Source organism: Prunus avium, chromosome 6 (assembly GCF_965620075.1).
Source record: "Prunus avium chromosome 6, drPruAviu1.hap1.1, whole genome shotgun sequence".
NCBI classification, from domain to species: domain Eukaryota; kingdom Viridiplantae; phylum Streptophyta; class Magnoliopsida; order Rosales; family Rosaceae; genus Prunus; species Prunus avium.
This window is the reverse complement of record NC_142289.1, coordinates 31,135,225-31,278,999: the sequence shown is the minus strand read 5'-3', so window position 1 is coordinate 31,278,999 and position 143,775 is coordinate 31,135,225. Positions and strand designations below refer to the sequence as shown.

Below are 143,775 nucleotides of genomic sequence, written 5' to 3'. Positions count from 1 at the left end.
ACTACTACTTGTGGAGGACTTTCCCACCAACAGTGCTTTTGCTATTGAGCTTTGAACTTGTCGGCAACAGAAACCTTATCGATGCACAAACCTGTACACATATCATTAAGCCACCACTCGTTCAAAAATAGTAGAAACAAAGACAGAGAAAAAGAAAACCACACGTACGTAAAATTAAAAATTTTACACACTCACCCAAAATCACCATACAAATATATGTAAATAAATAAATAATAATAATACGTCTCCCTCCTCGTGAAACCCTAATTCTACATCGTTAACCCTAAGAAGCCATGCTCGCATCCATGTAGATCCAAGAAATGGAGCTTTTCGTGCCAACCCAACTCACAACCTTTTCCATATAATTGTTGTATGCTCCACAATTCACACAAAAAAAAAAAGAAAAAAAGAAAAAAGAAAAAAGAGCTGCTTCCTTAATTATAAGCACTAATTTATGACATCATAATTCTTCATTTCATGGCATAATTAGCAGTTTATATTCAAAGCTGTAAGTAGATCTTCATCACACAGAGAGTAAATGAAAGAACAGCAACAACCACTGCAGCGATATAAATTCAAGAACACCCAAAAAAAAAAAGTTCATTAAATGATTAAATACCTGTGGATTGTGTTTTTGCTTCTGAGATCTCAATTAAAAGACCTACCCAGTTGAGAGCTTGGATCCGGTACTTTTTCTCCGGTGAAGTTTTTTTTTTTTTGTTTTTTTGTTTTTTTGGGGTGAAGTTGGAGAGCGCAATTATTGAGGAACCAAAAAAGAGTTGGAGTTTGAAGCCTTAGTTGACGTTGAGAGCACGCTCTTGTGAGCAGAGAGGGCAGGTACTTTAGCTAAATGTCCTGATTCTGAGCAGCCGCAGCCGTTGGATTTAACGGCGAAAAGATCGGACGGTGAGAAAATGGGTGTCCGTGAAAGGTTTTTTTCAGGAATATTGAATTTGTGAGAGGAAAAGGGTCCCATGAACCGAAATTTCACCCTCTCTTTTCTGGCGGAGAGATGAAAAAAAAAAAAGGCAACGTGTGGTGGTCCTAGGAAACACTCAATACATTGGTGTATGTGAGTGCCTTCAATTAGTGTTTTTTTTTTTTGGTATCCCCTCAACTTTGAGCAATTACTATTTGTTCACACTTTATGATCGTACTGTCAAATCATAGGTTTAATTAGTGGTGACACAAAAGTTATTAAACTATAATGAATTGGTTTTGAAGAGCTTTTCTAGTGAATTAATAGGCTGCAATTGTTAGAATTTCAAGACGTCAACTATTGTATTAAGTATTAACAATATGCTTTGCATATGATATAAATAATAGTTTGTCTTGGTCAGGGTGCCCCAGGCATTTGCATATGACATCCTTTTAGAAGATTTATTGGATCAGGGTTAGGTTTTATGTTCCATGTTGTATTAGTTTGCTTAATTAAATAAAATTTTCTCTCACACTGTCGAGGTTTCTCAAGATAAGAAATTTATTAACACAATCAAGAAGACCATCTAATGTAGTCTATTTCATATGGTCAACATGTGCTAATTGAGTTTATGCTTGAGTCGAGTTAAACCCATCTTAAATTAATTTCACAAAACGATAAAAAGTTTTGAAACCAATTGCTTTTATTTTATTTGCTCAAAAAAGAAAAAAAGTTTTGAAACCAAGTGTTTTATACACTTTTCCTTTGTGTGTTAGGCTGGATTTGTACACCTATTGATATTTGCAATTATCTAACATCACTGTCGACGATTAAACCCCAAATAGTCAAAGAGTGTATAGTTTTCGGGCATTCCTCTTTTACTTAGTGGACCCTCTAAATCATCTAGGTTTGCTGGCCCCACCTAACCTGCCATGTAAGCCACCGATTGGAAGACAATTATCGAACAGTGAGCACACTATGCAGTGTCTACGGACAACTGGAGATTACGTCACCTGCGGATTGTACCCCTTCTGATCTGACCTGATCTGATCTAGTGGCCAGGCTAGCTTTGATTGTCGACCGTCAAATATTTTTTGCTTGGCGACAATGGTTTGTTACTGATTATTGATAACAAAGACTTAACTCACTCACCTTTCGTACCGAAAAATCCTGTCATCTTCTCACTCTCACTCGCAGTTACGCCTTATTGTTACCACAACCGCTCCCCACTGTTGATTTCTGATCTGACGGCTCTCGAGGCAGGATAGTTGTGTGGGGAGAAAATCCAGGATAGTTCTCAAAATAAGAAATTTATTAACACAATCAAGAAGAACATCTAATGTAGTCTATTTCATATGGTCAACATATGCTAATTGAGTTTATGCTTGAGTCGAGTTAAACCCATCTTAAATTTGTTTGTGCCTGATAAATCAGGGCCATGAGCTGGCCGAAGGAGCCCTTTCTCTCGGCCCTGGCGCTTGTTCGCAGAAGCTGAAACGCAGCGTTTCGCCAGGGTATTTCGCCTTCCTAAAAATAAAAGGAGAAATGCTAAGGCATGATCATCTCGGCCTCAAGCGTAGGCCGAGGCCGAGACCGAACAAATTTGCGGCCAAGGCATTAAAGGCAAATCATCACGTGACAGCAGGGTCCCAGGCTTCATTTAATGAAGTAGTGCCTGTTTAATGCAGCGAACCCATTGGCCACAAAGAAGCATTTAATGCATGAGGGAAGGTGGGAAGTGACTGAAGTCAGGATTTGGTGATGAGGATCAGAGTGATTAGACGTGGACATTCTCACAAGGATTCTGACAGCCTGAGATGTTGGTTCACCGGCTATCCAGGCCATAAATGCGTCTCCACGGCCAGAGGTTCAGAACCCACGATCGAGAGTGGCGGCCGAGATTCACCGGGATTTCTGGGGTCACACCACCATACTTCACGATCCCAAATGTCGATTGGACTGCCCACTTGCGCTAATCAGACTCCACTATGCGTAAATTCACCCTCGATTACTCATCCAGGGACTCTTCCTATAAATACAAGACTCGAGCTACATTCAAAAGGTTCAACACCAAAACAAAGCCTCCCACGGATCAACTTATTTTTTCCTGTAATGCACTTTCAATATCTTTACTTGCTTTCCTAGGAGTAGTGGTAGATTGTAAGGAAAATCCATTCATCAAATATATCATACGACCCTTGATTTTCAAGGCGCCGGAGCACCATCCTTGTTGTTCGTTCACTCACCCCATATATCATACGACCGTCGCTCCCTGAGCAGCGCGCCGGAGCACCGCCCAAAACCCACCACCAACACCATCACTCAACGGCCTTGTAGTTCAGGCCGTGAACCTAACAGCCGAGACCAGTTTCTCTCTCGGCTACAATCGTTTGACCAAGAAGACAGATCAAACAGGCGCACCACTTATCCATCCAACACTCATCAACACATCAACGCACAGTAAACCGTGCTGGCACGCCCGCGCACAACCGCACCGCACCCAAAAGCAGGAAACCCCGTGTTAACGCACATCCCCTCGGCCCGGAACTCCAGGCCGTGAGATTTGCGCGGCAGACAAAATTAATTTCACAAAACGATAAAAAGTTTTGAAACCAATTGCTTTTATTTGCTCAAAAAAGAAAAAAAGTTTTGAAACCAAGTGTTTTATACACTTTTCCTTTGTGTGTTAGGCTGGATTTGTACACCTATTGATATTTGCAATTATCTAACATCACTGTCGACGATTAAACCCCAAATAGTCAAAGCGTGTATAGTTTTTTGGCATTCCTCTTTTACTTAGTGGACCCTCTAAATCATCTAGGTTTGCTGGCCCCACCTAACCTGACGTGTAAGCCACCGATTGGAAGACAATTATCGAACAGTGAGCACACTATGCAGTGTCTACGGACAACTGGAGATTACGTCACCTGCAGATTGTACCCCTTCTGATCTGACCTGATCTGATCTAGTGGCCAGGCTAGCTTTGATTGTCGACCGTCAAATATTTTTTGCTTGGCGACAATGGTTTGTTACTGATTATTGATAACAAAGACTTAACTCACTCACCTTTCGTACCGAAAAATCCTGTCATCTTCTCACTCTCACTCGCAGTTACGCCTTATTGTTACCACAACCGCTCCCCACTGTTGATTTCTGATCTGACGGCTCTCGAGGCAGGATAGTTGTGTGGGGAGAAAATCCATGTGGGTAAGACAAAAGGCAGCATATACGTGATACAGATGTTCCTCGGTGGGAGTGAAAGTGGCGGTAGGCGTTGGATTGGGATCAGACGACTGAGATGAGTTTAGGAGGGGTGATGAAGGTATTGGTATTGGTATTGGTGTCGTTGGTACTGGTGACAGTCCAATCAGAAGTAAAGACTGGGAGACTGTGAGGGGTAAGCTTATAGCTGGGTGACCCACGTGGTCGTAGGGGGAGTAGCCAACAAGAGAATAACATCATACAGCAGGCCCGGTTCAGCTTGTTTTGAGAAATTCAAGAAAGTTACATTATTTCTCAGTGTCCACGTCGCACAATAGGAATATATTCTTTTCCTATAAGAAAATGGGAAACTATGTGATCCAATACAGGTTTCTATTTTTCTTTTTTTAGGGCATGTTTACTTACCTAGAAAGAGAATGAAACTCTCATTCCTGATCATTCATTTGTTTACTTGTATGTTGGGAATAAAAAGTAATGCGGAGTCCACATGTAATCATGACTTTGATTCCTAATATAGAGACAACAACATTACGAATGTGGGAGGTGGTATTGGGCATGGATAAATCGAAATGAACATTTTTCCACCTAAATTGCCTTTGTCTATTTTGTGAAAACACCGAAAAACAAATTGATGTCATTTTCTTTGAACATAAATAAATTTAACTTAATTCTATATATGTAGGATATACTAGGAAGTAATAATTAAACTTATAAAACATGGTTATTTTTACATATATTAAAAAGTTGGTTTTTTTTTTTTGGGGTTAAAAAACAAGGGTATATTATTATATTAGACAACTTCAACAAACAAAAAAAAGATTAGAGAACTTTTGTCATTTGTTTTATGTAATTTTTTTTTTTTGGGTATAAAACAAAAACTCATTTGAAAAATTGTGTTAGTAGTTGAATAATTTGATTTGTTTTGCAAGGGCATTTTAGAATCAAACTAATTTTGATTCCAATTCTTAACAATAGTAAACGGTTTTAATTAGAATCGGTTTTGTTTTCATTCTAATTCCTGACAATTAATAAACAACTTAATTGGAATGCTCGACTCCGATTCCTGAGTACTCTGATTCCTGATTAGTTAGCATTGCTTAATAAGTTTGTTTTTGGTCTAGTTTGTGGTGATTAATTGAGTTTAACATTCCAATTTTTAGTTAATTGCATGTTATTTAGTTTATGGGTTTGTTTACAAAACATGTATTTTGACAAGGATACTATTTGCCTCCTTTCAAAGAAGGTCGGGGTGGATATGATTCAGATTGGATTGTATTTGCCTAAAAATTGCAGCCAAACCAATTACAATATAACAGTTTAGTTTGGTTCAATTTTAACAAAAATTTCGGAGCAAACAGAACCAAACCAAACCAATTTAACCAAGTTTGGTCTAGTCGGTTTGGGCCTAAGCCCAATTCTTTTTACTTATACATTTTTACAACATTGTTAGCCAAATTACAACTAAAAAAACACACAACTTGCTAACTGTTATTATTATTTTTTTCATTTTTTAGCGTATCAAACCATCTTAAAACTCAACATGCCATAAAACTTCAAAGTTCAATAATAGCTATAATTCAAATATTAAAAACTTCAAAGTTCATCTCTCCTCGCTTTTTTCTTTTGGGTTAGTGAATAAGTCCATTGGGGCATTTTGAATAAGAAGCTCTTTGTGATAATTTCTTATGAGCATGCTCAAATTGAAGTTCCCCATAACCTCTTTTAGGCGTTCTTAAACAAATCCTTCTCCCAAAATCCGCTCCCTAACACTGCTCATGTTATCTAAATTTAGGTCTACATCGTCTTCGAAGGAGATGCTTCAAATCATCGAATTGTTCTTTGTCAAGGTAGTTGTTTTTGTTTATTCGTTCGCTCTTATGCGCAGGTAAATTGCTAGAAATCATGTTTTCCCCATATCTGTTACGGATGCAGTGGTAGATGTGGCCACGACGATGCTTCTTCAGGTGGTGATGATAGGGTTTGTTTAGACTTATGGAATGTTTTAAAGTTTCCGTTATGTTGGCTATGTGAGTTTTGTTTGGGCTTATGATTAATTGTGGTGATGTTGGCTAATAGTTTTAGTTCGGCTTTTATCTAGAAGTCTATATAGAAGAAATTTATATATACCCTCATATACAAGCGATTTCATAATCATTTATGGTCGAATTAAAAGGGAGGATATGAAAATTACCTTTTTTCTTCTATTGTTTGCAAGGACCTTTTTTGGAGTTATGTTCTTTATCTCTCTATATCATATATTTGCCCTTTAAATAATGAAACTGGTACCGCTATCCAAAAACTAATGATAGAATATGAAAATGAGAAATTTTAGTTCGCATTCCAATGTAAAAATTCTAACAACCCGTCTCCAAACTAGTAATAAGTACAAACAAATGTTATTATACAAGGGAAGAAAGAAAGACTTGGTTCAAAACAAGGCACCATTCACCTTGAACTTTAACATACATGAGTTTTGTCATAAAGTGTTTGCATTATGTTTACAAACTTAATCTGTTGGGTTTGTGTGACTCCATATACAAGTTATTGGGAGGGGCCATGATCTTATATCGTGTCATCACAATGATCTTCAGCTTAAAAGTATGTAGTCCACTATCAATTGCACTGAGGTTTTTCGAATAAAAACCCTACACTTGGATAGGTCCATTCACATCATATCACTTAAGGTTTTGAAATTAAGTGGTTAAGTTGAGCAAAATATCGATGTTGGTTTGGACTTAGTGGCCTGTTGGGTTTGTTGCATGACAAACTCTTAGTGAAATGATTTTTATTGGGTTAATTACTCAAATGGTCCCCAAACTTGTACGCAATTTACATTTTGGGGCCTGAATTAAATTTTTCGTTCAAATGGTCCATCAACTCTATATTAATTACTCAAATGGTCCCACCGTTACATTCTGTCAATGTTGCTGTTAAATATGAGGGCAAATTGGTCATTTCGTACGTTAAAAATAAATAAATACTGAAAAATCAAATAAAAACTCTCTCTCTCTCTCTCTCTTCCCCCATGGCCACCACCCTCAAGCTCCAACCCCCAAACCCATCCCATAACCACTCTCCACCCAAACCCATCCAACAACCACCCTCCACCCCAGGCCCCATGAACCCAAAACCCCAGCTCCTCCCCACCCTCCACCCAAGCCAGCAACTACAGAAAAAGAAAAGAAAAAAATCTTCCACAAACCCCCTCCCAACGAACCCAGAACCCCAACTCAACAACCACCCAGACCCTCTCCCCCTCCCTCCTGATTTCCCTTTGTTGTTGAGAGACAACCACCCACCACCCTCCTCCCCACCCCATCACCCGCCAACCCCACCTCCCAAAATCACTGTCACTGTCAATTTCTCACCCGCCAAGTACAAGTACCGGGTCTTCGGCCAAGACGCAGAAATTGCTGCGAGGGTTTTGGGGATTTATGCCATCAATACCAAAGCCAACACTCCCACCACTCACTTCACCAAAAAGGCGAGCAATTTCTTCAGCAACCTTCACCTCCTCAGGAGCTTTTCTCTTCCTCTGCGTCTCTGCGTCTCTTCAGCAACCTTCTCCATCCTCCTTCAGACCTTTGTTAGTATTATTTTGGACATTAATTGTTGGGCTGGATAGTTGAAGTCCATTGACAAACCATCTTTTACAAACGCAGCAATTGGAGAAGTCTGAGGAATGGGGGAGAAGAAATCGAAGGGAGGGGGTTTGGGTCTCATGATTTTTTTTCTCTTTTTCTTCAATTATTTTCTAATTTTGTATTTATTTTAACCCTATTTTATTTGTTAATTATGAAAAGTCGTATTTAACCTAAAATTTGGTTAAATCTAACAGAAAATTAGACGGTGGGACCATTTGAGTAATTAATATAGAGTTGATGGACCATTTGAACGAAAAATTTAATTCAGGCCCCAAAATGTAAATCGCGTACAAATTTGGGGACCATTTCAGTAATTTACCCATTATTTTATTTTAGGAGATGTTCCAAATTCGAATCTCCTTCAACTCTCCCTACCCTGATTAAGATTTCTCATTATTAGCATAGAAGAATGTAAATTTTATGAGATTTAGTTTTCATAAACCATAAACTTGGAACTTCAAAAGGAGCAAAATAGTCCCAAACCAATCAGAAAAAATAATTTCTCACCTAGGTTTATCTGTTACCTTTTTCAAGAAAAGGAGAGACAAGCTTAAAAAACAATAAATAAATAATAAATCTTGCGGCCAGATAACTTTGTGATAATCCACATGAAATTTTTGCCTAAGAAAAGAATAAAAATTGTTTTTTTCCTTTTAAATTATTAAAAAACATAGCAAATGGAACAATATCTGACGGACGATAGCTAGTTGATTAATGACTTCCCTCTATCATGTCAAATACAGAAACCCTACCATCTTATATTGATGTACATCGCAAAAGGAGACTGTTCTATAAATTGAACCGCAAAACAAAACAAAGAAAAAATATATACTGATAATGAAATTATACATATGTAAAAAAATTACTATACATATTCTATTCCTACATCTCTTCATTAAAAATCTTCAATGGGTCTAGATCTAGACTAACTATATGAGAGCATAGACCTAGAATGTCTAGATGATAATCTGGTAGAGTTACCCATTAACAAGTCTATTAGATTATAACTTGATCATCCACATATTAATAGGTAATTTTAATCCATGTATCTCTAACAAGTTAAGGGACTAAGATATTCCACACCCTATGAACTTTATCTTTAGGGTATTTCGCCGAATTGCTCCTTGAACTTGTACTTAATTATCAATTTACCCTCTAACTTTTTTTCATAGAAAATTATGGACTTGAACTAAATTTTATTCTCAGTTTCCCCTTGTCGTCTAAATTCTCAACATTTCATTAAATTTGCCATTAAATATGAGGGCAAATTGGTCATTTTATATGTTAAAAATAATTAAATACGGTAAAATAAAATAATATGACATAAAATGAAAAAAAAAATCATTTTAATGAATAGTGTAGTGGGACCCACCCACCCCTTCTTCCCTCTCTTTGTATAACTCTGCCCTCTCCCTCTCTCTCTATATCTCTCTGCCCCACTCTCCTTCTCTTTGCGACCAAACCCATTAGCACCCACCTAGAACACTGCAAAAACAACCGAATAAAACAAACAAACACACATACCTAAATCTAAACAGATCTAGACTATATGGGGTGGGGAAGGGGAGGAGAATAGGGGATAAGAGGAAAGGAAAAGATGGGAGAAAAAGAAGGGGAGATGAGGAGAGGAAAGGGAAGATGGGCAGAGGGGAGGAGGGGCAATGGCCACCTCCCTCCCTTAGCTTCCTTGGGGTTGGTTTTCAACAAGGAAAAAGGGGACCAAAATGCAGCTAGGGTTTTTGTATAGATTTTTTTTTCTTCTTATATTATAGCTTTGCGTATAGAGATGAGTTATTACATTGACTATCTATCCATATCAGCAAATTTATGAGTTAGTTGGGTGGCTTTTCAAATATTTTGAAATGTTTTTTTGTCCTTGAGCTAATTATTTAAACTTGTTTTATTGTTTATTTATTTATTTAAGGTTATTTATGGTGAATAGCTAGCTGTCTGGTGGTATTCTATTGTTCTTGGATATTTACCTTTTTATTTGTCTAAGAACTTGCAAAGTTGTTTGGAGCTGGTTTTTTGTTTTTGTTGTTCACTTTATATTGGCTTGAAGACATTTTTCATGTTTACAATGTTTATGTGGGGGCAAGAATTCTCCAGCTTATAATATAACGACACGTGAGCAGAAACAATAGACAACTGGCAGAGGAAGTCACCTCCACCAAACCTATTGAGGAGGCTATGTTGCGTCGATTCAGCTGCACCAAAATGGATTCAGCTGCACCCTCAACTTGTGATACTCGCAAGTGCATGAGCCGTTCGGTAGTATAGCATATGTAAGTGCGAGGTCGATTCCACAGGGATTGGTGATTGAATAATCCAATTCAGTTTTCCTACACAAAACAGAAAAACAAGAAAGAAAAAAAATAAAATAAGAAAGAAAGAAAAGAAAATAACTTAAGTAGATAAATTCCCAAGTTCAATTAGATTAACAGATTGATTCTAGCTAAAGTATGATTAAGCCATGGTGCTTGGTCCTAACCTTGTGTTCCTAATTCCCTAATTTAATCATTTGTTGTCTAACCTAAAATTAAGCATTAGGAACCCATTAAGCATAGAAGAACATTTTAAACAACCAAGTATGTATCTAATCCCTGTTGTCGAATGTCCATACATACTCTTCCTATCCATAGTTCAATTCGAATTAAAGCATGGTGTCTACTCTTAATTCAAACCAAGATAGCTAACATGCAAGCCTAAATGGTGATCAATCATTCAAACTACCATATTAACTTATAAGCATAATGAATAAGAACAAAAACCATAATTGAAACTTGGAAACTAATTAAACTTGAATACTTAAGAAAGAATGTACATTACAAATAAAATTAAAGTAGAACTTGAAAACTTGAAGGAAAATTTAGTAAAATCATTTTGTTACAACAATTGACAACTTGAAAGGAAACTAAGAGAATGTGAGGGAGAGAAGGGAAGGGAGCTCTAGAGAAGTGTTTGAGAGCTCCCCCCCTTGGGGTTTTTTTATAAAGCTTGAAGACTTCTCTATTTATAGGGCTAAGAGGGAGGAACATCATAATGAATTCCAACACCACCATTCCTCTTTTAATACAATCCATAACGCCCACATCATCTTGTCTATGTTAGTGTGGTTGGAATCAATCTCATCCCATACTTCTTTTGCTGCACCTCAAGCTTTCTTCACATGAGATTTCAAAGGTGTTCAATTGTGGCTGCCTTTTGCTGCCAACCCATGTGGGTTTTCTTTTGGTTGCTGGAAATAAAAGATTCTTCTGAACCAGGCTTGGTGTAGGAAGGCCTGGGGTTTCAATATGTATCATAATAGACACCCATTGGAACAACTTGTATGAAGAATGTATTCCCATCTGAGCAATACAAGTGTATGTTTTGGGCCTTGCAAGTTGACTGCCGAAAATAGACTGGAATTGACTTCATTGCAGTCAGCTTGTGGGCTGGTTTTGGGCTTGATCTTCCCTCCTAAAAAATCTGGAAAAATTTGGATCTTGAAGATATTTGAATTATCTTTCCAAGCATATACAGCCCAGCGCAAGGAAAAATCGGAAAGCCCTTCAAATGTGATATTTGGCCCAGTAACACAGATGCTGCCGAATTTGACCTTAAGTTACCAAAACTTGTATAACTTTCTCTAGAAGACTCGGAATCATGAACCGTAAAATTCTCCAGAAACTAGACTTCTGCATCTTTCCAATGATATATGGCTCATCATCTGATTCTTCTTGAGCAAGTACAGTCCAATTTGTGAAGTTGACTGATCTGCAGACACCAATGAGCTAACTTGTCTCCAAAATGCATTTAATGAGTCTCAAGCTTATTACACTGAAACAAACACAAAACTTATTAAAATCACAAGTTTAACTCAAAAACATAACCAAATCATAAGTTAGAAGGATACAAAATGATATGTAATTATGCACCGATCAGGCTACATGCTTTTGCCTAAGAATGTTGAATCCCAAAACACGTTATGGTCAATCTTTGTATTAAGGGCATCCAACTAATCATGCCTAGGCCACCATGACTGTTATGTGGTAATTGACATGTTGGACGAGTCAACATGTCTCAACAACTTAATGGGTACTCGCCGCATAGTTCACAATGGTGAGACACTAGTTACCTCTCTCCAAAAATTAAGAACCTTACTGTTTTTATTCTCACTCTAAATCTGACTTAGTTATTGGAGGCTATTTGTCTCATATCACACCCTTGGTACTTACGGACTTACTGTTTTTATTCTCACTCTAAATCTGACTTAGTTATTGGAGGCTATTTGTCTCATTTCTTGATTTTCAAATTACGCAATGTCTTTTCAAGATATCGTGGAATTAATGTTCCACAATTTCAATTTTAACATATTCATTTGGTGTTCCAAAATTTAATTCGTTGATTTCATTCCCTGATTGTTGTTATTATGATCTTTGCATGAATGAGACCTGGATCAATGTATGTATAGGAGGAATATGAGGAAAAGGTAATGGGTAACCAATTATCCAGCCAAACATTACCTATATGCCATTCTGAACCCCCCATAAAAAAATTTCTACCCTCTAGTAAACTTATCATAACCCGCGAAGGATGAGAGCCACATGTAGCAAGAAAATCACCATTAGCAAAGTAACAGGCTTTGAGAACCCTAACCCAGACTGCATTGAGGTTACTCCAAATGCATCATATCTTTATTTGAAAACCCCTTAATTTGTAGTAAGCTCTTTTTCTATAGGGAAAAGTGATGACACATCATCACTTAACAGTCTTCACGGCTCTGATCCTAAAAAGTTAGTGAAAAAAAGTCTCTCCTTCTTGTCTAGAGTCGTGAGAGTTTCCAGAGTGTGAGAAAGAGTCCAAGATTACTCTTTTGGTAGTGTAGTTGAGTGCATGTCATTGTGAGAGGCTTTATTCTCTTGGCCAGGTAACATTCTTGATTGAATCTTTGCTACCATGGATGCGATTGTGGACAAACTTACCACGCAACTCAATCTCATTGAGGATGAAAACAGGTCTATAGTATTTCAGCGACCTATTGGAAACAATAGGCAAGCCCAACATCTCTTTTTAGTTCGGAGGCTTCTCAGCCTGAAGGATTTTAGGGTACATTTCTTTATGAGGACCATGAAGAAGCTTTGGTCACCATGAGCTTGTGTAGAGATCTGCCAGTTGGAGCATGGGCGGTTTTTGTTCTTCTTTCTGTCAGAAAGTGATAGAAATTGTGTGCTCAAAGGTAGTCCTTGGAATTTTGAGAATGCTCTTCTGCTCTTGGGAGAAACTAATGGTTTTGAAGACCCCCATCGAGTTCCCTTCACTACACAACCTTTGTGGATTAGAGTGAAGGGTGTCCCCTTGGCATATATGGAGAGAAGTATTGGGCAACTCATTGGGGATATTTTGGGGAGATTTATTGAGACTGATTCTGGAAGATGAGGTACTTGTCTGGGAAGTTTTCTTAGAATAAAGGTTGTTATTGATGTTACTCAACCCCTGAAACGATGTCTGCGTTTTACTTTCCCAGAGGTTGGGAGTCGCCCTCCTTTTGATTAAATACGAAAAGCTTCCAAACTATTGTTATCTGTGTGGCCTTTGTGATCATGTTTTGAATTAGTGCTCGCTTCGAGATTCTGTTTTTAACCATGGGGATTTCAAACCCTTTGGTTCATGGCTCAAAGCAGAGGTCAAAGAATGGTTAGATGAGCATGAGATGGAACCACCAAGGTCACTACAGTCGAGATGGGTGATGAAAGCGCCAAGCTCCGACGAACTAGGCCTTGCTGGCGAAGTCCAACACTGAGAATAGGATGAAGACGAAGGAGATTAGTTACGGCTGGGGACCATTAATGCGAATAAAGGCTTCATTATGGTTTACCATCACAACAGGCGTAAATTAGGGAATGAGGCCATTCAAGGAAATTTAAATCAGGAGTAGTTTTTGGGGACAGATTCATTGGCAATTAAGTTGCCAATGACTGTTGCAAAAGGAAAGAATATAATTGACAATGGTGGTTTTTTCCCTCTCTCAATTACTGGAGTTAAAAGCTGTCATAATTCTAATACTATGGGCCTCAACCCATCCTCTATTCAAAAAGCGGGTCTGCAAGGGAAGCAAGTTAGTAGGGCAACTCAAACTGTTAACCCAAATCAAAGTGGGCCCCGACGTCTATCGTGGAAGGCTAAGGCTCGAGCAACCCAACTGGTATCTAAGGCTAGGGTGATGAGAACCCGCAGCAATCGGAGCTGAACACTGTCCAATTGGAGATTCATACAGAGACAAGGTTAGTAGGGCTACCTCGTCAATTTCAATAAGACAAATGGCATGGAATATGCTGGGGCTTGGGGAACCCCTACATATTCCATGCTCTAAGACAATTCCTTATAGCTCAAGACCCCATTTTTGTGCGAAGACTCTAGTTAACCTCTTTATGATCATTTTGCTTGAGATGATTTCTAGTGTTCAAAATGCCTTTGGTCCTGTCTGTTCCATTCCTGATAATCTCTTACTTTTGGGCCCATGCTTTCAGTCAACAAACAATGACGAAAATAGAAGCCAAAGGTTGTTGTGATGCTTGATGTCAGTATGGCATATGATTGACTTGAATTTTCTTATTGTCTTTGTCCCCAGTTTGTGTCTTATTGTAGTCATGCTAAGCTTGCTTTAGGTAGTGTGTCTTCAGACGGTTGGCTTGAAGAGGATCCTCCAAGGCCAATGCGTCTCTGCTAGTTGTGTCACATCCCGGGATCGGCTTCGCCGTATCACGATATTATCCGCTTTGGGCCCCCCTATTTGCCCTCATGGTTTTGTTTTTGGGAACTCATGAGCAACTTCTCAGTGGGTTACCCATCCTAGGATTGCTCTAACCCCAACTCGCTTAACTTCGGAGTTCCCATGACTCCAAAGCCAGTGAGCTCCCAAAGGCCTCATGCTAGATGGAGGTGGGCATGTATATATAAGGCACATCACCCCCTCTCCGTTGGTTGATGTGAGATTTTACAATCCACTCCTTTAGAGGCCCAATGTCCTCGTCGGCACACTCACACCACACGGCAGAGTGGCTCTGATACCAAATTGTCATATCCCGGGATCTGCTCCTCCATAGCACAATATTTTCCGCTTTGGGCCCCCCTTTCTACCCTCATGATTTTGTTTTTGGGAACTCACGAGCAACTTCCCAATGGGTCACCCATCCTGGGATTGCTCTAACCCCAACTCGCTTAACTTCGGAGTTCCCATGACTCCGAAGCCAGTGAGCTCTCAAAAGGTCTTGTGCTAGATGGAGGTGGGCATGTACATATAAGGCACATCACCTCCTCTCCGTTGGTCGATGTGGGATCTTACAAGTTGACATTGTTATTTTGGTTTTGTTTTGAGTTTAGTTTGTAGCCTTAATGGAGCGTGTGGCACTCTTTTTCCTTCATCTCAGATTTTTCCCACTAGGTTTTCTGAGGCAAGATTTTGATGAGGCCACGTCTGTTCGCTCGAGTTTGTAACCTTTGACAGTTAAATGAAACCTTACTATTTCAAAAAAAAAAAAAAAAAAAAACAGTCTTCACGGCCAGATTAATGACCAATCGACATTGATGAAATTTTGAAAGTTAAAAAAAAAATGTAATAAAATGACAATTTTTTTTGTCACGTTGCTATTAAGAAAACACAGGTAACGAAATGCCTCATCACTCTACTCAAAGTTATATACTTTTTAAAAATGAACAAACATTAATCCTTGCCCCCATTAACTATACAAAAATTACAGTATTTTAATGTGTTATTTATCCATATATATAAGGCAAAAGGCAGAGAATGGTAAAACATTCAAAATACCAGAAAATGTCATTGGTTAATGCAAACATTAAGAATTGAAATTATTAATTTAATGAGGATAATATGGTAAATTCACATTTTTTTCATATTCAAAAAAATAAATTAAAAGAAAAATCAGATAATGGATCCTATTTTTATGAAACACAACTACCCTTTATCTTTTTTAATTCTAAAATAAATTTTAAATTTTTTTAAAAAAGCCTCTCTCAGGCGCGGAAGCGCATGTAGAGAGGCTAGTATATGTAAAGCAAAAGGCAGAAAATGGTAAAGCATTCAACATACCAAAAATTGCCCTTGGTTAATGAATTTATTAAGCATTGGAACTTTTCATTAAATAAGGTTAATATAATAAATTAACATTTTTTATATTAAAAAATTTAAAATAAAAACCAAAATAAGAACTTGAGTCATATTTTTATGGGGCACAACTTTAGTTTTTTTTTATTTATTGGATTCTCTTTCTTAATTCTTAAATAAATAAGGTAAATAAAAAACCATTTTTCGGCTAGTAACTATGAAAAGAAAAATAATTTGAAAATATGTATCTTTCTTTACAGAATTGGCCAAAACATCAATTAAATTATAATTAGTTTGTTATATATCACGCATAGATAAAGTTACAAGGATTTATTAATGTTGTAGCTTTCAACAGTAAAATATTTCAAAATCTATTTATAGACACATACCTACCTTGTTATCACATATATACTACTACTACGACACAATGTCCTAAATAGAAGAAAAATAACCATGATTGTCATATATGTGTGTTTGTTTTAAAAATTGAATTAAATCATAGTTCAATCTAATGATCATGTTGTATTCAAAATCATTAATCATTTTTAGAATTTTCTCTTTTTCTCTCTTTCTCCAAGAGAAATTTGGATATGTCATTCCTCCTGTTTTAGGGTATAGTTGTTTCAATAAGGTTGAATTTCTAGCAGATGGGTATTTTGATAACAACTTGAACATATTACTGATTCAAATGTCAGCGGCGAATTCACAATACCATAGTGGAGTCATTAAGGGCATACCCAAATCTAAAATAGAACTAAACACTTATGTGTACGGGTTAGCACAATATTGAAAATTTATTCATAATGACACGCGTTACATATCATGTAAAAGTTGTATTAGTGGAGCAAGCATAGAGCTTCGCAAACATTGCCCTCTTAGTTGAGGAGCTATAATTTGAATGGTAAGTTGCCTTGTAAAATACTCAGATGCAAATTTTATTGGTAAAATTGACACTGCTAACGGAATTTATGGAACATGTACTCATGACCTTTTTGGCATAGATTGTGGGAAGTGTCTTGATGTTGGAATACATAAACTTCAAATTCATAGTCATAAAAAGAGAGATGCACGTTTTATTTATGGGAGTTACTGCATTAGATTTGAATTATACAATATTCCATAGAATGCGTCTATTTCGTATAATGAATTTTTTTGAGAATGTCATGGCTAATCTCATAGTGACTCCTATCATATTGTTTGGAAATGGTTATGGCAACAATAATTATAGTGAACTTATTCTCATTTTCATTTGCAATTTATTCTAAATGTTGATAGTCTAATTTTATCTATGAAAATTTATACATATAGCCACATAGTATTGTTCAATTAATTTTACAAGCCCATCTTCCCTAGCTCTTGGAGCGTAATAAAATTCTTGTACCATAAACATTTATATTTCATTTCACAGTCATTTAATGAAATTGACTTTGTAGGCATGAATACAAGCATCATGTTTTACAGAGTAGATATATAGGAAGAGTACCAAACACAAATGCGCTTTTTCATTTACGGCAAGCACCCAAAAGGCTATTTAAAGGAGTCTTGCAAAGGGTAATTTGTCTTGCATCATGAATTAACAGTTCTTTGACATTTTTTTTGGGCTAGCGACATTATAGCCCCTATAGGTTTGGGGGCATTATTGAAATGAGTCACATGGTTGTAATTTTATCGATTTACACTCCAACATTTTATGATTCGATTAATTTACATATTTCGATAATTTAACTATCTAATCTTGTGTTAAATTGATGATGTCACAAGTGAGGGACACACTTTTGTGCTAATGTGTCAATAAAAATAATAAAACATTTATATTCTTTTCTAAAAACTAATATTTTTAAAACATATTACTTGTCTTAAGCATTGTGGTGGTTTTTTATTTTATTTTTATCGGTGAGCTTCCTTGTAGTGTATATTAGAAAAAATTGCGAGGGAGATTACCAAATTGGTCCGCAATACCTAAGTCACACAAAAATATATATAAGTAGGTGGTAGCCCTCATTAAAAGTTTTAGGTACGATGGGACCTCGATCAGGATCACCAAGCCATGGAACTTTATACGTAAGCAGCAAGGAGAAGATGAAAAATTCATAAATGCAGGATGAATGACAATTCTTGTGCTTGATAATTTGAAAGCATCAATCTAGAGAGACAGAGAGAGAGAGAGAGAAATAGGGGGGCCCAATTATACGGTTTCTTGACGGGCAGAGAAGAGAAGACTAATTGATACGAAAGGCAATGCAAAAGCCAAGAGAGGGTCACATCATAAGTATCTTTTATGGAAAAAAGGGTTTCTGCGAGGACAAGGGACCATAGGGCATGTGAAATTGTAGCAACATATAATCATGGAAACAAACAAATGAAAATAATTAAAAGGAAACAAAACTCTGTTAGGAAAGCTCTGGCTTTGTGTATACATGATGAAAAGGGATGTGCTAACTAAGGGCAATTGGATGTACACCTGAATTGGAAAAAGAAAAAGAAAAAAGATGTACACCTGAAAGTATGAACAGCTTTGGTAAATTGAGTAAATGCATGATGAAAATGTATGTGCATATTGGCCTTTTGTGCCAACTTTAATTCTTAAATTTACCGTGTTGACAGAGTAATCGAGTGCTTGGTTGTGGGCCATTTCCTAATTGAGATGGGTGTGCTGGAATGCTGGTGAAACTAGTAGCTTATCGGTACCTGATGGGTAAAAAGGAAAGAACAAAAAAAATCTGGCCCATGCCAGTTCGTTGAATTGTATTTGTTAATTAAGGTCCAATATATCCTAAAGAGAAAGGGATTCCTAAAAAGATAAGGAAATTTGTTTGGGCTTTTCTTTTCTTAATTCAGCTCCCTCTATATAAATCCACTGTCGCATAACTAGTTTCACTTATAGCTCCCATTGGTGTGGTGTGAAGTTGCTTGTTCCAAGCTTTCTTCTCCTCCTCCACGCCAAGATGAAGCTACTGACGAAGCTCTTCGGCAGCGGTTTCAACTCCTCTGAATGCAAAGAGACGGTGGAGACTGTGGTGGTGAAAGCGCGATTCTTGCAAAAGAAGAAACAAGATGAGGTGGCGAGAATGAAGAGCGACATCACGGGTCGCCTTCGCGTCGGGGAAGACCCCATTGCCGGCCCTGCTCATGTCCTGATCAAACGGGTGATAAGAGAGTAGAACGTTTCGGTTGCATACAAATTCATCGAGGCCTTCTGCGATTTGGTTGTGGACAGAATCTCAACCATCAAAGAGGTGAGGGGATGTCCAGAGAACTTAAAAGAAGGGATAAGTGGTCTAGTCTTTGCAGCACAAAAGTGCTCTCATGAGTTTCCAGAGTTGGTGACACTTAGGAATATTTTTAGGAAGAAATATGGAAAGAATTTTGTCTTTGCAGCTACGAACATACGACCCAATTGTGGTGTGGATCCCATGATGATCAAGAAGCTTGCAGATACAAATCCTCAAGGTGACAAAAAACTGAAAATTGTGCAAGAAATAGCCGATCAATACAGTATTAATGGATGGGTAGATATTGCAGGAAACAACTGCAATGCTTTGGTCAAAGTATAAAAGACCACAAATGTATAGATTGATCACTATTACTTTTTTTTTTTTCCTTTCTTTTAACTCTATAAATTTCCTTGTCACACTTTTTCTTTTTTCTAATTGAGTACGAAAATCATCTTTCCTTTTTATTTTTGGTTATTTGAAGATAGTTTCTTGTTTTAGAGGAGCACTAACTTTTCCTTCATTGGTGAGGAATTTAAGAGTGATTCCCGGCATCCATACAAAAATTACTCTATATAGAAGAAGCTACATTGAGTGCAGTGGCAGATGCAGGAATTGCCACTCATGAGGTCATAGTGTAAACTACCTAATAATTTTTTAAGATGAAAAAAATATTGAGATGGTGGAGGTCTTGGGGAGATTGGGGTTAGGGTTGTTGTTGAGGAGAAATGGGATTTTGGAGGTCTATTTTAGGGACTGTGCTGTTAAGAAGCTGCAGCCCCCTTTTTTGGTTTTTTATTTCTTAAGTCCTAGTCCAAAACGACGTTGTTTTGCCAAGCAGTTTTCACAAAAAAAAAAACAAAAGAACCCCAGCTGCCCACCGAAGCTTCTTCTTCTCCATGGGGTCATTTCCATGGCTGCCAAGAGCAAAAACCAGTCCCAACCACTAAAATCTAGATCTGCCATGGGGTCGTCTAACCCCATTGACCCCATGGTGGATCCGCCATTGATTGAGTGGGTTTGTTTTTCGCATAATAAGCCACCCAATTTAAGAGTACTCATGTGAAGCATAACCTAGCAAAGTTGGCCAATTTGAGGCATATAAAAAAGAGTACCAACTCCATTCCATCATTTTTCTCCAATGAAGACATGCTAAACCTTCCACTGATTGAGAGAGCGAGAGATAGTATAGTAACCACAGACAACTCAAATACACCCCATCAAACTTCGGCAACTGATTAACAAATAATATCAGAGGCATAATACATGCTCCATCAACTCTTCCAGTCAACAAATTTCTCAACCTTATGGACCACAAATTACCAACTGTGTGCCCATGAGATTTACCAACTGATTCACTGTATGAACCATCAAGTATCCCTAATTTGCCAAATAACTGCATCCTCAATAAGTAATCCAAAGCAATTATGTAATCAGACCAACACATCTAGAAAGATATAGAAAGAAAGAAGAATTGAGAAATTCTTTTGTTCCCTTAGAGTTTGTAGAAGAAAAGAGGAAGAATTGGGAATTCGTTTGTTCCCTTAGAGATTATAGAAAGGAGATAGAACAGAGGAAGAATTGGTCAATTCTTTTGTTCCCTTAGAGATTGTAGAAAGGAGAGAGAAAATAGGAAGAATTAGGAAATTCTTTTGATCCCTTAGAGATTGGAGAAAAGGGATAGAAGAGAATGAGAAATGGGAAATTCTTTATTCCCTGAGATAAGAAGATTGAGAAGAGAATTGGGACAGAACCATGTAAGTATTGTTTGAATGAAGATTTACTTGTTCTCCAAAGAATTGGGATTTAAGAGTCAAGAATAGGGGCACTGAGATTTTGGATGCACAAGAAAATTGACAAAGCAAATAACAAATGAACCATCAATATTTGACCCATGGTGATGTATTCAAGAACAGGAAGGTGATTTTATAGCAAGGAATTCAATATTTGATTTGGGAGTGGCTACAATAACTATCAATCAAAGGTGAATAGAAAGTTTGAATATTTGAACATAGGAAGAGATAGAGATGAACAACATACATAGCAAAAGAACATCCATAAGACCAAAATAGCATAAACGCAACTAACAATCTGAAATCCACCAACTATCATAGTTGAGGAAATATAACCTCCATAGGCAGACATGGAATTGAAGTCATCGAGTCGAAGCAATATGAATAGCCACAATTTGAGTAGTAATCGTACAGAAAACAACAACAAATCCCAATCGAAAAACCCTAATGCGAGCAATAATCCATCAAGAACATCGAACGCCACAAGAACATCAACATATCCCAATCGATGGGTCTTTGAATTCAAAAATCAATGGAGAATTAAGTGAAACATATATGGATTTGGAAATTCCCAATTCGAAGGCTTGAAATAAGCAATCTCATAGAAAAACCTCAAAAACGAGTGGCAATCGATCAAGAACATTGAAAATTCCCAAAAATCAACAACAAAACCCAATTGAGAAACACTTGAATCAGAGATGAGATTGAAAATCCCCAATAGCAAGCTGAATAGAAACCTTAAAGGTAGTTTGACAAAATTGAGAATCCAAGAATGAAGTGGAAGAATTAGATATCAACGTTGATTTCCGTGGAGTTCCAGAAAAGAATGTCAAGGCATAGAAAGCATAAGCAGAAGAACTCATGATCGATCCATGGCTCTTGCCTAACACATGGACAACACATATTGAGTGACGTGGAGCAAGTGTGGCCGTTGGGCTTTCACACGTGGGCTAACCTGCTCTGATACCATGTTAACGAAAGAGAAATAGAGAGAGAATGAAGAAGAAGATGAACTTTTTTGTATTATTTCTCAGATTATCATACTGTACTCAAGGACGGACCCATGATTTCAAAATGGAGTGGGCTAAATTTACCTTACGTACAAACCTATTAAAAAGATAGATTACTCGGTGGTACTAGTGAATTTCATTGATAACAAAAACTACACAAGGGAACATAATGAGCCCATCAAAATGCATCTAGTACAACCTTAAATAAAAACAACATTAAACTACAAGAAAAAAGCCGTTAGTTTTTTTTAATACAAATGATAGTCTAAAGAGGGAGGGGGTTTCTCATACATGTACTAATAAATAATATATTCATAATGATGTTGAGAGATTAATATTAAAAAAATACAAGCAATTAATAAATAATTTTGTGAGTAAAAGATTAAGCAAAATTAAAGAGTGGTAAATGATTTTGGTGGTGTGAAAATTTTGAAGAAAAAGGTGGGTTTTAAGGGGAAAATTGAATAGTACAAAAACTTTAGAAAAAGAAAGAAAATTGATGTTGGAATTAATTTTCAAAAAAGGCCATTGGTATTAATTGCACTAACACTATCGAATCATGCTTGAGTAGCTTCAATGAATGTGAGTATTACTTTTTAAAAACCAACCGTTGGATGAGCAAAGGTTGGTGGAGTGCATGGGTGCTGATGAGCGAGTAGATATAGCAGTTGTGTCACATCCCGGGATCGGCTCCGCCGTCCTCGTCGGCACACTCGCATCACACGGCAGAGTGGCTCTGATATCAAATTGTCACATCCCGGGATCGGCTTCGTCGTAGCACGATATTGTTCGCTTTCGGCCCCCCTCTCTGCCCTCACGGTTTTGTTTTTGGGAACTCACGAGCAACTTCCTAGTGGGTCACCACTCATCCTGGGATTTCTCTAGCCCCAACTCGCTTAACTTCGGAGTTCCCATGATTCTAAAGCCAGTGAGCTCCTAAAAGGCCTCGTGCAAGATGGAGGTGGGCATGTACATATAAAGCACATCACCCCTTCTCCGTTGGTCGATGTGGGATGTTACAATCCACCCCTCTTAGGGGCCCGACGTCCTCGTTGGCACACTCGCACCACACGGCAGAGTGGCTCTGATACCAAATTGTCACATCTCGGGATTGGTTTCGCCGTAGCACGATATTGTCTGCTTTGGGCCCCCCTCTGCCCTCACGGTTTTGATTCTGGGAACTCACAAGCAACTTCTCAGTGGGTCACCTATCCTAGGATTGCTCTAGCCCCAACTCACTTAACTTCGAAGTTCTCATGACTCTGAAGCCAGTGAGCTCCCAAAAGGCATCGTGCTAGATGGAGGCGAGTATGTACATATAAGGCACATCACCCCTTCTCCATTGGTCGATGTGGGATGTTACAAGTTGCACTGAGGAGAGTGAAGCAGCTCCTGAGTGGGGTTGTGTGGGGTGCACTTGAGTGGGCTGGGTATTAACATTGGGCTATAAAAGATCAAATCACCTGTGCTATAGCCCAGGTTAGCATGTGCGTAAGTCCATCCCTGACTGCATTAGCTCAAAGTGTCTATATGTATTTCTTATTTCATTTTTTTCCTTGTGGCATAAGTTTTCTTCTTGTTTCCATCAAATATTATGACTGTTAGGCCTATTTGCCAAAGTTGTTGCCATTTGTTTTTGATGAAAAAGTTGTTGCCATTTCATTCCATCAGTTAAATGAAAACCAGTGACAGAAGCAGAAGAAAAGGATAGGATCCTTTTTATCTCTTTATTTATTTTGATTTTGAAATATTTTTCCATATTTAGTTATTGTCTCCACCCCAAGCGAACCAATCATTTTGCAATGTTCTTTTCTTCTTAAACTTTGCTCCTTTTATTGATATACAGGGATTTTCGTCGCGATGCAGTAGAATTTTCCCCAAACGACAAATACAGAATGGGCTTCCTTAATAATTTCCTTAATAATGTATTGCAATTTGCATGCATGACATCACAAAAATAGAATGTTGATAATGTATTGCAATTTGCATGCGTGCATCACAAAAATAGAATTTTGATACGGAGCTAACAAATCGTTTGGCCCATTTCACAATATTCTATCACCATTCATATTTTAGATCAACACTCAAAGATAATTCTAACAAGCAAAAGACCTACTAGTGTAGTGGTTTAGAGTATTTACTTCCTCAGGCAAGGTCTTGAGTTCGAGTCCTAGCATCCGTGTAATGTGTGTGAGTTTAGTATATTATCGCCTCTCTTAATAGGAAAGGTCTTTTAAAAAAAATTAAGAAGAGAGGAGATAATTCTAACAAATAATTAGCCAAATTAAACTGCATTTAGTCATCTAACTGTGATAAAAAAAACATATGAACCGGATATTCTATAAAAAAATGTAAATATTCAAGATAACAGTTAAATGGTCAAATGATTTCCAAATTGACTTATTTATTTAGTTTTTTTTTTTTTTTTTGGCAGAGATATTCCTTTAATAATGAGCTAAAAATGAGTGGTTCTGAAGAATACATAATCCAACGCTTAGGGCATCATATATATGTTTATATCTGTTATCTGTACAATGCACAATGACGTTTAGTGAAAACTAAGTTGTGGACTTACATATTAATGATTGAATAAATCTAACCAGTTATATGAGTGGTAGAATAAAAATATATATATATTGACAACAGGATCTAGCTTAGTGAAAAATGGGCATTGACTTGCAGACTAGTGGTCTCAAGTTTGAAACCCTCGTTCCTCTATAGTTTCAATTATCACTTGAACTAAAAAAGAAAGATATATTTTTAATGGATTGTAACTTGCACATAATATAACGCTAAGAACCAAGGGCGGATTCATGTATAGGCTAGCATGTACTTTAGCATAGTGCTGACTTTTGAGATTAGGCATATTGTGTGTAGGCTCAATCTAGACCAATCAAAGAAATCAGCCCACCATGGACAAGAAATCAGCCGGCTGCAAGAATAAAGAACAGAGAAATACAGCGGACGGAGAGAGAAGAAAGAAAAGAAGAAGAGAGGAAGAAGGAAAAAGAATAAAGAAAGAGAGAGAGAGAGTGAGAGAAGAGGAAAAAAGAACAAAAGAAAGAGAGAGAGATTAAACAAACTGAACGAAAGAGAGAGAAGAGGAAATAGAACAAAAAAGAGAGGGGGAGATATTTGTTGGGATGGGATGTGTTTTTATTTTGTCAGGTGCACTGCCCAAGAAAAGGTGATGTTTTTATTTTTACTTCATTGTTTTACTTCAATTCCTTCTAAATATTTGTTCTTTTTTACTTTCTTTGTTCCCTTCAATCCCTTTCAAATATTATCAATAATTCCAACATTGTTTCTGTTTCAAATGTCCTATAATAACAAAAAATTCTAAATGTGATGAAGAAAATATACTGAAAAAAGAGTGCTTATAAAAAAAAAATTTGTAACAAACAAGGGCTTATACTTTACCCAAAAAAAAATTTAGCCTACCCCTATATATATTTCTCGGTCCGCCATTGCTGAGAACCAAGCCCTCAATTGATAAATAATCGTTCTCTTGGGGTTCCTATAGAAGATCCTCTTTGTAATTTGTTTTAGTGTTAAAAAAAAAGGTGATATTATTTGTACCACAGTTATTGACTACATATAACTGACCACATGTCTAATACAGGTGGGATCCACATACATTGGAATGTGGTATAAATAACATTATTGAAAAAAAAGATAAATAAATCATCATCTTCACCCTAAATATATACAATAATTGCAAGCAAGACAATTATTACATGCAAGACATAAAAGTGAAGCCTCAAGAGTCAAGACCTTAAAAAATAGAACATGAAAAGAATAATCTAGTGGATATGCCAAGATTTTTACTCAAAAAAGAAACTTCAAGTCTCGTTTTCTTGCGTGTGGAGGGTTCTGGGGCTGTAATGCAGTAATGGAATTAATTTCTACTCTTTGTGGTTGTCTAGCGTGGTTGTACTTGATTCTTTGGTTACGGCAAAAGAATAGAATCTTTTTCTTTTTCTTCAAGTCTCGTTGTCCCTTTTCACTAGCCTTTATTATAGCTGGTAGCATTCCCACATTTTTAAAAAAAAATTTACAATTGTAATCATATAGTAGGTTAACACATTCTTTATCTATATCGGTGGTTGCCATTCCAGCTCAGACGAAAGATGAGAATGAGATGATATCAAAAAATTTCAGAATTCTTGATCGTTTGGGATTAGAAAGAACATATATAGGAGCCAATTAAGCAGTGTTGGACTGATCAATTAAGACGTAAAACTGCCTTTCTCATGTTGTATGAGAAACAAAACTCTATAATATTTTTCAACTTCTTTGTTATAAAATTTTAAGGTGAGACTTTGCCGTTATCGTTTTAATTAACCATTTGTCCTTTTAGAGAAAGTGAAAGTATTGCAATGCATACTCTACTCCTATCATGACAGAGTAAGTAATTCACGTGTAAGGCTAGGTGACCACACGTTACTCAATATAAATTGTTCACGTATTTCACTTAAGTCATAGCACATATGAAGGGACATGTTGAGTATTATTATTCCACATTAAGAAAGTGAAGCTTTAAAATGTCATGATGCTTGTAATATCATGTCATCATGTTATCCAATGTGTCATAAATCGGCTATCAATTTCCATGACTATCGCATATATGTGATCAAGCAAACATGCAATTGCATGTATGGTCCATTTGATATGAATCTCAATCAATAAATTATGTAGGTATTCCTATTAACTATAATTATATACGTCATCTTCGTAGCATCCACATAGATGAAGTGCAAGACTTTGTGACGAGTACTATAGTGACATTCCAAACATTCCTCCTAGACGTACGCCTAAAGGAACATATTGGACGTCCACTTAAGTTCAGTATATAAGCAAATGCAATCTCCTTCCTCAGATCACCCCCCACCTCTACTTCATATTTCGAATAGTTTCTCAAATGGCAAGTACTTTAGTCTTAATGTTGGTTTCTCTTTCCCTCATCTTAATCTATATCATTAGCCTTCCTCTCCCAACAATGGCCATCTCTTCATGCAAAGGTCCGTGCAAAACCCCCAACGACTGTGCTGGTCAGCTCACCTGCATCAACCGCAAGTGCAATGACGACCCCGCTGTTGGGACACACATATGCAGTGGTGGTGGAGGTGGAGGAGGAGGAGGAGGAGGCAATTGTAAGTCCTCAGGAACTCTCAATTGCGGGGGAAAATCGTTCCCCCAATTTACATGCTCGCCGCCAGTGACGTCATCCACGAGAGCTAAACTCACGCTCAATGACTTCAGTGAAGGTGGCGAAGGTGGGGACCCATCAGAGTGTGACGGGAGATTCCACTCCAACAGTGAGCGCGTGGTGGCACTTTCCACTGGGTGGTATGACGAGGGGTCGAGGTGTGAAAGGTTAATAAGAATTACGGCGAGCAATGGGAGGAGTGTGACTGCAAAAGTGGTGGACGAGTGTGATTCGGTGAACGGATGTGACAGAGAGCATGCAGGTCTGCCGCCGTGTAGGAACAACATTGTTGATGGGTCTGCAGCAGTGTGGAATGTTTTGGGATTGAACAAAGATTTAGGGATTGTGGACGTCACTTGGTCCTTGGCCTAGTTAAGTCACGACCCTACCGTAGTAGTACTTAATTAATCTAAATAAATGAAATAATTAAGGACTATGTTTCATATATATGGTATACCATGATGCCAAGAAGTACGTATAGTATTGTTTGAATCATGATGATCATCATGAATTTGTAATTTATGGAATTAATTTTCCCATTTTGGCTTTTTGTTATATTTTTGTAGTTGTCTTTGTTGGGAGTATTCCAGCTTAGCTAAAGAGCTTTAAAAATCTTTTGGTCCCATTCCTAATTGGATTTGAATTGGATGTTCTCATTTTACATGCTCCTACATATCACAATAACATGTTTAGTGCAAAAGACACCAACGTAAACCTCATGTTAACCTCATGTTTCTCTGCTAGTCTCACGAATACTTTACCATAATTATACACCACCAGTAATCATGTATTGCTGGTCATTAATGAACTAAGCTTAGATTTAAGATTTCATGTAGATACGGGGGCCAAATGCTCCCTAAGGAATCTCACCCGAAAAGAAAAGACATATGATTTGATGAGACATTTGCCGGCCAAAACATAAATCATGAAACAATATATATATCTGGAGGAGCATGCATTGCTGGAGATGACCGAAACTAATTGACTCCATATATAATTAACTGTATTATTTGTCATCTTCTTAAATATGAGAGTCACCCAATAATAAAATATACAGGTCCTACTAATTAACTATGATTAATTAAATGTCATCTTCTTATTCAACACTACATGCAAAGACTTTGTGACGAGTGCCATAGTAAAATTCCAAAAACACAGCACGCCTAAAAGATACAAAAATAGACCTGATCAGCTTAAGCATTCACTATATAAGTGCATGCATGCAATGATCCCTCCATAATATTATTATATTAATTGAAATGGCAAGTTTAAAGTTGTTGGTTTCTCTTCCAATAATCTCCAACATCATCTACCTCCTTCTCCCATCAACGACCATCGCCTGTGATCCCTCAGGAACTCTGGTTTGCAATGGTCGGTCGTACCCACAATTCACATGCTCGCCGCCGGTGGCGTCCTACACAAGTGCCAATCTCACACTCAATGATTTCAGCCAAGGTGGTGAAGGCGGGGACCGGTTGGAGTGCGACAACCAATTTCACGACAACAATGAGCTGGTTGTCGCACTGTCCACGGGGTGGTATGATGGCGGATCAAGGTGTGGAAGGATGATAGTAATTTCGGTGAGTAGTGCTACTACCGGGAGGAGTGTGGCTGCGAAAGTGGTGGACGAGTGTGATTCGGTGAAACGATGTGATTCGGAGCATGCGGGTCTCCCTCCGTGTGGGAACAACGTTGTTGATGGCTCTGCGGGTGTGTGGAACGCTTTGGGGCTAAACAAAGATCTAGGGGTTGTTGACGTTAGTTGGATCATGGCCGAATAATGAAAGTGTACGCGATATTGCGTAACACCACTGTGACAAATATTAAATTGTGTGTTTAAATTCATTAGCCAAATGAACCCAAAACTCCCAGCGGCGTATTTGGGGGAGGAGGAGGTCCTATCTCCTCTTCTTCCTCCTTTTTTTTTTTTCCTTCTTCTTCACTTTGTTCTTTCTTCAGGTGGACTGGTGGAGGTTTCTTTGGGTTGTTGCCCAGTTTTGAAGGATAGATGGGCTGCAGTGCGTTGTAGTCCAAGGAGGTTTTGTTGGGCTAATAACTCAAATGGTCCTCAAATTTATACCCGATTTACATTTTGGTCCCTCAATTAAATTATTCGTTCAAATGGTCTATCAACTCTATATTATTCAGTCCATTGGTCCTACCGTTACATTTTGTCAATGTTGCCGTTAAATTTGAGGGCAAATTGGTCATTTCGTAAGTTAAAAATAAATAAACACTGAAAAATGAAATAAAAATCTCTCTCTCTCTCTCTCTCTCTCTCTGTAATACCCCGAAAAATTTAAGGCGGATTTTCATATTTTAATGAAAAATAATATAATGGTGGAGAATGATTATGGGTATTTTATCAAGAGATTTTGGATTTAGATTATTAAATTAAGTGGGGTTTAATTTCAAGTTGGACAAACATGACCAAAACATCCCTATGTGTGATAGATTACCAAAATACCCTTGTAGAGAGAAAGTAGGAGGCAACGTGTAAGCCTAGCATTTCTTCCCTCCTTCATTCTTCCCCCCTTCCCACTTACTTTGTCTTCAAAAAAATCTGATTTTGGGATGAGTTGTAAACCTATAGTGGTGAGTCACCTAGCCTAATTAAGATTCTTAAATCTTGAAATTATTCTCTTCCTCCCCATTCATTGAATCATCACTCTTTCTTAACTTGATGACTCACCTAGCCTAAGGCTTTTCAATCATAAATTCACTCTTATCCTCATCATTCATTGTATCATCCTTTCTTCCTCATTCACTTATCTTCATCCTCATTTTTCTTTTGTTCCTCTCCAAAATCCAAAATTCGTCACTTTCTTGAAGCTGCTGAGAACTCATATTTCGGAAGCTCAAATGAGAAAACTTCCTTCATAAAAGTTGTTCATTTCCATGATTCCTATAACATACTCAAATTTCAGCTCAATCCGATTAGTATAGGCTCTGAAACGTTGGTATGATCACAATGAGTTTATCATTTCCTGATTTCACAGCAGTATGCTCGGTTTCAGTTGTTTCTGTGATTTCCTGTATTCAAATGACTTTGGTTCCTTCATCAAAGTTGTTTGAAATGCTGTCTATTATAACATATCAAAATTTCAGATTGATCGGACTTCTCTAGCCACTTTGGGAATGTTTAGAGTGGAACTTGTTTATAGTCTTCAACCTTAGGTCCTTTCCTCGTTTTCAGTCCAAAACACTCATTTCAAAAGCTCAAAACACTATGGTTTCTTCATGATAGTTACTCCAAATTCTCCCCTTTATAACATATCCTAAGATCATCCAAACGCAATCATTATAACTCTCTAAAAATTGGTATGAACAAAACTTGTTCAATTGATTATGTTGAATCTCTTGTTATAGATATGTGTACTTTCTCTCAAATGGCTTGTTCCTTATCATTCAATTGCTCAAATTAGCCACTATCATCTCAAGTAAATGGTTCTTGAAGGCTTGAAGCTCATCTTTTAATTGTCTCTTTAAGTACTAGTTTTAAACCAAGTGTGGTTAGAATGCCTCAAGTATATATATATCTTTCAAAGTGTGTTTTTGTGAAGTTCTAGATTATTTTGATGTGATTTTTGTTCCAATTTCATTTTGAGATTTTGTTACATCAAAATAAATATCTCAAGGGTTATTTCAAAGTTGGTTTTGTGCCATTTGAATTTAAATTGATTTTTTGTGAAATTTCAAAGTAGAGACTATCCTGCTGGAATTGTTTCGATTCTGCTGCATACCCTGTTTTGAAGTAAGTGTTTGAAAACTTCCTAAACTTGGATTTTCATGAAATTTTAGTATGTTTTACTTTCTCGTATTTTCTTCAGATCTGGAAAGTTTTATCCAGTTTGCTTGTAAATTGTAATTTTGGTGATTTTTCAAAATAAAGTGTACAAACCTGAAGAAAAAAAAAAGAACGTTACGCAACCTAGTCTGTTTTGGTTTCTATTTTGACATGCTTCCTTAACCCTAATTTTTATCAAATTTTGACATCTTTAATGTTTCTATGTCTTGTTGTGATCTGGAAAGTTTTACATTATTTTGATTTAAACTCAATATTTAGTGAATTTTCAAAGTTAACGTGTTCCAACCCAAATGTTTAGCAAAACTGAAATTTTAGTTTTAAATTGATGTTTTAAATTTTCTTTATGAGTCTAGAGCCGAACCACATGATTTTAAACATCCCCAAAGAGTAGAACTATTATAGGAGGGGAATAGATTAGTTTTTCCTTAACGCTTGGTTCTATGCTTGCTTGGATGTGAGGTTAAGGGAGTAACAATCGGGTCAAAAAACTTGTCAAGTGTTTTGTGGGGTTTTAGGTCTACGTGAGCTAGTAGGACACTCAAATTTGTTTCCTTATTTCCAATAAATTTTAATCAGTAAATTATCTTAACTAGGTGTTCTACTCTGCGTACTTTCGAGGACGAAACCGCACAAGGTTAAGCTAGCTGGACTTGAGGTAGGGTTTCCTGATTCCCGATGATTGGGCTATGTCACTTTTAATCTTGGTGATTATATATATAGTACTATAAATATTGTTGTTGTGTTGCTCGGTGAATACTATTTGATGTTATGTGAATATTATTGTTGATGTTTCTTCGTGGATATTATTTGACATTGAGTGAATGTTATTATGCATGTGATTAAGCCTGATATATTATTGTTATTATCTGTGGCATTATTCAGCAGAAATAAATGATGTTTGTGCTGCACTACATATGCATCAGAAATACAGTGGTGTTTGGAGTGTGCGTGTGTGTATCGTTTGAGATATATCTAAGGGGTGGGAGAAGGCTTTAGATATATCTGAATAAAATGTGGAATATATTCAAGTGATGGGAGTAGAGCTTGAATATATTAAAGTGACGGGAGCAGGGCCTCTAATGATAAGTGAAAGTTGAGAAATTCGTAAACAAAAGAAAAATGGGTTAAGGGACGGATGGGCGCTAGTTCATATTTTAGGGTATTCGGAGCCACAGTGGTAAAACGCATGGTATGGGACATGCAGGCTTGTTGCCCTAGGATATGAATTAGTGGGATTAGAAGGGAGTGAGTTCATGACATCACCGCATATGCAAATTTATTTATCTAGTATGATTGCATAATTTGTATATCTTGTGTTGTTTGATGCATGACACTTTGATTAACTGTGATAGCTGACTTTGAGGGGTTTGACGGTACTCTACTGGGCATTAGAATGCTCATACCCTAATAGATTGTGCAGGATTAAAGAAGAAGTTTGAGGAAGCGAGTTCAACTAAGCTGCTGGGCTTTTATTGTTGATTTGTGTAATTAATATTTGTAAGTAGTCAACCGTTTGTTAAAGATCTTAGTGTGTAGTTAACTACAAGCTACTGCGACTCTGATTTTGTAATGTTAAGTAAATTTGTATTTTTTTTTTGTGGCTCTATTTCTCATCATATCATGGTTGTAGGATTTTATTCTTATGACTATGGTATGACTCACGCCATGATTCGGGAATATTCTTTATTTTCGAATCGGGTCGTGACACACACTCTCTCTCTCTCTCTCTCTCTCTCTCTCTCTCTCTCTCTCTCTCTCCATTCCCCCATGACCACCACCCTCCACCCAAACCCATCCCACAACCACCCTCCACCCTAGGCCCGGTGAACCCAAAACCCCAGCTCCTCCCCACCCTTCACCTGAGCCAGCAACTACAGAAAAAGAGAAAGAAAAAAATCTTCCACAGACCCCCTCCCAACGAACCTAGAACCCCAACTCAACAACCACCCCTCTCCCTCTCCCCCTTGATTTCCCTTCGTTTTTGAGAGACAACCACCCACCACCCTCCTCCCTACCCAACAACCACCTTTCATTCACCAAAAAATATCCTCAAGACACCCAAAAATCCCCACTCCATTACTGTTTTAATTTTTTTTCATGATGTTGTAGTTTTGATCTTGTTGATGGTAATAGTTTACCAAATGAGTTGAAAGAGATGGGGTGGGTCTTCATGGTTTGTATGGTGGTGGGGTGGAAAGGGTGGTAGCTAGTCGGGGATGGGTTAGGAGTGGGCTGGTTAGGTTTTTTCAATGCTTTTTAATTGATGTTTTGGTAATTGAGAGAGAAGGGATGAGAGAGAAAGAGGTGGAGAGCAGAGAGGAGAGGGGGAAAACAGAAGGAGGGAGAGGTCTGTGGGGGAATGGTGGAGAAGAAATCGAAGCGAGGGGGCACTAGGTTTGGGTCTCATGATTTTTTTTTTCTCTTTTTCTTCAATTTTTTTCTTCTAATTTTGTATTTATTTTAACCCTATTTTTATTTGTTAATTATGAAAATGCGTATTTACCCTAAAATTTTGTTAAATCTAACAGAAAATTAGACATTGGGACCAATGGACCAAATAATATAGAGTTGATGAACCATTTGAACGAATAATTTAGTTTAGGGACCAAAATGTAAATTGAGTACAAATTTGAGGACCATTTGAGTAATTAACCCTTTATTGTTGGTACAGTTATAAGATTTTGGAGCTATTTTTAATAAAGAAGTTTATTTTAACCAATTTTTTTGCCCTTTTATTTTACGTTTTATTATCACGCATCGGCCACATGATTTCTCCCCCCCGGGTCGTGGGCATGACAGAGCTCACATCCATCACAACCTCCGTCGCTACTATAGTCGTTGCCATTGCAGTGGGGACATGGTTAATACCACCGAAACTATTGCAACCCAAGAACCTAAAACAACAAACAAAAATCCCCAGAAATTCGGAGAGAGATAGAGAAGAGGGAAGAGGAGAAATAACGGGGGACAGGAAAAGAGGAGAAGAGAGGAGGGGTAGAGACTAACTCCCCCTTGTTGCGGCCCTGAAGGGAGGCTATAGGGTTTGGGTTTGAGAGCGTTTCGGAGGCTACTTGATAGCTATATGGATGGAGCTAGGGGCCAATTGTGTAGCGGTTTGTAACTTTATGGTTATTTTTTATCAATTTTTAATAAAACTCCGATGAAAACTTCTACATACTCCATGATAGGGCATGGAAAGTACTTCTTGTATATTGCATTTAACACTCTCGCAGTAGTCTAGGAAACGTGCAGTTACATCATAACCTTGGTCCCAACGATTACCCTCACCATTTTTTACCCAATGACCAGGGGCATAGCCTGACTTCAACCTAGAGGTGTCAAACGGGCCGTGCCGGGCCGGCCCGTCCCATTTAAACTCGTGCTTTTAATATTTTCGTGCCGTGCCGGGCCGGCCCAGTTAACTTAGCGGGCCGTGCCGTGCCAGCCCATTTAGTAAAATCATAAATCCCAGCCCGGCCCAAAGCCCATGTCCAAATTGAAACGGGCCGGGCCGGGCTCGTGCCGTGCCCGTGCTCGTGCTTGTGCCGTGCCCGTGCTCGTGCTCGTGCCGTGCCCGTGCTCGTGCCATACTCGGGCCCAAGAACCAACCCATTTAATTTGAATTTTTTTTTCCCTTGAATTTTTTTCCACTACATAATTCATATTATAAACATAAAAAATATAATTAGAAGCAAGGAATGATGAACTATTTAAAAACATTAATCAATCAAACACCTAAACAATATGAAAGTTTGGAGGGCAAAAAAATAGCCTCATTAAAACCTTGCCTTAAAAAACCCCCAAAGGAGGAAAATCAGATCAAGGAAAAAGAGTACCATTGTCCTCCCAAATTACACAAAATGGAAAACAAAATTAATCTAGGACACCAATGCAGTCAATCAAATACTTGTCCAAAATTAATCTCAACTAACTTTCTTCATTAAGGGAACTTGTGCTGTCATCTTCAAAATATGAGAGATCTTCATCTACAAAACTTTGAGTTCGAAAATCAGCATCTTCCCAATCCTTAAAACACATAAGTGCCTCGCATATTTGAGGAGTAAGCCTCGTCCTCTTTTCGTCCAGCACACGACCACCTGCACTAAAAGCAGACTCCGAAGCTACTGTGGACACCGGAGTTGCTAGTACATCACGTGCCATAATGGAAAGCACAGGAAAGTTCTTTTCATGTGCTTTCCACCAATCCAAAATATTGAAATTATTTCTTTCTTCCTCAGTCATAAATTCAACAAATGCAGTATCCAAATACTTAAAAACTTCAGTACGAGAACTCATTACACTCTTTTGTTTTCCTTTGCTAGCAAGCATACCAAAAACAGCTGCACTACTAGATGAAGATGAACCAAATAAATGAACAGTTGGAGCAGTTTGTGTAGCTATTGTACCATCACTATATTTCTTCTCATACAGTCTGCTATTGTAGCTATTGAAGTTCAACCTCACAAAGTCTGCAATGCCCTCTATTAACCCACTAGGAGCTCCGCCGTCATCTCATGGAAAATTACCCCGTTGAACTCATATACGAGATTTCCCATGCCTAGCTGTATGCTCTGGATAGAAGGTGTCAGATATCGATGTTAATGAAAATATATTAGGTCCTAATAATGACGGTTTATATATTAAGGTTTAGGAGAATAGTAAGAATGTTAAATATATATATCGATATTAGTGGAAATATATATATGATCTTAAAACATATATAAATACTGAAGAAAATAACGACATATTATCGAGAGAAATTATATGAAATTTAGTATATATAGAGTATACCAGGAGGTCTTAAGCAATAATCATTCATTTACGTCCATTCCACCATGCCATCTTATGATCTGAACTGCTCATTTGAAAATTGACACTTAGGTGACGAGGGGTAAATTAAATGACACTAAAACAAAAACACAACAAACTTCACACACTTTAGACCTTGACCAATACTCTTATGACTAGTCAACTGTCAGACATGAATAATCACATCTAAGAACATACACATAGCATATCAATATGTACTTGGAAGCCTAGAGAATTACTAGTGACAACCTAGGCACTCAGAAGGACCCGTCAATCTAGGCATCCCTTGTGCTAGCAACAATTATGGTGAAAGTGTGTGAAAGCATCATAATCAAGTAAACATCAGACATCAGAAAAAGATGACTAGTCAACTGCAAGAACACGAACCCAGAAATACATGTGATGACTAGTCAACTGTCAAGAACACAAACTCAGAAATACATGTGATGACTAGTCAACTGTCAAGAATACAAACCCAGAAAATTCATATATGCAAACTAGAAATTTGTTCACCCAGAAACCCACCATTGGGAAAAATTGGGGGTCATCAACCGACCAGGCAATCCACTAAGTAGAAAAAGATTCTTACAAAGGAACACAAGCAAGCTCAAGAAAAACCTAGATCTATTTAGGAAGATGAACTATACCTCCTTTGTGCAATCTTCTTCTCCAACTTAGCAAAGCTTCAAGCTCAGTTCTTCATGGCAATGGCAGCTCCTTCTCTAGCTCTTTCATCCCATTACACTAGCTTGTAAGCTCTAACTCAAACTAAAACCAAAATTTGGATTCAAAGGAGAATGACCAATTTCTTCAAGAAACCATACTCTTGAAGAAATCAGTCTTGAATTTGACCTAGGTATAAATGAGAGAGCATTTTGATCCATCACCTAAATTATTCATTCAAATGATCCACTAATTAATCTGCACATTGGTTCTACCGTTACATTTTCTGTTAAATTTAGTCATGTGAGTAGCACATGCTGCATTTGTGGGGGTAAATAAGACTTTTGACAACTAAAAAAATAAAAATATATGATTAAAAATTAATACAAATTTTTCTTTATTTTTTAAATTTATTAAAAACTATAAAAGAATAAATAAAAAACAAGGCTTAATTGTTGCAATGGTCCCTGAACTATACCCCATAGTTACATTTTGGTCACTCAACTCCAAAAATAGTTTTAGAGGTCCCCCCAATTAGGTATTGTGTTGCATCGTTCGTCTCTCTGTCAACTCGGTTAAATTTTTTGTAAAAAATGAGGATAAATTCATAAATTCATCCTAAATATTTTACAAAAGAAACAAGGGCGGAATTAGGAATTTATCAGCGGGTGGGCTAGCTAAAGTTATTAGTTTAAAATTCAATGATATTTTTTTTACTTACGATTTCTATAGGCTTTATATAAATAAAAGTATACATTAGTATAAACCACGCTAGTTATAAACACAAGAAAAAAAATGGAATTAGAGCCATATTATTCACGAAAGGAATTTCATTTAGAAAAACGGTTCTTTTTTGGAGACAAATCAATGAAAAAAAATAAAATTGGACAGTTAGAGCTAACGACTTTACCCTTATTGTGGGTTATTGGTGTTGGGACAGTCTTTGACACCATATACAAACATGAAATTCCTTTGACTATGCATATTGGTGTTGCCAATGTATGAAATTGTGTATTTTTATTTATTTTTTTGGTTAAGATACTGGCTTATATTTGATGGCAATATTGACAGAATGTAATGGGTAGTACCAATGCGCCGATTAATAAAGAGTTGGTGGACCATTTAAACAAATAATTTAATTGAGGGACCAAAATGTAACTCGGGTATAAGTTTGAGAACCATTTGAGTAAATAACCCTTATTATTGTGGGAAATTTTTACTTTACTACGGTAAAGTTTACCGACTTTTAAAGTTCGATATATCAAATTTTTTTCGTCTTAGTCGAATACACAAAGTTGATTTTCTTATCAATTTCATAGATACCGTCAGTTTGTCCATTAACAAATGTGTTAGCTGATGACATGAAAATAAATATGCCAAGTAGACCCACTCATTTGTCCACATATATTATTAAATAAATACATTAATTATAAAAAAGTTTAAAATTTAAAATATATATAACAATACATCTCTCATCCTCTTCCCCAAACCCTAGCACCCATCTCCTCACCGCTACTCACCCCCTCTACCCTCTCATAACCGCCCATCTCTCTCTCTCTCTCTCTCTCTCTCTCTCTCTCTCTCATGTGCAACCCCTTCCCCCATCACTACACTCCAGCTGCACTGTCGCCCCTCCCAACCATCACCAACCCACCCCACTGTCGAACCTGAGAAGAGTGAGAGTACTTTGGAGATTTGGGTCCTGGACGGTCTTGGACTAACATTGAAGAAAATTCAAAACCCAAATTCCCAAAATTTTATGTCTCGGTCTGAATTGCCTTGACTCAGAGTTAGAGCTGATTGTGAGTGATTAGAAGAGCTTCACTATTGAGCTCTTTCAACAAACGAACATTCGCAGTTGGTTCTTCTCGATTTGGCAGACTGTTGATTTGTGCTACTTGACAGTATGATTTGAAGGCCATAATTGTCAATGGAGGAAGAGAGAAGAGGAAGGTGCTGTAGCAACCCACTGTCTAAGAGAGACAAGGGAAGAGAGAAGGAGGAAGGTGTTGGCAACCATGGGGCTCGGCCTGGGATGCAGAGAATTTGGGGCGGGGGGTGTTGACGCGAGACAGCGCGAGAGATGGATTATTATTATTTTTTAATTTTAAGTTTTTATAAAAATTAATGTATTTATTTAATAATTTTGTCTTATTTATTTATTTAGTAATATATGTGGACCACGTGGCACCATATGAGTGGGTCTATGTGGCATATTTATTACCATGTCAGCAGTTAACAAACTTATTAACGAGAAGACAGTTTGTGCACGCGACTGAGACGGAAAAAATTTGATGTATCGAATTCTAAAAGTTGGTAAACGTAAAGTGAAAATTACCCTATTATTATTACAAGAAAGGAACTTCCAGAAGAAGCCTACATAATCTTATTCCTCATTGGACATGTACAAATGAGAGGCACTCTACTTTATTCTATACAAGTAGCCCAAATTGAGTAAACCACATACGTCATTAACCTTTGAACCAATAATAAGAATCACCAAAACTTAATTATAGTCTTCCATTACATAAGTGCAATCTAAAGTCTTAAAGTCATTACAGGGTTCGGTGGAGCTATAGACTTAAATCCTCAATCAAAACATGTAAGAATGGAGGAGAAACTTCTGCGAAATAGGCAAGTAGCCGTGTTGCAGTCAAATAGCGACTTTGGCTTAACCCATCAGCATGGGCGTTGCCTTTTCCTATAGGCAAGTTGAGCTTCAAATGAATGGTCAACTAGTTATTTGTGTAGCGCCTTGACAATTGGGCAAACCCCATTCAAATTTGTAATAATTTGAGGCGGCTTTGGTAATCTGATAGTCCTTTCAATTATTATATAACTCATCCCTGTAAGTATGAGATGCAATCTCCTTTTGTCTCACACACCCAACTCGTTAATGTTCCAAAATCTTTGTTCTTAAAATGGCAAGCACTTCAGTGTTGTTGGTTTCTCTTTCCCTCATCTTGATCAATATAATCACCTTACCTCTCCTATCAACCGCCATCTCCTCCTGCAACGGCGCTTGCAAAACCCTCAACGATTGCGCGGGCCAGCTCATTTGCATCAACGGCAAGTGCAATGACGACCCTGATATTGGGTCTAACGAATGCGGGGGAGGGGGAGGCTCATCATCGCCACCTCCTACCACGAATAATTGTCAACCATCGGGAACTCTAGTTTGCCAGGGAAAATCATACCCTAAATACACATGCTCCCCGCCCGTGACATCATCCACTAAAGCCAGCCTCACCCTCAACGATTTCAGCGAAGGCGGGGACGGTGGTGGCCCGTCATATTGTGACGAAAAATACCATGCAAATAGTGAGAGGGTTGTGGCACTTTCTACTGGGTGGTTTGATAATAAGTCGAGGTGCGGGAAGATGATAAGCATTAAGGCAAGCAATGGGAAGAGTGTGACGGCCAAAGTGGTGGATGAATGCGATTCACGTGCTGGATGTGATGCAGAGCATGCAGGTCAGCCGCCGTGTAGGAACAATATTGTTGATGGGTCTGCGGCTGTATGGGATGCTTTGGGACTGAACCAAGATTTGGGCGTTGTTCCTGTTACTTGGTCAATGGCCTAGCTAGCTACATATTAACCTAAATTAATGAATAAATTAAGGACAATAAGTCTATACATATGATAATGATACGTTTCCACCAAGAAACAACATTCGGATTGGATCATGAGTTTGTAATTTATGGATTACATTTTCTATCCTGGTTGTATTAACTTTTGGAGCTGTCATATATATGAATTATATTTATGGCAATATGCTATTTGAACACATTTGACTGACTACCTTAGCTGTGGTAACTTACTATATTGGTTTAACAATAAGCTATTTGTGCCACGTTTATTAATTATATTGCTGACCAGTTCTTTAATAAAGGTAGAAATTACTTTTGCTCACCACTTTAACCCAAGGCATATGCTCACGACCTTTCTTAATATTTGACACCTGTACTGTACATAGGCATATTTATGCAATCTCCTTTGTCTCAATCCCCCACTCATCCGTCGATAATATTGGCGAGTACTTTTGTGTTATCTTTCCTTCAGTTTCATTAATATATTACCTCTCCATCTCCGCCGGCCACTGGGCTGGAATATATGTTTTTTTAATGGCTCTTGAATATATGCCCGCAAAGTTGGTGGACATGCCACTAGAGGAGACTTCAAGTCTCGTTGCTTCTTTTGACTAAACATTTCCTTTAATTGATCATAGTCGCTTTTCATCATTAGCATTCCTCTTTTCTTTATTACATACCAACAGTTTGTTGGGAGTAGACTAGGAATATTAATCCCTAAATGTGAGAAACAAATTGAGCCGATGGGGAGCGACTGGGTTTAATTAGTGATCTTAAATTCGAATCTTCATGGCATCTTAATAGTGTGCGTATGAGAAACTCTTTCCTCCTTATAGTTTAGATTGTCGCTTGTACTAAAAAAAACAAAATAAAGTATGCATGATGACATTATAGTAGGCTAACATACATACGTATCTACGAGAAGTCTACAAAAATTTCTCCTTAAACGCGAAAAACTAAACAAAATTAATGTTTAATGATATTCTCCTAATCGAATAAAATTTTCAGTATAATCGTAACAACACAACAAAACATGCCCGAGGTAAAGTAATAACACCACGGTATTAAAGTTATAAACAAAAATTTCTCCTTGTGGGGAGTCTAGGAAAGTTCCTCCTCAAAGGCCAAAAGGAAACAATATGGAAGTCACCTTTTTCTTTTTCTTTTTTTTTTGATGAAAAATAGAAGTTGCATTTTGATGAGAGTCTCAAATTACATCTTTTTAATATTATTTTGGGGACTTTATGATATAATTTTGGCTTAATAAACATAATTTCACTTGTTGTTACATTTTATTCTCACCAATTGGATTTATGAATTTTCTATATTAATTTGGTGAACTTATTAGGTAAATTTATCTATTGTAGGAAGTTGGAAAGCCAAAAGATGAACATACATTTGTCCAAGTTCAAGCTAGATGTAAAGAGAATTGTTGGTGGATTTTATTGAAGAATTGATTGTGGGATTATTGTGATTATAAAGAAGGAAAAGAGAAGACAAAACCGTTGAAGCTAAAGAGCCTATTTCATGTCATTCATAGCCATTTAACGCCCACTACCTCACTGTTATTTCTTTTCCACCAACTCTCCACCATCATCACATGTTTAATCCAATTAATCCCTCACTTAAACCCTTCATTACCCACCACGAATGTATTAACTTCCCACTCACCTCATTGACTACTATAAATCACCCATCAACTTATTCGGCAAGGGCATCTCGACGACAGATTTCTTTATCCATTTCATTCAAAAATTTAGTTATGTTTTCCTTTGTAATGAGTTGCTAGAACTCTAGCTAAGGCTAAAGGGAATGTCCTTTGAGTAAGTTTGTGAATTGTTATTTTATCCAATATACGGTATGAATTGCTAAATTCTTTTATTTTTGGTTGTTCAATATTTTCATATCCTTTTATTTTAATTAGTGTTAAGTGGTACTATCTTTTCATGAGTTCAATTATATTTTTCTCATTGGTAAGAACTGACTCAGCATGCTTTTAAATTAAAAGATTAGATATTAAGCAACTCCATTTTCTGAACAATCATTAATAAAAGATAACATTGAAAAAGTAAATTGGTTTTAATTTCATTATCTTCCGGTTAAAGTTTCTCAATGATAATTTTAATCGAGTTTAATTTGGATTAAAGAGCGTGAAACATATTTTGCTTAAAGAATTGAACCTTGATGCCTTAGCATTTCCATTATTGATATTTCATTTTTAAACTTAATCTCTACAACAATCAAATCAAATTACTTGTCCATTTTGCTTGTCACTTTTATTTTAGTACTTTTAATTATTTCTTTGTGTGCAGACATTTGCCTACCTACTCCTTGGGGATACGATACTTGGACTTCCAAGATTATTACTACATGTGACTACTTGCACTTGGGTAGACGCAACACCTTTAGTACACTATAAAAGTGCATGCTAATCTCCTTCTCCAACCACTCTCACTACGACTAGTTACTAATACTATTGCGAAAAATCCTTTTCAAATGGCAAGTTTGATGTCAATATGGTTTTCTCTTTACCTCATCGTCTTCAATCTTATCTCCCTCCCTCTCTCGTCAACCACCATCTCCTCCTGCAATGGTCCATGCAAAACCCTCAATGACTGTACCGGTCAGCTTATATGCATCAAGGGCAAGTGCAACGACGATCCTAATGTTGGGACTGTGAGAATGTGAAGGTAAAAGTCCCACATTGGAAAGTTGAGAAATCTAGTATGGACTTATAAGGAGTTGGGCTACTCCCCCATTGCCAATTGGTTTTGGGGTGGAACCTCAACTTCTTTAATGGGAAGAATGTGATAACGAGAGTGGTGGACGAATGTGATTCACGTAATGGATGTGATGTAGAGCATGCAGGGCAACTGCCATGTAGGAACAATATATTGTTGGTGGCTTTGCGGCTGTGTGGCTTTGCAACTAAACCAAGATTTGGGAGTTGTAGACGTTACTTGGTCCATGGCCTAATTAGGGCTAGGATTGATGATAGTACGTACTTAAGCTAAATAAAGAAATGAAGACAATATGATGTACTGTTTCGATCATGAATTTGTAACTTCTGAGATTTACATTTCCCTCATTCATGCAGGGTGTTTTTAGTTTAGCTTCTGTGAGTACTAACTTGTATATGCTGCTAAATTAGTTTACTACATAGTGTGAGAAAGAAAAACTTGATGCCTATTTAGTATGACAAAAGGAACCTTATAACAAAAACATTTCACTCTCTAATTCAAAAGCTACGTTAACTATGACATTTTTAATATTAAATGGCACCCCTTAACCCTCCTTTTTGGAAATTAATATGTCATGGTTTAGTACATAGAGATGGTAAAGTTCCGACAGATTTTTTATACAATATTCTAAATTTTATTCTTACTTAATAAATTATTGTAAGTCTTTAACTTTATTTTATTAATTAAGAGGTTTTTTTTTTAATAGAAACGATAGTCTAAATTACTTTAATAGGGAGGAGATTCAAACTTCGTTGCAAAGTGACGGACTCACTCCCTTAACCAATTGACCTAACTCACATGTGCATTAACTAAGGTTAACTATGTAGGTATAGATATTGAATATTGCATGATGCGAAAAATAGGTAAGGAGTAACTTTTTTTTTTTTTGGGTTAAAAAAATGCCTTTAGTAGAACACCTTAAGAGTATACAAAGAGGATGAAAACATCTGAAACCCAACATGAAAGCCAAGAACAAGAGCGTAATCTTAAAAAGATTTGCGGCCTGAAACAATCACGAGGAAACAAAAAGAGAAAAAAGAAGATTACTGCCCAAAACAATACAACAGTGGAATCCAATGATGGAGCAATAGTTATCTCGTTAAAACCTTGCCTTTAAAAACCCACAAATGGAGGAAAATCCAGTTAAGGAAAAAGAGTACCACTATAAAGCTTGCTCATCAACAACAACCAACAAGCAAAACTTGGGCCAGTGGACACAAAAATAAAAAGTGCACAAATCGACCCAACAAAGCCTAGTCCATGAATGAGTCGCATGATCAACTGCAGTGATTGAAGAACACCAACTACTCAGGAACTACTTCACAGCAAAAACATATTGTAACTGCTAAACTGGCCATTATGGTTCTCCAAGATTGGCGAACAAATGAAAGATCCTCCCAACCAACACCACAAAACAAAATAATATTTTGTTAGGATGTTAAACAAGATGGAAACTATTGGCCAAAACGAAACCTCAATAAAAATAAAAAGGAAATGAGACATGCAGAAATTAAAAGTCTTGCACTTGAACAGAGTGAAGAGCAAATAATATATGAAAATTAACACTACGTAGCAAAAATGAAAAAAACACTGTGAGCTAGTATATGTGTTACTTGATTAATTAAGCAAGGTATAAATGTGATGTGATGCTAAAAAAAAAGAAAAAGAAGCAAATATATATAAAGACTGGAAGAGAGCGGGGGCGGCTATTATCAATTGAGTTGAGTGGAAAAATATGGAGATGGAGGAGATAGAGGAGGTTGACAGAAAAGGAAAGGCACTGACTCGCGCGAGAAAGCCATATGAATGTGCCATGAACGACAACTGGGAAAGCCCAAAACGATTCTACAAGGATAATGTGTTGGAAGTAGTTGGGCAAATGACAACGAAGAACGACATTGGACTTCATGTGTCAGGCTTGGCTGGACCCAAAGACGTGCTTGAGTTTTTGATTTCACTGATAAAAGAAACGGCACCTTGGACTCTCCGGCTATATGAATAAAATACGTATGTATTTTTTTGGGCAAAATTTTGGCAAATTACAACTTAAAAAGTTCCTCCACTATATAATATTTTAATATATATTATTTGTATTCAATAATAAGTGATAATTGTGTATATAATACGTGAATTTTGTAAAAAAAAATGTGTATTAATACTACATGTGCAATACGAGTATTGTACATTTGCTTTACTATTTCTAAACTTGACAAAATTGGAAAAACCCAGTATAGCCGTCCGGCTATACTATTTCTTTTTAAAAAGATTAGATAAAACAGGTAGAGCCGTGCGGCTATACTACTTCTTTGTAAAAAACCGTACTGTAGCCGAGCGGCTATACCATATACTATTTAATAAAAACAAAAATGAAAAAAGGACCCCCTAGTTGCATTAGTTTATACTTTATATATATTAATTTGGTGTAACCGGGTGGCTATACGAACAAAATATGTATGTGTTTTTTTGGGCAAAATTTTTGAAAATTACGACTTAAAAAGTTCCTACACTATATAATATTTTAATACATATTATTTGTATTCAATAAGAAGTGATAATTATGTGTAATACGTGAATTTTGTATAAAAAATTGTGTATTAAACAAGAAAAATACGTATGTACATGTTCAATACGAGTATTGTACATTCGCTTTACTATTTCTAAACATGAAAAAATTGGAAAAAAAAACCCAGTATAGCCGTCCGGCTATATTATTTCTTTTAAAACAATTAGGAAAAAAGCGTATAGCCGGACGGCTATACCATTTCTTTTAAAAAAAGAATTGGAAAAACCCAAGTATAGCCGAACGGCTATACAATTTCTTTTTAAAAAATGTATATAAAAAAAAACGAGTATAGCCGAGCCGCTATACTATTTCATTTAAACAAATTACAAAAAACGAGTACGGCTATACTATTTTTTGTAAAAAAACCGTAGTATAGCCGCTCGGCAATACTATTTAATAAAAACAAATATGAACCCTATATTTATATATAGAGAGAGCTTCCATTGAGAGATCCCTCAAATAAGTTATTTGAGGGACACCTTTGTAAAGCCCATTCCGTAGTGTATTTTACTAATCTAAACCATTTATTTGACCACTCAATTGAGGAAGCAAAGTAGGGCATCCACACTGGTACAACCCATTATTCCCATGTCTGAGTTGGGGGAGCTATGTTTAGATCGAGAGAAAATGGGAAGGAAGATGCCTTTTTATTTATGAGTTGGAGGAGATAGGTTTAGATCGAGAGAAATGGGAAGGAAGAAAATTGGCGGAGTTAGGGTTTTTGTTTTTGTTTTTTTTCCTGAGTTATGATTTTGTGTTTTCCCCTTGTTTCCTTTTATAGATGAGGCAAAGTAGGACATGACTTTTTTGAATCAACGCGTTCAGCAAAGTCGTCACAACTTTCCATGACAACCGTCATCCGTAATTTCCGAGGGCCGCTTGGGGTTTGTGCGAGACAAAAAACGTAAGAAAAAAAAAGTGAGAGGAGATGAGTTGTCACCCGCTCCGTAATTTGCGGGATTCCACACCAAACCCACTGAAAAACTCAATCCCACACCACCCACTCCCATGACATCACCTGGTTCTCATATTTGTTCTATCTTCTCTCTTCCTCTTTCTTCTTGCAGCCATGCCTGGTTAATACTTGAGAAGAAAATGTGTGAGTGGCTGCATTTTTGCACCACATTTCAGCAATGAACATGATGTTGCCCATTTTGGCCTCGTACATAAGGTTTTTGGCTCATCCAGGGTATCCAAGCTTTTATCTTATCTTCCCTTCAACGATCGTTGCGGAGCTGCGATGACGGTAGCTTATGAAGCTCAAGCCAGGCTTGAAGATCCAATATATGTATGCGAATTTTTGCTCTCCAACAACAGGTTAATATCAATTTATATTCAGCTTGTATATATATAAACCTAATTGGGTGTTCAGATTGAACATATATGCTTTTGCTTTGAATTGCATGTGGTCAACTTAGAAGCACAATTAGCTTCTCTCAAGGATCAAGTAGCTCAAAGCTTTTTGTATGGCTCTGCTTTTCTCAATTCAAGCCATATCAATAATGTTGGAGCTACATTAGACTATGTCAACTTAGAAGGCACTTCTTCCATGTCCTTTTTCGGCATGTGGAAATAATTACTTTTTTCTGAAATAGCTGTCAAACATGTTTCGTCATTACGTAAAAAAAAATAATTAATTAAATTAATATATATATTTAATAATAGTTTACATACGGTTGGATTTAAGCCAATCGCATGTGCGATCCTAGAGGTACAAGGAACAACATAATTAAAATTAGAACTGATCAAACGATCTGAACTTATCAAACCAGGATATCGCATAATAGGTGCAATATCCGTTTGATAGTCAAACGGTAACCAACTTCAAATCCGAGCATACTGTCATGCTTAGGACATAATGGGCAGCACAAGGTGGCCCACTTGCAGCCACTTTCTACCTACAGTGATGGGTGGCTTGATAAAATTTCGGTGACGGAAAATCACAACAACTCCGGACAAGACTTATACCAACACGTTCAAACTAACAAGAGGAAAAAATTTTGGTCTCGGACCTCAACCAAAAATTGGCCTGAGTGACTCGAAACTCGGCCAATTTGGCGGTTTTTAGTTCGAACTCTCAAATCGCGAAATTGATCCAACTACAAACATAAACAGATAGAGCACCACGAGAGGATGGAAAATCATATCTGGATCGACAATTTTGGTTGTCGGAAAACTCAAAAAAACTTGGCCCTTTCCTAGCTCGCGCCGGCACCTTGTGTGGCTGAGCTCGTATGAGATGAGACCATTTGTGATCGCCGGTTCTTTGCGGTCCTTTCTCGACTAGTAGCGCGGCTTGGCGAGGTCGGAGCAAGAAGAATGCCGGCCTAGTTTTTGCGAAGGGCGAGAGACGCGGTTAAGAGAAAGAGAGAACCAGGAAAAAAAAATCAGGTCTATACTTAAATTGGGACTTCACCATATTTACAGTTGTGCCACTATACTTCCGTAGATAATAACTTCTTCGTTTTAAATTGGAATTGAGCTTGCCGCATGTATATGAACTCGTATCGACGAGTTCTACTCAAAGATGCCGCTCATTTCCCTAAAATCCTTTGCAAATAAAAAGTGACTGAAGTGCCCCTACCCAAAGGGCAAATTTGAAAAAAGAGCGACCGAAATTTGCATCTGGTCGTGACATGCCAAACTCTCACAAAACGTTTGGTGACGAAATTAATTTCATCGCTAATAACTTTATTGGGACGTTGGTCGCCAAAAATTTGGTCGTAGAAAAGGTTTTTTCTTGTAGTGCCTTTTACATTTACGTTAGGTAAATTATTTGCCTGAGCAAAAATAAAATTAGTTAAATTATTGAAATACCCTTAAGAGGATGTGGCATGTGCATGGCACATGATTTTTGAAAAATTAAAGGTACCGTTTCTCTTATTTCTTTTATATTTTTTTTAAAGTACATGTGACATTTCAAAAAAATTCCCTGTTTACGTTAAGAAAAAGAATATGCAATTTGCAAATACTAGCTGAAAACTAAATGAAGAAGATGACATAAATTAATTGATTGCATTTGACAAGAAGGTTGAATATTGCATTTTCTAAGTTAAGTTTTCCTTTGTTGTTTGTCTATGTTTACAAGTATGATTGGTTTATTAGATGCAATTTTTCACAAGTGTGTCACTTTTACACATTCGAAGTTGGATATCCAGCACAAGTCATTCATGAGATTTCTCATCAAACCTTGGATGGAGAATACATCACTTTGTTCATAATAAGGCATAATGTTTGGGAGTATTTCTATATAATATATAGGGTTTATGCGCATCAGATCTGAACAAAAAAAGCAAGTAACTATACATGGACATCAGAGAAAGCAAGAAGAGACTTGGAAATTAAAGGAAACAAACTAGGATTTCATAATGCAAACTCATACAAAAGCCAATGCCATGTTTCAACTTTCAACTAACTACGTACGTACTAATTATACCCCTACTAATTCCTGATTCCTAAACGTGCGGATCTAGCTAAATCCCACAAAGGTTGCAGGGGGGTAGGGAGGGCTCTCTTGAAAATATATCTAGACTAGATAGAGCTGGCTACCTAGATACCTCAAGAGGGCTTTGGTTTGATTGAAATTAATAAACACACAATTACTACTAATTATTCGACATGCACCAACGTTTGCATCAGTTAACACGCACAGCAGCAGCTCTACGCACAAGGAGCGGCACCATCAGACTCGTAGTTAGTAGTCATCGTCCCGTGGATCATGATCCTCTAATGCAGACTTGCAGATAATTTTCAGCATTCCACGACTGAAGTCGTCGTTATAAAACGGAGCCTCTTCATATGTTTTCTCCAAGGTTTTCTCCAAGGATACGCTTACACGCCCCTTCCCCATGGTATATGCAGACTCCACCCAGCGCACGACCTCGGCATAAAGAGCCTCTAGTCCATCAAATTCAGCAGGATCCACTTTTGCGAAAATGGTGTCTATACCACCACCAGCGAAAATGGTGTCTACACCACCACCACCAGGCTTCCTTTTTATGACATACAGACAATTTGGATCTCTTTTGGTGCCTGAAGATGATCCTTCCCCTCCTCCTTGTGTTGGCACCTCCTTTCTCATGAGAAGACGACATGATGGTTGCAAGTGTAGCTAGCAAACTAGCAGAGGAAGTTAAAGTAGTGTTTGACTGATCAAATGAGGGTGAAACTTTCTCAAGTGAAGGGTGTTCATAGCATTGTGTGTATATATGCCTATTTATATACACATCTTTCCTAGTGTTCCACGTCATTGGATCCACTGATCGATCAAATCTCTATAACTTATGTGACGGAGAAAGCCAACATGAAAAGGGAAAACTTGTTGGATTCAAAAATTGCATGTGCTCCCTACATGCAGCAGCTGACAGATTTGCAGGGGAGAAGATCGATGCTAACTCATTATAAGTGTCACGACCCAACTCCCCTAGCACGATATTGTCCGCTTTGGGCCCCCTCTCTACCCTCACGGTTTTATTTTTGGGAGCTCACAAGCAACTTCCCAGTGGGTCACCCATCCTAGGATTGCTCTGGCCCCCAACTCGCTTAACTTCGGAGTTCCTATGACTCCGAAGCCAATGAGTTCCCAAAAAGCCTCATGCTAGGAAGAGAAGTGCCCACACATTTAAAGCACTTCACCTTTCCCTCCCCGAGTGATGTGGGATTGCTCACCGTTTTTGTTTCCCCAAGACACGGGTCTTACAATCCACCCCCCTTGGGGCCCAGCGTCCTCGCTGGCACACTTCCGGTCGAGGTCCGGCTCTGATACCATTTGTCACAACCCGACTTCCCTAGCACGATATTGTCCGCTTTGGGCCCCCCTCTCTGCCCTCACGGTTTTATTTTTGGGAGCTCACAAGCAACTTCCCAGTGGGTCACCCATCCTGGGATTGCTCTGGCCCCCAACTCGCTTAACTTCGGAGTTCCTATGACTCGAAGCCAGTGAGCTCCCAAAAAGCCTCATGCTAAGAAGAGAAGTGCCCACACATTTAAAGCACTTCACCTTTCCCTCCCCGAGCGATGTGAGATTGCTCACTGTTCTTGTTTCCCCAAGACACGGGTCTTACAATAAGGACCTTGAAAACGATATTCTAGGTATTATAATTATACACAAAAGAAGAGGACACGTGCCCCCAACAACTTTTCTAAACATGCTAATTAAGTTGTTTGGGCACTTGGTAAATTCACTTATAATCTCATACTATACGTATTTTTAAAATAGTTATATTTCTCGTATACATCTTAAAGACACTATAAACTACATATATATTTTTTAAAATCAGACATATAATATACACGTATTATAAATATATATATGTATTCTTCACGTTTAGTTCATGTATTATATACATATTTTCACAATTATTAAATAAAAATAATATACATTAAAATTTTGAATAAATCTTATTAAAGTATTATATAGTGGTCGAATTTTTCACCACGTTGTGTAAAAAATTTACCGAATAATACACCTACGTATTCTTTTCGTACTTTTTCCATCCCTTTTACTAACTATGGTTTCTATGCTAAACAGTTGATATATAACCATCGTCAACAATACCTAGAATATCGTTTTCAAGGCCTTTATAATGAGTTAGCTTAGCATTGATCTTCTTCTCCTCAGCAAATCTGCCAGTTGTTGAATGCAGACCCCGCATGCAATGCAATATGGTCGTGGGCATATTCCTAAAAATGAACCATTTTTGCTAGCACGCTAAACTTTTTGAATCCAACAAGCTTTCCCTTTTCCTGTTGGCTTTCTCCGTCACATAAGTTATAGAGACGTTTGATCGATCAGTGGATCCAATGCTCCTCCTGTGCATAAGGCGGAGGCTTTTACTCGAACTTACTTTCCAAGACTATGACCCTCGGAAAAAGTGTACCTGGAACACCCAAAAATTACTCCTCATTATAACCCCTCATTGTAACCTGTCATTACAGTCTCTTCGCAACATAAATATATATACCACCCTCTTTGTGAAAAAAACTGATTTGCTTACTAGACCTTGTGGAATGAAAGAATCTCTGCTCGATGGTTTTCTGCAACCCAAGAGATAGAATCGGGCCCTTATTCAACTAAAGTTATACTTTTGCAAAAATTACATCCAGAATTGCAACAAAATTGAAATTACGTACGAAGATGAAAAGTGAACATGTTAACACAGAGACCAACTTTTAACTTGTAATGAAATTTTTCTGAATTAACACATCGTCCTAATTAGTCATCTTTCCCCTCTCGCTTTCTATCCTATTGTTGACGAGAAAAATTTCTCTGGTGAATCACTCAAATTGTGTTCTACTACCCCACAAGAGTTTCAACTGTACAGACACAACCAAAAGCAATTAGAGAAAGCCAATGGGTTACCACCACAGTGGTGGTGGGTTCCCCCTCCCCCTATGGCACCCACAGTGGTGGTAGCTTAGCATTAATTTCTATTATATGAGGGAAACAATAATATCTTAAAATAGCCAATCAAATCATACAAGGTTGGCCTTCTTAAAATCCTTTGCAACTTGGTATAGTTTTGTAAGCTAAAGCTTTGATGGTGACCGCAAACCCTAAAGTGAAGTAACCTGTCTTACCTCACATTAGGGTGTGAATTTCCTTGCACAAAATATAGAATGAATATTGAAGCCTTCTTCCTTCTTCCACATCCGAAACTCTCCACCTCCTTTTGTGAAACTCTTCGCACATGTTTTGCCTCACTTTGAACGTTGATGCTCCTTTCTCCTTTATAATGGGATTAATCAAAACGCGTGACCTCGTTGCTGTGGAAGATTTGATTTGCTTAGTTAGACCCCGGTTCTGTCGTGGGAATTACAGTCTGCCAGTCGGTTTCACCAAGGATCCAACGAATGGAATGGGGCCCTTGTTCTTCTTCTTTTTTTCTTTTTCTTTTCTTTGGTAATTACCATGAGGTGTCCGGGCCAGCTTGTGCGCACCTCGACTAATCCCCACTCGCGGAACTGAGCCTGCTGTTGGCCACCAGGTGTTGCAACTGCTGGGTTTCGAACTAGGGAGCAAACCCAGCTAGAGCTTTAATTTCGAAAAGATAAAATAAAATAAAATAAAAAAACATATGCATGTGTAGCTGTCATCCGTTGAATGGTATTCAAGAATGACTGGACTGATTCATGTGGTCTTGACTGAGCTAAAATGGGAAGTGTAAGAATGGAAAGAAATGTCATACATTTAAAAGTTGAAAAACTTTGCTAGGCTATATATAGAGAAATAGGCATCCACCACCATGTTATCAAAGCCACATTTGGTCGCATATGAAGCCCAATGACTACACATACTCACATATAAAGTTCAACCACTCCACATAAAACAACGCGTGCTCTACATAGAACAAGTCCATATCTTTATATGCACGTTCAATGAAAATTCAGAAAAATATCACTAAAACAAGAGGATATATGAAGTGCTTCTATTTCCATCCACCTGTTATATTTTTTTCACCCACCTTATCTTAAAAAATTTAAAGACAAATTTATCTCTCTGTAAAATGACTTCTAAAACCCTAAAAATAAAACAAATTTTAAAAAGAAAATAATTTTTTTCTTTTAACTCTCCATATTCTTTCCATCTTCCTGACCTCAACAAATCCGAGCGCTGATCTACCCATCCCAATCCTTTGAAAAGTTAATAAAAATAAATAAATCAAATCAAATTTTCAACTCCACCTTTAATATTGTGTCAAGGTTGGTGGGTGTTGATAATAGAGGCCAAATTGTCCTTCAATTTTAAAGATTTATTTGTCTGATTAACCCACATGTGGGTCCTTATTCCATATAACATCACTTCAATTAAAATCCATGACAGTCTTGTTGGTCGTAGCTGTATTGTTGTGATGGTGGTGTCGCAGAAGTGAAGCCGCCAGTACTGCTAAGGGGCTGATTAGAATATTAATATGGTAGGGTAAGGTTATGAAGTTGAAAAGACATAAAGAAGATGAAGAGGTTTTTTTTTTTTGTTAAAATTTTTGTGTTTTTAACTTGGAGTTTATGGTATTTGGTTGAATTAATAACTAAAGGGTATTTTAGGAATAATGGTGAGTGAAAAGGTAGGATTTTATTTTTTCAAATTTACATAATAGATGAGAAAATAAAGTGAATTGAAAAATAGAACATATGGGTGGAAATAGCAGCGCTCTATATATATATATATATATAGTCTTAATTGACCAATATACTTTTATTTTTTTTAAATTGAGACCCTACTATTCTTTTCCCCCTCTCACTTTCTATCCTCGTTGACAAGAATATAATGATATCCCCATTCATCAATTTTCAATGACATAGACACGTGGGCAAAATCAGTAAAGAAAACTCAACTCCAGTCTAGTGGCTCGCGCCAATTCATATCGTTGCGGGCTAGAGGACGGTGACAATAAACATTTACCCAAGATTTGAGTCCGAATTTCCCTCCCACAAATAATCTTGTTGACCGACCCCAGAGAGCACCGGGAAGGAGCCGTAGGCATATTAAAAACATCTAAAAACAGACCACGCAACGAAAGCGAAAAGTCCTCAACACTTCACGTTGCACATACTCACTCACCACGCTCGCTCATGTTGAACCTCTGCCTTCCTTTCCTGCCATAAAAACACAACATAATACTTGAAGCCCTCACTACTAACATGCGCCGCCGTGCCTGGCGCACAATAGAAATGAGCCATTCACATCATACTTTTACTAATTCGCTTCCGCAGCTACCCTGCGTTGAAGTTGAACCCCCACTCCTTAAATTAAATGTCCCCAAAATCCTAACAATTAAATAAATGAACCCAATTTCTGCCCACCCACCATATGTGCAAATCCAAAATGTCAGTCGACGCCACCCAGCCCATCGCCACTCCTCGGCGCACCCCGCGCACCCCGCAATTGGCTCAACCCACCGCCTCTTCCTTCGAGCCCTCAGCCTCCGACACCCTAAGCGGCCGCTACACTTCCACCTCAAGCTACAAGCTCTCCTCCCAGTCCCAAGCCTCCACCTCTTCATCGTCAACCTCTCTCTCTACCCTCAAAGACTCCCTCCCCGTCCCCGAAAACCCAATCCTCTACGACTACTCCGAGCTCTGCGCCGCCACCAACAACTTCCTCTCCAAGCGCTTCAACCCCACCCCCTCCTCCTCCTCCTCCACCCCCTCCTGGCGCTGCACCCTCCGCGGCAAGGACGCCGTCATTTTCCAACGCAAATTCCGCGTTAAGCTCTCCACCCCGGAGCTCAGGCAACGGCTCTCCACTCTCTGCCGCAGCCACCACACCTCCATCACCAAGCTCCTCGGCGCCTGCGTCTCCAGCGACTACGCCTTCTTAGTCTACGAGTTCGTCAGCGGCGCCAGCCTGGCAGCCTGCCTCCGGAACCCGAACAACCCGAATTACACGGTCCTGTCCACGTGGACCTTCCGGATGCAGATCGCCACGGATCTCGCGCAGGGGCTGGACTACATCCACAACAGCACGGGCCTCAACGTCAATCTGGTCCACAACCACATCAAAAGCGGCAGCGTTTTGGTCACCGAGCCCCATTTCAACGCCCGCCTCTGCCATTTCGGGGCGGCCCAGCTCTGCGGCGAGACCGATTCGTACACCCATCTCGACCCGAATCCAAAATCCCGATCCGAAATCGAGGTCGTCGAAGGCCCCGACCCGAAATTGAACCGTACCAGCAGCCGGAAGAACCAGTTCGAAGGGGTGAGAGGGTACATGTCGCCGGAGTTTCAGGCCTCCGGCGTCGCGACGCAGAAGTCTGACGTGTACGCATTCGGCATCGTGCTCTTGGAGCTCCTGTCGGGGCAAGAGCCTTTCAAGTACAGGTTTGATAAAACGATGGGTGATTTTATCAGAACCTCGGTGGTCGACTCGGCCCAGGCTGCGATTCGGCATGGTGGTCTGAGGACTTGGGTGGATAGCAGGCTCAAGGATTCGTTTCCCGTGGAAGTGGCTGAGAAGTTAACACGTTTGGCTCTGGAGTGCGTACACGTGGACCCGGATCAACGGCCCAGCATGGGACGCGTGTCGGGGAAAATCTCCAAGCTATATTTGGAGTCGAAGTTTTGGTCCGACAACATGAGAGTTCCTACCGGTATTTCGGTCTCGCTCGGGCCGAGATGATCCTTGTCATTTTGATAAAACAACAATTTTTAATTTTTAATTTTGTAATTAGGGTTCGAATTTGAGAGCGACATAACTGGTTGTTTTTATATTTTTATAATAACATAAGTGGTTATTTGGAACAGAGTTATAATGACAGCAGTTGGCATTTTTGCTGTTCTCACATATATCGTAATCTTATGGCGGTCAAGGTGGCGTGCCAATAAAAGAAATAGAAAATAAACAGTTGAGGAAATCTGGGTGGATTTTTGTTTATATGCAAATATTTTAATTTGGAATTGGATGTGTGACAAAATCATTTTGTTTTGTATGGTAGGTGCGCATGAATATTGCTTCTAAACAAACCAAATTGATCTTTTTCACAACCAAAATCTGTTAGAATAAACAGAAATAGAAACCCTCATGTCATCGGATTTTGGTGAATGTGTTTTGGGTGTAAAGACAAACAAGTTTGAAATAAACTCTGGCAAATATAATGACTCTTCCTTACTATTTAGGTATATTTAATTATTATGAATAAATGACGTTATGAATCAGAGAATTTAAGAATAAGAAAATTGGAATTGGATCAATTCTCTTCCAATTCCTAGTTTCGAGAGAGAAAGTCATAAAAATCACAAAGAAGCAAGAAAATTACAATATCCATTCCTTATATTAAGTCGGTAATTTGAGTGACTGAAGTTTACAGAACCGCAATCCCATTTGGGAAGGTTGATATTTGAGTGGACTGAAGTTTTACAACATTAAAAAGTCAAAGGACAGCTAAAAGGGAATCCATAAAAAGTCCAAAGTCAAAAGGCAAAACATCACAAGTAAGTTGGTAACCCATATTGTGACTTTTTGACCTAAATAATATAGAGTAAATTATACTAAATAATATTGTGATATAAAATAATATGACACCACTTGGAATTTTTGTTGCTCAAATTCAAATATATCTGAATCATATGGCAGTCAGGGCAACAGTTGTGGAAAGATTGGATGGATTAAGATTTTTGTTTTAAATGCAAAATTTTAATTTGGAATTAGATGTCACGAGATCAGTTTGTTTTGTATGGTAGGAACATACTCCCAAGTAAAGCAAATTGATCTCTTTCGCTTCCTAAATTAAATCTGTCCAAAAAAAAAAAGAAGAAGTTAGGTTCATGTTTATACTAGAAGAATTTGTTAAGCCGCAAGAGCGCAAGAGATTGCCGAGAACAAAAGTTTAACAACGCATCAAAGTTAGCATTACATGGCCTATTTGCAATCAAGTATTTCAGGCTCAAATATAAATTCTAAAGTGGGCAGATAACCCAAATAATACACAGAGGCTCTTATACTCATTCGGTTTTGCTCTGACCCTTTTAACAGCAGTTGAGAGGGGGGCCGTGCATTACTCTTGGTGGTTGAAAACGAAGACATTGCATGAGTATTACGAGCGGACCTTTTTTCGCCTTGGATATGGATAGATGACGGCCAAACTCCCTAACGCGCTGCAAAACAGATTCTGGAACGTGATCGGATGCTCGCTTGCTTATATCTCTCTTAATCTGCATGACAAAGAAATAGAAGAATGATATATCCACCCATCAAGCAAACAATTTAAAAAAACTCACTTCAAATAAGAAGCTTTATTTCAGAAGATATTGCCAGTCTAGTTCACTAGTTACATAATGCTCTTATATGTCGACAGGGCAACAATTCCACAAGACACTACAGTAGGACAAATGCAAAGCGAGAACCGCAACATGCTTAGAGATTATAAATTGATAAAAGATATCTTGACATGCCAAAGAAAATCAGCTTTGAAGATTGCTCAGGCGCGACAGTGAGCATGTAAAATATCTGCTCATGATGTTAAAATACAAATCAGGTAAAAGTAATTTCAACCAAACCTTTCTCTCTTTCTTCATTTCACTCCATTTCCAACTCCACACTGAGAAACACCTTCAAAACTTCATCACTTGAGAAGAAGTCCAAGATGTATAAAGCTTTGTCTATTTGCTAACTTTTTGAGTATTTCTCCTCGAGACACTCTCATCTTCAGAAATCTCCTCTCGTGACTTTGCTAGAGAATACTCAATCTCAAGTTTCTCACTGGATCCTGGGAGTCTGGTCCTTGCAATCCTCAGAGTTCTGGACATACAATACCGATAAATGCATTATAAACAAGACAAATACTTCCTGCGTGTACAACACTTTGTATTAGAGTTCCAAAAGGTATTACGGTATTGCTCTCCCCGAGATGATCATGCAACAATTATTAATTTTTAATATTTAATTTTGTAATTAGGGTTCGAATTTGAGAGTGACATAATTGGTTCTTTCTTTTTTTTATAATATCATAACTGGTTAGTTGGAACATATTAAACAATGAAGGTATAATGACAGCAGTTGGAATTTTGTTGTTCACATATATCTTAATCTTATGGCAGTCAAGGCGGCACGCCATTAAAAGAAATAAAATAAAATAAAGAAAACAGTTGAGGAAATCTGGATGGATTGAGATTTTTGTTTTTATGGGAATATTTTAATTTGGAATTAGGTGTGACAAGATTATTTTGTATTGTAGAGTAGGTGCACTTGAATATTGCTCCTAAACAAAGCAAAAATAAACAACAAAACCTCAAGCTGGATATCATCAACAGCCACAGGATGCAAATGTAAAAGTTGAAACAAAATGAAATTGGTCATTTTTCATCAGATTTTGGTGAATGTGTTTTGGGTGTATAGGCAAATAAGTCTGAAATAAACTCTAGCAAGCAACATGACTCAGCTGGAAATTTCTTTTCTTCCTTACTATTTAGGGCATATTTCTATTGTGCCTTATTATTTAGGGCATGTTTACTTACGAGGAATAGATGAAGCTATGAATCGAAGAACTTAGGAATAAGAGAATTGGAATTGGATCAATTACTCTTCCAATTCCTAGTTTTGCGGGTATTGAATTACGGATTTTAACATGAAACCCACAAAAGTTTTGATTTCTTACATTTAGTAAACGCAGGGGAGGGAAGGGAAAGTCATGAAAAACACAGGGAAGCAAGAAAATTCCATTACCCATTCTTGATAAGTAAACATGCTATTGAAGAATGAAGATTCAGAGACAAAAAGTTGCTCACATTATTGCAGCAAATTCCTTGGATGCAAAAAGTTGACTCCAAGCATTGTAGTTGGCCAGTTCTATCGCGGTATCGTGGTATCTTTGAAAATATCCTATCATTTGTGTTAAGGGAAAAAAAAACCATTGTAGTAGAGCCGCAATCACACTTTGAAGGTTGATATTTGAGTGGATTGAAGTTTTACAACTTTGGAAAGTCAAAGGATAAAGAAAATCCATTAAAAAGTCAAAAGCCAAAGGCCAAAACAACACAAGTAAGCAGGTAAATTGCCAAGTTGGTAACCCATACCGCAATAATAAGCGCTGACCAAATGACAACGACTACTTGAGATAAGGATGAGAAAAAGATGTATACAGAACTCTCTTTCCCTGTTGACTGTTGATCAATAAACTAAAAAATTGATCAAATAATCGGCATGACCTAAATAATATAATGTCATGTTAAATGGGTTAAGGAATTCATCTAAACACAAGAATTATACAAAATTGATTGAGCTAGATGTCAAAGGGCTCAACCCTTCATTTATTTTCTTTTTCAGTTTCACTACAAAAGAACTCACATGTATTGTGGAGTTCACTGAGGTTTCTAGAAATCTATTTTCTCTGAGGGGGGCAGTGCATTACACTCGTTGGTTGCAAAAGAAGACATAGCAAGAGTATTACAAGCGGACCTTTTTCGCCTTGGATATGGATAAATGACAGCCAACTCCCTAACGCGCTGCAAAACAAATTCTGGTACATGATCGGATGCTTGCTTGCTTATGTCTCTCTTAATCTGCATGATAAAGAAATAGAAGAATGAAATATCTACCCTTCAAGCTCACAATAGGAGTTCTGGTCTACCAAATTCCAACTCTTAATTATATTCATCATACTAAATAATCCAAAAGGCTCTCTTCAAATAAGAAGCTTTATTTCAAAAGATATTGCCAGTACTAGTTCACTAGTTGCATAACGCTCTTATATGTCAACAAGACAATAACTCCACAAGATACTACACTGAGAACAAATGCAAAGCGAGAACCACAACATGTTTAGAGATTATAAGGTAATTTATATAGATAAGAATCAGATAACAGATATCTTGAAATGCCAAACCAAATCTGCTTTAAAGATGCTCAGGGGTCACACTGATCATGTAAAATATCTGCTCACGATGTTAAAATAGAGATAAAGTAAAAGTAATTTCAACCCAACCTTTCTCTCTTTCTGCAACTGAGTGCAGCTAGCTTTTAACAAATTACGCCATTTGTCCTGAAAAGCCAAAAAGATTAAATCATTTCTGATCCCAAAGAGTATATGTTGGGAGAAATAACAATAAAAAAATGCCATGAACTACCTTAATATCAACAGCTGTTCGATGTGAACATGAAGAAAACAGTAATCTCTTCATTTCACTCCATCTTCCAACTCCACACTGAGAAACACCTTCAATTAACTTCATCACTTCAGAAGAAGTCCAAGATGTATAATGCTTTATCTGTTTGCTACCTTTTTGAGTACTTCTCCTCAAGACACACTCATCTTCAGAAATCTCCTCTCGTGATTTTGCTGCAGAATACTCAATCTCAAGTTTCTCACTGGATCTTAGGAGTCTGTGGTCCTTGCAATCCTCAGAGTTCTGGACATAAATTACCGATAAATGCATTATAAACATGACAAATACTTTCCTTCATGTACAACACTTTGTATAACTCAAATTCAAATGGACACGGATGGTCATTGACTTTATTGTTTTAATGTGTTTCTTTTAGATGATAAGGAAAAATCTTGGTAAAATGCAGAATGTGCAAAATGCATTGAAAGCAGCTGTTTTTACTTAGGAGAACACATGTCACTTCTAATTTTTGAAAAGAAAAACAGACTAGGCAATCCATAATCTTGTAGTATCCACACAAAAAATTAAACTTTATTACAAAGGTGGCACAATAAGTTGATTATCTTTTTTTAATCTTCACTTGTCATACTTTTCATCAGCAGTTTGATTATAGAAGAGACAAGAATCTGATAGCTCATTAGGTAATGTAAAATAAGGTAAACAGATTTACATTGGACGATCTACAAGGAACCAATTATATACCAAATGACAAATTCAAATGTTCCTTACCAGAGATGAGTTATGTTCCTCTAACTGGCCCGTTTCCACTGGAAGGCCAAATGGAACTTGAATACAACCTACTTCATAAGATTTATCTTGACAAAGCAATGTTTCTTCCTGAGTCTCCTTCTGCCTATTATTTTTGTCAGATCTAACATGCAGAAAGCTGTTCTTGGACCTCTTACAAGCCACTCCACATTTTCTACTATAAAACTTTGATTTAGACTCTGCTAATTCTTCAATGTATCTCCTGGGAGGCCTTCGTGATCTCTTTTGCATGGCAAATGCTCCTGCTTTATCCCTTTCATCCGACGAGCATAGTTCAATTTCACTAACCCTAGAATTTGAGGTCTTCAAAGATTCATGGTCAGCAAGCTTCTTCCGTTTTACCAGCAGATCTCTAGACATACTTTCATCACTTAGTGATCCTTTGATTGTGCCAGAATCCCTTCCAAAGAACTCAATGCTAGACGAGAGAACAGTTTTTCCTTCATTTTTTTTGGACATTAGACCACATTCTGCGAGGTTTGAACCACTTTCTAACTCAAAAAAATTCTGCAAACCAGGTGAAGTACTGTGCTTCGGCCACTGCTTGTCTATTACTGGTATTTCATGTCTGAACATGTTCCTAAAGGCCAATTGTCGTTCTTGTACTGACATATGATCAAGCAAAAGAGAACTGCGGTTATCCTTGTATCCAAGCCTTGGAGTGCTCTCACAAGACAAATCTGAAATCTCAGCACCACAGTATTCTTTATAGACACCTGGGGAGTGGCTTTCTAAACCAGCATTTTGCAGACAGGAGTCTGGACCACCTTCTGATTTGAAGACTTTATCAGAATGTTTGGCTTCTGCAGGAAGGAGGAAAAGAGGAAACTTCTATTGAAATTTGAGGGGAGAAATAAGTATCTTGATGAAACTAATTTATTTGTTGGGAAGGATTCCAAAAATACCTAGATATTCTTGACAAGTTGGAGACTAATTCTTCCATGGCAGACTGCATTGTCCGTTCCTTGGAACATTCCATCAAGAAGCTACAACACTATCACAACCAACAGACATAGAAAAAGAAGGGATAAAAATCAGATAGCACTATAGTGACAAAGTTGAGCGTTGGATAAATCATTCCAATCACAAGAGAAATAAGAACGAGACTTGACAGATTTTACATACAGTTCAAGAAATCTTCCTCTCTCTTCATGCAGTACTGCACTACTATAATTTTACCCCAGGAGGCCATGTAATCATTCAGACTTGAGTTTACATCAATCACATGGCATGCATTGTTGGGACTTGGGAGTACAATCTTTCAGAGTTGGCTGGCTAACAAATGAGATAATTTACCAACACCAGTGTTTTAAAGCGCAAAAGCCTAAAGTACGGGGTTCTATGCCCTGCAAGGTGAGGTGTATGCTTTTCGGACTCAAATTTTTATAAATAAAAAAACATAAAAGATATAATATAGTTTTAAAAAAAAGGGAATCACTTGTCATTCAATCATAAGAAAAACATATAATATAAGTAATTACTTGACACTTTTATTGTACGATTTTTCTCTCAACCGTAAAATCTCTCTCAACTTGGTATGTGCGTGTGTGTGTGTGTGTGTGTGTTTGTGCATATGTTTGTACTTATAAGTAAGAGAGAGATTACCACTATCAAGTTTTATCTTATTGGACTCAATATTGCCTGAGATTTCTTCATTATTGAACCACTTTTGAGATTTCAATGGGTAAAAGTCAAGAACACTACCAAGCAAATCGTTGTCACATTCAGGTTCTACAAAGAGTTGCTCCAAGTCTACAGTTTTAACTTTTGAGGAAGTGAAAATGGGTACATATGGGTCCAACTAAAAAAACAACGGATATTTTCATGGGGAAACATCACCATGGTGAACTTTCCAATTATTTGGGAAGAAAACTAAGATTTAAGAAAGATTATTGGAAATGAAATCATATTTCGGTTTATATTCAATGCTTGGAGTCATTAATCAGAATATTCAACTCAACTCCAAGAGATGTACTATACGTATGGTTGACTCTTAGGAATGTTTGCAATCCCATCATCAGTTTCCAAAATGTCCTCCAACGACGCACATCCAATGTGGTCTGGAATTTTCTTTTTACTTGCCTATAAACAATTCAAGTTTAAAATCCAAATGGAATGAAAAATTAGGCACTAAATCTTAATATACAGGAAAAAGGTTGCTAGAAGGTAGAGACCCCAAACCATTCTGTAAAAACAATTGTCTTCTTCAAATCACTCACAAGTACGCTGTTCTTTTTATGCGTATAAGGTAGCAGGACAGAAAAATCTCATTCAGCAAGAGGCTACTCAAGCATTACATAAGAATGAATAGTTGAGTTGTGTTTAACACAGGCATTTCTAGAGGCGAAAAACTATATTCGCATAATCTCGCATTCACATCACTCCCATCAAAGGAAATGAACAGACATCACAGACTAAAACTAGCAGCAACAACTTTTTCCTCTCTCTTTTGGGTTGTCTTTGGTGGGGAGAATTTTCACCATCAAGTAAATCACAATAGGATCATTCAGTCATAACAGGAAACCAAACCCGCATTAAGGAAATGTCACTTTGTTACTTTCAAGTTTCAAACAATTAACAACACAAAGCAAATTGCACCAAATAAAAAGCAATGCACAACCTGACAACCATGCAATTAACCTCATACCATGCATCCACTGAATCCCAATACACCAATTTAGACAATAATCATATACTTCTCCAAATATTTTGACTTAATATAAGCAACCCCCAAGAACCATAAAGGCCCAAACATAATAAACAAATTGTATACACAATAAGAGCTGTGAAATGCATGTAGGACCAGAAAAGCAGTACCATATTAACTACTAATAACAGTGAGAAGAAGAAAAATAATAATAATAATAATAATAAAAAGGAAAATGGGTTGTGTGGAATTGCCAAGAAAGGTAAAGAGAAATTACCTCAACCTCATATAAAGGCTCACAAGGACCCAAAAGCTTATTTTGGAACAGAGAGAGAATGGTAGAGAAAGGAAAGTAGAATCGTAATGTTAGAACCAGTGAAGGGCAACGGATTTGAAATGCATTAGAAAGTTGAAATGGAATGGAGTCCGGTGGGTGACAGCAGAGTAACACAGCATTGGTCAATTTCTTTTCTTTTCTTTTCTTTTCTTTTTTCTTGAGGAAAAACAGAACATTGGTATTTCGCCATCGCCTGTGAGCGAATGACGGCGTTAGTAGCTCGTTGCTATTGCTGGGTTATATGTATTGCTTAATAGACGGTCCGCCGTATGAAACGTAAACGGAACTGTCAAGTAATTGTACCCAACGTTCTGTTTGGCCTGCTTTTATAATGAAAGTCCTTTTTTGGAGACCGCGATTTTCCAAAAAGCACTTTTAAGTGTTTTTGCACTCGAATAAATTTCGACGCGCTCCATGAAGGAAGTATCAAGCCGCCCCTCAAAAACTGCCCCAACTAATTTGAGAGGTTTTGTTCGATTTTTACACAAAAAAGTCTAATCCTGAAAAGAATGGAACCAAATCGCAATTAATTTGGTTGGATTCAATTATGTAAAGAGTATAGTCGTGCAGCAATACTCTTTTTTATTAAAAATATCCCCGGTATAGCCGGTCGGCTATACTATTTTTTAATGTAGTTTAGCCGACCGGCTATACTATTTATTTTTTGAAAAAAAGGCCTGGCGCCTTCTTTGCCACGTGTAACAACCGTATAGCCGATGGGCTATACTGTTTTTTTTATAATACAAACTGTAGTACAGCCGCGCGGCTATACTATTTATAAAATAACATAAAAAGGACCCACCTGGGGCCTAGCGCCCATTTCGCCACGTGTACTTTTTTATATTAAAAACCCAGGTAAAGCCGGGCGGCTATACTATTTATATTTTTGAAAAAAACCCGCCAGGGCCTAGCGCGCTTAGCCACGTGTCAAAAACACCGTGTATAGCCGCGCGGCTATACTATTTTTTATAAATAAAAACACCGAGTATAGCCGCACGGCTAGACTATTTTAAAAAAGGGACCCGCCTAGAGCTTACCGCCTAGCGCCCGCTTTGCCACGTGCGGCTATGCGATTTTTATTATAAAAAATCCGAGTATAGCCGCTCGGCTATACGATTTATAAAATATAAAAAAGGACCCGCCTGGCGCTCATTTCGCCACGTGTCAAAAATAGTATAGCCGCTCGGCGATACTATGTTCTATATAAAAAAAACCCCGAGTATAGCCGGCTATACCATTTATAATACTATTTATTAATTCCAGTAATATTTTATTATTGGTTAACCAAACACCTTTCCCAGTTTGCCAAATTGCCATATCTCTCTCTTTCTCTCTGAATCAATAAAGCCATGGCTTTACTTGCAGCAGAGCTTCTTCTTCTTCTTTCACCACCGGGTTCGATACGGGTGAGACTCATTGACTCACTGAGAAGCTGAAGATGATGATGCGGAATATAGCTGCTTCTGCTTCTTTTTGTTGCAGCAGCAGGAGATGGAGAGGTATGCCTCCACTGTTGTTTTCGCCAACAATTACTTTGCTCTCTTTCACTCTCAACCTTCTAAACCTATCAAATCTACAAGAACCCAACTAGAGCAGGCAGTGAGAAACTCACCCAAAATCGCAACTGTTGAGGATGCTCTCACTTTGTTTGATAGAATGCTTCAAAAGCTTCCTCTGCCTTCACTTGTTCGTTTCACTCAAATCTTGACTCAAGTTGCGAAATTGAAACATTATTCGGCAGTCATCTCATTGTATAACCAAATGGGTGCGTCGGGAATCCTGATGTTTATACTCTAACCATTCTCATAAATTGTTATTGTCATTTGAGCCAAATAAGGTTTAGTTTATCTGTATTGGGAAAATTCTTCAAACTTGGTCTTGAACCAAATGCATCTTTTATTCACATACGCACATGGTATAAATGGTAAGTGGACACCAAATCAAGAAAATTACATGGCCAACAAATACTGAAACTCAAAATCATATGGCATTTTCTCAACAGTGGCAGAAATCTTGGCACTGCTAATTTGGCCCCTGAAGCAATCCACCATTGATTTTCTCAACGACCCAGATGTTGGCAACTGGTGGCAAACCCACTGAACGAGTGAGTCCACATCCCCAGCAAAATCAAGCATGTTCCCAAGCAGCAATTCTGGGAACACAATTTTCTTTGTGCTGGTCACCACAATTGATGCTTGCAGGTACTCCAACTTTGATTTCTCCAGCTCAGCTACAACACCTTCAGCTGTGTATATTCTCACCTGAAAAATTAATGCAACTTTTAGTTCTGAAAATTCTTTAGCATTAACATTCAGCACATAATGAAATGCAATGCAATGGCAGAACATTTCATATGAAGTTTTACCGCTGGAGAAGAACGTGTTCCACAGCACAGAGCAAATGTGGCATTAGGATCCATGGACTCGAGACCATAGAGTTGCCGAACACCGGCTTTATCGTCTTTCTCTTCATTCCGAAGAAACTGTGAAAAAATTTCATGATGGGAGATCATACTGATTTAGAATACATGTTCGATTCATATAGGACGAGTCATAATATTTACCTCTTTCATAGTGGAAGGTGGTGGCTTCCTCAGAATATAATGCTCTATGGCTTCAGCATTTAAAGTCTTACCTCCTATGTTCAGGGTTGCCTGAAATCAAACCATTATTTGTTATGCCTAAGATTATTACAAGGAATTGAAGGGTGACAGGACAACAAGTACATGTTTCTGGTACTTCACTTCAATAATCTTATCATCGTGAAACAAGTAGTTGTTCTGCAATGAACTACTGCCTACTGTAATGTCTAGCAATTTGATGCCTTTAGTTGAAGTTTGGGGCTTACCTTGCTTATTAATGTGAGTAATTTTTCGGTGGAAGCCGGCACTCCATAATGAAGAAAACCCTGAAAATAGAAAAATTTATGTCAATCCAACATGAGAAAGCTTGGCCAGACCATGGATAAATAAACTCTGCATTGCTATTTTGATGGGTGCCTTGCAAAAATTGGTTAGTTCTTGGATGCTCTCAAAGTGCACTTGAGGCTGGACATCTCTCAAATGAAAAGAAATAAGCAGAAGGAAAAAGAAGAAAGCTTTGTTGTATATACATGCAAAATACAAGCATTGTACATGTTGATCCAGAATGCCAGCTTCTGTTGGTATGTCAAGGACCCCAAATCCACCACCTGAAGATCGTTCATCAATACCCTGTGGTGCACAAGTACAACATATCGAGAAAAGTTACGATCACAACATAACAATCTGAGCAAGGTAGGGATTGTTAGACAATCACTAGTCCCAAAAGCTTAAGCTATAAGAGAACGGGTTAACAATGTATATCAATTTTACACCCTCCCTCACGTGCAGACTATAGGCCCATCCTACATGTGGAGAGGCAGACCAACAAAGAAGTGGAGAACATGAGAACATGAATCGAACTTAGGACCACTTGCAAAGAATGTTTTGATATCATATTAGGCAACCACTAGCCCCAAAAATTTAAGATGTCAGAGAATAGGCCAACAATGTATATCAAACTTACAATGATTTTAGTATCCTAGTTTAGATTATGACACTCGAAATTGAGTATTTTATAATATTTACACTATAGAAGTGGGAGGGCCAGAATCTAAATTGGGAGTGCTAAAATCACCGTCATACTATAGAAGACAATTAATTCAAACATACCTTAACTTTCTTATCAAAGGAATGGAATTGGAGGCAGAAATGGATTTTGGGTCCATAGAGATTGAGGTGAAAATGACCAAGTTCTTGTAAGGGCCAATGTCCCTAGGAATTGAGTCTTCCACATTGAAGATGCCATAAGGGTCTTGTTGCCTTGATTCCTTTTGTAACAAAACTAGGCTTGACTTTGAGTTTGAGGTGGTGTCATCCCTGAAGCTTCTTGAAGTTATAGAAGAGTTCAAGGACCTGGAAATGGGGCCTGATTTCTCCAATTCCATTGTTCTGGTTGTTCTGAGCAGCCTAACATATATGAAGTTGAGACACTTCATAATTTCTTCAGAGAGCCTGTTTGGTTGCCAATTCTGGATGTTCTCTTCTAATTGTGTTGGAATTGGTACAGATTTTGGTGGGAGTTCTGAAAAAATCCCTGGATTACGTTCTTTTAGCTGAAAAAAAGAAGAAGAAAAAAAAACATTAATTGGTTGGTGATAATCACCAGATCAGAGTTGTAATACTCTACTAATGCATACCTTACAGCAATAATCATTAAAAATGTACATGAAATTTGGAAATTATATGATACAATAACTAAAATCACAACGAATTTTTTGATGTTACGGTCATACACAATTTCCCTCTCACAATATAGATAGATATGTATGGACTATGAACTATAAACAGTAAGATTCACATGCATATTATTAGAGAGATGTTGTATATAAACCGCGAGTATAATAATTTTTCTAGAAAACAAAATTAAAAATAGAAAGAAAAGGAACTTGTCATACCTTGGGTGATGGATATCTTGGAGCTCGCGAGGGTGAGGATGCCCTCAATATTCCATTTTTTCTAGGAACCTTATTCTGAAATTTAACCTCATCGCAGAAATAATTTTCTTTCTGATCAGCAATTCCTCTCAAGCTTCCAATTTTCTCATTTAGGCTGAGGTCGTTCAGATTATCATAATCACCATTTATAGCTTTACTTATGAAATGCAATGCCTTGGTTTCGTACCCCATCCTCTCACCTTTAATGTTCATGGGGCTTGGCATGGCTATATATGATGCACGGGCAACGGGGGTACTTATTAGGTTTTCATGTTGCCATTGCTTCGATTTTGCTTCCTTAGTAGCTTCTTCTTCATGCTTCAGCCCAAGTTGAAGTTGGCAGATTTGGTCTTCGAGTCGAGCAATTTCTCCTTCGACCATTGCTAGCTCTGCCAAAAGCTCCTTTATCTGCGTTCTCATAGAGAGTAATATGTTTACTCTATTATGAACAAATAATGTTACTAGTAGAATTATGATGATAATGATTGTACTACATTTCTCCCTTATCGAGCACATAAGCTTAAAATACACAGTCTAACATATTATCTTACCAGACTGTGAATTAGGACCGTCAATTATATGAAATCATATTTGAATGCTAGGATGAATTTAGAGTCTAACAATAGTATAGCATTGCCAAAATAACTTTGTAACAATTGTCTAATTTTGATAAGAACTTTGTATAATTGAACTAAAACATCATACCTTACGTGAATTCATTTCTCATAAGGTGCCTTCAAAAAATACAGTGCATGCGTTTTCATAATTTCTATATGTACTGTACACAAGTGTAACAAGAAAAGGCAGAAGAGTACCTTGGGAGGAAGGAATCTTGGGAAAGAAATAGCAGAACCAGTAGTTTTCTGACTATAGGCATGATCCAAAACCTCATGTACTTTCTCTTCTTGATTCAGCATTCTTTGAAGCAAAGAAACCTACCAAATAGAAACTTGTTACTGTCAATGTCACTCTCTCATCTACACCTAGAGGGTAGTTTGTTTGTATTTGAATGAATATGCGTTGTACCTTCATATCAAAGAAACAAAGAAAAAAAAAAATTATCACCTTGTAATTTATGCATGTACATTCTTCATTATCTAATGGGTCCCAATTTCTGATGCCAATTTGGTGAAACAATATGATAGGGAGAGTACTTTTTATATTCAAATTAATAAATTAGAAGATTAGGCGAGATTAGTTATTCAGTGTAGGTCACAGGATGCAAACATTCATCCTCAATCTCTAAGGAAAGATGACCTACACTTCGGGGAGCCCCCATCCCCATATATTATTAATAAACAAAAAATATATATATATAGAAGAACTTGCAAGCACATACCTTAGAGCTAGCTAGAAAGAAGAATAAATTTGGCTCCAAAAGAGAACAAAAAGAGCACCAATCCTAACAAAGGGAAAAAGAGAAGAAAACCGATGTGCTGGCAGAGACTGGTGATGGAGAATTAAGAAGCATGGTTCCTTGACACTTCAAAAGTCACACTTCGATGGTTTCCTTGACATAGAAGTGAATGATGTCTCTAAATTGGTCTTGGGAATCCAATTTGATCAGTACAATTATATCATCTTTAAAGATGAAGATGGTCTTCCAGTTGAAAGAAACCAGAGGTTTGAAAGATTAACCATGAAACCTTGATGAAGCATAAATGCTACATAGTTAACAAGGACGCCTAAAAATGACATGTTGATAAATTATTGTCCATTCGTTGGGCCATGCTTCTGCACTATCAATTTTAGTCACTTTTTTCATTGATCCTAGTTATACCAACATAGACCAGGGAGGGGAGCCCATCACCCTATGATTGCCAAATTTTCTGGGCTTCGAGCTGGCCGGTGATATTGGCACTCCCAGTTTATCATCCGGCACTCCTATTACGTGTATATATATATATAATTGTAAAATGCTCACTTGGAGTGTCAGTAGCTAAACTAGTAGTGCAAGAATCACTACTCTTATTTGTTTCAAGAGAAGAAGTACTACATACCTCTCTTTCAAGCTCCTCTCTCCTTCGCTGCCCACTAAGCCTCTTTTTCCGCTGCATTAGTAAGTAAAGGATATCATATGTGTGCATAACAAATTGATCATATAAATTAGCTACAAGGAGTCCATGTCCATATTAACCAAAATAAAATTTGGCGTATAATAATATTGGAATTAATATGTAACATTTCTAACAACATGATCAAGAGTGTCATCATAGACTCAAATGGAACTCACAATTTCCGATGGAGTGCGAACGGACAAGTCGCTGGGGCTCGCCATGAACAAAACCCCAGTGCAGCTACGCTTCAGCCAACTCCAACGCCTAGAATGAGAAGCAACATAAAGCCAAGAGGGTATGATATTGGTGAGGTTTTGAATTTGTCCAGAGTGTTGGTGTGAGAAGGACTTAAGCTTCGTGCCAAAGCAAGGGTGGCAGCTGCTGCTGCTTCTGGATGTTGAATTTGTTGTTGACGTTTGATTTGAAGGATGTAAAATATTATGGGGTGTTGAGGAGGAAGATGAGAGAGAGCTTTCAAGGTGATGATGATGATGATGATGATGATGATGAGGAGGAGGAGGAGGAGGAGGAGGTTGGATTTGGTATTGGGATAACCGTTGATGTTTTGGGTGGGGCATCATGCAGAGAAAATTAGAGGGGGTGGAGTGAGACGTACGTGGGCTTTGGTCTTGGCGTAGCTTGCAATTCTGGCTTTGGGGTTAAGCGGTTATACCTTACTAACAAGACCATAATGATAGAAGCTTGTATAATTTAGGGATAAAAAATTCACAATGATCATTCATCAATTGCCTTTTGCTTTGTACTTTCACCGTATCTACCAGGACGGATTTTCTCAATACATAATTTTATGGGTTTTTTAAAAATCGCCTATTGAGGACCTATCGTCAAATTTTTCAAAATCCAAATTTCCGTCCAAATTAAGAGTAAATTCGTAATTTTATACAAAAATTGAAAAAAGAGAAAATAAAAACCTCACCTACCTCAGACCCCAAAAAAAAAAAAACCTCACCTACCTAAAATTAAACATGTAAAATAAAATAAAACAACATTAAAAAAAAATTAAAAGGAAGAAGAAATATTTAACATTTAAAATAAAAATAAATATTAGAAATTATCTTCTTCTTTTGTTTTTAAGAAGAAAAAAAAAATCACCTCAACCTCCCCATCCCCTCCCCCTCCTCCTTCCCTTCCCCTCCTTCCCTTCCCCTCCTTCCCATTCGTCTCCCCCACCCTCCACCTCTGATCTCTCTTGCACGCATATGGAGAGGGTAGCTTTTATGGTATGGAATATTAATGATAATGTAAATGATCATATTACCACAAATTGAGGTAATGAAATTCCTAGAGGGCACTTCCTCTTCCATGAAATGGCCATTTCTATTAGGCTTCTGCAGGATAATCAATGTGATTGGTGTTTAATAATGGAGATCAAACAATCAACCATCTTGCTAATTAATATGTAAGATGAAATAATTATATTGTACTTCGTGATTATTATGGGGAAATCAATATTCTTGTTTATCGATCTTCAATGTGTTCTCCACTTCATAAACTCAAATTGATGAACAACTTGTTTAATACAAAAACAAACATTGGCGGATCAAATTGGATTGTTCTTTGGGATTTTGGAATTGGTTGTTAGAATCTCGTGCTTAGTACAGCATGAGATTAGAGTATTATAGTTGAAGGATTTGTGCGTCTACATGAAACTTGTCTCAATTATTTTTTTAATTTATTTGTAAGCAATTCGGTTATTTTTCTTTTTTTTTCATTTTTTTTAAGACCGTTCTTATTGAGAGGGGCAATAATATACTAAACTCACACACACTACACGGATGCTAGGACTCGAATTCAGGATCTTTCCTAGATGAGTAATTGCTCCAAACCACTACAATAATGGTCCTTTGCATTCAGTTAGTTTTAAAACCATTAAAAAGGGAATAGTCTGGTTAAATCTCACATCCTCAAATTGACGAGTTTGAAACTTAACTAAGGTACTAAAGTTTCTCCTGAAAGCATACTCATGGTTCAAGCTTAAAGAAACATCATTAGTACTTATTACATGCTTTGCTTTGCTGCTCGCTTAAGAATGCTTTTACCACAGAAGGATTATTACAGCAGTTGAAGCAAAACGTAGATAAGAATTAAGACATCACTATGACAAAAGTGACTTTAGGCATCAGTAAACTCGAAACTGATGTTGTTAGTCTCTAAGGCATCAGTTGTATAAATAATAGGACCATAGGTCACTACCAATGCTTGGCAATCCTTGCCGATGCCTTTAATATGAAAATAGCATTGGTCGATATAAAAACTGAGGTCATAAATCTTTCAGGTTTTTTTTTAGTAAAAGTTTAAGGACCGATGCCTTTGACCCATGTCAACTCCCCCAAAAGAATTAAGACAGTAAATAGTGGGTTTTTTTTTTAAATAAACCAAAGGATTAGGCGAGATTAACTCCTCAGTATCGGTCATCGGATGCGCAACATCCACCACCCTCAAAGAGGGGACCAACACTCTGCCCCCCGCCCGTCCCCTTGATCATAATTTATTAATAAGAAACAAAAACATAAAAGAACAACAGGGGGGACCGAACCAAACCCTGCGGAAGAGAAAGACAATGACAGAAATGCACAACAACATGCTGACCTAAGAGACCAAAACTCTGAAAGAGTAAACAAAAGAAACTAGGAGAACCGGTAATTAGGCATGCCCAGCCAGTCCCGCTGACAAAAAGGAAAAATAAAAGAAAGTGCAGTATCCCACCAAATTAAACCAGACAGTAAATAGTGGGTTAAATTGTGCCAACTGAGGTTTGCAATTGCATGTCATCACAATTGTGAACTGACATCTCACACCCTGACCCTTTTTTTTTTCTTCCTGCAAACAAAACTAGGAACGCATATAATCCTGAAGAGAAAAATAAATAAATAGTTAGATGATACGAAAAAGATTTTTTTTTTTTTAAGTTCCAAATAAAATTCAACATTTCTAGGTGCTTATTACATGGATTCCTTTCTTTTTCATAGGTTCTGTCTGTCCTCTGTAGAAAGTCTCACACCATTTGGTACTGGAAATGGGGTTTTCCATAAAATGATCGCTTTCATTCCCCTTGTTAGAAAACTAATTCCAAAAATAAATAGAAATCATTTTGAACTTGAAAAGACCAAGGGTGTCTCAAATTTTCAACCAGTACTCTACTCTCTCCTCAGTTTCATTCCTTGATTGCATTACAAATTCTCATTTCATTCTGGGAACCAAACAATCGTATATTAAGATTTTCACCGTACTTGACTAGCAGACCAGTGGAAAAGGGCCTTGACTTGCAGACCAGAGGTCTCACGTTCGAATCTCTACAACATCATAGTTTTGTGTGTGTGAGAGAAATCCCCATCTCCTGTGGTTTTAGACTATCGCTTGTACTAAAAAAAAAAATTGTCACAAATTTGGCAGAAGCAGAACCATGTGGATACAAATAATATAGAAACAACTGATTGTACAACAAATGCATAACAACAAGCAGAACCCTTAGGAGGAAGAGCTACCTTGAATAAATAAAATACCACTGTTATCTACACCTATACAGACTGGAAGAGTTACCTAAAGAAAATGCGGCATTTACTGATCTACAGATTGCCAATATATTGATTCTACAGTATGCAACATTCTCGTGAATCTCAGGCGTCTTCACGAGACTCTGAGGGTTATGTTGTGAGGCAATCATCTTTGTAAATAATTTTCCATTTATGTACAGGGAGAATGGGTTGAAAGGATCAGACTGAGTTACTTCTTTTGGAAGAGTACCAGTAACAAGTATGCAATGCATCGAGAAACTATACCAGTAACGATGAGGAAGATTAAACTACGGTACCAATGATTGAGATCATAGCCAGTTTTCATAAGTGAACCACATCGTGTGATTAACCACACTCCAGAATACCTGAAAAAAAGGAAAAAAGAAAAAAGGAAAGCAAGAAGCATTATAATATCCACATTAAGAATGATGATGCACAATGATCTCGGTAAAAATGGTTATTTCAAACCTTTTAGCATTTGCTATGACAAAAGCTTCCAAAGCCCACTTAGTGTAGCACAAATCAGCTATTCTTGAAACAAATTTGTTCTCATTATAGTTTGCTATTAGAGTCAAAACGACTGGAAGAAGTACCGACCACTGCACAACAACAAAAGTGGCTTGTTGGAAGGAAGAAGAAAACAAGCATACAGACACATAAAAACATTCATTTTACAAAGCTAAGCATTTCTCAATGTGGAAAAAATTCTTACCAGTTGGGCTGGACCAGGTGCCAGGTAGATAGCCAGGGCATAAGCTATACCAGTCACGCAGTAAACCAGACAAAGCAAAACGATGAAATTATCTATGACGGATGATCTTGGGTTGTTGAAGAAATAGAACATTGAGAGATACACTAGAGGCTTAATGATTGTATTGAAATTATCAATTGTATCCCTCGACAGAAAGTAAGCCAAGCTACTCATGCCAGAAGAGCTCTCTCTCCAGTAGTGCAATTTATCCAGTCCAAATGTTCTCAAAGCTGCAATCTTGCACAGGAGAGCTGAAATGGAAACAAATTAGGACGGGTGAGAAGTAAATCACGTCTTAGAAAAAGCTATGATTGGAGGACACGAACATGAGTGTAGAAATTTGACATGAATGTTTGCCAACCACGTCAATTTCCCAAAATACATGAGGACGTGCCACACAATATAGGATAATATTCTTTTGACTGGCAGTCAAACTGTCAATTTAGAATCGTACGCCCAAAACAAAATCCACTTGATCAATGGTTCAAATTCACAGTTTAACTTCCTTCCAAGCAATTTTTAATAACTTAAACCGAAAACTAGATATAAGTCCCTCGTACATACTATTGTTTAGTAACAGTTCTTTTTCTTTTGGATTAGGTCCTTTGACCAATTGACCAAGTCAAGCACATCCCTTAAATGCCTTAATTTTCTCAAATTTGTATTTTTTGTTTCTCTCATTCTAATATTACACCTAACATTATTTGAGAGATATAAATCCCAAAATTTCTTTGGTTTTAAGTTGTAGGAGTCCCACGTCCCACAATTTCATGTATAATTTTTTTTTTAAATGGATACCACTAGTCCCGAACAGGATTTCTGTCCATTATTCTCACGTGACCTGCATGGTGCAACTGAGCATCTTTTTGGGGGCAATTTCAGCAACTCACCTGCATTTGGCCTTTCATCTATCACAACATAGATCTTTTCTGTATTTGTTGAAGTGAATATCAAGTGTCATGCAGTTCAACCGGTGAGCAACAACAACGTACCCCTATACTCCTCCACCTTCCATAGCCAAAGGTGAGTTGCGAAAATTGTGCCTAAAAGGTGCTCATATGCACGTCAGATGATAAAAAATGATAGGGAAGGATAATGCCCAGGACTAATGCCACTCATTTACGAAACAATAATGCACGAAACATTCTAAGATTTTAAATAAGTACTTATGTTCAATAAGTTCAGGGACTATTCCTCTATGTTACTCAATAATTTAATCTAAATTGGGCTTGTTCCAATAACATCTAAAAGAGCCAAGCTGAATCATGAAACATCCAAGACCATAAGTGATAGAATCACAGTTTAAGGAAGCAAAGTATAATTAAGGGAAAAAATCTACTTACAAACTGCTATGACAGTGTATGTATAACCAATTGCACCAAAGGTTTCATCGCTCACTTTGGCAAGTGTTCCTAAGCAGACTCCGGCAATCAATAAAATCAGAAAATCTACAGCTTGGGTCCTAGCTTCTCGTAACCGCTGCTTACCACCCCTATAAAGCCATTCATAAACAAATTAGGCTGAATCATTTAAAAGTAACAATCTTAAAGGAACTCAGCTGTTGCAAATTTTGTGCAATAGACTTTGCTTAGTGCAGAGTGTAACAGTCACACTGTGTGACGGTGAGCAATGCCTTACTTTGGATAATTAAGTAAAAGCCTTAACAGATAAACATATTGATATCTTCTCAACATCTTGATCATTACAAGCATAATAAGCATGTTTGTGCAACAGTGCAAAAAATTAACCCCGCCCATTCTTCCTGGTCACACAATAGAAGAGGCGAATGAAGAATATGCCCCAAGGTTTTGACGTTTCTTGCATGATAAAACACAATACATGATACAACACTCATCATATCCATATGGTTGATTATGTCCAGAAAATTAGGAATTTTTTGTGAAACCAAAATGCTAGAGAAGGAATACCCACCTCCCAAGGAAGTATCTATATTGCTGGAACACGCCAGGGGTAATCCGCTCAGATAAGTCGCTTGACTTCAAGAATTTATGTTGTAAAGTGTCCTTATTCACCTCAACATGACACTTGACATCCTGCCAAAAGTCTCCAGCAAAGGACTGTCCATCAGATCCAGCATTTGGAGTACCTCCTCCATGAGCTGAATTTTCGCCTGCAGATGCAGCCATTCCATCAGAACTCTGAAGCATGTCCATAGGAACGGGGTACCCATTGTGAAGCATCCATCTAACAGGTAGTTGCTTATAGGTCACCCCAGAGCTTGTGCTTGGTTTTACTATGCCTTCCAAAATGTCAATGAAATAGTCTGGAGGGTTGACACGCTCAGGGACAGTAATCCCAAGGGTAGCAAAGTACTCTTCAACTTTCTTCACTGATCCATGATACACCGTAAGTCCACCTTTAGCCAGAAGGATCAAATCATCAAACATCTTGAACAATGTGTAGCTGAAGCACCCAAAAAGTAGAATTAGCAAAAGAAACTACTTTAAAAAAATGACTTCATTTCCAGTGAAGCCATCTATTAATTTGCCTTTCCCACAATTTAGGTACTTTTCTAGTACTTGCTACAAGTTAAATTACCTAGGTTGGTGGACAACCATGCAAATGTTAACTCCTTCAAGAGCCTCACGTCTAAGAGCTCTCAGCAACAAATTAGAAGAAGAACTATCCAAACCTGATGTGGGTTCATCTAAAATTAGAAGTGATGGTTCCATGACCATTTCCAGCCCAACATTTACTCGCTTTCTTTGACCTCCAGAGATTCCTCGCCTCTCCACCGTTCCAACCAGGGAATCCCGCACTGCCTGCAGGCCCAAGGATTCAATAACTCTTTCAACGACTAAGACCTTTTCTGGTTTAGGCAGATCAGCAGAGAGTCTACAATAACCAAAATGCAGAAGATGAGGATGGTAGAAGAACTGATATCAGTACCAGTATTTGATCAAGGAGGTAAAAAAAAGAGATAATAGGAAAAAAGGGAACAACAGAAAAGATTAGAACAGTCCAGAACCTATCACAGTGTCTTTGAAGTTGCCTATTTAAGTGGCTATGCATACCTAAATTCTACTGTATAACACTCCTCCAAATGAACAAAGCTGTTCTACACATATGTGATCATATTTCAAATGTCCAGAAGCAATGAATCAACGAAGATGCAGGTTGGACAAATTTTATGAAAGAATGCAGACTCCAAAAAGTTCATGATTTCAGCAAAGACAGATTTTCCAGAGATGAGGTAAAGGAAAGAGGGGTAAATCAGGTAAGAAAGAACTATAAGTGGCTAATTCCCAAATATACATGTCAAGTTCTTTTTCCAGTCCTAGAGCACCAAGTGTGACTTCGAAGATTATTTGACTTCTAATATTTTCTTAATACAAATGGACCTAAAAAGAGGACTTAAGAGTCCACATTGTTGGATGCAAAGATTGTTGCTTCCACAGATTGAAGTTGTGAATCTTAGGGGTAATTGGCGAATCAAACAGAAACCAATATTTGCCCACACATATACATCCCAGTTGGTAATATGTTCACAATATCATTTTGGAAGCAGTACACTTGGAATGTTAAGGTTTTGAACCCAGAACCTCTTTCAACAAGAACTGTGATACCATGTTATACAACCATTGGATCCAAAGTTTAAGCTGTTAGAGAATGGACCAACAATGTTAATGAAGCTAACCACAAATACTCAAACTACAGATACCTGAAGTTTGGAACTAAATGTGGATACCTGCATCTTGCGCTGAACCAGAGATTCTCTTCTACTGTCAAATTTCCATGCACAATATCATCTTGTGGCACAAAGCCAATGATTTTCTTGTATGAGTGGATGGATTCCATCTTTCCATTTACAAGTATCATACCACTCATGGTGCATCCCCTAATTTTTCCAGCCAAAGCAGAAAGAAATGTTGTTTTTCCAGCTCCAGATGGACCCATGACAGCTGAAACCCTCCCGGGTGATATTTTCCCAGTCACGCACCTCATAAGATGTTTGTTTTTTCCTTTCAATGTGAGGGTTAGATCTTTAAAAGCAACCTCAATTGGAGGCCTCTTACTGATTTCAACATCACCAGCCATTTGTATAACCCCAGAGAAGGTTAAGTTTTCATTCTGCTCTTGTAATGCCTTTTCCTTCTCAATTTGACCATATGCATACTTGAAAATTTGGCTCTGAGTATGCAACTGCTTACCTTTTGGTGCTTTTGTTTGCTTTTTAATATTTTTATCTCCTATCTCTAGATTGAAACCTTCAGGACTATTTGGATCTTCCTCGATTGCATGTATCATTTGTGTGAGGCTGCTTTTGTCTTTTTTCTTTCCTTTAGATGTTCCAGCTGATTGCTCATTGGGTGGCATAGGTGGCAAGGCAGCATCTGTTCCAGGTTTAGCTTGTCCCAGTCCTTTCAGCTGGTCTGAATGCCTGGTAGATTTTCTGCGAGAAAATGTACGTGAAAACTGTGATGACAGTCCAACTGCATGCTTCTTAGCAATGTCTTTTGCAGATTGCCATTTTTCACGTGCTTGTGCAGTTTCTCTTACACTTTGAACTGCTTTTTCCCTGGATTTTGCTTGTCTTTTCTCTCGGGTGGCGAGAACTTGGTCAGAACAATTATATATAATGAGAAGGATGAAAATTAATCCAGCCTGCATTGACAAGTGAAGGTTCATCAATACAGACAGATGGTTGATGGTTGCATATGAAATTAGTTCAAAAAGCACAGCATGGACAGTATTTTCTTTTCTTTTATATAAATTGCTTTTCAAAAACACTGGAAAGTATATGTGATGTGCTGTTAAGCCTTTGATAAATATAGTTATTGACACATAAAAATAATCCCACATTTTTCCAAGGCAACTAGAAGGGCGCTAAAGTACTCCATGAATAGTTCATTCTATAAATTTAAATGAACATGATCATAATTGTGGTCCTGGAAGCTTACATTATTCACTATTTAAATTTTAAATAATGAAGTAAGACCACTCACAAAAAGCAGGATACCGTATGCAGTAATATTTTGATTTTCTGATTGTGACTTACAAGTTGCCATCCGGAAACACTCTGCAAGTTCAACAAGGGTCATTATCATAGACTCACTAGAATCAAAAGCAAAGATAAAGTAATTAGACTCCAAACTCAAAACGAATAGATGCATTCTTAAAGATATACTATTGTAGATTACAGAAACAGTATCTGACATCAAACAAAACAATAATTGAAGCAATATTATTAACCTAAAAACAAATATCTTGCCACAAGCAAATTCAAGGTTCACAATAGTAATTTCAAACTGGGACCATGGTTATTGTCAAAAGACCCACAAAAGCATGCAAAATAAACAGCAAAATATCCAAGTAACAAGCAAAGACAGAGAGATATGCAACGTGGTTAGGTAAACTTTCCTTCTTCCACATGAGAGGAGTTTGAAGTCCACTAGGAACCAAGAAATTATTAGGATTCTCTTGTTCCCCTTACAATGTTGCACATCCTCACATGTTCTCTTTGGTGTCTTCTCATACCCGTGCAACCCTTGGTTCTTGTACTCTTTAGTACAACCAATATCCCTAAGAGTTGGCCCTCTTTTAGTCATGCACTGTCTTGGTTCCTCTGGTTACAATTTGGATGAATTAATTATTTGAGGATTATGTCTACGATAATCACCTTGCCATAATCAACACCATGAACTAGCACCCCCACTGGAAACACCTTTTGTAAATTTTCCATACCAGTGGCCTTGAGAGTTTCCAAATATATTTATAAATTATACTTAACAAAGCACTTCTAATATCTTTATCCCTACGATTTTTTACATTTTGAGCTCTTTTTTCTGTAGATGTTTTGTCCTCTGATTTGTACTCTTTCTCTTTTATTAATAACTTTGGTTTCTTAGCACCAAATAAAAACTGTACCCCAAATTGACTCATCTGATGTAACTACTCTTAACCTTGTTAGCTGATTATACGACCAGATGTGTTCCAAGGGGCATCACAGTTGGAAAACTTTTGACAATGCCAATGGAAGAAACATTGCTGCTTCATCACCTGACACAATCATGACCCTGTGCCTCTTGATTAATACAAATACCATGCATACTTCTGGTTCACTTCACCTAGTATTGTATCTGAGTTTTATGCTCACATTGACAAGGTGTTCTGTCAGTACTAACCCCTTGAATTACAGAAATAACCAGATATGCAGATTTCCGCCACATTTCACTTAAAATATGTAGCAAACACTAAGCCATTGGCAAGAAGCTTATGAAACCATGGACACTAATTTTCATAAAGATCTTGATACATGAGAATAGAGAGAAAAAAATTGCTCTGACAGGAGTTTCAAAATAGATATTAAATTTGTATATATATAGCCTACGAACTTCTAATATTTGAATTTCCAATGTTAGGGTTAGCAATTATGTCTTCTTTCATGGATGAACAAGACGCACCGACTATACCATTATTGACTTGTTGGACTTCCTGATGGACTAATTGGCTGTTATTCTACAACTATTATCAAATTTAGGGACTAAGTTTCAGGTTGCTGTTCTCATAATTAACATCCCCTGACTTAGTTTTTTTAACAACTAGTGAAACAAAATGAGATTCAGGTATCCATTATTCTATTACATGGGTGGAAAGAGAAACTTACCTTCCTGAGATGTGGAACCTTGCCTGCAATAATGTCTGCAATGGGCAGAAACTGTGGCATAAGTATACAAAAAGTGAACTGCTGAGATGGTTTTTCTCTGTTGTTTAACAAATTTATAAGAAAAAAACTAAAAGAAGAAAATAAGGAATCAGATGACCATCATGCATTTCATCAAATGATAATGATTATTAAGGGTAATGTTCTCATGCCAGATTTATGTAGCCATATTATGAATCTAATCAATGATCTAGATTCACCGTCTGGAAAGTAAGAGAACATTACCCGAAAATAAGAAACCCAGGTTTTGACAAGAAGTGTAAAAACATGCAGCAATGAAGAAATAAGGTCACTATTTGCAAAATGTAAGGACAAGTGCTAAAAGCTCTGGGATAATTATCAATACCCACTACTGCAAGGAATTTTTTGGATGGTAGACGGACAATATGATCCACCCGAACAGAATACCTCTTTACTACTCGAGAAATCAGCCCACTTATCTGCTCCTCCACAAGTATGGTTTGGCTTCCCAGGAGGTAGCTGATAACTGTATCTGTAGAATATTTCTGCTGATAAATATTAATGTATGCTAACCATAAGGAAAGATGGAGATGAAAGAATTTAAAAGGAAAAATGCAAAAGTTAAGAAAAGATTATGAACTTACGGCTCGCATGTACCAGTTTCATTATTGAGTTTTGCAAATGGACAGTAAGCACCCTTTGGGCAAGCTTCATAGATAAGATGAGAAAAGGTAACAAAGAAAATGAAGTCAGGTACACTCAACTGTTCCGATGACGTATATCGGATGCTTTTTTCTATATTGTCTATAATATGCAATACTGGTCAAGATTTATAAATGATCAAATAGCAATACGCCACATTATGAGAAAAAAATAACCAAAAAAAATCAAGATATAGAATTCATTTTATTAGAACATTATGGCTTCTTTGAAAAGAAAGAATCAAGCAACACGTAATGACCATCCTATGAAAGACTGGGATCTCGCAAATGTTCAGTTTTTAACCAGAAACTAATTACACCTTTTAAAATTGGCTCCTCACGCCATATGCCACCTTACATGTTGGGAAATGAGATCTTACAGATGGAATGCATATTGATGATCAAAAGTTTTTATAGATGACCAAGATGACACAAAAGTCAGACAAGGTAAGTCATGTGGTTTTAATTTTGATAAGAGTAACCTTTTGGTATATATCCGTTACCAATCTTAATCAAGTCTCCAATTTCTGTCAATTGGTATAACGGGGCATCCACGTGTGAGTCACATGTAAAGGTATTAGGATCATTTCGCATTCATTTCACTGCTTGGGTCTCCATGATTTATTGAAATGTACGCGGAATGACAGTAATACTCATGCACAGACAACCGAAATCAGAGATCTGACAAAGATTAGTAACAGATAAGATAAACCAGATGAATCCGTTGTCATTTTAGGCAAATAATATGGATACAAGTCAATGGAAGCTAGGTAGATGTTACATAAGAAGCAACAAGAAATCAAGAATCACAAAAAAAAAGTATGAAACACTAGTTATCCTAAAAACACAGAGGTTTGAAGTACTTACGGAGCATGCAAGTAAGGCCATGTGGGCAGAAGAAACCCTCACAACAAGGTGCACAGTCATTACTTCTGACAGGCACATAGGATCGATTTTTCGGGTCAACTTTCTCAGAAGAACCACACGCCCACCCAGGCTCACATCCAGAAACCCACGATGACAGATTGCAGTTCTTGTTCGGTTTCAAGTAACTGGTTTTCTCGGAGTGCAATAAACCTTCAGAATACAGCTGGATTTCTGCAGCTGTGCACAATCGGCCCAAAACCTCTCCAATCGATCCACCTTAAAATATCATGAAAAATGAAACTAAATGAATTGGTTATTCATTATCACCAGCAGGGTCTATAACGTGAACCTTGTTCATTAATAATTTTTGTTACCAAGTCACTGTTTCCTATAAGTGTAAGAATGACGCAAAAAAAGTACGAGCCTTTTTCTTTTTCTTTTCTCTTTTATCAATGAGGGAGATGACATTCGAATTTGGGCCTCTTCCAACATAATAATTTTTGAGACAAAGGTGACACGTACCTGCCATTTTCTTAGCGCAGTTGGAAATGAACCTTGAATCTTTTGAGAAATTGAAAGCCCCATCCCAGTCCTCGTCTCTGTAGTAAAAACAAAATACACACATTTTCACTCTACCAAATCAAAAATAATATTTTTTTTTTAAAGAAAGAGGGAGGGAGAGAGAAGTAAACTGACATGTCGACGATGCAGAAGCCAAATTTACTCTGGAGTTCGTCTTTGAAGACAGGGGTGAGACTGGAATAGCGGCTCAAGACGAGCTCGGTGGCGAGATCATAGCTTGCCGTGTCCTGCCCAGCAATTCGGGGCAGAGGTAAGCTGAAGAAGCTGAAGAAAAGGATAACAGAGAAAACCCTAACAGAGAGATCTTTGAGTTGCTCTCTGTCTCTGCTGATCATATCGACCGTCGTGCTAAGCCTCCGAACGAAGAAGACGATTGAATTGATATACGAAATGTATATATCGATTCGATTTCAGATTACGATCGTTTGAAAGAGACGACGAGGTGGTACTGTATGTGGAGAAAGGGATTGGGAATGCGGTAGAAGAAAGTGAAAGGGGTGGGCGGGGATGGTGTGAGGCCATGAGAAACAGAGAGCGTGAGGCGTTTTGGAGGCTTTGCTTGTTTTTCGGAGCAAAGAAATGGCGGGGAGAAAGAGTTGGCGAAGGCAAAGGGAGGGAGAGAAGGGGAGAGAGAGAGAGAGCATTTGTTTGTATTGGACTTTAGACGTGACAAGTGCACTATTCTGCCATGTCAGCTGGGATTGTTTGGAGTGATGGGTGGTCAAGGTCAAATCAAAGTTGGTCGTGATTCAACCCACGGCCCATGAGTCTATTTGGTTATAAAGAATGCTAGCAACTTTCTCTTTAAGAGCAAGTCCACCCATAAAGGCTAAGGCAAGGCAAGGACTGCCACTATTCATGTGAATAGTGGCAGCCTTGCCTTAGTTGGTTCCACCCTTGGAAGGCTAGGGCTAGGGCAAGGGCAAGGAAAAAAAAAAGATTATGCAACAAAATATAAAAAATTTAGAAAGTGAATAAAATTGTTATGTATTTATAGGGAAAACATCCATAATATTTTGGTTTTTTTTATAAAAAAAAAAAAAATTGAATTTTTTTTGCTCGCTGACGTCAGCGCCTTCGGGCTTGAGCCCAGGCAAGATTTGCCCGTGGGCTTGCCCAGGCTGGTGGGTCCCATGCCTTGCCCGAGCTTGTTCTCTACCGCTGGAGTCGAATTGGGCTTGCCCGAGCAGCCTTTTGCCCGGTTTTGCACCAACGCTGGACTTGCTCTAAGAGCAACTCCACCCATTTGTCCCTTGCCATGGCAAGGGGGAGCTAGATTTGCCCTTGCAAATAGTATTGTGTGTTTCCATCCGTTGTCATGGCAAAGGGCAATTACTATTCATTTTTTTATTTTTTTTCACAAATTTGTTTATCTAAACAATTAATTTGGATAATATTTTCGAATAAGATTTTTGGGTTCGTATGTGTCAATATTTATTATAAAATTCATATCTCAATCGGATAAAATTTTGGTATTTATAGAAAAAAAAAATCAGTAATTTTTTTTCATTTTTTTATTGCACAAAAATTGTCTGCCGTTGAATTGGAGAAAAAAATCTGATCGGAGAGCCCAGAGCGCGACACGTGGACTTTTAGCGGCATTGTAGCACGTAGCACTGTAGCGTGTGTGCACTGTAGCGGTACTGTAGCGCTGACGTCAGCACCAAAACGAGGGCTAGAGCTCGGGCCAACCTTGCCCTTGGGCCAACCCAGGTTGCTGGGTCCCAATCATGTTGGAATTAAACTCAAATTTCCATTCTTCAAAATACAACTATTCATGTATTTTCAGGATTCACAATTTTTTTCCTCCAACCTTACAGACTCATAATTTGAGTCCGTTTAAAAATGATTAACCCCTAAATTTTTTTTTCTTGTTAATTTTTCTTGACATTATTTTTGTTTCAACATTCGTGATTTAATTTTCTAAACATTTTAACATAAAAAAATTAAAATTTCAAAACATAATAGAATTTCACTTAAAAATAAAAACAAGTACAACACCATACGAATGCTTGGAATAAATTATAAAAGTGATTGTGTGATTTTAATGAATTATGTGGTTTATCATTGAATTTAAAAAAATAAACGACAATCATAAATAAAGATAAATGATAATTATAAATAAAAGGGAGAAAATATAACAAAGGTAGAAAGGAAAACAAAGGGATAATTATAAAATATAGCTGTTGGAATTATAAATAATTATAAATAAAAAAATAAATATAAATATATATTTTTTTTTTTAAAAGCACAACACAACTTTTAAAAAGGGAGATTCACTAATATACCAAATATATGAGCCCTAATTATAAAAATACCCCATATGAAATGGACTTTAGAAACACACCCAAAACTCATTTATAACATAACAAAAAGACTTTTAACTTCTTTTAAATTACAAAACTACCATTGATTTCTCAAAACAAGCTCAATCCCAAAACATATAAACAAGCCCAAAATACTCAATAGGACATCAAAGTAATTTAATAATCAAAATTAAATTCAATATGGCCAATTGTCATTTTTTGGGTTTTTTTTAGGTTTGTTTATAGAAATTAAATGGTGTGGGGTTTATTTATAATTTTAGTGCTAAGAAGGGGTATTTGACTAAATATCTCATTTTAAAAATATAGCCATTGTTGGTATCAACTTGCACAAGCCAACATTTCACACGGGGCCAGCTGTTGATGGCCAGACAGCAAACATTTCATGTGGGGCCCAACTTACTTTGGTCTTCATGTGGACTTCCAAGCCAGGAAAAAAAAAAACAGAGTTTGGGCCCAGTTAAAATACTAGTCTAGGCAATACTTGGACTGGAATTCCACCCAACATTTGAGATTTCTCAAATTTCCACCCCCCAAAATACATGGGTTGGAAAATATTTTTGAACTCAAAACTCATAATTTGGGTTTCCACCCTTTGGGTTGGAGATGGCCTAACCTTCTCTTTTTGATCTTCTCTCTTTTACTCATGACAAGTGTCACTTCTCTCTCACTTAAACCAATATTTTAATTACACAAAAGAATATTAATTGTATTTCCGTTTTTGCCGTTTTTTATTGCTTAAAATAATAAACAATAAAAAAAAGGATTCTTCAATCACCCGAACTCGCCCTCGCCCCACCTCTTCCTCCTCCTCCTTCGAGAAAACCCAACAGTCAACACCACAACGATCACACCCACAACTCATCTCTCCTTCTCCCACCGGCGCAACCACCCCCACCTTCCACCCCAACCACTAATTTCATTTTCCCACCCCAACCCCAACTCCTCCCCCACTGGTGAAAACCCAACAGTCACATCCATTTTCCATCCCACCCATGTTTGATATATTTTTATTTATTTTACAATACATCCTTCTTCACACGTCTCTGCACAAAAATATGAATATGATGATTTTGTCATCTTTTCATTTTGTTCTTTTGCAAAAACCCAAATTTCATGGAGGATGGTGGGTTAGAACCAATACATAGAGATTGGGGAGAGGGTGGGGGTCAGTGTGGTGAGAAATTACAGGGAGGGTGGGTGGGGTATGAGGGCAGGGACGATGAAGAAGGGAGGAAGGGACGGTGGGGTCTTCCAATGGTTTTGAATTTGGGTTAAGGGGAGGACCTGGAAATTTTTTTCTTCTGTAAAAGAAGCGGGCTCACAAAGACTCAAGAGGTGCATGTGGAGTTTGTTGACTTTGCCAAAACAAAGGAGTCAGTTTGCTTAATCAATGGAGTCCGAGTGTGAGGATGGGTCTGGGTAGAGTGGTGGGTTATGAAGATGGGTCTTGCGCATGTGAGATAGAGATTGTGATAGTAGGAGAGAGTAATAAAATGGTTAAAAAAAAATTTTGAATAAAAATATTCAATAAGGGTAAATTTAGAAAAAGAAAAGTTAGCTTGTTTTAAATGGAAGGAATGTGACATGTCATGAGAAAAATGGAGAATGTCCAAAAGAGAAGGTTAGAGAGAAGGTTGCTAGCATTCCCCATTGGGTTATAGCTTGGCTTGATGGGCATCTCCTCCACACCAGAAAAACTTGTGTGAAACATGAATAACACTTGTTTTGCTATCTCACGCCAATTATGATATCCCATGTGGAAAAGTTATAACGCGTAGCATAATGTGATTAGCTAGGGGGAGTAGTTGATCTAATTCCAATTCCTTATTCCCATAGAAGAAATTCTTTTGACACAAGCGATATTGGGGGAGGGGGATGTTAACAAGAGAGAAATAGAGAGAGAATTAAGAAGAAGATGAACTTTTTTGTATTATTTCTCATATAACTATACAATTACAGAGAGTTAAGCTTTATAGCTTGTTCAACTTTATAAGGCTCTAACTGATTATAATAGCTTAGTGACTAATTCCATAACATCAGTCGATAAGTGTCACTTGTCACAATCCTAGTTCTACATACTCTAACAGAGGATTCAAACACGTGACCTCTTGTGCAATTCATACAAAAGCTACAAGCCCGTTACTATACAAGCCCCTTACTATGGAAATCAATTAAAATCCATAAACCCTATAACTTTTTTGAAATAAAATTCATAATCTAATTAATATCAAATGGGATGATTCATCATTGAGTTATTTACACTAACACTCCTTGAGGTTTTCGGAGTTTTAAAAAAAAACCATGAGGTTTCAAAAATTACACGAACACCCCATGATGTTTAATTTTGTCTAAAAATTGATGATTTTATATAAATAATTTATCCAAATGACAAAGTTAGTCTTTGAGATTAGATTGCAAATACATTCATTGACGTTAATTTTGTCATTTGCATAAGTTTTCTTTTATAAAATCATCATATTTTGAACGAACAATCAATGAAAAGGTGTTTTATGAAAACAATTTGAAATCCTAAGGCGTGTTCATGAAAGTTTTGAAACATCATGAGATTTTCTGAAAACATTGAAACCCTCAAGGATGTTAGTGTAAATAACTGTTCATCATTTCCTACAGTAGTAATCCATTTCGTTTGAGGTGTTCAAATCTCATGTGGTTGATTAATCAACAAAGAAAAAACAAAAAAGTCCAAAGTTTTATGTTTTAAAGAGCTATCACTGTCAGTCTGCGTTTTTGTGGGCTGAACATGGCGACAGAAACACTGAACAAAGCCTCGTGACGTCCGTCACTTACCAATTTGGCCCTTTGCGACGTCGTCAGTCTCAGTCCTCATATTCCCTTTCACTGTTCCCCACCTTTTCTCTCTTCGCTTCTCTTTCTGCGGCGTCTCGGTCCCGCCTTTCGATAATATCTGGTCCATATACATACAAGTATTTTTATCAATTCTCATTTCATAAATAAACACAATTATTGTCTCTCTCTCTCTCTCTCTTCTCTCTCTCTTTATTTTTATTTTTTCTTTTCCATTTCAACCTAAAAAATTCCAATAATTATAATACTTCGAAACTCGTTGCTTTCTGTCTCCATCGGCCACACAACTTGATCCGAGAATGATCCAAGGTGAAACATTTGCTCTGCGTCCCTCCTTTAATGTTTTCTTAGAAAAATAAGATTTGATGATTTAGTTTATCAGATTAATGAGTTTGCTTGGTTACCCAGAAAATGTGCGACAAAAGTAGGAAATGGCATTTGTGTTTATTAAAAGTAGGCTGTGAATGATGCCCAAATGTGGAACCTTTCTTGTTTCTAGTTTCTAGTTTCATCAATAACTTTCAGGATTATTATTTGTTTAAAGTTTGATTTTTTTTTGGGGGCAATAAATGATGGAAACTGCTTTGTTCTTTCTTTTGAGGGCATTCTGTTTTTTCTATCACATATATTTTTTTCTTCCTGGTGCTAATGGGTTGCAGTACCTGCAGGTTAAAGATGCTGTGCTATGTTTCTTTCAGAGCAAGTAGGCTTTTTTATATGCAGTTTTGGGCTCACAATTGAATTTCTGGTGCTTTAAGTGGCAACATTGACTGTAGACTGTAGTAATTAATTTGTGTTATTGGCACTTAGTAGGGATATACATAGCAAATGCTTACATACGAGCAAGACCCGGATGTTATTCGGTGGGGTCTCGAGCTCTTTGATGGTGATCCGTATTCTAATTGTGGGACTTATGGGACTGTTAACCAAGATGATGCTAATTATTATCAAGGGCTGTATTTTAAGCAAGATGTGTATGACACTGATTGTAGAAATGTAGAATATGATGAACTTTTTGCTCATGCTCTTCAAGAAGAATTATCACTACTTGCAATAGAGGAAGAGCCTGGAGCTTCACCTGAAGAAGTGGAACATTTGCAATTATCTGTATTCCCACAAGATTGGTTGCAGCAATCTATTGGAAATTATGGCTCTGGTAAATGTTAAATGGAGATTTTTGTATTATTTTCTTTTGGTCTTTTTGGCTTTGGAAAGTTGGATGCTTTGCTTTAGGTGGTTGTGTATGTTATGTTTGCAATTTGTAGGTCAGGAGAGTGGCCAGGAAGAGAAAGATGATGTAGGGCCTTCTAGTTCATGTTCTAGCCCAGATGAAAAGTCATACTATGAGGATGAATGGTCGTACTCCCTAGAGGTGACGGGAGAGTGCACTTTTGATGGAGAAGTAGGAAAAAGGCTGAATCAGATGGTTCCCGTTCCTGTAAGTGCAGCATTATTCGTCAGAGTTATGACCTTAAAAAATTGCATCAAAATGTTTAGTTTTTATCTCTCTTGATTGGGTTTGTAGACCTTTTCTCTGCTTTTCCTTTATATATCGTTGATATATGAAGCTAGGTATCTTTTTGGTTTTTTAATGGATAACTTTGTGCATGTGGACTATAATTGAGGACTGGAGATAGCATGCTTGTACTGCAGGATCTCTTAATTTTTGTTGCAAGCTATCAAATGTTGAAAAATGCCCAATGACACATGTTGCTAGTGTTTAATTTTTATTTTCTCCTTCTTTCTCTCCTGGAATAAGAGTGATTCCCTATGTGGATAAATGTGTGATACTGTAATTTCCTAATGAGCTTAACAAACAATTAGTCATGGTAGATGGTGGTCGGCAGAGTCGGAGATCTCTATGCTAATTTTGGCTTCTTGACAACAATGTTCTGTAGTTTATACTTTTATGTTCCTTGCTCGTTTTGTGCAGCATGTTCCTAAAATTAATGGTGATATACCATCGGTAGATGAAGCAACTTTAGATCATCAAAGGCTTCTGGACAGGTGTTGTTTTTGCTGCTCTCTGTGGAATGTTTTCTAGAATATCTCCCCCATCTTTGCACTACATTCACTCATAAGAAGTTCTGTGTTTACTAATTTTCTGCTGCGAGAGAAAAAAAAAATTATATTCCTAGGGTTGTGGCAACATTTAGAATAACAGCTTATGGGAGTAACAAGTTATGAAACTAATAATGGATACTGAAGTCACAATTGGGACAAAATAGAGGGAACCCAAAAAAATTTAGCTTGTTCATTTTCACTTTTTAATAAATCAAAATGTAACATTAAGAAAGCATGATTTTTTCTTGAAATTGATTTGACTTCTGTTTCCTATTGTTTACGCATATTTCTTGTTACAAATTAACCTAGCTTGGGAGAGGCATTTTTTAAATCAAGATCCAAGCATTACTTGATCACATAAAAGTGTAAAAAAAAAAAAAAAGTAACTTGTGATGTAATAGTGAAACCATGACATATTATGGACTTAATGAAGTGGTGCCAAACCCAGCCTAGATATGAATATGATGCCAGAAATGGTTTGCTTCTGTAGGTTGCAGTTATATGGGTTGATTGAGCGTAAGGTCCAAGGAGATGGTAACTGTCAGGTTAACTTCTTTCACTCGGAGCAAACCCGTTGGTGTGTCTTTGGTCATGGTGTTATGATGTCTTATCTTTAAGGTCACAAAAGCCTCATTAGATGAGTAACTACTCCAAAATATAAGTATCACATGATAATATTTAAGAAATTTTAATTCCTTAATTAACTTCCATTAGGGGAGAGGTGTGATTGTTTCCTCCAGACTGAAGATTTGCTTTCAGCATCTGTAGCTTCATGGACGTCTTATTTGTCAAAAATCAGATGGCCTACATCTTTTATCTTGTCGAAAAATTAATTATCTTAATACGTTCTGTTTTGCTATGGATATGATATCTATCATGATTCTAGTTTCAGGACTTAGAGCTTTCTCAATTTTATTATCATCATTGTCGTTGTCATTATGAATCTATGATGACCATTAGTGTTATCATTATTTTTAAAAGGGGTTGGATGATGAAGCACAATTATTTGTCTGCAGTAAATTACGTAGTGACAAATGATACCATATGTGAGTCTGTGTAACTAAAGTCCCACATTATGCTTAGAACTTATGAATCTATCACATATACTGTTTTATAATACATTTATGCCTCCACTATGTTTAACGTACACAAAACTCTTAGCTATAATTTCAAATTGTATTATATGAATTTCAAATATAACTTGTATAAAACTCTTTTGTAGCTGAATCGGGTTGGTTGTAAATAATGTGACATTATGTGACCGAGCTGTTATTCAGTTTTCTACATTTTTGGAATTTGTGCAATTTCTGAACCCAAAAGTTTTACCACTTTGAAAATAAAAGCACATTTGTTTGATCAAGCAAGCGAACAAACAAACAAACAAACAAATAATGCATAGTCGTTGGGCAAGGAACAGTGCTTGTGTTTTTTAAAGGTACTATTGGTTATTTGTTCAGCCACTGACTGCCCTGTACATGTGGAAGCTGGCTTTTCTATTATGGTGCTTAACGTAATTTATGCATGTGTTTGTATTGTAATATTCTCAGTTTCGCGCTCTATCAGATCAATTTTATCGATCGCCTGAGCACCACGAATTTGTGAGACAACAAATTGTGAATCAGGTTGGGTGTCTTTATTCTCTATCAGTTTGGCATACTAGTCTTTTAACTATGACTTTGAGTTTTACTGGTATTATTGTTTGTGGACTTTTGTTTTGTTTCTCATTGCTGCAATGTCTTGAATGATCAGCTTAAGTCGTACCCAGAGATATATGAGGGATATGTTCCCATGGCTTATGGTGACTATATGGAGAAGGTGTCCAAGTATTCATCTAGTCCTTTAGTTGGATTCATTATTTTCTTTTTCGGTAAAATTTGACTGTGCTTTAATAATCGTGTTTAAAATAGGAGTGGCGAATGGGGTGATCATGTTACTTTACAGGCTGCTGCTGATTCGGTATGCTTTAAAAACTTCACTTTGTTTTCTCATAATTATTGTAAATTTTTCTTCTGCCTTTTGTTTTATGCTAAAATTCACAGTTAATGTTACTTTAATCATATCGCTTCATCTTGCCAAATAGCTTTTCCAATTTAATTTTGCTACTGGTATTTGAATTTAGTAGCCAAGAGATAAAGAGAATACTTGACAACGGAGAAAAGTTGGCTCATATGCGTCATAGAGGTTTTAATTGGTATTGGATAGCTATTAAAATGAATCTTGTGCAAAGTAACAATTCTAATAGTAATACATAAGGATGTGATATGTGCAAATTCAGCATCTACACAGCAAACAATACTTTCAATTAGTTAAGGTTGACCGGTAAAAGCTACTATTTTGTCTAACTTGTTAGGTAGTGTAGCATATTCCATTTAGGGCGTGTTTTCTGGATAATTAACTTCCACTCTAGTTGTCGATGTTACACTCTGTTCAATGTTCTAATTCCATTAAAACTGCGGTTATACTATACTTGGGTTATGCTGAGTTTGATGGATCATATTTTACCAAAATAACATTATTAGACTTGTGAATCAATTGTCCAAGAAGTTCAAACCTCTTTTTTGTGACTCATCTTTTAGCTCACTTGGAGTATACAATAATAACACATGTTAATGATTTATGGCAGTATGGAGTTAAAATTTTTGTCATAACATCTTTCAAGGACACCTGCTACATTGAAATTCTTCCTAATGTCGAAAGGTCGAAGCGAGGTAAGTTAGTTATTGCTTTGAAGTTCCTCCCCTATTTTTTTTACTCGTATGCCCTTAATCTGGTGGTATATCTTTATTCACGTAGAAGAGCATGTTGTTCTTGGTAGTATGAGAAAACTTTCTGTGGTCTATGAAGCAAGAGGTACTAACAAGTCTGCAGAATTAACTATAAATTTGCAGTGTATAGATATAGTTACCAGGCTGGTTGTATCAATCTCGTAGGTTTTCTTCCCATGATGAAGATAAGAAGGAAAACTCAGGTTTTAGTGTTGTATTTGGTTCAATTTACATTTGAACTGTAACAAAAATTTGAAGACTATGTTCTTTCCATTTGTTATGAGATACTTATTCCAATTTTTCCAAATAACTAAAGAGCTAAAGCATTTTCCGGTGCACCTATCCACTTTTAGAGCCCAACCCAATTCAGTTTTTGAACTCAATATATGTTTAACTTTCTAAAGGCCTAATTGATTTAAGCTCATGATTTCAGAACCCATTAGAACGTAGTACATTTAGTTTTTAATTTCTTCATCCCAAACCATTTTCTTTCAACTTCCAATGTTGCATGAGTGGTTTTCTAAGCACTTAAATCAGTTCAGGTTACGGTGGTGTAATGCTGAAAATAGCCCTTTTCTTGCTTAACCTTGATATCCCCTTTATGTGTTGAATCGTTGGATAAATTTTATATTGTGCAGTAATTTGTTTGAGCTTTTGGGCAGAGGTGCACTACAACTCAATATATTCTGAAGGAGGTAAGTCTTGATATATCTTAGTTTTGAACATTTACCATTGCATTTACTTTTTTGATCAAGAAAATATAATAACTGCATACATTGGTTGGATGCGTTTTGGTATCAGCTTCCAATCAAAATATATGAATTTTATTTACTAGGATTTTCAGTTTATATTCATAAGGAAGGGAAGAATGGGTTGAGAAGCTAAAAGAATCACTCAATATTGCGTCGCACTTTAATTTGGTGATCAAAGTTAATTTGGATTGGGCTAAACTGAAGATATGGTTTGGTTCCTTATTGGCTTTTAAAGTCTTCTGAGAACCCTTAACGCAGATTTTGAAATTTCTTAATTGCGTTGCAGCAACAAGGGGACTTGAGTGCCTGTATTACCATTCCCAAAACTACTCACCCCACCCACCATTTAAAGTTTCTTTTTAATGACAATCATAAACTTCTAAACTACCTAAAATACATGGTAAACATAAAATAAACCAACCCTACCACCCTGCAATGCAGTGCCTCTTGGTGAGTGTGCTGCCATGGATGGTGGCAATGGACTGAGTGATATATGATGACAGCATTAACATTGACTATGTGGTGGTAGCCATTTTCTTTTTAGTCTGTGGCACTATTTTAATAACGTGATACATGTATGGTTCAAATCCAGATGCACTCACATTTGAGACGAAGAAGAAGAAGAAGAGGAGGTCACCAAATAAATACCAATGACTGATGGTAGTGACAGACTTTGCTCCTATATTGCTTGTCTATCTATATCCTCTTGGAAGAATATTTGATACTCTTTCTAATGTTTTTGCAGGGTTCGCTTTTTGTGTGGACTTTGAGGACAGATACCATACCAATGCATAAATGCTGCTATGTACATGTCTTTCAATGGAAATTCTCTGGCACACTCATAAATAAAGTGTTTTGCAATTAACATGCAAGACCTTTTACCAGTCTATTAATCGTTGCTGACTTGTTTGGAGTTCTTTGGCTTCCATTTCTCTCCAGAATAGTCTATATTTGTGCAGAGTTATTCTGGGCTTGAGCATGCAAGTTTTTGTAGTTGCATGATTCTGGATGGCATTATGAATTTTTTGAAAATCCACGATACCAGTACTTTCAGAATTGAGTGGAAAGGAAGAAAATTTCTTCAGAATATGAAATGGTGGACTGTGCTCTCAACCCCATATTTTAATGTTGGCCTGTGTTAGTTGAAACTTTAATATGCTTTCAGTAAGCTTTATTTGTTGTATTTCATAAGGGGTTAGCCTTCTTGTCGATGTACTGGAGTCCCCTTGTGCAGCATTATGGGACACTAAGGAGTTAATGAGAGAGATTTGGGATAGGAGAAGGTGCACATTCTATAATGTCGATGAGTTTCGTTATATACTCGTACATCACTTAGGTATTCGCTACGCCCAAATGTTATCTTGCATGACAATTTGGTAGTATAAGATACTTGCATTGTTGGAATGTGAGTCTTAACTGTTGATTAGGTCCATTTTTGTTGGAATGTTATGTTCATCAAGAAATATGATTATTTGCTTATATGAATTGATTTTGTACTTGTCTTGATATAGTTTTAAGATCAGAAATTCCAAATAGACACTATGTACTCCACTATGTTTCATAATCATCATGATAATTATTGACGAGCGTTTTAGTATATGAGTGTGAGAAAGCAAAGGTCTCCTTGAATAGATTCCTTTCTCTCTATTTCATGATCATTGGACATTGTTAAAACGGTAATTGCTCTAAACAAAAGATTTTTCTTTTGGGTAAGCATAATCAATAATTACATGACCTGTCCTAAAATATTACATTGGTTTTTAGGGTACATTTGTAAGAATATATATAATATATGGTTTGGATTCATTAAAGATTTTATGTTAAGGATTGATTAAGGACTTCTAATCTCAATCATTGGATTGCCAACATATCTAATATATGGCTAAGATTAGAACTCTTTAAATAATCCTTAACAAAACTCCTTATTGGAGAATTTACCCTTAATTTGGATGGAAATTTGGATGAAATTTGAAAAGAATTGACAGTAGGCCTTGAATTGGCTATTTTTAAAAGGTTTGTCCTTATTTTACCCAAAAAATTGATTATGGGGCAAATTGACACTATCTAAATAATTTAGGGGGTAAAACCGCAGAAAACTCAAGTATATATAATAATTTTATCTAGTTTTTTTTGGTCAAGAATAATTTTATCTAGTTGGGTCCTTCTTGAAGTAACATTCACAATGTAATGCCCCATCACTCTACTCAAAGCTATGTACTTTCATCACATAACATTTTCTTGAAACCTAGAATAACGATGGGTTTAGAATATAGTAAACTAATGTTACTAAGCTGTCAAAATTGAAACGATAGCGATAGACTAGCAAATTGGAGTAAAGCACATGGTACTAAAGTATAATTGACTCGTATATATCACCGGTTTCATTTTTATTTTATTTTTTGCATCTTTCTTTAAGGAACCAACACAATGTGAATGTAATGCCTCGTGACTCACTCAAAGCTATATACTTTTATTAAAGAACAAACAATGCCTTACCCTATCAACTGTACATAAAGGTATAGTAATCTAATGTTGTATTGAAAATAAAATTTTCTAAAATTGAACTCATATATACATAAATTCTCATATCTGCAGGACAACATGTATTCTCTACTATCCTCCTGCTTTTCTCCATCTTGACATCCGCATGATAATAACGCGCACACATCAAAATGAGAGAATAACTATTATATAGTAAGTCTCATTCTATTTATGTATTAGACATAACAATCTTTACTAATAAGGATTTAAGAGATAGAGTTTTTAAGTTTGGGTTTTAATATCTATGAATCAAATTTTGTTTTGGATTTGGCCAAAGAGGAGGCTCAGATTCATTAGCCCTATCTAAATTAGAAAGGTAAAATACAATTTTAGCCATTTTGTTTAAAAGCCTGGCCAAAATCAGATCTCATCCTTCCCCTCTCTCTCGACTGGAAAACAGGGCAGCCACATTCCCAATTTCATAGCGACTTTCTGTCGCCGTAACGACCTTATCTTGTCATCGTTCCTTCACAAAAGTTGCTCGCCATCACCTCCTCTATCATCTGCCCAAAATACCAGACCCAAACAGCAGGCCTTCGTGGCCAATTTTGGCTGGAACAGTCCAGCAGCTGCGGCCTGCCGTAAACCCAATTTCACGGCAACTTTCCATCGCTGTAACCACCTTTTCTCGCCATCGTTCCTTCACGAAAGTTGCTCGCCATCACCTTCTCTATCATCTCCCCAAAATACCCAACCCAAATAGTCGGAGTTCATGGGCAATTTTGGCTGGAACAGTCCAGCAGTTGTGGGACTGTAGCACCACAATATCCAAGTCGTTGTCTAGTGAAGTGTCGCCGCCATCATTGGTGCTGTTCGGCTCGTCTAGGTCAATCAACTCCTCTCTCTCATTTCTTCTTCTCCTTCGATTCAGTTCAGCATCCAATCAATTTTACCATGGAAAAAACCAAACAAACAAGAACGTGGATTGCAGTTTCTGTTTCCGTTTTAGTGCCCGTTTGGTATTGCTTATTTGGGGTGATGAGTGATTTTTTAAAAAATTTGGGAAGCCCAATCCGTTTAGTAAACTATGAGAAAATCACTTATTGTTAAAAATTGCTGTGATAGAAAGCTATTTGGGAAAGCAGCTAATAAGGTGGTTTCATTTTCTGATTATACAGGAATCAGTTTCAAAGAGGTGTTGGATTTAATGATTATGCAGCAATTATTTTTTGATTATACGGGAATCCATACCAACAACACTTCTAACAAAAAGTTTACCAAACGCCAAACTGTGTTATCTCACAGCTGATTTCTCTCACAGCAAATCTAACATCGATTATTTTCACAGCATATCAATGCCAAACTGGCCCTTAGTACTTTCATCATGGTTTAGCATTTTGGTTCCTCACTTATTAATATGTTTATTTTTTCCCCATACTCAGCAATGTAGTTTTGTTTCTATTAAATTAGTTTCTTTTTTTGTTGCTGTTTTTTGCATTTTGCATTTTTTTGTTTTTGTTTACATCATTGATATCTACATTGTTTTTGTTTTAAAATATCACTGAAATATGAGAACTTTTATTTTTTATAGAAACTGCAGTGCATTTTTCGATATTCTTCTTCTATTATAGTATTCATATGTTTTGATGTGAAGCTCAGTTTTTCTGCTATTGAGGTATGTATATTCTTGATCAAATTGTTATTTGAATTTTCTAGTTATTTTTCGGTTTTGATAAGTTGAATTTTCAAATCTTTGAAGTAGTTTTTGTTTTTACTTTGGCTTTTTTGATTAGATTTGATAGTGCTTGAGAAGAATCAATAGAAATAGATAAAGCAGAATATTGAAGCATTCTTTGCACAACGGTATTTGTTAGATGCCCTAACCTTTGATGCCAAATAAAGATGTTGACATGTTGTCCAAGATATGCAACTACAGCTGAAGAAATAGAAGAAACACCTCAAGATCTTTGAGAAGTAGAAAGAGGAATGGGATATAAACCTTGATTACTTTTGCCTTGAAGAAGAATTGCCTTGGTTATCTTGTCCTGTATATAGAAGCAAGAGACGTCAAATGTTATAAAACAATTATTGTCTTTACACAGTTGATGGATGGATACAAGATTTGCTTTGAGCTTAGGAACATGCAAAACAAATGGGAGATGCAGTGAAGTAGATTGGGCACAAGAGATAGTAGCAGTGCCAAGATTCTGAATAGTCAAACCTGCCCTATTGCCAACAGTAACATTCTCATCAACATCACAAGGAGTCACATGATCTAATTGAGATGAATTGCCAACCATATGATGGGAAGCACCACTGTCTGCAATCCAGACATGCTCAGGAGAGAAAGAAGTCTAAGTAGTCATAGCATTCAAAGAAGAATGAGGTGCTTGGCCCTGAAATGAGTAGTTTGACCTGTGGAAACAGTCAAGAGTGCCATGCCCACGTTTGCCACAGATTTGGCATTCAACAACACTGGAAGTAGAAGAGGAGGAATTGGCATTATGATAATAGCAATTAGCAGCTGTATGTCCACGCTTGCTGCAAATTTGACACTCAAGCACCACATGAGATCAATATGAATTATAACTTCCATGAAAACTAGAAGTACTACCACCCCGAAACTGAGAGGAGACATGTCGACCACCATTAAACCTTCCACAACCAGAGGTTTGTGCAGAAAAACCTCGAGAACTAGAGGCAAGAGAAAAAGAACTCTATTGACCATCAAAAGATTGAACGTGTGGGCTGAGAAGGTGTACGTAAAATACCCTATCCTGAAGACACAGAGGAACCTTGAGTACAAGATGAATTAGTCACATATAACGCAGTATGATGAACAATACGAGCCTCAACAGTTTGTTCAGCAACGAGAAGCTGTGCTTTGAAATCAAGACAGTCTTGATCATGTCATATTCAGGTGGTAATCCATTCAAAGCAGTAATAATGAAATCATCATCAGAAATCTTGATACCAGCAGCATTCAGTTGATCTTGAAGATGTTTGAGAGGAAGCAAAAATCGCTCAATAGAATCTCCACCTTTCTGTGTAGTTTGCAACTCAGTTTTGAGATGGTTGATCTGAGCCCGAGAAACCGAAGCATAGCAATCAAAGAGGTTGATCCAAGCTTCGCGAGCTGTTTTGCTTCCAATGAAATATTCAATCGCCTTGTCAGACAAGAAGCAATGACTAAACTCAAAAGCGCCTTATCAGTACGAATCCAGTCCTTATAAGCAACGGTGAGTTCAGAAGTTTCGCTTTCCTCGTCAACAATGGCGAATTGAGGAGGTAGAACAGAAGAACCATCGAAATGCCCAAAAAGTTTGTAGCCTTGAACATTTGGCATTTCCAACTCTAATTCATATTTTTTCTTCCTTTTGCCTATTAGCTACAACTCATTATCAACATTTGTTGTAGGAACCGATCGCACACTTGTAATTTTGTATCTTCTTAATACTTTTTAGGGAAATTTGCATAAATACCACCTAAACTTTTAAGCATGTGCGCCATTACCACTTAAACTTTTTTTTTTTTTTTTTAACCACTTGAACTTTGCAAAGTGTTGCAATCCACTACTTATGTCTAACTTCAGTTAAAGTATCCGTTAAGTTTGAGGGCATTTTTGTCTCTACCATACAACTAAAAATAAATGTAAAAAACAAAATTAAAAAAATAAAAAGAAAGATGTCATTGCTGCTAATCCACCCTATGGATCAGTAGTGTTCAACCAAAATTTATTTTGGAACAAATAACCAGCAACCACCCCCTCCCTTTTCAGCCCCCTGCCATTCCACAATGTATGATTCGCATGAGGTTGTTGCTGCCAAAGTCAATAAATAAGTCAATAATGATAAACATATATCATGTGCTGATATGTTTGAGAACCAAGTAAGCTAAATACCTTATTGTTATTGTTGGCACCACCTCTTTTGTAGCACTTAACACGGTTGCAATGATCAATTTGCAATTCAATTTCAACAACCCACATCAAGATGCCAAGGGACACAGAAATATAGAGTACGATAGGGAAGGGAGATGGATTGGCGTTGGAAATGGGTAGGGGTAAGGGCAGGTGTGGTGTAATTAGGTTAACTTTTCTTTTAAAAAAATTCTTTATAAGGAATGGACAAAAAAACCCTCAAACTTAACCCGAAACTTTAACGGTGTTAAACATAGATGGTGAATTTCAACACTTTACAAAGTTTAGGTGGTTAAAAATTAAAATTAAAAGTTAAGGTAGTAATAGTGCACATGCCTAAAAGTTTAGGTGGTATTAATGCAAATTTCCCTACTTTTTATTATAGTGATTGAGCTCATTTAAAAAATGGACCAGAAGTAGGGTTGACTACGGTCTGGTTTGGTCCAATTCTCACCCTAAATTAGAATCGAAATTGGCACTATTCATCTGGTTCGATTTTGATGAAAAAAATTATAAAACTAGTTCAGTCCAATTTGCTCATAAATCAGTTTGGTTTCCGGTTTTTACGATTTTGGACCAGAATTTTTTTTATATATTTTTTATATTTACAAAACTCAACTAAGATTTTATTTTTTTGACTTAAAAATTCACAAATAGCCCAATTTCATGCAAAGGGAGGCGATTGGGCCTAAAAGAGAGAGATGATTTGGAGTTGGGCTTGAGAAAAAATTAGTTATGGCCTTAGAAATTTAACATTGGGGTTAAATATTTTATTAAAAAATACACAGTCAGTCAGGTTTAGCCCGATCTTATTTTTTCACTACAAGAACCGAACTAAACTGGTCTTATCCGGTTTTAGGTCAACCCGATTTAGACATTGTGTTTGTGTAGAATTAAATAGTCAACTTTTATTATGTTAATTAAGTTTTTAAATGCAATAGTCAAATTGAATCTTAGCCATTAAAAGTGGATTAATCTAATTGTTTGAAATGTGTGTTAAAATATATGTTAAAAATGTGTGTCCCCCGATCCTGACCCTATATATAACTAACTAGCAAGGGTGAATATGGGCTATGACCTATAGTCGGGGTTAGCTGGGTCCACCTAGAGAGACCAACATAAGGATGTCGTAATCAGTACAGGTGCCAATTTCTGATACGACACGATACACAACTCAAAATTGGCAAGGAAAATTAGCAGGTCAACCTGCACGATTACACATCTCTCTCTACTTTTTTTTGTCTACATTTTTACCTTGCTAGTTAGTAGTTGCTACCACTTAACGGGTCAACCCGATACACGACTCCAAACCTGCACAGAAATTTAGCGGGTCAACTTGACATGACATGTTTATTAAACGGGTCGGATTTGGGTTGTGTATTCTTGACATGTATATGATCTTGACATGACACAATCCATTGCCTGCCCTAGTAATTAGTCGTTTCTTGCCCTCCTGACATGGGGAAAGTAGCAACAGAGCACCCAACATGCCATGGTTGCAGCAACCACATAACAGAATAGACCCTCCTCTGATACCATACCAAGTAAGAAGCTTTGAATTTCCACATATATATTATTGTCTTCAAAATTTAAATACAATTATACAATCAGTCAAATATACCAAAACAAAACGTTATGGCTTCCTCTACGTTGTCTACACCCACACAAATTAAATACTGAAATTGAATAAAACTACATGAAATATATGTCATAGGATAGGATCCCATTAATTAAAGCGCTGAACACGAGGATGATTTAACAGCACACCTCCTCCGACAGCAGCGTTCTTCAAAAACTTTGTCTTGATTTTCTTGAGTGTGGCTACAGCTTCTGTCATACTTATCCTCTCTTTTGGTGATTCTGCACAACAAGCAAGAGCTAATCTCATAATGGCTGATATGCAATCCCTCTTCCTCACAAGATCATCATCTTCCTGCTCTGTCTCAATCCCAAGCAAATTTGCATCCACAACTTCATCTATCATTGCATCCGGTAATAGTGAGTTGGCAATCCATTGCTTTAAATTCATTTCCCCAACAAACATCTCATCTGTTGGTTTCCTTCTTGTGAATGTTTCCATCATTACAATTCCGAAACTGTACATATCCCCCCTTGTTGAAACTATTCCTTCCATTCCATACTCTGCAATATGAATTATATTTGAATTATATATATGTATATATATATATATATATATATATATATATATATATATATATATATGTTAATTATATTGATATGTAGAAAGTACATCACCTGGAGCCATATACCCGACTGTGGCTAGGGTCATGGTTTGGGTGATAGAATCTCCTCCACCCAAGAGTCGTGCAATGCCAAAATCAGCAACATGTGCAACCATATCATCATCTAATAATATATTGCTTGGCTTCATATCACAGTGCACAATAGGTATTGAATAGCCATGGTGTAGGTATTCCAATGCTAGTGCAACATCTACCATTATATTCATCCTCTGCAATATATTCAGAGAAGAGCTTTGAGAGTACAACAACTTCTCGAGGCTCCCATTAGACATGTAGTTCAGTACCAAGGCTTTGAAATCAATTTCACTGCAACAGCTGATGATTTTGATAAGGTTTCGATGACGAATATTGCTTAGCATCTCACATTCCCTATCAAAACTCTTGAAAGCCCCTTCTAGCTGTAAACTGAAAACTTTTACAGCAACATCTATTCCATCTGAAAGTGTCCCTCTATATACTGAGCCAAAACCCCCGCTTCCCAATAAGTTGCTTTCGTGAAATCCATTTGTGCCCCTTAGAATTTCAAGGTGTGAAACTCTTCTCCAAAGAAGTTGAGGCAACGAGATAGCCTCTCCTGCAACTTCCACATTCCTTTTCCTGCGTATTACAGAGATAGAGACGGAGGCCACTAAGAAAATTATTGATATGATCCCTGGGATGATATATTTAGCTTTCCTCCAATTCGGTTCATGTGTACCATTTTTGCATGGTGAAACATGAAGTCGGGGTGCACCACAGAGTGCGCTGTTTGAGACAAACGATTGAGCAGAGAAGTTTTGGAACGGTCCTCCTGTTGGAATTTCTCCTAGGAGCCTGTTGAAAGACAAATCCAGATACTTGAGAAGTAAGAGAGCTTCTAACGACCTTGGAATCACTCCAGACAGATTGTTTCTGGATAAATTCAAGAGATTCAGGCTTAGCAAGTTGTGAAATGAACTTGGAATAGGGCCTTCCAAATTATTATTTGCCAAGGAGAGAGTAGCCAAATCCCGAAGACCCCCAATGGTGCTTGGTATAACACCAGATAAATGGTTATTTGATAAATCTACATCTATCACAACTTTCAAGTTCCCAATATCATGTGAGAGAGGTCCAATTAGAGAATTGGATGATAAGTTTACATGCAAGATATAGGCAAGTCTCCAAAAAGTAGATGGTATTGTGAAACTCAACGAATTGGAGTCTAGTGATAGAGTTCGAAGAGATGCGGCTAGATTTCCCAAGCAGGAAGGTATAGAACCAGAGAGCTGATTACTGCCCAAACGTAATTCAACTAGGTTAACTAGTTGACAAAGTTGATATGGGAAGTATCCTTGTAACTTGTTTCTATCCAAATACAAACCTTGGAGAGACCCCAGTCTTCCCACTGAAGTTGGAATTGATCCATTCAATTGATTGCCTCCCAGGTTTAAGGATATCAAGCTGCTCAAGTTGCCAATACCAATGGGAATGTTACCCATCATGCTGCAACCGCTTAAATCAATATTTTTAAGTGACGACGTAGAGAAATTCCAAAAGGAATCATCAAGAGTGGCATTTAACGGATTATCTCGCAAGTATAGTGATGTCAAATTTCCAAGTTTAGCCAAACAAGAGAGAGTCCTTGCGTCTGGAGTGGAAGTATCAATCGTCAAATTATTCCTGTTTAAGTTAAGCCACTGAAGGTTTGTTAAGGCACATAAGGTGCTTGGAATAAACCCTGTAAATGAGTTTTGGCCCATGTCTACAATGCTGAGCATAGAAGCATTGGAGAGGTGGGGGATTACTCCGCTGAGGTCAGTTGATGATATAGAAAGGACTTGCAGGTTTGGAACCCCAAGACCAATGTTTGCTGGGAGGCTACCCGAGAGATGATTAAAACCAAGCGATAATATTCTTATGGTGGAGATATTGAAGAGTGAGGATGGGATGAGGCCATTCAGATTATTATCTTGGATTGACAAGGCCTCTAAATTTCGAAGATCACCCATCTCATCTGGTATAGTGCCTGCCACAATTTCACAAAATGTCATATTCTCTTGAGCAAAACACGTTTGAGTATTGAGTTTGTATGTCTTTATGCTTCATTTCCCTCCCCCATCCCACCAACCACACAGGCAAGTCAATATATTATATTCTGGTTATGTAGTTGAAATCAGTATTTACTTAAATTGTTGAACATATACGATATTTCCTTGAACAGTTAAACCTCATTTTTACTAACTATGAAATAATTATGTTCTAGTTACAACAACAAAATAGTTAAATAATGAAAATTGATGCAACCAAAAAAAACCAGGTAAATCATAATGAAATATCAATTACCTGTCAAATTGTTGGAGGCAAGATAAATCATCATTAACTGGGTTAAGTTCCAGATATTTTTGGGTATGCTTCCACCGAGACTGTTTTGAGACAATTTTAATACAAGAAGTTGTCTACATTGCCAGAATTTGGATGGAAGTGGACCATCAAACTTGTTGCGACCCAAATTGACCACCTGAATACTAGGAAGATTCTGGCATATATTATCTGGAAGACCACCACTCAAATTGTTTCCATATAGAGTCAAAGTAGTCAAAGAAGACATGTTAAAAACAGCCGCAGGAACATGGCCTTTTAGGGCATTGAACTGCACATACAAATTCTCCAGGTGGTCTAAAGAGCCGATCTCTTTTGAAATTTCTGAAATCAACAAGTATATATTTATATATATATGTATATATTAAGCTCGTGATTTATGCATATACAATAATGTGCTGCAACAATATACCGTTCAAATTGTTGTAGTCGAGGTCTAGGTCCTTCAGAATTGTTAAGTTTCCTATTTCTCTTGGTATCTTACCTGTTATGCATACCAAAAATTCAGAAAATATTTAAATATAATAATCTAAATGTTGCCTAAATGTAAGTTTTTATAAACTTTCAAATACAACAAAAATTTTCAGTATGAAAATACTTAACTACGCTCAAAATTAAAAATCAAATACGTAATCTAGTATTCCAGGAAGTTTTTTTTTTTTTTTTTTTATATCAATAATAGATTCCTAGATAGTTTGTTGATATGCGTACCTGATAATTGGTTGTTGCTTAGATCAATTACTTGCAGTGTAGATAAGTTGAAGATAGTCGTCGGTATGGAACTGGAAAACTGATTGCCAAACAAATTGAAGTCTTGAAGTTTGGGAAAGGACCCAAACCACGATGGAATATATCCCATAAAATTGTTGTATCCTAAGTTAATAAACTTCAGACGACGCAAATAAGACAATTCATGGGGCAATGTGCCATGGAAACTGTTGTTTGTGAAGAGGAGCTCAGCAAGAAATGAGAGGTTGCCTAAGTGTGGTGGAATGGTGCCTGTGAAATCCATGTACGAGAGATGCAATGATGTTACTCTGAGGTGACGAACACCACAGGAAACGCCAACCCAATTGCACGCCGAGGTGGTGGTTGACCAGTTGACCAAGATGTTGTGAGGGTCACTAGTGATATGGGATTTGAGAGCAAGAAGAGCAAACTGGTCCGTGGTGATGTTGGTTTGTGCTGCACCTACTGTGCCCAGACATATAGAACTGTAGAGCACCAGCAACAACGTCGTTGAGAAGAGGAAACGACTTCTCTCCATGATCACCGAAAACAAACAAGTTCCTTCCAATTCCAACTCCGAAGTGCCTTTTAAATGATGAAAAGCTCAATTGCTAGTCTCATTTTGGTTTCATTTTTCCAATGTTGTCAAGCATCGAATGATAGCCCAATTTAATAATTCTCATTTTCTTATTTGTCAAAGACAAAGTCAAGGTCTAAAAAGATTACCACTCACAATAGACTTCGCACATTTTCTTATTCGTCATTATGGTTCGTGATTAGTGGAACTTGATAAAACCATAATGCTGATGGGGGAATTTCTTGGTAACTAACCTCCCTATTAGAATACATTTTTATTTATTTATAGACCCTTATAGAGGGTTTTAAAAGTCAAAGATTGTATAAACACTTCACACTTATAGACTTTTCATAATGCTTGATTTTTGCTGCACTTCACACTTTTTTCTTTGGAGGGTTGAACTTTGATCAAGCTTATGTATTGTCTTGCTATCTGATTTCACAACTTTTTTATTCCTAAATTGGCCACCCCTCTCACAACAAAATAGAATTCGACCGGTCTTAAATTTACCAACTCCTCCAATATCAGACCTTTTAATGATAATCACAAAACCATTCCTTTTCCCTTGTTCACGAGTCCATCTTATTAATGCATCACGACTAACAAATATATGTAAAATCACTAATAATTAAATTAATGTATGCAATTATAAAATAAATATATAAATATTCATTAATTTACCTCATTTGTGATCAATTCGTTTATGTAGTCTTAAACACATTGTTTATTGATGCCGGTGTCATGCTTAGATACATCTTCTGGATGCTATATAAAAAAAAAACCCCTCATATTCGTCATTGTTCGGTAAACACACTTTAGCCTAAACCCAAAAACAAACAAAAAATCAAAGTTAATACCTCTTGTGATGACTCCCTCGAAATGTATGAAGCATCCATTCCAAAATTTCAAAAGTAACCTAATTTGCAAATCTGCATAATTTCAAAAGTACAAAAGAGGCTTTGAAACTCCTTAGGATAGGAATCCAAATACATAAATAAATAAATAAGCAATTCAACTGGAGCATTACTTTACAGTGGAAAGGCTAATGAGGGCAATAATTCCTGAGCTATGCCTCAGGCCCATGGCATAAGAGAAAATTTCACCATATGAGGAGGAAATAGAATCTAATAATCAATGAACTAATTTATATGAAGTTCTTTCATGAAATAATAAACTAAAATAAAATTTCACCATGTATACAAGCTTATATGCAAAATTAAAGACTAATTGGATTCTAAAGTGTACGGAATAGATTGAAACCTTCATGTTATTTACTCACATCAAGAAACAAGAAGGCTACTTTTTAAGCTGCCCAATCAATATGCAGAACTAGTCGACATTGACAATAGCCGTCAAAAGCACCTTTCTAAAAGTTGTCCAACGTCGAGTAGATGTGTCACCGAATTGAAGCCTGCTTTTTAAGTTGTCCAATCCAAGTTGCCAAGAAATAGTTCTGAGAAGAAAGAAGGAAGGCTTCATCTGCTCCAAGCCATTCTGACTCGCGGATCACAAAGATGGGCGCCAAGTTATCTCTTGATTATGGTTGAATATGGTTCGTTGTACTTAGTAAAATTGTATTTGTATCACAATTCCATATATTCTTTTTGGTCATTTTATATTAGGGTAAATCAGTAATTCAATAAATACTTTTGTAGTAGTGTGTACTCAGTTAATTTTAGAGTTCATTTAGCAGCCATCTACATATATTAATATGCAATTGAATTGACTGTGTTTTCTCAATCAAAGGTCCTAATTGGTGTCCAGCTTCTCAAATCCAACCAAGAAAGTTAATTCACATGTGGAATGATCATTTCTACTAGAGAAATTTTTATCCAACCAAACTTAATGACTATTAATTAAACACACAATAATTCTTGTTATAGGTATGCATGCACATCTTTTTCTTGTTCTATTTTTTTGGTAAAACAAAGTTTAGAGGGAGATTGGCTATTCTCACCACTAGCGTCAAGACAAACCCATAATCTCGGGCCGGAAGGACTTACGGGTGGCACCCATGCCAGGTGAGGTGCCACCAGTATGAATTTATGTAGGAAATTATAGATCGCGCACCAACAAGGACTACTAGCAGCGGAACTCGAACACTGGTGGGGCTACACACAGTGTAAGGATCTTACCAACTAAACCAATCTTCTTTGGCTATGCATGCACATCCTTTAAGCGCAAAGGATTGAACAAAGTGCACCACAAAATGCATATTGTGTTGTGTGTGCGAGTTTAGTGTATTATCGCCCCTCTCAATAAGAAATATCCTATAAATAAAAAAAACTACATGGACTTTAGGTGATGGCTGCTGTTCCATATTTGTTTGTCTCCGTTTATGAGAGCTTCAGTGGTTTTCAATATCGGGTATGTATGGTCCCGTGAGTTCCCAAATTTTGTAGTATAAGCTCTTGTCCACCTGACAGATTAACAAGAAGTTGACATATGAAAAATTGAAAGTTTAAAAACTAAAAAAATATAGTAATACAATGAAAGGTATAAACATGCAATTGTTGCTTTTTTAACGTTGCACTATCATTAATGTTGAAGTTCTTTTAAACTTGCGGTCTATGCTGTGGCTAATAGCTCTACTCATAGTTGTATGTATTTTTTTAAAGGAACAAAAGCAATGCTTCACCCCCATCAACTCTACACAAAGCTATGTCCCATATCAATGAATCCAACAGCTTTCTAGTACTAATTGGAATTGCACGAATCAAATCCACCTTTTTTGCAAAAAAAAAACAAGTTGCAAAAGAGAGAACCGTAGTTTAACAAAATGCGGATGTCCGTATTTGAGAAAAACTATATATATATATGTACTTTTTTTTTATAGGAATAGAGAGCAAGCATGGCTCTTTGGATGATCGCCCAAAATATGAATTAATATATTACCCCTTTGTAACATGTAGTCATGTATACTACTACTACAACAGCAAAGTGTGATATACTGTTCATGTGAAGACACAAAGCTACATGAATTTAGTATTATAGCTTTCAAAAAAACAAGATTTGAATATTTAATTTCTTTATATAGTTATACACATATATTATAGCAAGCATTATTCTTTCTTAAACGAACTGGTATCAAAACATAAATTTGTATAACTAGAATGTGAAACTAATAAAAGTAAGATAATTGTGATTGTTATATATTCAATCTTAGTTCGATCTATTGAAACATGTTTTACTTAAAATCATTATTCCTTTTGAGTCTTTTATATTTCTCCCTTTTTTCTCGAAAGTGTCTTTGCACCTGGTGAACCCCATGTTTTAGGGCACAATTGTTTCAATGAGGTAAAATTTCTAGCCAAAGGAAATTATGAGGATAACTTAAATACGTTATTGACACAAAAATTATCCACAAAATTTCCTAATGGATTCCGAAGTGGCACCTCTAAATCTGTTGTACTTCTGTATATGGGTTAGCACAATGTTGGAATTTTATTTGGAATGACACGACTTACAAATCTTGCAAAAGTTGTATCAGTAGAGTTGGGCTAGTGCTTCGCAAACGTTGCCCTCTGAGTCATGGAGCTATCATTTGGATGGTCGGTTGTCTTTTAAAGTACTCGGATATAAATTTTTTTGGTATAAGTGACACAAGTAATAGGCTTTATGGGGTGAATCCCAAATTAGTTGATGATCCCATGCTGATTCAAAATAAATTTCTTGTGTTATTCACCCGATTAAGGTGTCAAGTTGTTAGTGGATCGCTGTGTGCTAATACAAGTATTAAACAAGACTCAAAGGAATGTCATCATTCCAAGGGATGGGAATTAATGAATCCTATTTTAGTTCTTCAAAATACTTGTTATAGTAATAGGATAGGTTTTGTTCTCATTCCTTTTGAATGTGCACTTTAGGAAATGTTTGCGTGGATGTTATAGAAGTTATGTGATCATAAGTAGGGGTGGGCGTAGTCCGATTCGGTCCGATTTTTACCTCAAAACTAAAATCGAAACTAGTACTATTTAACTAGTTCAATTCAGTCTAATTTTAGTGAGAGAAAAATTTTGAAACTAGTTGGTCTGATTTGAACCAATTCCGATCCGATTTCTGATTTTTCCAGTTTTGGATCGGATTTTTTTTTATATTTTTTTGAAATTTGTTTTTTTTTACAAATTCAAACTAAAATTTTATTTGTTGGGCTTGAAAATTAACAAATGATCCAATTTCATACAAAGAGAGATATTGAGTCTAAAAAAGAGAGATGTTTTTCCATTTGATTCGGTTCAGTGTTCCAAATTTTCGGTCCCAATGCCCACCCCCAATCATAAGTTAATCTACTTTAGTAGCTTTCTTCTTTCTTTTTTTTAATTGTAGGCCCCCCAACCCCACTTTTATATCGAAAAATCATATCTTTAAATGAAAGTAAAGAATTGTACCATGCCAATTTCCAACCATCGGTCGGCCATCTATCATCATCGTCAGCGGAAACAATTCCGAATTCACAATACCAAAGTGGAGTTATCAACAGTAGAGCTAAATCTATAATAAAACAAAATATTTCTGTGTACGGGCTAGCACAATGTTGGAAACTTACTCGTAATAGCCCGCATTACGGATCATGCAAAAGTTGTATTAGTACAGCAAGCCTACCGCTTCGCAAGCATTGCCCTCTCAATCGAGGAGCTATAATTTGGATGGTAGGTTGCCTTGTAAAATACTCATATGCAATTTTTTTGGGTAAAATTGACATAGCTACGGAATTTATGGAAGGAATACCCAATTTAGTGACATTTCAAAATAAAGCTTTTGAATTGCTCACCAAATTAAGTTCTAAAGTTGCTGATGGATCATTGTATGGTAGGGGGTTTATACAATTAAAAAACAGGAGTCAAACTCTTTATGCTAACGTAGAATGTACTCATGACCTTTCTGGCATAGATTGTGAGACATGCCTTAATGTTGCAATTACATAAACTTGAACATCACAGTTATGGTATGAAAGATAGACGTACTGTTTTTGGGAGTTGCTACATTATATTTGAATTGTACACCATTTAATAGTCTATTTTCATATAATGAATTTTTTGAGTATGTCACTACTAAGCTTATTACAAGAGATGCAAACTTATAATGGCAATAACAAAAAATATATTGTGAATTTATTCTCATTTCCATTTTCAATTTTTTCTAGTTGATAGTGTAACTTTATATATGAGAATCTATATATACAAAGACATAGTAAAGGCCTATCTCTCCCGCTCCTGCGGCGTAACAGAATTCATGTGCCATGAACATGTATCTTTTATTTGAGACAAACTTGAATAATTACAAGTGGTGTGGGATTTCACAATTATTTCATGAAACTGACTTTGTTGGCATGAATGGAAGCGGATGTAGATGCGTTTTTTCGCCTCATTCAAATAAAACACGAGGTCAATAATATATTTATGGTCGAACCGTGCCACTGGGGAGTTGTCAACCGCCGTACTGGATGTTGTCCGCGTTGCTTTTGCATACCGACTTCAATCAGCGCACCTAGAAATCAATGCAGTGCAGTGCGTTTTCGGCGAGCATCGATGGCAGAGGATGAGACAGACAGGTTTGCTACTATCATATAGAGACTCCTCCCTTGTTTCAATTACATCCGCTACTTTGATGCCAAATAAACCTGAGTCAACTGCACGCTTACTATCGAAGACTTCTCTTGCTTCAAGTGCATCAGCACAATAACGTTTCGACAAAATTTCAACTTTTTCAGCAGAGGACTTAGTCCCATACTGACCAATGTGTTTGACCATTTGATTCCATCGCTTACGACATACATCTCCAGACCTGTGCTCAAGAACATTATCCCAATCAACGTCTTCCATGCAACAAGCATCCAAGCTATCAAGAGCATAAAGTAGGCGATAGTCATCAGCATCAGCCCACACACCTTCAGCTACCAAAGGTGATGTTAATTGGTAATACCACTTCTGGCAGCAAGCGGGATTGGTTCTGGTGCCTAAAGTCTCACTGATTGACTCCCACTTGATATTATCTCGCAGCAAGCCATGCTTGGATTTCTTTTCTTCCAACGCCCTCATCTGCAGATCCTTGTTCACTAAATCAAATAAAGTCTTGTACTCCTCTTGGGGCCAATGTCCTTTCTTCATGTTTGGCAGTTTGATTCTACGCCAAGCATCCTTGACATGAATTCTATGTTTGCCAAGTTCATTACCCACCCTTCTCCAATTGGGTTTGGCTTCACCTTTATCCTTAGATTCCATGGCGGCACGTCTTACTTCTTCATACTTCTTCATACTCGTTCAAATAAAATATGAGCTCGATAATATATGCTCTTAGAAGGCCTCCAGGGTAAGGCTGCCCCAATATCCTTCCAACAATTTTTGACTTGGGGATTGGATCTACAATTGAGTACCTTGTCGATGCCTTCATCACCTAAGCAATGTTCCTCTAGGTATGTTAAAACAGCCTCTTTTACAAGCTTGTCTTCTTCTTCTGAAAACCGCTTACCTTGTACTAAGCCCTTTTCAGCATCTTTTGGGGCATCACATGGGGGAAAGACCTGCACATCATCAGAAAAACTTACTCTTTTTGATGGTTTTCTAGGTGTAGATTTTTCAGAAAGATTTGGAGCCCTAACATTTTTTTGGGCTTTTAGACTTCCTTTATCTGACTTAGCTATTTCCTTTTCGTCTTCATTGCATTCCCCTACATTAACATGTTTCTTTGACTTGGCCCTCTTCTTCCTTTTATTATTGTCTTCTACATACACTACCTGCACATCATCAGAAAAACTTACTCTTTTTGATGGTTTTCTAGGTGTAGAATTTTCAGAAAGATCGGGAGCCCTAACATTTTTTGGGGTTTTTAGACTTCCTTTATCTGACTTGGCTATTTCCTTTTCGTCTTTGTTGCAGTCCCCTACATTAACATGTTTCTTTGACTTGGCCCTCTTCTTCCTTTTATTACTGTCTTCTACATACACAACCTCTATGTTACTGTTGCTTGTCTCATCTCCAGTTGTCTGTACATTACCGTCATTCTCCAAGAAATTATTTCCTTCAATTCTACTGCTTTCTGTGCCCAGTTTCTCAACCACAGTTTCCTGCATTTGACTTCTTGACTTCTTTCTATGGTTGCTTTTCTCTTTCTCCATAATTTTCCCATCTGAGTGCTCACTTTCTACTCCAGCCTCCTTTCCATCAGTTATGATCTTCTGTACCCATTCACCATCTACCTTTTCTCTCTTCTCTTTCTTCTTCATTTTCTTTTTATCCCCTTCTCCATTGTTGTCACAGTCTTCAGAGCATTGAAATCTCTTAGCTGCCTCACCCATTTTGTCATCCTCAAAGAGTTTCTTTCTCTTCTTTTCATTATCTGCAAAGTTAACTTCTTCCGTGATTTTCCCATTGGATTTCTTGCAATCATTTTCAAGCTCCTGATCATTAGTCAGGTTTGATTTTAGTTCACTATCAGCCTCCTCCATTCCCCTCTTCTTTTTCTTTTTCTTGTTGGCCCCTTCGACACTTTTCTCATTAATTCCACCATTCTTGTCAAACTTCTGCACCTGAACTAGCTCATTCATTTTTTCCTCAGAGACTTCAATCAAAGAGGAATTTCTATCAGGTTCATCCTTCTTCCTTTTCTGCTTGAGCTTTTTCTTCTCTCTCCTTGCTTCAAACTCCAAATCTGTTGTTTTCTCCCTTCTCATATGGGTTTCTTTTGATCTTGAACAGTCAAAAAGAAAAGAAGAAAATATCAGGGACCAATAAGTAGTTTTACTTCAAAAAAAAGTAAACGTAAGTAGGTGAGTAACAAGAGAAAAAAGGTCACAGTATTTCTGGAAACACCATGCAATGTCATTATACCAGTTGCATATGAAGGCCGCATTTTAGAAAGTGTACAACAGGGACAGAATAACATCCAGATCCACACACAAACGTAAATGCCATACAATCTACAATTAGAAACCATTACAGGAATGCGTTGTCCACACAATGGCCCAACAGACAGTGGTAGGAAGGGGCAAATAAATTCAGTAAATAAAAGCAAAATTATGTGGGATCAAATGACAATCTCAGATAGGTTAATTGAATATCTACATGTTTTCGTACTGTCAATAAGAATGGAGTTTTTACAAAATTCGCCTATTATCTGATTGCTGCAAAACTCTGGAACGTCTTTGCCTTATAAAACACTGGTAATAATTCATGTCCCCCAAGGCAAGGCGTAAGTTTTGTGACCAAGAGGCATAAGCCTTTCGGATGTGAATGATTACAATAAGAACACAAATATAAACAGATAAATAATGGGAGAAAAGGATAAAGAGGGAACTGAGAAAACCATGTTTGACAGTTGGCATTCATTTAGCATTAGCAATCGTTTGGAATTAGCCTCATTCTAGCTACATTCTAAGTACTCGACACTTTGGAGGCTGGGAGAAAAAGATTGAGAATACAAGGTGGGAACAGATAACTAATGGGAGAAAAAAGAATAGACTAGAGACAATATAGAGAGATAGAGATAGGTAGTTACAAATCAACACCATGTGTTTATGAAGTAACTAGAAGTTTTAAATACAAGGGGCAAAAATGGCGCACTCTATTAAGTGACTTCAATTGAAAAACAAGAGACAAGACAGTTTGTTTTTTCAAAAACTTTCCAAGAAAAAAAAGAGGCTTGCAAGAGTGGCTGGCAGTCTTCTTCTTCGGACCACCTCTGCTGGGCCTCGCCTGAAAAGCCAAAGAAATGCTGCCCTTATTCAGGAAGAGGAACATGAATGCAGGGAAACCAAAAAACAGATATGCATTTTCCAAAAAAATTAATAACAATAATTAATCTTTTTCATACAAAACTCAGTAAACTGACGAACTTCCATTGCTGTGTTTAGACAAGAGAGGCTAATCCCCCAAGCATTTGAATTAACAAAAAGAAAAAAGAAACAATTTTTTAATACCAAAGAGAAAATATACGATGACAGAAACAGTAAAAATAAAGAAAAAAAAATCACATCTTTCAACTCCCAAATCAAGAACTTCCTACAGCCTAGACCAATTTTCCCCCAAATAATGAAAACAGAGAAACCTTGATAATCTCAATTCTGAAAAACCTAACATGCACATAGCCAAATCATCCAACAGAGCAATAGAGTTAGAAAATAACCTAAAATACAGAGAGAAAATCAGAATAGATCAACTAACCTCCAACGGCTTCTCCTTCCTGGAGGGTCTCGAGATTCACTGGCACGCTGAGAGTGAGAGAGAAACAAATCAAGCTAACATTAAATTGTCTAAAGCCCGTTTCTTTGTGAAACCAGAAGCTGGGCCCAACTATTTAAGGCCCAATTTGCAGAGAGATATCATGTTAGTATTGGGCCTCAAAACGAAAGAGGCCTCAAAGGGTTCTTCTGGAAGTAGAAGACGGTTCTGGAACATCGTCGACGGTTCTCTCTCCTCTCCCATAACAATAAAACCCAAAACGGGCAAAAACCCTAACAAAACTGTGAGCCTCTCTTATCCACACGCACACTTACATTTCTACTCTCTAACAAAGCCACGACCTTGAATCTCTGAAAATGGCGTCGGCCAACGCTCTTACTTCAGCTTCCGTTCTCTGCTCGCCCAGTCAGGTAATGGCTTCTTGGATTGTCTGCTATCACGAAAGTGAATGAATTTGTGGGTATTGGGTTTCATTTGGTCTCTCATTTCCTCTAAACCAAACATTGACCGCTGTGGCTTGAATTACTTCTTAGCTTTGCCTTACACCTACCTGCCCTTAATTATCTGGGCATCTTGCTTGTGTTTTTGGGTCGCATATTGACATCATTTGAGGTTTAATTGCTTTAATCTTTTTGGGTTTTGTTTGGCTCAATCTTCTTAGTTCCATATTTGTATGAATTAATGGTGTTAGCCGAGCTTGTGGAGGACAGTGAATGAATTTGTGTGTTTTGAGTTTCATTTGGTCTCTCATTTCTTGTGAACCAAGCATTTGTTTAAGCCCTATAGCTTGAATTACTTGGTAGCTGTGGTTGGTAATTGGTTCTTGTTGGGACTGAAGAAAAATGCAGGTTTAATAATCTAGGATGTTTATGTGTAGTTTGGTCATATTAACAGCATCTGAGGTTTATTTGCCTTAATCTTTTCGGGTTTTCTTTGTTTTTGTCAATATTAAAAATTTATTCTTTGGTCTGAATTAATGGCTTTGCCAGAGTTTGAGGAGGAGGGTGAATCAGCAGCAAAATAATAGGGTGAATTACAAGCAATCAAGGGGCCGATTTGTTGTGAAGGCTGCTGCAAAAGATATAGCTTTTGACCAGAACTCAAGGCGTGCGCTACAGGCCGGAATTGATAAGCTTGCTGATGCAGTTGGCCTTACTCTTGGCCCTAGGGGTATCTTATTTCTTTTCCTTGTTGCATTGGTACTATCTTGGATATTTCCTTGTTGTGCGTTTGTGACGAAAAGAGTGTCTCCTTAACCTGCTTCAAAAAATTTCCAGTATATAGAGGTTTTTTTCATGGTATGCTCTTTGAACATGAGCAATTCTTAATTTTGATGTGTCTGTAGGGAGGAACGTTGTCTTGGACGAATATGGAAGTCCCAAAGTGGTGAATGACGGAGTAACAATTGCTAGAGCTATTGAGCTTCCCGATGCTATGGAAAATGCTGGTGCAGCTCTCATTAGGGAGGTTGGACCTTTATGTTTATAGTATTTTTCCAAGTAGTACTATCCCATGTTGGGCAGTTCTAATTTTCTGGGTTATTTTACCATGCTCGCTTGTTTCAATTGTGGTTTTAGGTTGCTAGCAAAACGAACGACTCAGCTGGTGATGGAACAACAACAGCATCAATTCTTGCTCGGGAGATAATCAAGCTCGGACTTTTGAGTGTCACCTCTGGTGCAAATCCTGTTTCAATAAAGAAGGGGATTGATAAAACTGTACATGGTCTGATAGAGGAGCTAGAGAATAAATCTAGGCCTGTTAAGGGTCGTGATGATGTTAAAGGTACTGAGCTGTAACAAATGTTAGGGTATATTTCATCAAGTTTAATTATTTACTGAAACCCCACATTCTTAGTTGATCATTGTTTTGCTTACAGCTGTTGCTTCTATTTCTGCTGGGAACGATGAGTATATTGGGACAATGATTGCTGATGCTATTGACAAGGTGGGACCTGATGGTGTCCTATCCATTGAGTCATCATCCTCATTTGAGACAACCGTCGAAGTAGAAGAAGGAATGGAGGTGTGTTTCTTTATGGTCTTAGTTGCATTTCATTATTTTCCTTTCTGTATATGATATGATTATCGTCTCTTGATGATTTTTGTCATTGGGTTGCAGATTGACAGAGGATATATCTCCCCTCAATTCGTTACAAACCTTGAGAAATTGATTGTTGAATTTGAGAATGCAAGAGTTTTGATTACCGACCAGAAAATTTCAGCTATCAAGGACATAATTCCTCTTTTGGAGAAGACCACTCAGTTGAGAGCCCCTCTGCTTATAATTGCTGAGGATGTCTCTGGGGAGGCTTTGGCGACTCTTGTTGTGAACAAGTTGAGGGGCATAATTAATGTTGCTGCCATCAAAGCTCCTAGTTTTGGTGAACGGAGAAAGGCTCTCCTCCAAGATATCGCCATTTTAACAGGTAAATATTTGGCTTAGTATATCAGATTATATTTCAGTAACACAAGTGAAGTTTGATATCAATAGTGCAAGGAGTTTTCTTGTATCTGTTTCTTTGGATTGGATATTTAATGGAGCAAAATGCTTGGTTACTTTGTTACAGTATATTCTGGATATTTTTTTAATTGTGTCAACAGATAGACACTTAATTTGCATGGATATATAACTCATTCAGCTGGTTCCATATATATTCAGGAGCTGAGTTTCAAGCCAGTGATCTGGGTCTACTAGTGGAGAACACCTCAGTTGAGCAGCTTGGTTTGGCCCGAAAGGTGACAATATCAAAGGACTCCACTACCATCATTGCTGATGCAGCATCAAAAGATGAGTTGCAAGCTAGGATTGCACAGCTGAAGAAGGAGTTATCTGAGACAGATTCTGTTTATGACTCAGAAAAATTGGCTGAGCGGATTGCTAAATTATCAGGTGGAGTTGCTGTTATAAAGGTGGGAGCTGCTACAGAGACCGAACTTGAGGACCGTAAGCTTCGTATTGAGGATGCCAAGAATGCCACTTTTGCTGCCATAGAGGAAGGTATTGTGCCTGGTGGTGGTGCCGCCTTGGTGCATCTGTCAATGTATGTCCCTGCACTCAAGCAAAAACTTGTAGATGCAGATGAGCAGCTAGGTGCTGACATTGTGCAGAAGGTAACAATCATACCTGATTATTTGGAATTGCTACTATTATTCTTGAAGGAAGAAGTTCCATATTCTACGCTAATTCTCTCAACACCTGTCCTATTCATTCTGAAAAATCAAATCTATTTACATGCAGGCACTGGTATCACCAGCAGCATTAATAGCTCAAAATGCTGGAATTGAAGGTGAAGTGGTTGTGGAGAAAATAAAGGATAGTGAATGGGAGATCGGTTACAACGCGATGACAGACAAGTATGAGAACTTGGTGGAAGCCGGTGTTATTGACCCAGCAAAGGTAACAAGATGTGCTTTACAGAATGCAGCTTCAGTTGCCGGAATGGTGTTGACCACCCAAGCCATTGTGGTGGAAAAGCCTAAGCCCAAGTCACCTGCCGCTGCTGCTGCACAAGGTCTTACTGTGTAACATGTAGAATTTTTAGACAGAATTTTGGTAGAGTGATTGATGGGGTGCATTCAGGTCAAAGGCGTTTGTTAAAACTTCTGTTATCACTATGAATGTGCCTCTTGTACGGATTGATACATTGATTTTTTTTTTTCTTCTACATAAAAGTAAGCTGGAGGCATGTAATATCATGGGTGTTTTGAATATTTCGCTTCTTGGTCTTTTCCTGGAAACCAAACCTAGTAGTAGCACACAATGCATTACTGAGCAATCGATCTGGGGCATGCAAGAAGATGCGGTCAAAGGGGGGTTTTTACTAAGGGCTTATTTGGGAGTGACTCTAGGTCAATAATTACTTATATGGAGAATCACTTTTTAATAAACAAAATTGTTGGTTTAATTTGCCATTGACGTTTAAGAAGAGATCTGGTATTCGCAAGGTAATTGAGAAGACATAGAAACTGTAAAAGTAGGACACGAACACACCTCCTTAAGTGATTCTGGGATTCTAGGCATTACTCTCAAATGACCCCTACCTCTCCCAGCATTACTCTCAAATGAGTCCTAATAGCTTTGGCGTTGAGTTCGTGGTATACATGACACTTAAAAGTATTTCTTAAGATCTTATTTTTAGTAGTTAATGTTTTATTACAGAAAATATTTTATAATTTTTGTGCACGCATGGCAATTATGTGATACATTTTAGCAAAACAATGGGTTTCATTCGTATAATGTTAAGAGTTCTTACAGCAATTTTGACAGGCTTAACAAGGGTCCATAAACAATGTGAAATAGACTATCCTAATGGTAAGCCTTGTTAAAATTACAAAGACAAGATTAAAAGCATTAAAACTGTACTAACCATCTCGAAAACTAATTACTTCTTCTTTTTAGTCAAAGAAAACTAATTAGTTCTTCATCTCAGTTAAGTTTTACTTTTTAAAAACTTGGGCCAATGCAATAGAAATCTATGAATGACTAATCAGTGGCCCAATGCAATGAAAAACTTGGGTTCAGTGCTTGTCTGCTTATTATAGAAGTAATGGGCGGAGTATCGCCACGGGGCTATACTTTTAAAATTTCTATTTATGGAGTATAGCTGCTCGGCTATACCGTTAAAATATTTTATTTATGGAGTATCGATACTTTAAAATTTTTATTTTTAAAGTATAGCCTAAACCTTTAAATTTTCTATTTAAAGTGTATAGCCGAACGGCTATACTGTAAAATATCTATATCTATATATTGCGTATAGCCACGCGCCTTTACCGTTAAAATTTCTATTTATAGAGTCTCACTGCACTGCTATACTGTTAAAATTTCTATCTAAAGAGTATCGTCGGGCGGCTATACTGTTAAAATATCTATTTATGGCGTATAGCCGTCCGACTTTATGTTTAAAATTTATATTTATGGCGTATAGCCACGCAGCTTTACGTTTAAAATTTCTATTTATAGAGTATAGCCACGCATACTGAAAATTTCTATTTATAAAGTTTAGACGAGCGGCTATACCGTTAAAATTTCTATCTAAGGGGTTTAGCAGCACGGCTATACTATTAAAATATCTATTTATGGAGCCGTGCGGCTGTACATTTAAAATTTCTATTTACTGAGTATAGCCGCACGGCTATCTAAAATTTCTATTTAACGGGTATAGCCGCACGGCTGTATGTAAAAAATATCTACTTATGGCATATAGCCGCGCAGCTTTACGTTTAAAATTTCTATTTATAAAGTATAGCCATGCGTATACTGAAAATTTATATTTGTAGAGTATAGCCACGCGTATACTGAAAATTTATGTTTGTACAATATAGCCGCGCGGCGATACCGCTAAAGTTTCTATCTAAGGAGTATAGCCGATCGGCTGTACGTTTAACATTTCTATTTTTTTAGTATAGCCACTCGGCGACACTGTTAAAATTTCAATTTAAAGAGTATAGCCGCACGGCCATACGTGTAAAATTTCTATTTGTGAAGTACCGCCGCGCAACTATACTGTTAAAATATCTATTTATGGAGGGCAATGGGAATGACGGTGCCACTTGGATTGGTCTAGTGTCTATTGGGTTCCACGTGGGCCATGGGTCGGTGGACCGTCCATTAAAAATTCTGGGTTTTGTTGAGGCTTTTTAATTTCCCTTTCGGATTCCAGAACAACACATGGGAGACGACCAAAAAAGGCAAAAATCCACTTAGCACACCTAGAAAAGGTAATATAAATCCGGGCTCGTGAAAGATAATATATATTTCTCTTGGTGGAAAATTGTGATTTTATCATATAAGAGGAGGTTCATATTTAAATACTACATCAAAGAAATACACATTATTTGATGTTATGTTACTAAAATGAAAGGTTGAAACATGATCAGATCGATTATCGATAAATTGATTGATAACATAACAGACGAGTATTTAATATAAGATAATACTTAAACACACCTCGTTTGTAATGAATAAATTTTCATCATACATATGTCATAATTAGAATTATTTATTTCTTATTTCACAATTCTAAAGATCATCTTTACATAAATAAATAAAAAAATATTCAATCAAATTGGATATTGTTTAGTAATTCATATGTATCAAACAAATAGATGATTTTGATATCATAACAAAAAGGGAGTTGCATGGACTACCAGAACTAGTAAACAAAGTTGTCTCCAAATTATTAAAGATACACGTCTTTGGCTTCTTCTTTTTTTCTTTGTGAGACATGTGAAAGCTTTTATAAACGAGGAGTGTGCGGGACTAATGAGGCTCGAGGTAGAAAAAAGCACTTATCAAATTGAATGGGGAGTATGCGACTTCCAAGCACCCAATTTATGGTCTACCTAACTATTGCAATTGATAAGTGCCTGTTTTTTTTTAGATTCTGAACCGGAATCGGCTTTTTAAAAAATTATCACCCCACAAATCGCTGTCTGCTTTTGCTAAAATAAAAATTAGTTTCAACTTCACTGGCCTTGAAAACGTTGCATCGGCTTTGTATGATCTATGATGTTTCTTCCATACCACAATCTGGTAATTGGTGTGTGTCAAGCCTCTTCTTTCTTTTTCTTTTTTTCCTTTTTCTTTTTGGTAATAAAGTTGATCATGCTTGCAAATGAAACTTTTATGTTGCTTTTGTTTTTGTTTTGCCCATTCAACACCTTCCACTTTTGAATAAACGTTTTGTTCTGGATGGTTGAATTAGTTTGACTCACAAGGTGGGAATTAAATCAGAGAAATTTTTTTGTTTTGGGTAGACAAATGAAATATTTTATTTACATCCAAAAAGAACTGCAAAGAGGAATAAGAAAAAAAAAATTGACAATGTATCTTCTTATTATTCTCCATCATTTCTTTTAGGGGTGGGCATCGGAATCGAAGAACCGATTAATAGAACCAAATAGGGCTGGAAAAAATCGAAAAAAATTGTGTTGACCAAAAAGTCAAATCCAATTCAAAAAACCAAACCCAACCGGTTTCCATTTCAGTTCTATACCCCCAACAAACTGAACCAGGCCAAATCAGACCGGCCAAATTAAAAAATATATAATTTTAGTATTTATTTATATCCAATGCTATATTTTTAATCTCATAACTAATATTTACCCAAACTCAACTTCAAAATATATCTTTTTTTCTAGACTCAATATTTCTTTTTGTATGAAATTGGATAATTTGTTAATTTTCAAGCCCAAAAACTAAAATTTCAGTTGAAATTTGTATTAAAAAAATAATTTGAAATAATAATTCGGTTCAAAACCAAACTGAACCAGAACTGGACTGGAACCGATTCAACCCAATCGATTGGTTTCATAATTTTTTTACTAAAATCGGACCGAATTGAACCGAGTAAATAGTATCAATTTCGATTCCAATTTGAGGCAAAAATCAGACCAAACCGGACCACGCCCACCCCTAATTTCTTTTCCTTGATCTCTCCTTTTCCTTCATATGTCATATTTTTATTTGAATATTTTTTTTTGGGTTGTAAGCTTAATGTAAATGAGTCTCACAATTAGCGGTGTATGTCGGTTCGAAACCAATACAATTTAGTCCACCTGCATCCAATCCATTATAAATTGGATTGTGATTTTTTAATCAGATCCAATCATATTAGATGTTTAAATCCAATCTAATCTAATCGAATTGATATTGGATTGAATGATCGGTTTTGATAATGGAAAAAGACAATAATGAAATATTAAACATTTATACTTAGGTTCAATATAATCAAACATATTAATAGACGTAAATATAAAATATAAATGAAATACTATTAAAAAAAATTATTTATAAACTATTGTTTAGACTATCGTTTGTATTTAAAAACAATTTACTTTTATGAAAAGGAAAAAAGCTTTGTTATAAACTAAAGTGATTGCTATTACCAAATTCTGTCAAATATTAGGCTTTCTTTTTCTCAAAACATATTAGGCATTTTCTTTAAGGTGAGGAAGTTGGCTCTACCAAACATTTGTAAAGTGATGGCACGCAATCCACTCAATATGATGACCACTACAGTTCTGGAAAACTCACCTTTTTGTGTTTGTTTTTTCCACCAAACCATCTCAGTCCGTCGACGTGGTGTGGAATTAATATTCTAAATTTCTAAACCAACGGATTGCAAGGTTATGAACATCTCAGTCCGTCGACGACTCGACGTTGTGACTTGTGTTGGTATGACCAATTCCCAAATGGGCTCCGCAGCATAATAATTCCAAGTCAATATCATGCTAAGAAAGAAACCCTAGTTCTCCATCTTTGAGTGAAGGGGAAAGCTCTACCATGTTTCCGAAAAAACACAAAAACAAAAACAGAAAAAGCAATACCATGGACCCACTTTCGATTTCAAGATTCCAAGTTCTATGTTTTATTACTATTATTATTTTATTTCCAAGTATCAACATTTCCAACTTCGACAAGCAAAATTTATTGGGTTGTACACATGTCATACGTTACCCGCATTAAAGAATTAAAATCATAAGAAGCATTGACCGATTCTAAGTCTAAGGATACATAAAATCAAAATAAAAAACAATGACAAATTCTTTTTAGTTCTTCAATTCTGTTTTTATTTTCGGGTTAACTGTTGATTTACCCCCTGAACTTGTACGTTATTTTTAATTTGCACCTTCAACTTTTTTTTATTTATAGAAAATTAAGTACACAAACTAATTTTTATTGTCAATTCCCCTCCTACCGTCTAAACCTCAACATTTCATCTAATTTACCGTTAAATATGAGGGCAAATTAGGTATTTTAAATTTTGAAATAATATGAAATCTAAAACAAGTAAAAAAATCATTTCAATAAACAAAGGGGCCCACCACCCGGAGGGGAAGGGGGAAGCGGGGGATGGGTCTGGGGTGGAGGGTAGCTTGCAATGGTGGTCATGGGAGAATGGAGGAGAAGAAAATGGGTGATTGTGGGCTTGGTTCTAGGTTCGTGAGGGCTGTGGGTGAAAAAAAAAACAAAGGGGGGGAGGGTAGAAGAAATATGGGGGAGGAAGGGGGGAGGGATAGGTCTGGTATGTGGGTTTTGGGTTCGTTTGGGGGTTGGAGCTTGAGGGTGGTGATCATGGGGGAATCGAGAGGAGGATGGGGAGGGGGGTGAATGGTCCGGGGGTGAAAAAAAATATAAGGGAGGAGGTGTGTCACATCCCGGATCGGCTCTGCCGTAGCACGATATTGTCCGCTTTGGGCCCCCCCTCTCTGGCCCTCACGGTTTTGTTTCTGGGAGCTCACGACCAACTTCCCAGTGGGTCACCCATCCTGGGATTGCTCTCGCACCCAACTCGCTTAACTTCGGAGTTCCTACTACTCCGAAGCCAGTGAGCTCCCAAAAGGCCTCGTGCTATATGGATGCGGGTGTGTACATATAAGGCACATCACCCACTCTCCGTTGGTTGATGTGGGATCTCACAATCCACCCCCCTTAAGGGCCCGACGTCCTCGTCGGCACACTCGCACCACACGGCAGAGTGGCTCTGATACCAAATTGTCACATCCCGGATCGGCTCTGCCGTAGCACGATATTGTCCGCTTTGGGCCCCCCCTCTCTGGCCCTCACGGTTTTGTTTCTGGGAGCTCACGACCAACTTCCCAGTGGGTCACCCATCCTGGGATTGCTCTCGCCCCCAACTCGCTTAACTTCGGAGTTCCTACTACTCCGAAGCCAGTGAGCTCCCAAAAGGCCTCGTGCTATATGGATGCGGGTGTGTACATATAAGGCACATCACCCACTCTCCGTTGGTTGATGTGGGATCTCACAAGGTGGGGAAGGGGTATTGGTCTGGAGTGAAGGGTGTTGGTCATGGGGAATGGGAGGAGAAGAAAACCGCAAGGGGGGTGGAGTTTTGAGGTGGTCCCTCTGATTTTTTTTCCTCTTTTTCTTTAATTTTTTCAATTTTTTTAATGATTTGACGGATTATTGGATGACATATTGTTGATTTAGACGATAGGGGGGAAATTGGCAATAAAAATTAGTTCGTGTACTTCATTTTTCAAAAAAAATGTTGAGGATGCAAATTGAAAGTAGCATACAAGTTCAGGGGGTAAATTGACAGTTAACCCTTTATTTTATAGTTAAATTATTCTATAACTTTTCAGTTTCTCCTTCGCCTTTATCATCTTTATTTTACGCAAAAAGTTACTTTTAGTCCATATAGTTTGTTGGATTTTCCACTTTGGTTAGTTTGATATCCATCGCAATTTAAAGACACACTCAAATTTCAAGCTAATTTTGTGATGGAACCACAAAGTCATAAGCTTTATCGCAGAACCCTAGCCCTCCATCCCCAAAAACTCTCCAACGACGCACAGATCTTGGGAGGGAGCTCTTAAAAAGGTGTGTAGAGCTCTAGCTCTAGCTCTAACTTTGAAATATGGGGTGGGCATCGAGACCGGAAAACCGGAACACCGAGTTGCACCGGATAGAAAAAACGAGAAAAAAAACCATGTTGACTAAAAAGTCAACAAACCGGCATCAAACTGGACCAGACTGAAACAAACCGGTTTCGGTGCAGGTTTCACATCTTACAAAATCGAACCGGTTGTGTATTTTTTATATTTATTTTAAAATTATTTAAGTCCAATGCTTGGTTTCTAATCCCATAACTAATATTTTCCCAAGCCCTACTTTAAAGCACCTTTCTTTTCTAGGCCCAATCATCTCTTTTTGCATGAAATTGGATCATTTGTGAATTTTTAAGCTCAAAAATAAAATTTTAGTTGGAATTTGTAAAAATAAATAATTTGAAAATCAAAAACCGCACCGAAATCAGTTTAAATCGAACCAGTCGGTTTCATAAAAAAATTTCACCAAAATCGGACCAAACCGCATTGGTTAAATAATACAAATTTCGATTCTGGTGCGAGGTGAAAACCAGACCGCACCCACCCCTACTTTGAAGTTTGGAGTCTTCATTCTCTAGTTACTGGCTCCTTTGCTTTTGGGTTGTGTTTTCCCTTGGTTGTTGTGTTCGTTTTGGTGCTTTGGTGGTTTCATGGTGGAGTGGGTGATTATCGTTTGGTTGTCTTTATGTTTTTGAGCTTATGCTTTGTAAGGGTGTTTTGGTTGTGTTGGCTGATTTGTGGATTTTGATTTTGTTGTAATTTGTTTTTCAGGTGCATTTGTTAATGTATTTTTCAGTGTGCTGGCAATTTCCTCTTTCGGCGGTGTTGTTTTTCTCTTCTCGGCAATGGCATCACTTTGTTATCCTACTCGGTTTTTATTTTTACCCTTTTTTTGTGTAGGCTTTATGCTTTTAGTGGATCTTACGCCTTAGTGGGCTTTAGGCCTATAATAGGTTTCATGACTAGGGATGGCAGAAATCCCCGTTGAGGTAGGGATCCGATGGGGACCCGGCCCTAACGAGGGGAGATTTTGGGGCAAAATGGGGATTGGGTACGAGGATTCCCGAATTTAAAAAATCCCCATTAGGTGTGGGGCGGGGATGATATTGACATCTCCGTCCCCGAACCCGGCCCGATACTTATACATTTAATTTTAAATAATAAATATATAATATAATATACTTATAATATAATATTTTGTTACGCTAGCATCTTCTTTGCACCGCCAAACCCAAGCCATCCAAATCCAAATCTGTGATAAATTTTGCAAATTTTTTCGTTGCTAAGTGAGGTGAAGTTTCTGCTTTCGAGAAGAGAAGTGTTATAAATTAACTTGCCAGCTTGGGTAATTTGCTTATAGCTCAAAAGTTGTTGTTAGTAATAGTGATTTATGATTAATGTTGGTAGTAGCTTAGATTCCACCTTTGTATATATAACTAGGAATTTTAGTTCAAAGAAAATTTGCATTTATGAATAAACCAACAATGCCAGCGTTTAGTTTTTTTTTATTTTTTTTATTTTATAATTAGACTGCAAGTTCCTAACTTTGATTTTGATTTGGCTTATGTTCATTTTCAAGTTATTGCACATGGACGTTCAAAGTAAGAGACGTCAGGTTATAAAAAAAAATCAGGGATTTTGGGGCGGATTTGGGGGATAGTCACCCGACTGAGACGGGAACGGGAATTCCTCGAAACCTCTTAAACAGGGATGGGGTCGAGGACATAGGCAGGAATGGAGAGCGGAGACGGGGATGATATTGCCATACTCAGCCCATTGCAATCCCTATTCATGACTGTGGTGGGTTTATGCCTTTTATGTTCTACTTATTTGAGCTCATGTTTTACTTCACTCCAATGTATTTGGCTTTTGATTTCATATATTAATAAAATTTGTTTCTGGTTATTTTTTTTAAAAAAAAAACATGTGCTCCTCACGTGGAGGGGTATATTGGATGAAAATTTAGCAGTGTCCTCAAATTGCAATGGATATCAAACTACATAGATCAAATTGTTACCACATAACTAAACTATAAAAATTTGGTAAACTACTGCGACAAATTTTTCCCTTCTTACTTCCTCCTCATACTAACAACCTTAACGAGCATTTCATTTACTCATATCATACGACCCAAATTTAAAGTGTTAAAATTCTAATGGTGCACTTGAAATGCACTATATTCCTGAGAATCTCTAATCTAGTTCCCATAAAAAATTCCAGCCTTATTTTATTCAAACAACCTGTCTAGGCCAATTCTAGCCGTTCTTGCAATTTGACTTGAACTCTCTGTCACGTAAGGTCCGTTGGTTCATTGCTCAATTCGGGCAGCATCAAAAACCAAAGTTGAAGATGCCATTCTAAGATATACAAAATATACGTCGCTCAAAATTTTGGCCTTATTTTGTTCTCCTTGAAATTTAATTCTCCTTTTCATTAACCCATGTCTCTGAGTTTAAGTTCACACGTTGTTTTCAGAATTTCAATACAAACTTTTGGAATTTTCCTTTCGAAGAATCGTATTCTCTTTACCAAAGATGCCCCGATACTCCTGCCGTAATGCACTCATGTTGGGACTAAAATTATGCACCTCATCATTAAAAAGGAAGTTGAGAAAAGGAAAGAGCTTCACAAGTGGCAAATGTAATCGTGATTAGCTTTGATTAAAAATAATATTAACTAATAATAAATCGTTAACCCACCAATTTTTTTAAAAATATACCACTTGCTGTTTAAAATGATGCCTGCGAGGAAATGATTAATTGGTGATAGGTGCCTCCATGAAAGCTTCAATCAATGTCTTGAAATGTCTCTTGAGGATCGTTGAGGACCATTCCACATATCCAATCACTTAGACAAATCACGTTGGAGTCAACGTGAGACCAACTTCTCTTTTCTTTTTCTTTTCTAAATAAAAAGAAAATTACAACGACGGGATCCCAATATTCCGAATATCAAAAATGACTTTACTATAAAAAAAACAGAGAAGGAGAGATTAGAGAACTAAATTGCCGTATTGGAGATTGAATGTCCGAAATTAGCTAGAGCATCCGCAATCATATTGAAGATTGAATGTCCGAAATTAGCTAAAGCATCCGCAATAAGAAACGAATAAGAAAGAAGGAAATAGAAATGAAGAAGAGTGCGTATCAAATGGAACAGAGGTGTCATTGCCAATTTTTCTTTTTCTTTTGCTATCTCCTGTCTCTATTACTTTTCTTTTCTATGCCACGTGATCTTCTTCATGTCACATCGAATAATTTATACTTTATAATATAAACACACAATTCAATTTTCCATTTTCTGAAAAGCTTTTCACAGTAACATAGACTTTGAAATTTAAACCAAAACAAAACATAGAGTTTGAGTCTTTGACACGTTCATTTTTGTCCTCTAGTTTTCAAAAACAAAATAAATACACTAGTTCCGTACAAGTTAAGTTTTGTTTAGTTGTTACAAGAGTAGTAAGATATGTCTTGTATAACTATTATTTTTTAGTGAAAAAATAAGAGTTTTTATTGTGTCCCATTCCTTTAAGTTTGTTAATTCCTCCATTCAAGTTAGGATTTAATTTGACTCGTTATTCTAATTGACCCAACCCATTCCTTCATTCAAATCATACTTTTTTTTAGTACAAGCAATAGTCTAAATTATAGAGGAGGGAGATTTCTCACATACAGATATATGATGCCGTGGGATTCGAACCGGAGACCTCTCGTTTGCAAGTCAGTGCCCTTTTTCATTGAGTTAGACCCCGTTAACTTCAAATCATACTTTTAATGAACATAAAAAAGTGAAAATTGGTGAAACCCACTCTTCCCTTCAAATCCTACTTTTAATGGACAAAAGAAAGTGAAAATTGGTGAAAATGAGGCTTCCATGGGTTAAAATGGGGTTTGAATGGAAGAACAAGTCGAGTCAATTAGGATCAACATGTTTACTTAACATCAATGAGTATGGAAAGAACTTAATAATATTAACAAATTATAGGAATTAGATCAACTAAGATAAGGTAGTTGATCTGATTCCTTTTATTAAGGATTTTTAGGTGGGGCCTAGTATTTAATGATTCCTTGAGTATAAGTAAGGAAGTCGGGATTGAAAATTATTCCCTTTCTTCTTCTTCCCATTACTAGTAAGTAAACGTGCCAAGTCAAATCAAATCCTAACTTAAATGAACAAAATATCTCCGAATTTGACTGAAGAATTAACAAACTTATCGAAGGGGGCATATTGACACGCATGAAAAGATTAGAGGAGCTCAAAACTAAATTCAAATTTCATAGCGTAAAGCGAAACAACGTCTATATAAAAAAAATTAATAAAAATTATAAAAAAATTATTTCTTATCAAAAGGAAATAGTTTTAATCGTAAAATATATTTTTCCGAAAGCAGAAAATGCAAAGTAGAAAACAAGGCTCGCAGATGGCGCTGAGACTTTTAGAATTCCAACATGCAACGGCCAAAGTTTAAAGCTTCCTCCTTGAAAAGCGTGCCGTCACCGCGTCTTTTATTGTGTTTCTTTCTTTCTCTCTATTTTATTTTTATCTTTATATTTTCTATGGTCAAACCTCGTAGTTCATATTTTACTCTTTCTTCTTTCTTTTTTTCCTTATCCCAGCTTTGTTTGTTTTATTTTTATTTTTAATAGACCGCGGCCTTTGCCTCTTTTGGTCTAATAGTCAGTTTCTTCTTTGGGAGTCAAACTTATTGTTGGTTTGGGATTCTTATGGTTTGTTTGGATTGGAATTGACAGATGGAATCCTTACAATTAAATAACATTTCGGAACACTAAGTGCTCATTCTTTAATTTTTTTTTATTCAACATAAATTTTATTTTTACTCATACAATTTAAGAACATCTACAATCATGCTATTTATTTTTCAATTAAAATTTAGCTAAAAATATATAAAAGCTATTTTAGGAGCTCTCTATAAAATGCTATAACTATTTTTTAATTGGTCCATCTCTAAAAAAAAAAAAATTAGCATTAATTAAAGATTTAAAATAATCATAAATAAAGCAGCATTCAATGAGCATGGTTGGAGTTGTATTTTTCCCATTCTTCCTTAAAATTTGTCTAAGGAGATGATTTAGGGAGCCCATTATGGATGCTCTAAGAGCATCCACAATCATGCTCTCTATTTTCAAGTTATAATTCAGCTAAAAACATATAAAAGTTATTTTAGGAGCTCCCTATAAAATTTAAACTCTAATCAAGCTCTCTAGTTTAAGGAGTCATAAATGTTATAACTCTTTTGTAATTGGTCAATCTCTATTAAAAAATATTATAAAAAATAGTTAGTATTAATTAAAGGTTTTAAATACTCATTAAATAAAGCAGCATTAAATTATAGGGAGCCATTATGAGTTCTTTCTCTCTCCTTAGATTTAGTAGCTCCTAGAGGTCTCCCTATTTTAGGAGGTGAATAGGGAGTATGGTTGGAGTTGTATTTTTCCAATTCCTCCCTAGAATTCATCTAAGGAGGTGGTTTAAAAAGCCTATTGTGGATGCTAACCTTCCTTTCTTAACCCAATAATATGCTCTCTCTCTCTCTCTCTCTAACAAATAAACTACCTAATGAGAAAATCACGTAAGCGTTCATTTGAGAATGCTTCTTTAAGAAGCACTTCTGCTCATAAGCGCTTTTATTATAAAAATGTTGACCCAAAAACACTTCTAAACTTTTTTACCAAATACTGTCAAAAACACTTTTAGTTGTCATAAACGGTTTTTTACTCTTTTAGAAGCACTCCCAAAGAGGCGATAAATATATTGTGATACCATGTTAATTTTACAAATTAAAGGGGACACTAATTCGTACTAATTTTTATAAAAATTTAGTATATTTTGCACACAAACCGGTTTATTAAATATGATTTGCAATAGTATTTGACAATGTTACATTTACATGCAAATTTTTTTCACAACCTATATGTATATGCAGTGGCGGAGCCAGGAATCGTACTACAAGGGTTCTTAGTGTAAAAGTCCCAATAAAAATTTAGGATGGAAAAAAATATTGAAAATGAAATCATAGTACTTTCATTCATAATTCATAACGGAAACAACATTACAAGCTATAATTGGGGAATGAAGCGTCGATTTATTCCTGACATATTAGTTATTGGAAAATTATGACCTCTAGGTTGACAAGGTCCTTTTTGTAGATATGATCTTCGGACCTCATCTCTCATATTAGCATCATAATCTATCATTCGGGTTCTTAATCCAGGGTCCGCTTGAAGATTACCCAAAACACCATCTAACTGATTTTGTCTTGAACTCGGACCCAAAAGACCATCTAACTGACTTTGTCTTGAACTTGGAGTTCTTGAACTACCAACATTATTTGAACTATCAACATTATCCGAACTACCCGAACCCAACAATGACTTTCTCTTAAAAAACCGTTCCATAATAATTCTACATATACAAAATAATCAAAATAAATACTCACGATATACACAAACCATCAACATAATCAAAATAATTATGAATTGGATTTCAATTAAATTAAATATATTCTACATATACAAAATAATGAAAATAAAAACTCACAATATAAACAAAATATCAATATAATCAGAATTGGATTTCAATTAAATTAAATATAACCAAACCACCAATATAATCAAAATAAATATGAATTAGGTTTCAATTAAATTAAATATACCATACATAATAACACAGGGTTTAGAACTTACTTGAATTGTGAAATTTCACAATAACAATGAGCAAAAACAAAGAGAGTAGCTGGCGGCACCACCACACAGCGACGACAACGGCAGCACAGAGGCACCCCACTGGCGGCAGCAAGGGAGGAGATGGAGTTGAGGGTTTGAGGGAGGGGGGGGGGATTGAGTTGGGAACTTAGGGTTGGAGGAGAAAACAAAAAATTTGGGGGTTTTAGGATGGAGGAATCGGGTCTGTGAAGCAGTGGCTAGCTAGAGAAGGATACGCTGGCCCTATTTTTTTTTTTTTTTTCTTTTTAGGTTGTTCTTAAAAAAAACAATCCCGCATGCAGCTTTCTTCTTTAGGTTGTAAGCCCTTCGTTCTTTCAGTCATTTCATCGACCACTTGGTGTGCAGCTCCAAGAGGTCGCACCAGCAGCTCCAAGGGACCTTTAGGCTTATTTCCATGGCTTCCAAGAGGTCGTGCGACCCCACTAACCCCACTGTGGCTCCGCCTCTGTGTATATGTAGGGAAATATGTTCATTTGGTTAAAAGATATTAAAAAGTATAAGCACCGAAAATGTTTTAGCAGTTGCATTGATTGTAATGAATTATTTATTTCAACACTTGTTTCTTTAACTGGAGTTTGTATATTTAATTTTGACAATATATAGATATTTTATAGTATAAGTCTAAACAACAGGGGAGTGGGGTTTCTCACACACACAACAACTAAGATGTCATGAGGGTTTGAACCTGAGACCTCTGGTTTGCAAATCAATGCCTTTTTCTACTAGGTTAGACCTCGTTGGCGACAAATTTAGTTTTAAAAGTAATATTATGGGTTAGCATTTAACCATTTAAGTTTTATTTTGTTAGATGGAAAAAGAAGAGAAAAGTAGGAAGAAATATAATAATGGTGAAAACTATATAATATGGCCTTTTATGTTTTGTTTTGTTTTTTGTTTTAAGATAATGTTTTGTTTCTTTTGCTAATAGGGTCTAGCTGAATGAAAAAGGGCATTAGTTTGCACACCAGAGGTCATAGGTTCGAATTCCCATGGAATCTTGGTTGTGTGTGTGTGAGAAATCTCCCTCCCGTGTAGTTTAGACTATCGCTTGTACTAAAAGAAACGTTTTGTTTTGTTAGAAATAAAAAGAAGAGAAAAGTAAGAAGAAAGATAATTAATAATGGTGAAGAATATAGGAAAAAGTGTTATTATAAAATAACTAACAAAAAAGAAGAACTAAAAACTAAAATTAAGTGCCAACGGGGTCTAGCCTAGTGAAAAGAGTCAAACAATATGGTAAAATATTTTCAGATATATTTCATTCTCCGAAATGAGGTATTTATAATACAAGGTTACAAACTCTAGTAGGGTTAAACTAGGAAAATAAAAGGAATCCTAATTACATAATATCTATACAAAAGGAAATAAATAAAATCCTAATACAATAAGAAGGAAATATCATAATAGGGCTAGGATATCTCGCTAACACTCCCCCTCAAGTTGGAGCAAAGACGTCACGCATGCCCAACTTGTCAAGCGAGTTGAGAAAGATACTTGTAGAAACAGCTTTCGTAAGAACATCGGCTAACTGATACTCAGAACTGATGAACGGGAAGGAAACAATCTCCGCATCCAACTTTTCTTTAATGAAATTTTGATCAACCTCCACATGCTTTGTACGATCATGTTGTACAGGGTTATGAGCAATTGCAATCGCAGCCTTATTGTCGCAATATAAATTCATGGGTTTCTTAGGCCCAAAACCGAGGTTTCTCAATAATCTCCTCAACCACAGTAACTCACATACGCCATGGGCCATCCCACGATACTCAGCCTCAACATTAGATTGAAACACCACCTTTTGTTTCTTGCTTCTCCACGTAACAAGATTGCCACCAACAAACATAAAATACCCAGACGTTGAACGCCTATCAGTAGCTGAACCTGCCCAATCAGCATCTGTGTACCCTTCCACATCTGTATGACCATACTTGGAAAACATTAACCCCTTGCCAGGAGTTACTTTGAGATATCTCAAAATACGTGTCACAACTCTCATATGGTCTTCACTAGGCGAGTGCATAAACTGACTCAATACACTCACCGCATACGCAATGTCAGGACGTGTATGAGCTAAATAAATTAATTTCCCCATAAGCCGTTGATAGCGCTCCTTATCAGTAGGAACTTGATCAGGATATAACCCCAATTTGTGATTCTGTTCACTAGGAGTATCAATTGGTTTACAATCCAACATTCCAGTTTCTGCAAGTAAATCCAACACATACTTTCTTTGGGACAAAAAGATACCATGTTTAGATCTGGTAACTTCAATCCCAAGAGAGTACTTCAAGTCACCTAATGATTTCATCTCAAACTCAGACGCCAGATATTTTTGGAGATTTTGCATTTCTGTCTGATCATCTCCAGTCACAATCAAATCATCAACATAAATAATTAAAGCTGTCAATTTACCTTTTATGACGCTTTAGAAACAAAGTATGATCTGAGTTACTCTGCATATACCCAAACTTCTTCATAGATGCTGCAAATCTCCCAAACCACGCTCTTGGAGACTGCTTCAATCAATATAAAGACTTCTACAGCTTACACACAACACCTTCTTTAGAGGTTACATGAATACTAGGAGGGAGAGCCATATAAATCTCCTCCATGAGGTTGATCGGTTCATAATTGTATATCATTTTGTACCCTTCTAGCTTATGATTTGGTTATGTTTTTGAGTTAAACTTGTGCTTTTAATCCTTTTTGTGTTTATCTTTCAGTTCATTGAGCTTTAGGTAATAATGATGGCTTTGGATAGTAAATGATGCAATCCATGCATGTTAGGGCCTAATTTGGATGAATGGATGAAGAGCTTAAAGACAAACTCAATTTTGGCTACAGTCCCCTGCCAGCCCAGTTTCGTAGGTCATATTGAAAGCTTTGTTTCAGCAACCTACATAGCTCGTATGAGGCCACATTCTTCATGAAAGGTGTTCCAATGGGTGTGTACTATAACATATCCAAAATTCAGCCCTATTGGATAAATATGGAGTCTGTTACCTAGCAAACACAGAACCATGCTCAGGATGGATCTTATCAGCGCGGAAAATGAGTTAGCAATTTGTTTTGGCCTTAACTTCTTCCTCCGACCTTGGATTGACCCAAATAACATATGGCTGGAAAGAAGACATTCTGAACTTCAATTGCAAGTGCTTAAAGTCCTAATTTGATTAAGAGAAGCCCAAGTTGTAAGCCCTTGAAGTTTCTGGTCATGCTGACCTCAGCATGTGCTGGTTGGATGCTTGGTCATGGTGAGCTAGGTATGAGCTATCATTTCTGGTTGGAAGCTTGGTCATGGTGACATGAAGATGAGCTAGGGCTGCTGGTGGGATCTATTGGTGAAGTGCATCAACCAATTCAAGATTTTCTAATACAAGTGCATCACCCAATTTAGATTTTCTAATACAAATGCATCAACCATTTCAGATTTTATAAAACAAGTGTTGTATGCATTAGCCATATTAAATTCAGATTTTCAGCTTCCTTAGGCCTATATATAGTGAGGTTTCCCAAGCTTGTAAACACACCCCAAGGGGGGGAGCTCTCAAACACTTCTCTAGAGCTCCCTTCCCTTCTCTCCCTCAAATTCTCTTAGTTACATTTTCTAGTTTTCAATTGTTGTAATGATATATTTGTGCTGAAATTCTCTTTAAGTCTTTCCAAGTTCTACTTTAATTTTCATTGTTATGTAAATTCTTTTCTTTAGTTTCAAGTTTGATTAGTTTCCAAGTTTCAATTATGGTTCATGTTCTTATTCATTATGCTTATAAGTTAATATGCTAGTTTGAATGATTGATCACCATTTAGGCTTGCATGTTAGCTATCTTGGTTTGAATTAAGAGTATACATCATGCTTTAATTCGATTTGAACTATGAATAGGAAGAGTATGTATGGACATTCGACAACAGGGATTAGATACATGCTTGGTTGTTTAAAATGTTCTTCTATGCTTAATGGGTTCCTAATGCTTAATTTTAGGTTAGACAACAAATGATCAAATTAGGGAATTAGGAACACAAGGTTATGACTACACACCATGGCTTAATCATACTTTAGCTAGAATCAATCCGTTAATCTAATTGAACTTGGGAACTTATCTGCTTGAGTTAGTTATTTCTTTTTTTTCTTGTTGTATTTATTTCCTTTCTTTTTCATTTCTGTTTTGTGTAGGGAAAATGAATGGGATCATTCAATCACCAATCCTCGTGGGATCGACCTCGCACTTACATACGCTATACTACCGAACGGCTCGTGCACTTGCGAGTATCACAAGTTGAGGATGCAACTGAATCCATTTTGGTGCAGTTGAATCTACACAACAAGTTTTTGGCGCCGTTGCCGGGGATCGGTAACATTGTTTGATTCTATTTGGCTTTCCTACTTTATTGTTTTTTCTTAACTAGACAATTTCAAGTTTTAAAGTTAATGACGTTAATGGACAAGTTGTGTTTGTAGTCCAACAGAAAAGGACAATTGCCCAACAAGCAAGAGAACTGGGTTTAAGTCCCAGCTTACACAACCCATTGGTGCTTGTTGCTTTGAAGCATGGAATTGGACTTGTGTTGATTTTTCCTTTTCATTTTTAGTTTTTTTTTTATATTTCATAATCCTTTAATTTCGTTTCAAGTTTTTGTGTGTGTTTGTTTTAGCAATGTAAATAGCTCAATAAAAATGGAGAGAGATGGCAACTTCAAAGATAGGAAGTGTGGAGTAGTGGGAGAAGTCGCGACCTCCAAATGCATCACGCTCGACCTAATTGCTTCAAGGGGGAGCATTTCAATCCTTTCTCTTTACTTGTTATTATTTTAAATTTCTGTTTCTTTTTTTAAAAAAATTTAAAAAAATAAAAAATTTAATAATTTAAAAAGATTTTTCATATAAGCTGACTTATGGTAACTCCAGTGAGCACTTCCGTCAATACAGTGTCTAGGAGTTCTTTAGGCGACACCTTCGGTGTCTAAGAAGTTTGGGTTTTAAGCGGGACCATTGTGACCCCTCCAACCTTCCCGGATCCCCTGGCTGTGTTTTCTGAGGCCCTTAACTGGTCATCCGTGAGTTGCTTATATATTCATTTTTTTTTTCTTTCTAAACCTTCTTCTTAACTTTTCCCCTTATCATTTACTTGTTCTCAATCATCTTTACTTTGCTTTAACATTGAGGACAATGCTTCATTTAAGTTTGGGGGTGCTGGAAAGTTTTTAGCTTTTGTGTTTGTGTCTGAAAACGTAGGCTTCTTCATTGCTACAATTTTTTTTTTCTGCTACTGTTTTGAAAGTTTGGTCCACGTTGTGTTCTTCATTTTTTCATGCTGAATCCAACGACGTAAAGAACGTTAAATTTGACCAAGTGGTTTGAAAGTTACATGTCAAAACAGATTATATGTTGAAATTGAGCAAAACAGCAATTTGAAACCTCTCGTTTTTTTTCTTTTCTGTTTCTTTTCTTTGAGTCATTTTCAGTTTTCCTTCCCACACCAATGATAAATCATGAGTCTAACTTCTAATATGGCTCTTAGGAATTTGATAAGCATTGTGTTAGGTCTGAATCTTATTCTTTTGCTAGCTAAGTCTCACATAATTATTCTTGAGCTTTCTATGCACTTTAGCCATGATTATACACCTCTTGCATGTCTTACCCAATTGTATGCATTTTTGCTTGTGTGATTCACTGGAATGTCAAGTTTATAACTAAGATATGATTTAGGCCATCTTTGTTAAGCCTCTTTCTTTTTCCTCCATCAACCCATACAATACATATTCCATTGTAAACCCTTTTGTGCCCAAACACTTAGCCATTTCTTTCTATCACCTTATCATCCGTTAAACATCCTACCATCTAGGGGACATGTAGAGTATGATTGTATTTCAGATTGTATTCAACGCAATAAATGAGCTAAAGAAAAAAAAAATCAAAAGAAAAAGAGGAAAGAAGTGTGGCCAATGTAGTCACGACCCTAGGGTGATATAAGGAGAAATAAAGGTGATCTAGGGTAAAGAGCCGCAAAAATTGGGCCAAATTTTATACAAAGTGTGTAAATGTCAAAATCAAATTTTGAAGTGATTCAATTGCAAAATCTGGTGTTGTGAGCTTTTCAATTTATGTGCCTTACATTTCAAATGTCAATGATCTTGTTTACATGATATGCTCTACTTTGTTCCTTAGACTTTGTGTTCCAATATCCATTCCTTTTCTAACCATTACATTACATCCATGAGTAAAGTCCTATTGATTTTGGTTTAGCTTGGCAAACTTGTGTTCATTCTTGCAGGAATTCATATCGTTGTTTGAGAAGCATGAGTTGTATCTTCACGGCTACTTCACACACACACCTTGAGCATGATTTTTGTGAGATTGTGGTAGCACTTGAATAATGTTTAGAACTTCCTTAGTGCTTGTTTTGTTCCTTGTTGAGCCATGTCTATGAAGTTTAACATTTTTGTCCGGTTGGAAGGTTAACGTTTTTGTTTTTTTGTTTTGTTTTGTTTTTTTTGTTTTGTTTTGCTTAAGGACTAACAAATCTATTAAATTTTCTAACCATTTTGTTTTGTAGAGTTAGAAAAACGTTTGTGGGTATCGTAACTGTTAAACCCTCAGGAGACACAACTCCTCCTACTAGGGATGCCTAGAGGTTTAAAGGCTTGTTGCATTCGCTCAATGCAATCGAGTTACCTACGAAAGTGGTCTAGTTAACTTCTTGTTTTGTTTTTAACTTTGTTTTGTGTTGTTTTGCTCGAGGACTAGCAAAATCTAGGTTTGGGGGTATTTGATCGGTTCATAATTGTATATCATTTTGTACCCTTCTAGCTTATGATTTGGTTATGTTTTTGAGTTAAACTTGTGCTTTTAATCCTTTTTGTGTTTATCTTTCAGTTCATTGAGCTTTAGGTAATAATGATGGCTTTGGATAGTAAATGATGCAATCCATGCATGTTAGGGCCTAATTTGGATGAATGGATGAAGAGCTTAAAGACAAACTCAATTTTGGCTACAGTCCCCTGCCAGCCCAGTTTCGTAGGTCATATTGAAAGCTTTGTTTCAGCAACCTACATAGCTCGGATGAGGCCACATTCTTCATGAAAGGTGTTCCAATGGGTGTTTACTATAACATATCCAAAATTCAGCCCTATTGCATCACCCAATTTAGATTTTCTAATACAAATGCATCAACCATTTCAGATTTTATAAAACAAGTGTTGTATGCATTAGCCATATTGAATTCAGATTTTCAGCTTCCTTAGGCCTATATATAGTGAGGTTTCCCAAGCTTGTAAACACACCCCAAGGGGGGGAGCTCTCAAACACTTCTCTAGAGCTCCCTTCCCTTCTCTCCCTCAAATTCTCTTAGTTACATTTTCTAGTTTTCAATTGTTGTAATGAAATATTTGTGCTGAAATTCTCTTTAAGTCTTTCCAAGTTCTACTTTAATTTTCATTGTTATGTAAATTCTTTTCTTTAGTTTCAAGTTTGATTAGTTTCCAAGTTTCAATTATGGTTCATGTTCTTATTCATTATGCTTATAAGTTAATATGCTAGTTTGAATGATTGATCACCATTTAGGCTTGCATGTTAGCTATCTTGGTTTGAATTAAGAGTATACATCATGCTTTAATTCGATTTGAACTATGAATAGGAAGAGTATGTATGGACATTCGACAACAGGGATTAGATACATGTTTGTTTGTTTAAAATGTTCTTCTATGCTTAATGGGTTCTTAATGCTTAATTTTAGGTTAGACAACAAATGATCAAATTAGGGAATTAGGAACACAAGGTTATGACCACACACCATGGCTTAATCATACTTTAGCTAGAATCAATCCGTTAATCTAATTGAACTTGGGAACTTATCTGCTTGAGTTAGTTATTTCTTTTTTTTCTTGTTGTATTTATTTCCTTTCTTTTTCATTTCTGTTTTGTGTAGGGAAAATGAATGGGATCATTCAATCACCAATCCTCGTGGGATCGACCTCGCACTTACATACGCTATACTACCGAACGGCTCGTGCACTTGCGAGTATCACAAGTTGAGGATGCAACTGAATCCATTTTGGTGCAGTTGAATCTACACAACAGAGGTCACCATGGAGGAATGCATTTTTGATATCAAATTGTAACAGCGGCCAAGGACAAGCGTACACGCATCCACTTCATAGGTCTGAGTATACTTTTTTGCCACCAATCTTGCATTGTAACGGTCAATGGACCCATCAGCCTTGTGCTTCAAAGTAAACACCCATCTGCACCCAACTGCCTTTTTTCCTTTTGGTAAAGGAACTAACTCCCACGTGGCATTTTTGTTCAAGGATTCCATCTCAATATGCATTGCATCTACCCATTTTGGATCAGATAAAGCATCTTGCAGCTTAGTTGGCACACATACACTAGATATTTGACACAAATATGATGCATATGACTTAGACAAACGATGAGTTGACACATAATGGCTAATGAGATATTTAGATTTGGCATGTATATCAGGAGAATATTGTACTTTAGGTTTCCCACGAGTAGTTCATGGGGGTAACTGATACGTTGACACAGATAGATCATTAGAAATTACCTCACTTGATTTATTATCACAAGTAGATTGGGGCACTGGCAGGGCAGAGGGGGGGTCTTGTGTCAATCTCATATGCATCAAAATTGCTAGTATCACTATCAGATTCTTCTGGGGAAGAGCCAAAAAACTCCAAAAAATCGCCACCGGTCGCTCACTTCTAAGTGACCGGTCGCTGGGCTGTCGTCGTCGCTCATCGAGGCAGGCGACCGATCGCTGACCTCTGGGCGACCGGTTGTTTCCAGGCAAGTTGTATCACAGGTAGGCGACTGGTCGCTGACCTCTGGGCGACCGGTCGTTTCCAGGCAGGTTCGTTTGCGACTGGTCGCGTCTTCTGGGCGACCGGTCGTTTCCTGTTCGTGGCAAATTCCTTCTTCATGTCCAAAATCTTTCATATTTTTTACTCCGAAACTCTTCAATACACTCCCTCTCTCCCCCTGAATTAGAGAAGAAGAAGAAACATAATAAGGCACTTCTTCATGGAAAGTCACATCCAAAGTAACATACACCTTCTAGGTAGGTGGATGATAGCACTTATAACCATTCTGAGTTGAAGAATAACCAATAAAGACACATCGCAGAGCACAAGGATCAAGTTTACTCCGTTGATGAGAGTAGACATGAACATAAGCAACACACCCAAAAACTTTAGGGGGCAACTTGGAAACGGAGACAGGGGAAACATGGTCACTAAACACATTATGCGGAGTCTTGAAATCAAGAACCCGGCTAGGAGTACGATTAATCAAATAGGCAGCAGACAGAACAACATGCCCCCAAAGGTGATGGGGAACAGACATATCCAACATGAGTGAGCAGGCAACTTCAAGCAATTGTCGGTTCTTTCTTTCAGACACACCATTTTGTTGAGGAGTAAAATGGGTTGTCGTTTGGTGAATAATACCTTGAGCACGGAGGAAAGACGCCAAAGTATTATTCACATATTCACCTCCGTTATCTATCCGGAATACTTTGACTTGAGTATGAAATTGAGTAGACACCATAGTACAAAGCTCTGGAAGGATGAAAGCAACATCATGTTTATTTTTCAGCAAGAAAACCCAAGTAAGTATGGTACAATCATCAATAAATGTGACGAACCAACGAAATCAGTTCGAAGTAACGCGAGCCTGACCCCACACATCAGAATGCACTAAATCAAAAGGCTTTGCAGCTTTACTGTCACTTAAAGGAAACACAGTGCGGTGGCTCTTGGCCAAAATATATGTCTCACACTTAAAACTGGACTCATCACAGGAGCATAATAAAGATGGAAACAGACGCTTAAGGTAGCCAAATGACGGGTGTCTCAAGCGACGATGCCATAACCAAATTTGCTGTTTGTCTTTGACACTACAACTTTGAACAGTATTAACGACACGATCACGAACTGGTACAGAATGCAATGTCAAATAATATAACCCCCCTATCCGTTTACCATGCCCAATCATCTCGTGAGTCTTGAGATCTTGAAAAAAGTAATGGGTAGGATAGAAAGTAGTAGAAGCATTAAGTGTATCAACTAAGCGATCAACAAATAACAAGTTATAATGGATATTGGGAACTAATAACGCACGAGATAAGGACAGAATTGGGGTGAGAGAAATGGTGATCTCGCCAGTAATTGGAGAGGACAAGCCATTAGCACTAGTTATGTATGAGTCACGGGTGTTACTAGACAACTCATCTAAAAATTTAGCATCATAAGTCATATGATCAGAAGCACCAGTGTCAATTATCTAAGTATTGGAGCCAGTATCTGGAATAGAGTCAGAAACACGCAAATTTACAGAAGCAGCAACAGCACCAACAATGTAATTATTACCCATGATTGTAGCAAAAACCCAACAAATCACGCAAAGTATACTACAGAACACAGCACACACACAAATACGGCAGATGCACGAAGACAGTAAAGGCACGAATACAGTAGAGGCAGATGCACGAAGAGTAGAGGCACGAACACAATAGAGGCAGATGCACGAAGACAGTAGAGGCACGAACACGACAGAGCACACAGCAAAGGCACATGCACAAGAACCCTAAAAGAACTTAGGGCGCACAGTAGAACACGGGTGGGCATAACACACACAGGTCACCAGAAAGTTGGCTCTGATGCCAAGTCAAACAATATGGTAGAATATTTTCAGATATATTTCATTCTCCGAAAGGAGGTATTTATAATACAAAGTTACAAACCCTGGTAGGATTAAACTAGGAAAATAAAAGGAATCCTAATTACATAATATCTATACAAAAGGAAATAAATAAAATCCTAATACAATAAGAAGGAAATATCCTAATAGGGCTACGATATCTCGCTAACAAAAAGGGCATTGACTTGCATACCAATGGTTTCAGGTTCAAACCTCATGGCACCTTGATTGATAGTGTGTAGAAAACCCCTAATGTATTCTAATCCAGGTGAATAAACAATTTCACCAATATTTCTTGTATAAAAAATAATAATTTTAACAACATTCTTCTAATGTATCTAATCTCCTTTCTTTGCTTCATTCGATTTTCCATGTCAGGATATTTGGCAACTGAGTTCCTTGAGTGATTCTATTTGTTTTCAACATATTTTTAGG

General features: G+C 37.1%; 9 protein-coding genes, 2 long non-coding RNA genes and 4 pseudogenes across 27 annotated transcripts in view; 9 read left to right on the top strand and 6 right to left on the bottom strand.

Moving 5' to 3' along the window:
* LOC110755442 (uncharacterized) overlaps positions 1-995 on the bottom strand; it is a 7,340-nt gene extending 6,345 nt beyond the window's left edge. Inside the window, exons 1-2 of one of the 4 annotated variants that reach the window (XR_015836619.1) lie at positions 620-995; positions 1-91 (exon numbers count right to left, since the gene is read on the bottom strand). The exon at positions 1-91 is cut by the window's left edge and continues 46 nt beyond it. The gene's annotated coding sequence lies outside the window, so the exon portion shown is untranslated. Of the gene's footprint in view, positions 92-195; positions 569-619 lie in introns of those variants that run through there. The other 3 variants (XM_021956640.2, XM_021956639.2, XM_088255101.1) reach the window with 3 other exon arrangements.
* A 25,809-nt stretch (positions 996-26,804) lies between these two features.
* Positions 26,805-27,737, top strand: LOC110755426 (kiwellin pseudogene; annotated as a pseudogene).
* A 638-nt stretch (positions 27,738-28,375) lies between these two features.
* LOC110755427 (kiwellin pseudogene) lies at positions 28,376-29,224 on the top strand (annotated as a pseudogene).
* Positions 29,225-29,788: 564 nt separating this feature from the next.
* On the top strand, positions 29,789-33,583 carry LOC148294041 (uncharacterized). Its single transcript, XR_015836424.1, has 3 exons — positions 29,789-30,437; positions 31,518-31,579; positions 32,336-33,583. It is a non-coding gene; the product is annotated as an uncharacterized LOC148294041 (long non-coding RNA).
* Positions 33,584-39,255: 5,672 nt separating this feature from the next.
* LOC110755457 (kiwellin-like) lies at positions 39,256-40,206 on the top strand. Its single transcript, XM_021956656.2, has one exon. The coding sequence runs from the start codon at positions 39,318-39,320 to the stop codon at positions 39,978-39,980; it is 663 nt and encodes a 220-aa protein (XP_021812348.1). The 5' UTR covers positions 39,256-39,317; the 3' UTR covers positions 39,981-40,206.
* A 2,277-nt stretch (positions 40,207-42,483) lies between these two features.
* Positions 42,484-42,963, top strand: LOC148294040 (kiwellin pseudogene; annotated as a pseudogene).
* Positions 42,964-53,586: 10,623 nt separating this feature from the next.
* Positions 53,587-55,532, top strand: LOC110755450 (Protein kinase superfamily protein). The gene has a single exon (XM_088255693.1). It carries the CDS (start codon positions 54,101-54,103, stop codon positions 55,406-55,408), a length of 1,308 nt encoding a protein of 435 aa, XP_088111819.1. The 5' UTR covers positions 53,587-54,100; the 3' UTR covers positions 55,409-55,532.
* A 1,082-nt stretch (positions 55,533-56,614) lies between these two features.
* Positions 56,615-63,792, bottom strand: LOC110755406 (uncharacterized). Of its 5 annotated transcripts, none has more exons than XM_088254079.1 (10): positions 63,582-63,792; positions 61,563-61,651; positions 60,619-61,460; positions 59,851-60,132; positions 59,709-59,765; positions 59,183-59,286; positions 58,801-58,887; positions 58,513-58,698; positions 57,286-57,526; positions 56,615-56,940 (listed from the first exon to the last, which is right to left on the bottom strand). In XM_088254079.1, exons 3-7 carry the CDS (start codon positions 61,267-61,269, stop codon positions 58,833-58,835), a joined length of 1,149 nt encoding a protein of 382 aa, XP_088110205.1. In that variant the 5' UTR covers positions 61,270-61,460; positions 61,563-61,651; positions 63,582-63,792; the 3' UTR covers positions 56,615-56,940; positions 57,286-57,526; positions 58,513-58,698; positions 58,801-58,832. The 5 variants fall into 5 exon arrangements, with proteins under 5 accessions (XP_088110205.1, XP_088110206.1, XP_088110204.1 ...); XM_088254080.1 differs by having other exon boundaries at positions 58,513-58,606; XM_088254078.1 differs by having other exon boundaries at positions 58,513-58,887.
* A 1,142-nt stretch (positions 63,793-64,934) lies between these two features.
* Positions 64,935-66,120, top strand: LOC110755403 (uncharacterized). The gene is made up of 3 exons (XR_002526479.2): positions 64,935-65,140; positions 65,644-65,842; positions 65,985-66,120. It is a non-coding gene; the product is annotated as an uncharacterized LOC110755403 (long non-coding RNA).
* On the bottom strand, positions 65,514-70,806 carry LOC110755402 (electron transporter, putative (Protein of unknown function, DUF547)). Its single transcript, XM_021956597.2, has 10 exons — positions 70,390-70,806; positions 70,157-70,207; positions 68,972-69,091; positions 68,118-68,564; positions 67,333-67,775; positions 66,753-66,852; positions 66,489-66,548; positions 66,205-66,294; positions 66,007-66,123; positions 65,514-65,902 (listed from the first exon to the last, which is right to left on the bottom strand). The coding sequence occupies exons 1-10, from the start codon at positions 70,792-70,794 to the stop codon at positions 65,591-65,593; spliced, it is 2,145 nt and encodes a 714-aa protein (XP_021812289.2). The 5' UTR covers positions 70,795-70,806; the 3' UTR covers positions 65,514-65,590.
* A 2,822-nt stretch (positions 70,807-73,628) lies between these two features.
* On the bottom strand, positions 73,629-83,940 carry LOC110755465 (ABC transporter G family member 28). 8 transcript variants are annotated; one of them, XM_088255162.1, is made up of 14 exons: positions 83,411-83,939; positions 83,237-83,313; positions 82,715-82,990; positions 81,791-81,854; positions 81,536-81,678; positions 81,129-81,163; positions 79,521-79,541; positions 78,210-79,126; positions 77,060-77,356; positions 76,433-76,924; positions 75,844-75,992; positions 74,462-74,751; positions 74,218-74,348; positions 73,629-74,114 (listed from the first exon to the last, which is right to left on the bottom strand). In XM_088255162.1, the coding sequence occupies exons 1-14, from the start codon at positions 83,629-83,631 to the stop codon at positions 73,958-73,960; spliced, it is 3,270 nt and encodes a 1,089-aa protein (XP_088111288.1). In that variant the 5' UTR covers positions 83,632-83,939; the 3' UTR covers positions 73,629-73,957. The 8 variants fall into 8 exon arrangements, 7 of the variants coding, with proteins under 7 accessions (XP_088111288.1, XP_021812365.1, XP_088111290.1 ...); XM_021956673.2 differs by having other exon boundaries at positions 79,468-79,541; positions 81,532-81,678; positions 83,411-83,938; XR_002526493.2 differs by lacking the exons at positions 73,629-74,114; positions 74,218-74,348 and adding an exon at positions 75,391-75,543 and having other exon boundaries at positions 74,613-74,751; positions 79,468-79,541; positions 81,532-81,678; positions 83,411-83,940.
* A 4,459-nt stretch (positions 83,941-88,399) lies between these two features.
* On the top strand, positions 88,400-95,536 carry LOC110755441 (OVARIAN TUMOR DOMAIN-containing deubiquitinating enzyme 12-like). Of its 2 annotated transcripts, XM_021956638.2 has the most exons (13): positions 88,400-88,758; positions 89,118-89,152; positions 89,263-89,605; positions 89,715-89,887; positions 90,383-90,456; positions 91,004-91,058; positions 92,061-92,135; positions 92,263-92,336; positions 92,421-92,469; positions 93,137-93,221; positions 93,917-93,973; positions 94,623-94,690; positions 94,776-95,536. In XM_021956638.2, exons 3-12 carry the CDS (start codon positions 89,278-89,280, stop codon positions 94,682-94,684), a joined length of 1,032 nt encoding a protein of 343 aa, XP_021812330.1. In that variant the 5' UTR covers positions 88,400-88,758; positions 89,118-89,152; positions 89,263-89,277; the 3' UTR covers positions 94,685-94,690; positions 94,776-95,536. The 2 variants fall into 2 exon arrangements, with proteins under 2 accessions (XP_021812330.1, XP_021812329.1); XM_021956637.2 differs by having other exon boundaries at positions 88,401-88,758; positions 89,118-89,605.
* A 6,505-nt stretch (positions 95,537-102,041) lies between these two features.
* Positions 102,042-106,363, bottom strand: LOC110755428 (uncharacterized). The gene is made up of 5 exons (XM_021956622.2): positions 105,746-106,363; positions 105,447-105,518; positions 104,999-105,358; positions 102,687-104,681; positions 102,042-102,572 (listed from the first exon to the last, which is right to left on the bottom strand). The coding sequence occupies exons 1-5, from the start codon at positions 106,299-106,301 to the stop codon at positions 102,157-102,159; spliced, it is 3,399 nt and encodes a 1,132-aa protein (XP_021812314.2). The 5' UTR covers positions 106,302-106,363; the 3' UTR covers positions 102,042-102,156.
* Positions 106,364-111,575: 5,212 nt separating this feature from the next.
* LOC110755392 (uncharacterized) lies at positions 111,576-115,586 on the bottom strand (annotated as a pseudogene). Its single transcript, XR_015836452.1, has 3 exons — positions 115,499-115,586; positions 112,939-115,030; positions 111,576-112,860 (listed from the first exon to the last, which is right to left on the bottom strand). The product of XR_015836452.1 is annotated as an uncharacterized LOC110755392 (transcript).
* Positions 115,587-115,767: 181 nt separating this feature from the next.
* CPN60A (chaperonin-60alpha) lies at positions 115,768-119,229 on the top strand. The gene is made up of 8 exons (XM_021956615.2): positions 115,768-115,926; positions 116,506-116,686; positions 116,862-116,983; positions 117,094-117,301; positions 117,396-117,541; positions 117,638-117,944; positions 118,178-118,629; positions 118,757-119,229. The coding sequence occupies exons 1-8, from the start codon at positions 115,873-115,875 to the stop codon at positions 119,042-119,044; spliced, it is 1,758 nt and encodes a 585-aa protein (XP_021812307.1). The 5' UTR covers positions 115,768-115,872; the 3' UTR covers positions 119,045-119,229.
* Positions 119,230-143,775: the final 24,546 nt, after the last annotated feature.

Coding starts and splice junctions, on each gene's coding strand:
- LOC110755457 (XM_021956656.2), top strand. CDS start 39,318: ATGGCAAGCACTTCAGTGTTGTTGGTTTCTCTTTCCCTCATCTTGATC.
- LOC110755450 (XM_088255693.1), top strand. CDS start 54,101: ATGTGCAAATCCAAAATGTCAGTCGACGCCACCCAGCCCATCGCCACT.
- LOC110755406 (XM_021956599.2), bottom strand. CDS start 61,269: ATGTCAGTACAAGAACGACAATTGGCCTTTAGGAACATGTTCAGACAT. Junction 60,133..60,618: donor AGGAACATAACTCATCTCTG/GTAAGGAACATT, acceptor ATTTATGTCCAG/AACTCTGAGGATTGCAAGGA. Junction 59,766..59,850: donor GAACAGCTGTTGATATTAAG/GTAGTTCATGGC, acceptor TTGGCTTTTCAG/GACAAATGGCGTAATTTGTT.
- LOC110755402 (XM_021956597.2), bottom strand. CDS start 70,794: ATGATGCCCCACCCAAAACATCAACGGTTATCCCAATACCAAATCCAA. Junction 70,208..70,389: donor TTCGCACTCCATCGGAAATT/GTGAGTTCCATT, acceptor TTACTAATGCAG/CGGAAAAAGAGGCTTAGTGG. Junction 68,565..68,971: donor CAAGATTCCTTCCTCCCAAG/GTACTCTTCTGC, acceptor ATGAGAACGCAG/ATAAAGGAGCTTTTGGCAGA.
- LOC110755465 (XM_021956673.2), bottom strand. CDS start 83,631: ATGATCAGCAGAGACAGAGAGCAACTCAAAGATCTCTCTGTTAGGGTT. Junction 79,542..81,128: donor AGGTTCCACATCTCAGGAAG/GTAAGTTTCTCT, acceptor TTGAACTTGCAG/AGTGTTTCCGGATGGCAACT. Junction 74,115..74,217: donor GTCATAGCAAATGCTAAAAG/GTTTGAAATAAC, acceptor CCTTTTTTTCAG/GTATTCTGGAGTGTGGTTAA.
- LOC110755441 (XM_021956638.2), top strand. CDS start 89,278: ATGCTTACATACGAGCAAGACCCGGATGTTATTCGGTGGGGTCTCGAG. Junction 89,606..89,714: donor TATTGGAAATTATGGCTCTG/GTAAATGTTAAA, acceptor TGCAATTTGTAG/GTCAGGAGAGTGGCCAGGAA. Junction 92,136..92,262: donor GACAACAAATTGTGAATCAG/GTTGGGTGTCTT, acceptor TTGAATGATCAG/CTTAAGTCGTACCCAGAGAT.
- LOC110755428 (XM_021956622.2), bottom strand. CDS start 106,301: ATGGAGAGAAGTCGTTTCCTCTTCTCAACGACGTTGTTGCTGGTGCTC. Junction 105,359..105,446: donor CGACTACAACAATTTGAACG/GTATATTGTTGC, acceptor TGTTGATTTCAG/AAATTTCAAAAGAGATCGGC. Junction 104,682..104,998: donor TGCCTCCAACAATTTGACAG/GTAATTGATATT, acceptor AAATTGTGGCAG/GCACTATACCAGATGAGATG.
- CPN60A (XM_021956615.2), top strand. CDS start 115,873: ATGGCGTCGGCCAACGCTCTTACTTCAGCTTCCGTTCTCTGCTCGCCC. Junction 116,687..116,861: donor CCTTACTCTTGGCCCTAGGG/GTATCTTATTTC, acceptor ATGTGTCTGTAG/GGAGGAACGTTGTCTTGGAC. Junction 117,302..117,395: donor GGGTCGTGATGATGTTAAAG/GTACTGAGCTGT, acceptor TTTTGCTTACAG/CTGTTGCTTCTATTTCTGCT.